We start from the raw sequence: 104052 nt of genomic DNA, 5'->3' as shown, positions 1-104052 counted from the left end.
ATTAAGGGCAAGTGGATATTGGATATTTTTACATCCCAGGTGCCTGACTTTACATTTATCAACATTGAATCTCATTTGCCACTTAGCTGCCCAGATTGCCAGTTTTTCAAGATCTTGATGCAAGGATGCCACATCCTTGATGGAATTAATTGGGCTGGATAGTTTTGTGGCACTGCTACATTACTTACAATACCCTCCCCTAAGTCATTTATGAACAAGTTAAATAAAAGTGGACCCAATATTGAGCCCTGAGGGACCCCACTAAGGACCTTACTCCAAGTAGAGAATGTACCATTAAAAACCACCCTCTGGGGGGCATGGCTAGCCAGGAGTGAAAGCAGATGCACATTGTTAGCTCCCCAAGAAAAGCAGCTAAAACACAGCAAAATACACTGTGAAAAAATGCTTACCCAATGCAAACTCGGGTTACACCATAAGGTGCAACCGAGACATCCCTGGACCGATAACTGCCGGGTACTGAACCCTCGAGTGACGCAACCTCTGCCAATGCGGTAAACTACCCAGGAGGTCCACAATACCAGGCCATACATCAGGCATAGGCAGATCCAACCTCCAGAACCTCCTAACTGCAGTCTGAAAACACTGCACCTACACCGGAGATCCCAGAGAAACGAGCAACTGCACCCAAGGTAAACTACGCAGGTATATAGACTAATAGTGCAAACATATTTTCAAACTAACACAGCTTCATACTGTGCAACCCCCAATAAGCAAGCTCTGCCTGGAGACTCTGGCCAGTGCAATATAATTAATCCACCACAACTGGGTTAATTGCCTAATAACTAAATTAATCACTTAAATTTAAAAGAGTTGACATGCAATATAACATATCTAATTCTACCAATCCCCAAAAAATTCCACTCCATATATTTAGTAACATTGCGTTTTGTAAAATAGTCTCTTAATCCATGCTCCAATATTGCTGAATAAAGATGGTTCAACAAATTTACAGTAAAAGCATCAGGAAACATATTGTCCCAATTATTGTTCTTAGAAGTGATAAATCCAAGGGACAGGCACTTCGTACAGTTTAGTCCATAAATATTTGTACAACTTTTTTTCTAAATGTGGTTCTGTACATTACCGCAATGAATTTTAAATGAAACAACTCAGATACAGTTGAACTACAGACTTTCAGCTTTAATTCAGTGGGTTGAACAAAAAGATTGCATAAAAATGTGAGGAACTAAAGCCTTTTTTAACACAAGCACTTCATTTCAGGGGCTCAAAAGTAATTGGACAAATGAAAAAACTGAAAATAAATAAATAAATAATGTTCATTTCTAATACTTTGTTGAAAACCCTTTGCTGGCAATGACAGCCTGAAGTCTTGAACTCATGGATATCACCAGATTTTGTGTTTCCTCCTTTTTAATGTTCTGCCAGGCCTTTACTGTAGCAGCTTTCAGTTGCTATTTGTTTGTGGGCCTTTCTGTCCGAAGTTTAGTCTTCAACAAGTGAAATGCATGCTCAATTGGGTTCAGATCAAGTGATCTGACTTGGCCATTCAAGAATATTCTACTGCTTTGCTTTAATAAACTCCTGGGTTGCTTTGGCTGTATGTTTTGGGTCATTGTCCATCTGTATTATGAAATGCATCAGATTTCAAATTTGAATATAAAAAAATCTGTTTGCTCTTTTGAGAATTGGATTTCAGTGCAGAATTCTGCTGGAGCCACATTATTAACTGATGCGTTTTGAAAAAAAACATGTTTTCCCATGACAGTATCTCTTTAAGTTTTTATCCTCCAACAAGACCGGCCAGTGTTTATTCATTATGTCTTGTATTTGTGTGCTATTATTACTATAAGTTGTAATAAATCTCACCATATTATCTTCTGGCTTTTTGGTCTTTTTTTCTAACAGATGCGATCTTTCAGTATGCAGTGCTCTGTGGTAAGCTTTCTTAACATCTTTCTCAGAATATCCTGTAAGTTTTAGTCTATCCTTCAGTTCTTTAGCTTGTTCCTTAAATTGAGGAGGAATTTCTTTTTAACCTCAGAAATTCTCCTATGGGTAATGATCTCTTGACAGACTGCGTGTGCCTTCCCCCAGGCGGAGGGCAGGGGGAAGGCAGTTCGGGGAGATTGATGCCCAAAGAAGAGGAAATTTGACGATGGGGCGACTAATCTCCCCGAATCTGCTCGTGTGGCCTGACCCTTATGCGTATATATATATATATATCTATATCTATATATCTATATATATATATACCAAGCAAGAGAAGGATCCGCACTCTCAGGTCTTAGATACTGAATAAAAAGTTTTATTAAAACATGCGAGTCTGACGTTTCGGCCTCCTCCGAGGCCTTTCTCAAACTTTGAGAAAGGCCTCGGAGGAGGCCGAAACGTCAGACTCGCATGTTTTAATAAAACTTTTTATTCAGTATCTAAGACCTGAGAGTGCGGATCCTTCTCTTGCTTGGTATATATCTATATTTCGATACTGCACCCAGGAGATTCAAACCTCTTATCGAGAGTGCTGGCTACCTTGTGGACTATATATATATATATATATATAGCCAGCTCTATACATACACATATATATATAGAGCTGGCTTTCTCACTTAAGTGTAATTCAGAGAGAGGGCTGAGAGAGTCAGAGAGAGGGGCAGAAAGAGCGGCAGAGAGAGACAAAGACTCACAGAGAGAGAGACAAAGACTCACAGAGAGAGAGTGAGAGAGAGAGAGAGAGAGAGCTGCCTTTCTCACTTAAGTGTAATTCAGAGAGAGAGAGACTCACAGAGAGTGCAGAGAGAGAGAGAGAGAGAGAGAGAGAGAGTGAAGAAAGAGACAGAGAGTGCAGAGAGAGAGGCAGACAGTGCAGAGAGAGAGAGCGAGAGACAAAGACTCACAGAAAGTGCAGAGAGAAAGACAGAGTGCAGAGAGAGAGAGACAGAGAAAGAGGGAGAGAGTGCAAAGAGAGAGAGGCAGAGAGTGCAGAGAGAGAAACAGAGAGTGCAGAGAGAGAGAGGGGGCAGAGAGAGAAAGAGAGAGGGGCAGAGAGAGAGGCAGAGAGTGCAGAGAGAGAGACAAAGACTCAGAAAGTGCAGAGAGAGAGAGGCAGAGAGTGCAGAGAGAGACAAAGAGTGCAGAGCGAGACAGAGAGGGGCAGAGATTGCAGAGATAGAGAGAGAGACTCACAGAAAGAGTGAGAGAGAGAGACAGAGAGTGCACAGAGAGAGGGAGAGACAAAGACTCACAGAAAGTGCAGAGAGAGAGAGACAGAGTGTGCTGAGAGAGAGACAGAGAGTGCAAAGACAGATATAGAGTGCAGAGAGAGAGGCAGAGAGAGAGACAAAGACTCACAGAAAGTGCAGAGAGACAGAGAGTGCAGAGAGAGACAGAGACTCACAGAGAGAGACTCACATAGAGTGAGAGTGAGTGCAGAGAGAGAGAGTGACAGAGAGTGCAGAGAGAGAGACAAAGACTAACAGAATGTGCAGAGAGAGAGAGAGAGACAGAGACTCACAGAGAGTGCAAAGAGAGATCCGGTCTTCGGCTTTAGTGATGTCCACATTCTTAAGGGGGGCCAGCTAATCCTGAAAGAGCAGCACAGCCGCCCCCCCCCCCCCCTTTAAGCCTAAATCCTGCTGGGCCCGGGATGTCTGTCCGCCCTGATGGCGGGCCGCCTGCACACAACACGGCAGCATGAGAACAGAGAAGAGTCGGAGGGGCGGAGCCACAGTGGGAAAGATGATGGAGGAGCAGTCCTAGAGCCCGCTGGATGCATTGGGCACTTTCTAATACAGAGTATAGATCAGGAGCAGAAGAAAATATAGAGCGGCCAGACAGATTGTCCATCCAGGCCTGCCCTACCATAAATGATATGGATATTGAAAGTCACTGAGGGGGTCTGTGACCATATAAAGGCACAAGGCTGCAGGCTGAGTATCACTCATTTATTAGAAAAAACAATACCCAGGTCTGGCCAAGCATCAACCATTTAGGACGGTAGTTGTTTTTAGGATCATTGTTTGGGGATATACAATTCAAGCTGTCAAAAACTGGTTTACACACCCTGAAACATTGATCTAGTTAAATTCCCCATGCATATTGCATTTGTGTGTTGGAGTACCTGCACCCCTAAACAGTATAGTTTCCTATATGAGAAAGGTTTAACACCCTCTGTACCTTCTTAGTTAGCTGTTCTGCTTCACTGAGCTTAATTACCTTAGTAAAGTCTTAACTTCAGACATCAAGCAGGTTACAAGACAACCCTTCAGAAAGCATGCCAGATGTAAAATAATGTGATTTTTTGCTTGATGGTGGTGAATGCAAATAAACAGTTCTGATTTTTATGTTGAAGAGGGACACATTCAGTCTAGCCGACATACTCCTCTCCTAACCTGGGTGACCCATCCGTGATTCTGTAGCTTGGAATGTTAATTAATCAAGGACTTTATTGGCGAAGACTTTTTTCTTCTCTGCTGCTGATTGCATGCCTCCTTGCTGTGCTTCTTCTTTGAATTTCCCGCACAGCTGATAAGCATAGCTCAGCCAATAGTCGCGTGACCTTACAGAAGTGTTCTGCAATACAAACTACGAATAATTAAAATTCCAAGTTGCAGAAGCACTCACAGTCTCACACTGCCTTAAGTCTGCCTTTCTAAGTCCCAGTCTGTTGCCTGTAGTGTCGGACTGGCCCACAGGGATACCAGGAAAACTCCCGGTGGGCCCAGGTGTCAGTGGGCCCTCTTGCTTCTAACCATTTAGCCTATTTCATGGTCATTCCCTATTTCTTTATGGGGAAAAAATGCTTAATAATGGAAGAATATAGTGTAGAAGTAGAAGTAAGAAATACAAGACTAAGAGAATAAAGAGTTTGAGAGAGGAGAGGAGGAATAATAGTTTGAAAAGTGGTCCCACAGTCTACGGTTTTCCAGCGGGCCCCTGGCATCCCAGTCCGACACTGGTTGCCTGTATCCCTCTTAGTTCCCGGCTCTTGCGCTATGTGACAGTACAGCAGCAATCAATCACATACCTCGGCTGCTGTGAATGGTTTTTACCCAATTATTTTATGTCAGTCCAAAGCAGCATCTTTGATGAGGAACGGGATATTTTTTTTTGTTAAATCTAGCAGGCTAATCTTGTGAACTCAAGTGCCAGTGAATGTTTTCTGCATGGAAGTGAGTCAGGTTTGGGGAGGCTTAGCCTATGCTTAAAGGAATAGTTCAGTGTGAAAATAAAAACTGGATAAATAGATAGTCTGTGCAAAATAAAAAATGTTTCTAATATAGTTGATTAGGCAAAAATGTAATGTATAAAGGCTTGAGTGACTGGATGCTGAAAGCTATGAATGCAAATAAAAGCCATTTTTCTTTAAGACTTTTGTTGTCCCGACACTTACTCTGGGGAACATGCCTGCTTCCTGGAAGAAACATTCTTTCATGTTTGTAACATTTCTTTAGTGGGTATGTGTCAATGCATGTATAACTAAATGCAGCCATCACACCATCGTCTATGGTGCGGTGATCCTCTTTATGGGTAAAAATGCTATTTGTCTATAATGTCCTCTAATGTACTTGTAAAGTATAATCATGTCCCCTCGCAAGCGCCTTTTCTCCAGAGTAAACAACCCCAACCTTGACAGTCTACCCTCATAATTTGTCTTCTGTCCCTCTAACCGTTTAGTTGCATGTCTTTGCACTTTCTCCAGCTCATTTATATCCCTGTTAAGCACTGGAGTCCAAAACTGCACTGCATACTCCAGGTAAGGCCTTACCAGGGACCTGGCATAATTATGTTTTCAGCCCTTGAGTTAATGCCCATTTTTATGGAAGACAGCACTTTATTTGTTGTTGTTTTTCCCCTGTGGCAGAGTAAAAATGTGCAGAGTAAAAATAATATTAATTGTACTTTTGATCAGTGTTGGACTAGGGTAGCTGAGGAGCAACAGAGAATCTCACCCTAGTGGCCCACCAAACACATAAGCTGTGCCCCCCCCCCCATAATTTTACACAGACAAACAGGACTATCTCAACAAAAAATAGGGTCTAAGGCAAAAGTGAAGCGTGGACCCCCTAAAATGCACTGTTATACCAGTAATATCTCTGAAGATCTCTGCAGAAAATTAATATTGAGCATATTCACCCCAGACATGACAGTTAATGTTACTGCAAAAAATGATGAGCACTACATTAACGCCAGGCATACTAGTATGAACACTGAAGAAAATGGATTAAGAGCTCATTAACCCAAGATATGCCACAAAATTACAGCAGAAATGGACAATATTAACCCCACACATGTCAGTAAGATCACTGATCGCATTAACCCTAAAAATGCCAGTAAGATCACTGCAAAAAATAAAACATATTGAGCCCATATCTGGCAAGTAAAATTACTGCAAAAAAAATTATTGGTAGCATCACTTCACCCAAACTTGACAAGCAGAATGCTTTCTGTGCTGTGAAGAATGCACAATGGGCTTTGCTGTGAAAATCGTGCCTGTCTTGTAAAAAGTGGGACATTTGGGATGAATAATAATTATGTAACCAATTTTTAAAGTTCTGTTGTATATTATTTGCATTAGACAATGCATCTTTTACTTTCAGCAGTGGGACATAATTTATTACATTTTGATTTGGTAGTGACAGGGAAAAGTTGAGCATAGCTGAATTTTATGCAGTAGTAGTGATGTCTGACAATGAGAAAATTATTGCACACTTCATATAAAATGATTCAAAATGAATTAAATTGAAGAAAAACTCATAAGCCAAACACATTTAGCAAAAAATGTAATGTATAAAGGCTGGAGTGATTGGATGTCTAATATAATAGCCAGAAGCTAGGTACCTAAGTGGGGCTCCTGCCGCTCCTGGTACTTTAAAAGCTGAATTTCCGGTTTTCAAAACTGAAATATGGCTCTTCTAACGCAAGGAATACAATTATGCTCTCTGCGCTAGCGTCCTGGCCCTCTCTGACACCCTCGTGGACCCCCCAGAAAAAGGTGATCGCATGGGGGGGGGGGGCGGCAGCATCTGCAAGCTGCCTCAGGCGGTGGAGGGCCAGGATTGCCCCTGATGCTAAGGATCAACTGCAAACTCATTGAACAATTATGTCTCATGTGGCCCCCCTTAAAGTCACTGACTAACTTAGAGAGCTGAAAAGCATGAAGTTGTGTTCCGTTCTCTTATAGATCCACTCACTCCTTCCTTTATATATTAAATTTTTGTGAGCAGTTGATGTTGTCTAATTAACTGGAGGGTTATCATCCCTGGAAAATGATTGCCGTATTGGTGATATTTGCTAATTTCAAACTATGTCGCAATGTAATTTTTTTCATTAGGCTTTTATTGCATTGTGAATCTTAACTGCGCATTTGGAACCTTTAAGACCTGATTGAAAGTGCCATAAACTTTTGGAGCAACTGTAACAACTTTTTCATTCGTTTGATTATATACACTGCCCACTATTACGTTCACAATCATTATTCTACTCTTGTATGAGAGCCAAAGTGTTCATAAAGACAAAATTGGTCACTTTGCAAGCATTTATTTACATTGTAAAAATTATATTTTTTGTGTTAGCGACCAATATTACTATCCCCCAAATTGTGTTTGTCACCCTCCAGTAGCATTCCTTAGATACAAAAAGGTTAATTATTAACATGTATTTATATAGCGCCAACATATTGCGTAGCACTGTAAAGTAACTGTGATTATACAACTACATCACATGAATTACATACATAGAATATATGGAGTAACAAACATCACAATCAATACAGGTACAAAGAGGTGAGGAAGGCCCTATGCATAGGCATACAGTCTAAAGGGAAGGGAGTAATACACAAGGTGTGGGAGTGGGCAAGATCGAAGTAAGTGGGTGAGAAATGTGGTGTTGTATGTGGTGTTGCGTTTGGTAGTTAAGCAGAGTGAGGGTAGGCTTCTCGAAAGAAGTGCGTTTTCAGAGATTTTTTGAAAGCAGAAAGGTTGGGAGAAAGTCGGACAGATCGTGGGAGAGCGTTCCAGAGGAGGGGTGCAGCCCTTCCAAAGTCTTGAATGCGAGCATGTGAGGAGGTAATGAGAGAAGAGTTGAGTAGCAGGTCAGTAGAGGAGCGTAGTAAGCGAGTGGGTGAGTATATAGAGATGAGTTCAGAGATGTAGGGTGGAGCAAAGTTGTGAAGTGCTTTGAAAGTCAGTGTCATTAATTTGAATTTGATTCTGAAAGGTAACGGAAGCCAGTGCAGGGATTGACAGAATGGCGAGGCAGAGGATGAGCGTTTGCTGAGGTGTATGAGTCTCGCAGCAGTGTTCATTATGGACTGGAGAGGTGACAGTCTCTGGAGGGGGAGGCCAATTAAAAGAGAGTTACAGTAGTCTAGACGCGATATGATGAGAGAGTGAATAAGAATTTTGGCAGCGTCTTGGGTGATAAATGATCGTATTTTGGATATGTTCCTTAGGTGGAAGTGACATGATTTAATAAGTGACTGGATATGAGGAGTGAATGACAGGGCAGAATCTAGGATAACCCCAAGGCACCGGGCCTGGGGAGAGGGGGTGATAGTGGAATTGTTAACTATGATGGATACTTCGGGGATGCTACTGGTGTTTCTTGGAGGAAAGAGAACCATTTCAGTTTTAGAGAGGTTTCATTTAAGGTAGCGTTGCGACATCCAGGTAGAGATAGCGGACAGGCAGGAGGAGACGCGAGTTAGGAGTTCTGGGTTGAGATCAGGAGATGAGAGATAGATCTGAGTATCGTCAGCATAGAGGTGGTAGTGGAAACCATAGGAATTTATTAATTTGCCAAGGGAGGAAGTATAGAGGGAGAATAGTAATGGTCCCAAGACAGAGCCTTGAGGAACTCCAACAGAAAGAGGTAGGGGAGAAGATGATACTCCATTGTAGGAGACACTGAAGGAACGATTGGTGATGTAAGAAGAGAACCAGGACAGGGCTGTGTCACGAAGGCCAAGCGACTGGAGGAGGAGAGGGTGATCTACAGTGTCAAATGTGGCTGAGAGGTCAAGCAGTATTAGTAGTGAGAAATGATTGTTGGCTTTAGCGGTTAAAAGGTCATTAGTTAGTCGAGTCAGGGCAGTTTCCGTGGAGTGTTGTGGCTTAAAACCAGATTGTAGGGGGTCCAGCAGGTTATTGTCAGAGAGGAATGAGGTAAGTCAGTTGTAGACTAGGCGCTCAAGTAGTTTAGAGATGAAAGGTAGCAGAGAGATAGGTCGGAGGTTGTCAAGATTGGAGGGATCAAGAGAGGGTTTTTTCAGAATGGGGGTGACAAGAGCATGTTTTAGTTGAAAAGGAAACAGTCCAGTTGAGAGCGAAAGATTAAATAGGTGAGTTAAGGCTTTGATTAGACAAGGATTGGTATTGCGGAGAAGTTTCGAGGGAATTGGATCAAGCGGGCAGGTGGTAAGGTGAGAGGAGGCCAGAAGCTTTGAGACTTCCTCATCAATGACAGGGGTGAAGGAGCACAGGAGAGACTGGGCAGTGTGGAGGGAGGGTGGTGGAAGTCTAGGGGGGTTGAGTAGTGTAATGTCCCTTCTGATAGTGTCAATTTTGTTTTTGAAGTGCTCAGCAATATCTTGAGCAGAGACAGATGTGCATGGAGGGGGTGGAGAAGGGGAAAGGAGAGTGTTAAAGGTGGAGAAAAGTTGTGCTGGTTTTTTAGAAAGGGAGTTAATGAGTGAAGTAAAGTATGTTTGTTTGGCTTGGAAGAGGCTGGTGTTAAAGGAGCGCAGGGCGGATTTGTAGCTCCAAAAGTCTGATTCTGAACGGGATTTGTGCCAGCGACGCTCAAGTGCACGTGAGTGTCTTTGGAGCGCTTTTGTATGAGCAGTATGCCAAGGTTGAAGTGGTTTGGGTCGAGAACGTTTAGTTTTTATAGGAGCAAGCTCATTTAGGGCAGTGGTGAGAGTACTATAGTAGACAGAGGTAGCCACATTAGGACATGAGATGGCTGAGATATTAGAGTGAAGAGAGTCAAAGGAAGAAGAGAGATGTGACACGTCTACAGCTTGCAAGTCACGGTAAGTACGTGTTTGGGGAATAGCAGGGGGTGAGGAGGAAGTTAGTGAGAGTTGAAATGTGAGCATATTGTGATCAGAGAGGGGAAATGGGGAGTTAGTAAAATTGGAGGTTGAACAGAGTCTGGTAAATATGAGATCCAGAGCATTACCATTGGAGTGAGAGGGGGAGTCTGAGCACAAAGATAAGCCTAGGGAGGAGGTTAGTGAAAGAAGTTTAGAGACAGAAGAGTTGTTGATGTTGTTAACGGGTATATTAAAGTCACCTAATATGATGGATGGGATGTTAGATGAAAGAAAGTAAGGAAGCCAGGCTGCAAAGTTGTCCAGAAATTGTGCAGTTGGTCCTGGTGGTCGATATATAACAGCAATGCAGAGTGAAACAGGAGAAAAGAGCCTAATGCAGTGAGCCTCAAATGAGGAGAATGATAAAGAGGGAACAGGTGGAAGAACTTTAAAAGTACAGCGGGGAGAGAGAAGCAAACCCACCCCACCTCCAGGTCTGTTACCAGGTCTAGGAGTATGAGTAAGGTGTAGGCCCCCATAGGACAGGGCAGCAGGTGAGGCAGTGTCAGTAGGAGAGAGCCAGGTTTCAGTAAGCGCAAGTAGGTTAAAGGAATTTGCAATGAAATGGTCGTGTATAGCGGTGAGTTTGTTGCAAACAGATCTGGCATTCCAGAGAGCACATGAAAGATTAACTGGGTTTTTGGGTATAGGAGTAAGTGTTCTGTACTGATTGAATTTGCTCCGGAGAGAAGGAGCTCGTGGTCGTGATATAACTGGGATGGGGTCAGGGCCAGGGTTTGGGGAAATGTCCCCAGCTGCCAGCAGTAGAAAGGAAAGATAGACTAAGTGAGAGTGGGATTTATAAGTCCTTGGTTTGTATGAAAAGGAGGAGTTTTGTGGAGTAGCTAAACAGAGTACTTTATAAACTTCATGTGTGGAGAGGGAAGGAGAGGAGAGTAGAGAGGTTGAGATTTGTATAGAACTGGGATTTGATGGAGGAGGTAGTGAAAAATGTTTTATGAAACATGAGAGTGAAAGGAGGAGAAATGCAGGATAAAGCATGTTTGGAGTAAGAAGTTACAAACTAGCAGGTACAAACAAATCTGTTTTCTTCTTATCCCAGATGGTTCACTGTTGATTGCAGGGGAATCCGGTTCCTTTTGCCTTGTCAGTGTCTTGTCCAACTGCCTTGTTTAACTGTCATTTCTAAGCACTTGTGAAACTTTAGCACTTAGGAAAGGTTAGCACTCGTGCCATGCCCCAGACACGAGTGCCATCCCCAATACTGGGTCTGAATTTATATGTAGCTGATTGGAAAAACCAGAGCCTAATTAATCAATTAATCAATTAAATAGCTAGCAAAGGGCAGAGTTTTACAGACACCAGAACCAGGTTTGGGGCTATAAAAATATCTCTTGTTCACGGAGGAGTGGACACAGATGTGTGCTTGAGATATTTATCAAAGAACTAAAGTAGAATAGGCCTGACAGACAAAAGTTAATGTGGATCAGCACCAGTCTGACTGATTTCTTAAAGGAACAGTTCATTGTAAAATCAAAAACTTGGTAAATAGATAGGCTGTGCAAAATAAATAATGTTTCTAATATAGTTAGGCACAAATGTAATGTATAAAGACTGGAATGACTGAATGTCTAATATAATAGCCAGAACACTACTTACTGCTTTGCAGCTCTATAACTCTGAGCTAGTTAGTGACTTGAAGGGGGGCCACATGGGACATAACTATTCAGTGAGTTTACAATTGATCCTCAGCATTCAGCTAAGATTTAAAAGCAACAGGTATGACTCATGAGGGCCCCCCTCAAGTCACTGATTGATTACTGCTTGGTAACCAGGGTAACCAGTCAGTGGAAGCCAAGAGAGCTGAAAAGCAGAAAGTAGTGTTCTGGCTATTATGTTACACATCCAATCACTCCAGCCTTTATACATTACATTTATGGCTAACTATATTAGAAACATTATTTATTTTGCACAGCCTGTCTATTTACAGTTTTATTTTTACACTGAACTGTTCCTTTAAGCTCTTTGAGTATCTTAATTAGTCCTGGTTGTATGAGGGCATAACCTCTATTTAACCAGTTGTTATTTTTATACTGAACAATGAAAAGTTTTGATCTTTAGACTGAGAATATTGAGGATTACAGTGAATCAGACGACTTCACCACTAGGATGCAAAATTACTGTATGTATCTTCCTGCTGGAGAAAGGCATGCTGTCTAAAACCATATTTCTTGGGATGCCTTGTCTAGTTATGCAATAATGGAATTACATTTTTCATTATAAAGTTTCAGGATTTCTGTATATTTAGAAAAAGAACCCACAAATGCATAATCACTAAAATAAAAAATGTAATGAAAGTTCAGATATATCATGTGAAAATAAAAGTGGCTTTGTCTCGCATCTTGTTATAAATATTTCTCAAGTGCGTCCATTGACTAAGGGGACCCTGGAGCCACCACCGCCTGCCCACCTGGATGAGGCAGTAGCTCCATGGTTGCTGCATTGAACTTGCGCCAACTCTGGCTCATACGTAATTTTTTCTCCAAGCGGGAAGTGATGCAATATAGCTAGACCACAATAAAATCAATGCCTTCTTAGCCACAAAAAATGTCCAGATATTGTTAATACCATGGGAGTGATACATGATGCTTTTAGGATGCAAATAAGAGTTAAAGGGGCGGTCACCTTTAAGTTAACTTTTAGTATGTTACAGAGTGGCTAATTCTAAGCAACTTTTCAATTGACCTTCATTTTTTATAGTTTTTGAATAATTGCCATTCTTCTTCTGACTCTTTCCAGCTTTCAAATGGGGCTTACTGACCTCATCTAAAAACAAATGATCTGTAAGGCTACAAATATATTGTTACATTTTATTACTCATCTTTCTATTCAGGCCCTTTCCTATACATATTTCAGTATCTTATTTAAATCAATACATGGTTGCTAGGGTAAATCTATACATCATACTAAAAGCTAATTTAAAGCAGCACTTTTACCTTGCAACTGCATGCAGCTGATCATAAATTGTTCCGGAACAGCTGCATTTATTCCCTTGGAACTCCATGCACCTGACAATAAACTGTTCCACAACAACTGCATTTCCCCCTTACAACTCCCAGCACCTGGTCATAAATTGTCCCAGAACAGCTGCATTTATTCCCTTGCAACTAAACCTAAATTGTTCCAAAACGGCTGAATCATTATTTGGAGTGATTGGAATGATTTGGACTGTCCCATTTTTAGAGGGACAGTCCCTCTTTTGACAGCTCAACCTGCAGTCCCTCATTTGTACTGGAAAGTCCAGTTTTTCTCTGCACTGAACAGCCAAAAAAAGAAACACAGTTTCTAACATAATTGGCTTTTGGCAGAGAGCCCAGAACAGCCACAACAGAAGTTAAGATACATTTGAAACAATTCAAATCTATCTAGATAAACCCATAATGACTTATGAGTAGCCATGTGAGCATTAAATACTGTAAAGTGTGCATTTCTTACTTCTTGTTAGCCCATTTGCATTTCCTGAACATTGTAGGCTATTCCTTGGCAAATTCTCAGTTACAAATATGTGTTCCAACATTCGTTCACATATCACAGGCCTCTTGACATGACCAAATGCATTTGCCTGATTCACTTCCAGCTTCGTGGATGGTATTGGTGATATTCCTTTTTAGGCCCAGTTTATAACAGTATTGTACTGTAACCCAATAGCTTCACTGAAAACTACCCTATCACTTCTAGTGATGCACTGAGCAGTTCTCTCTCACCTGTCCATATGTGCTATAGAATTCCTGGAACACATAAAAGCTATCGGTTCGGGATGGGGAGTTTTGCTTGAAGGTACAGTGAGAATTCTATTCTGAAGTCATACTAATAGTTTTAGAAGATCTTTCCCCAAGTTAATTAGTTCAACTAGACTAGACAAACAGTCAATTATTTTTTAAATGGCCTAAGATGCTCCTCAACATTAGTTTCTACAATATTAATGTTGAGGAAGATAATAATATGCAAACATACATTAAAGGAGTAATTTACCTTAAAATGAATTTTAGTAAGATGCAGAGATTGATATTCTATTACAATTAGGTCTTCATTTTTTATTTTTTGAATTACTTAGTATTTTGTTACATTTTGGAATTTCAGCAGATACCTGGTTAATCAGGCAGTAGTTTGAATGACAGACTGGAATATGAATATGAGAGAAGCCTGAATAAAAAGATAAGAAAAAGTAACAAAAACAATAACATTGTAGCCTTGAGCAATATTTTTGGCTGCTGAGGCCAGTCACCCCCATTGGAGAGCTGGAAAAGTTAGAAGAAGAAGGCAAATCATTTAAAAACTATAACAAAATAAAAAGTGAAGACCAAATGAAAAGTTGATAAGAACTGACCATTATATAACAATATATCAATACCGTATTTCTATATATTCAATGCTGGGCTGCATTGATTGCATTTAAAATAAAAAATGCAATTATTGTAGCCATATTTTTTAGAAGTGTCTCCAATATTTCACAAAATCTGTTATGCTTATGCTACATCTTTTCTTCTTTTTTAACCCTTACCATTTAGTTTCCCTTACCATTAACCTATGAAGTGCCATAATTAGTAGAATATACAGTATTGACTTAGGAAGCACCAGAGTGTAAACTCCTTAGGTTCTATGTAACATATAACATAGTTCTGACTGTGCTTGTTGCAGAAAGCACTTAATGAATTAAACAAGCATTTAAACAAATTAAAACATAACAACACACAAAAATTAACACCAGCTCAAGTTTACTGCTGCCACAGATCTCTTCATATTTATCAGTCTAAAAATAGTAGTTTTGGGGTTCCCTATTCTGCTTTCCATAGATATTGATGGAACTTTGATAAAAAAGACCCTTGATCTGCATAATATTTTCCCCGTATTTATATTACCTTACATTTCTAATTTACATCTTTGTCTCTACTACTTTTACCAGGGAAAGTTAAAGCTAAAACAACAAAAACTATCTCTAAGAAAAGCCATTAAGAGAGTAACCTCTTTGTTACAAGATAATTGTTTTGCTAGCCCTGGCTGAAAACTGTTGTATTACAAATATAACAAGTAAATATGCCAATTATATTTTATTTTGTTTGTTAACCCATTAGTCATATCTACTGTATGACCATTTACAAAATAGTACACTATGGGTGAATCTGACACCTGTTTGGGTTAAAGGGTGTAACAGAGTCATTAAATCAATATATTCTTTTATTAAGGAGACATTTTACAAAATAACAAAGATGACAATAATCACACAAACATTGAACATAAAGTTGAATGGAGGAACCGGAAACGTACATAGGAATGCCTCCAGAAATCCTGTATCATTCACTTTGTAAAAATATAAAGACAAAGACATTTTACATGCATATTTTGTCCAGTTATTTTCCCACACCTGCACTCTAAAAAGTATGGCTTTTTAATCTCAGCATGGCAAAAGGATTATATCAACACCAAGATAAACAAGAATATTCTAGCCCTGCACATGTGTAAGTGGTAGAGCCTATTGCCCAGAAACAGATTTATTAACATTAAGCAGGTAAGGATACCGAACACACACAAGAAAAAAGTAAATATACACCCTCCTAATACAGATATCTTTCTAAATATATTAGGGCTGCCATCACTAGGTTTTCCCCCTTTGTTGGCCCTATAAAAACATTTAAAAAACTGCAATCACACTTTTATATTAAATCTTTTGTATTTTCACCCCTTCTATGTTTTATTGCCATCACACTTAATTTATCGTTCTATGCAATTAAGCCTCTGGATTAAATCCTTAAAATGACAGCCCTTATATATATATATATACACACACACACACATATATACATTTATTTAGATCTATATATATATTTATATCTATATAGTGTTTTTTTCTCTTCAGCATGCTTACATTCGAAAATATAAATACAAATCTAACACAAACCCCATACCTAAAGTAATATTTATAGCAGTCTGATTAACCACTTCACTGCCTAGAGACTTGAACATTTCAAAGCAGTAAAGGTGTGCATAATCTCAATTTTAATTCCATGAGCCAAAATATGACCCTTTATTCTCTCACTAGCTGGTTTAACATCTTAAAGGGATACTGCCATGGGAAAAATTTTATGTCAAAATGAATCCGTTAATAGTGCTGCTCCAGCAGAATTCTGCACTGAAATCCATTTCTCAAAAGCGCAAACAGATTTTTTTATATTCAATTTTGAAATCTGACATGGGGCTAGACATTTTGTCAATTTCCCAGCGGCCCCAAGTCATGTGACTTGTGCTCTGATAAACTTCAGTCACTCTTTACTGCTGTACTGCAAGTTGGAGTGATACCACCCCCTCCCTTTCTCCCCCCAGCAGCCAAACAAAAGAACAATGGGAAGGTAACCAGATAACAGCTCCCTAACACAAGATAACAGCTGGCTGGTAGATCTAAGAACAGCACTCAATGGTAAAAACCCATGTCCCACTGAGACACATTCAGTTACATTGAGAAGGAAAAACAGCTGCCTGCCAGAAAGCATTTCTCTCCTAAAGTGCAGGCACAAGTCACATGACAAGGGGCAGCTGGGAAATTGACAAAATGTCTAGCCCCATGTCAGATTTCAAAATTGAATATAAAAAAAAACTGTTTGCTCTTTTGAGAAGTGGATTTCAGTGCAGAATTCTGCTGGAGCAGCACTATTAACTGATTCGTTTTGGAAAAATTTTTTTTCCCATGACAGTATCCCTTTAACTGCTCCTACAATAATCTTCAGCATAAAATTAAATTCTATATACATACAAATATAAAGCTTCTCTTAATATGCCTTTAAAATAATGTTGAGGGAAGACTCTTTCATGGAATCTAGAACAATATTGCCAAACACTTAATACTTAAGAATGTAGTCTGTCCATCCACATCCTGAAGGTTTCAAGGCATAAACTACTGTAGATGTACAAGGGTATTATTTGGAAGCCTTGTATTGTTTCCTTTCCACAAAAGTATGGGCAACTCAATTTATTTGATCATAATAAAAATGCTGTTCAGTACCAAACTTTTTGTGGTAACTTACAAAATGAGCTAAGAAGAGGAGGCAGTGAAGAAGTTAAAAGCTGAAGATACAATCTTACATATTCACACACTAACACACCCTTTCCCCATGCTCATATATACAAAATATCTCATGCATAATATGTACAGATTATCAAACCACCTACAACCTTCCATCAAATACCTGCAAATTTCCCTTCTAACACCTACATACGCACCCCGCAGCCCCTATGGCTTTTATTTAGGATCATTGAGATAAGAGAAATGCAATCTACAGAAACAAAGAAAGCACAAAAACAATTTCTGCAACTGGATAGACAGAGCCTGGTCAAGTTAAAGTTGCACAGTTCATAGAACATGGCAAAATGTACAACCTCTTTCAGAAAACAGCACCAGAAATGTCCTCTGTTCATGCTAGGCACCAATGGCACTCAGTAAATTAGTAGCTCTTACAAATATATTGTATATAACATTATACATTACAGAATGTATTTCATTGACAGAAAAAGAAATTTAAATTAAAAGAAATCCTGAAACCTTATGGCTTAATACAGTATGCTAACCTTTTATAGATATAAGTAGAAGGTGGCATTAAAAGATTCTGCACTAGGGCATACGACACACAGATATACTTCCAAATATGAATGCCACCCCCCCCCCCCGTTTTCTGGCACAGCAATGATGGTCAGTTTAACCCCATGAAATACAACACACCAAACTGTCTTTTCAAATACAATGAACCACCCTTCCCTCCTTTAACAAATGAATTTTAGGCAGTGCAGCTTTCCCACTGCATGCTAAGGGAAAGAATCAAAAAGTACACACAATAGCACAAAATAGTATTCATATTCAAATAACATTGTGCCTGGTGTGCCACTGATGCCATGGGGCTGGATACCCTTTCCTTCCATATGAATCAAATACCAAATGAAATGAATATGAATAAAATATGAATATGAATGAAATAAATAATCAAATTAATCAAGTACTTCTTTTCTGTGTACAACTGTACATCCTTCTCACCCAAAATAAATTTCCTTCACAGTGCACCCTTCAGGAATTTAGGGTAACAAAATGTTTAAATCTAATCCTGCCCTGTACTGTCCTAAAGTTGTTTAACCTCTGTATGATAATACAGTAGTTATCAAAGGCATGTCTATCAAGTTTAGCCTTTAGATCCTGTAGGATCTGAATATAAAACCCGGAACAAACATTTCTGCTATGCAGGTCTAGATGAAGTAATGGCCCTAAAATACAGATTGCTGGAAATGGCACAACTGACAATGGACTGCATTTTTTACTACACACTAAACATGGCCTCATAAACACATAGGGGCAAATGCATCAAGGGTCGAATATCGAGGGTTAACTAACCCTCGATATTCGACTGGGGAATGAAAATCCTTCGACTTCGAATATTGAAGTCGAAGGATTTTGCGCAAATACTTCGATCGAAGGAATAATCGTTCGAACAATTCGAAGGATTTTAATCCAACGATCGAAGTATTATCCTTCGACCAAAAAAAGTTAGCCAAGCCTATGGGGACCTTCCCCATAGGCTAACATTGAGTTCAGTAACTTTTAGGTGGCGAACTAGGGGGTCGAAGTTTTTTCTTAAAGAGACCGTACTTCGACTATCAAATGGTCGAAGAGTCGAACGATTTTTAGTTCGAATCGTTCGATTCGGATTCGAAGTCGAAGGTCATAGTAGCCCATTCGATGGTCGAAGTAGCCAAAAAACACTTTGAAATTCGAAGTTTTTTTTCTTCTATTCCTTCACTAGAACTTAATGAATGAGCCCCATATTGTGAAGTGCTGGAAAACATAGGCTGCTTGCACCAGAAAACTGTAAAATAAACACAGAAATCTCCAGATTACTGAATCCTGCACAAGATATTTTTTACTGGTAACTTTTTTAAAGAAAAAGTTGCTATATATTTAAATATGTTATTTGCAATGCATTTAAAGGGGTGCTTCACCTTTAAGGAAAATTTTAGTATGTTATAGAATTCTAATAATATTTTCAATTGGTTTTCATTATTTATTTTTTATAGTTTTAGAGTTATTTGCCTTTTTCTTCTGACACTTAGCTGCTTTCAAATGGGCGTTGCTGACCCCTTCTATAAAGCAAATGCTGTGTAAAGCTACAAATGTATTGTTATTGCTACTTTTTATTACACATCTTTCTATTCAGGCCCTCTCCTATTCATATTCCAGTCTCTTATTCAAATCACTGCATGGCTACTAGGATAATTTGGAAGCTAGCAACCAGATGGCTTAAATTGGAAACTGGAGAGCTGCTGAATAAAAAGCTAAATAACCACAAATAATAAAAAACAATTGTAAAATTGTCTCAGAATATCACTCTCTACACCATACTAAAAGTTATCTCAAAGGTGAACAACCCCTTAAACATGTTCACTTTTTCTCTAAAAAGTGTTAGGCTGTAGGCAGTTTTATGATTTTGCCAATCTATCCTTTTAATGATGTCAGCAGTTGAAATTTATACTATGAATTGCTAATAAATAAACAACATAAACAAATTCTGTATGCAAATGGGTTTCTTAGTACTTATGCATCAAAATGTCATAAAATTCACATTCTTAAGGCAGGGGAGTACCGTTGGGGTGGCCCTTTAAAAATCTTTGTCCAGGCGCCCTCAGCAATCCTATGCAAGGGGGCGGTTACGGGTGACCCTCAACCAGAGCATAATTGCCCCCCCACAGTATTAGTGGAGACTACCAAGGAAGCAGATCCCCTTCAAACCCCTTATACCCCAGGCCCTCCAATGCCCATGGGGTCTGCTTTCTCTGTAGTTACGCTGATATATGTAAGTAAAAATGCCTATGGGTATGCACACTTAAGTACAATTGCTCTGCTGTTGGAAACTAAAGTTGTTAGTTGGATGACATTTGACAAGACTAGGGACTTCAGATGTTTATAAATATGCATATACTTAATACTGTTATTAGAAAAGCAACATAAATAGGCCAAATCCTTGGCAAAATACTTGGCGGAAATAGAGAATAAAACTAAGGTTTTGTTCAGATACAACTGCATTTCATATTTTTTTCTGTGTCTGCTCAGCCCTTTACAGGGTTGAGTTTTATTCTTTAATGTGGAATGCAGTTGAATTGTACCTGTCACTTATATTGTAACTCACCAGATTTTTGAGAACTGCGAAATATGTTAATGTAACTAAACTTCTAAAACTCCAACTCAAATATTAAAACTGTCTGACCAGCTCTCTCACAGGCTCTGACATCATACACTATACATGACATAATATGTTTGAGAAATCTTGGGGCTCCCACATACTCAAATGCTCTGACCCCACCATGACCAGCCTGCAGGCCCTTTGAAAGTCTTCCAGGGCTCAGATATTGCCTTGTTTGCCTAGGAATGGAACAGCACAAGTGGCTCCTACTAACAGAAGAATGGAAGACAAATATTTTAAAGATTTGGACATCTAAAATCCCTCACTTGCATTTGAAGACCAATACACCAAGAATAGAGAAGTAACAAAAACAAGATATTCTAAAAAAATACATTCTTATAATACTATCTCCCAACACACGAGAATTTACACTATTTCTTATTTACTTTACAGATTAATGGAAGACAATTGATTTTGTACTTCTTATCATCAAAGATGCTAAGTTAAAGAGGTTTTCTAGTTGCAAGAAATAAGGATAACTGTCCCTACAATCAACAGTAATATAATAATTCATCAGGTTTGTGTGTCACGGCAATGATCCATGTCCCTTGATATTTGCCTACTCCAGCAATCTGCTGTAACAATTTGCTGATTCATAAAATTCTGGATACACCTACCAATGGATTTAAAAACTTCTGTTACAGAGCACTAGATAAACAACTAAAGATGCACTAAAACATTTCTAGAATAATGTCTTCTAGATAAAATATGCTTGTATGAAAATATCTAGATTTATATTATAGCATGATGAAAAACAAATATTTACATGCAGATATAGTTTTCAAATCAGATGTACATCAACCTTTCCTGTGTTCAACGTCAGTTTTCTTCCAGCAGTTCATTCTGCAAGAGATATTCCCAATATCTGGCTTTTTTGAATTAGGTAATAGGAAATATGTCAGTTCTTTGGAAGACCTCTGAAGCAGCCTAAATTTGACCTTTAGAACACAAAAAAAAATATTATATATATTCTAGAATAAACTCTTCAGGTTACATGTTTTGTAAAACCTTCCTACCACCAAAAGTCTTTGATTATCTTCAGGGACTTTGTTGCCATAAGGAAATATTCCAAACTGATAAATTATAACTGCCTCTTCCAGCCCAAAACACTGCTAAACCAAATAAAGGCCCAATCCCTTGCTGCTTTTTGTGTCTTCAATACAGCTTGATTGCAGCGTGGTGGTAAAAGCTGGGTGGGTAAATAGTAGGTGCTATTAGATTCTTAGTCTGCACAGCAGAGTGTGAGAGAAAGGAAGGGGAACTAAGAGGGGGGTGTGTGTTTGTTTCTTATTTCTTGGACCCCAATGCAATGTCCACTTCCTCCTCAGGTTTGAGAGGGTGCCATTGGGCAATTGGGCGCCGTGGATTTGCCAGCATGTCAGACCAGTGTCGGAGTTCGGTTCCAGTGGCATTGCATCCAACGAAGATTTTACCAATTGCTTCATTCTTACCCAGTTTGTCATAATCCAAAACAGTGATTACAACTTGCACTTTCTGCAGGTGGAAATAAAAGTGGGTTAATACAGAATGATTGTGTGTAGAGTTCTGGTAAGGAAGTGATATGGATTGGATAGTTTCAGGGCAGCAACCTAAACCCATTAACTACTGAGTCCTTAAAACAAATGTATATTACTGTACAGTATGGATCCAAATGTTACATGATAGCGAATATGAAAAAAAGTGAATTTCTAAAGATGGCCTTGCATAGTTATAGACATGTGAAACAAAAAAAGGATAACTTGTGCAAATGAAAGAGGAACATTAGAAGATAGTTAGAGCTCACTGTACGACGTCACCCATTCCGATTAGAAGAAAAGAGGTTCCGCCTAAATATTCGGAAGGGGTTTTTTACAGTGAGAGCTGTGAAGATGTGGAATTCTCTCCCTGAATCAGTTGTACAGGCTTAAGAAGGGGTTGGATGGCTTTTTAGCAAGTAAGGGAATACAGGGTTATGGGAAATAGCTCATAGTCCAAGTTGATCCAGGGACTAGTCCGATTGCCATTTTGGAGTCAGGAAGGAATTTTTCCCCCTCTAAGGCAAATTGGAGAGGCTTCAGATGGTTTTTTTTGCCTTCCTCTGGATCAACTGGCAGATAGGTAGTTAATAAAAAAAAAAAAAAAGGTTGAACTCGATGGACGTGTCTTTTTTCAACCTTACTTACTATGTTACTATGTTACTATGTTACCAATATTAGTAAAAAAATACCATGTGCACAATAATTCATGGTTAGACAAAATTTTGCTCAGAATGAATCGAAAGGTCAACACACCTGGATCTGCTCAAAGGGTATCTCAAAACTGAATGACTCATTGAAGTATGGATTTAGAGTCTTGCTTTTCACTGTTGTCTTCTTCTTTTTTAGTCTTTTTCCATTTTGCATCAAATAAATCTTTACGTAAGGGTCTTAAAAAGAAAAGGACAAAAAAAAAAAAGAAAAGTTGTGGTTGACATAATTTTATTATTTTTCCTAATGGGTATAGTATCCAGCATCCTTTGCTTTGTCCTCTTCTCATTATTACATAAATATATAATACTGTTAATCTAAGGCAACTGGCACAACTGTGGGTTATTTATCAAAGTCAGAATTTATCTCAATATTTTCTTCTACAAATGCTGATCAAATCCGCTCAGGTATTTTACGCTTATTTATTATTACATTTTCCCGAAAATTTGCTTTGCGGGAAAAAATCTGATTTTCATGATTTTTCTGGATTTTTTCATCAGATTTTCTCGAATTTCATGATTTTTTCGGAATTTTCACCCGAAATATGCAACCTCGACAGGTCTGAGATGCCGGACTTTTCCATCCTCAGGGTTTAATAAATTCCCAAAAAATCGAGATTTTTTAAAAGTTCGATTTTATTAAAAAAAACACAAATTTCTTGTGATTTTTGCATTCGGAGTTTAGTAAATAACCCCCTATGTGTTTTGTTTTTCCCCTGCATAGAAACACAAAAAGAGGAAGGACCAATTTTCTGTTATATAAATAAGCTGCTGTGTAGCCATGGGATCAGCTATTGAAAAGGCTCAGGTTACATAGCAGATAACAGATAAGCTCTATAGAGCTTATTTGTTATATGTTCTGTATCCTATGCTATATATATCTATATATACAATTCCCAAAGGTACATTCCGTTTACTATGAATATGCCCGGGTGCCCGCAATAGTAAAGTAGATATTTATGTGAGGAATAGCGACACTCACAGGACTTCTTTTATGCAAGCAAAATAAATCCTTTATTAGAACTCAATGTTTTGATCCGTTACTGGGATCTTCGTCAGGAAATACAGAACAAAAAAACAGACATCCCATAATCCCACAGAATTTAAACCCACAAATTTTTTTTGGCGCCAATTCCGTTGCTAGGCAACCATTGTTGTTATTAGTTCGTATAGAGCAGATTAGATACATGTTAACATGAGTCCTGGACACTCTGCCGGGATCTATAACACCTTAATATATGTGTGTGTGTGTGCGTGCGTTCGTGTGTGCGCGCGTGTTTTCTTGGAAAGTGTCTGTGACAGTCACATACCCAGTGGGCTCGAGCAGCTGTTGTGAAGCTAAACTTAGGGGTCATCACAAATTATCAAGCAGAAAATGATGTTGTTCTGTATTACAAGATAATGCTACAAGGGAGATTATTAAATTCTGAAGCTAGTTGCACTGGTTTCTGTGCTGCCATGTAGTAATATTTATTAATTAGTAATCAGCCTTATATTGTAACATTTTTATTCTATGTGTACTGAATATTTTGAGTCAGTACTTAAGTTCAATAACTGACAGCACAACAGAGCATGTGCAGTGAGTCAACAGAATTGATGGGGAGCTACCGGGGCATTTTCAGAGGCACAGATCTTCCCTGCTGTGGTTGCCTTGGGCTGGTACAGAAGCCCAAAACACAATGTACAACATTTCTAGCCTATTTCTTTAGTGTTTGCTCTTTAAGTGAGTGCTCTGTAAGTGGAGTTCCAAACACAGGAGTTTCAAACTAAAGAAGGTTCAAACTAGGTCAAAAGTTTATTCTAATCTTTTTAGATTTGTTTGTTGACCTGTAACTGGGATAATGAGTGCTTGAAAGATTGAAGGTCTGACCTAGTGCACAGTCTGCCATATGTATGCAGATCTGAAACAAGAGTTCCAAACAGCTTACCTCTGTTGGGGATGTGATCAAATTACAGCACTAGAGCAACAAATTGCAACACTGAAGTCGACTGACAATCTAGAAAAGGAGCCTCTTGCTCACTGAGCAGGACCTAGCTTGGTCAGATAATTTCTGGGGAACAGAACAGCAGTAGGAAGATGAGACAGGCTGCTCAGGGGTTTACACATTCCAACAGATTTGACAGATGTGTGAAGATAGGAGTGTGAACTCTAGATTGGCAGTTGTAGATGGGGCTGATCTCTCTAACAGCCGGGTGATCAGTTTCTCTAGTAGTGGTTTCAAGGTAGCTGGGACAAAACACAGCACAGCCTATCTATTTACCCAGTTTTTATTTCTACACTGAACTGTTCCTTTAATTTCAGGGGGGGGATCAGCTGGTTGATGAGAACAGAAAAAGATCTAAGATTCTGAACTGTTATTTTTCATCTGTCTACACAAATGAGGAACCAGTTAAAGGAGATTTTCTTTAAATCCCAATTCTAGTAATGATGCATGGTTCACACATGAGGAAATTCAAAAGAGACTAGAACATGTTAAGATAAACAAATGTCCGGGACAGGATGGTATTCATCCCAGGGTACTTAGCAAGCTTAGCTCTGTGATTGCCAAACCTTTTTACTTAATCTTTCAGGATTCATTGAGGTCTGGCATGGTGCAGAGATGCTGGCAAATTGCTAAATGTGGTTCCACTATAAAAAAGGGATCACGTTCTCAGCCTCAAAACTATAGGCCAGTTAGTCTGACATCAGTGATATCAAAGCTTTTCAAAGGGTTATTAAGGGATAAAATATGGACTTCATTGCAAATCATAATATTATGAGTTTTAGGCATAACAGATCTTGCCAGACTAATTTAATTTCTTTTTATGAGAAGGTGAGCAGGGACCTCAATTCTTCACAGAAGGTCACTGGTTAAATTAAGGAATGTTGGCCTGGAAAATAGCATTTGTACCTGGATAGAGAACTGGCTAAAATATAGATTACAAAGAGTGCTGGTAAATGGAACATTTTCTTATTGGACCAGTGTTGATAGTGGAGTACTTGGTCCTTTCCTTTTCAACTTGTTTATTAAAGGAGAAATCAACCTGTGCGAAAAAAACCCTACCCCCCCACCCTAGGTACCCCTCCCCCCAGGCTAACTACCCCCTCAGGGAGATGCCCCATACTCCATACTTACCCCATTGGTGCAGATTCTTCCAGCGAAGTTCCATGCGTCCATCTTCCGGCTCCTCTGTAAGCTGACTGAGAGATCGGCAATTTCCGTGTAATTCTGCGCATGCGTAGTTGTCGCAAACCAGCAAACTGCTCCAACTACGCATGCGCAGAAATACCGATCTCTCAGTCATCTTACAGAGGAGCCGGAAGATGGACGCATGGAACTTCGCTGGAAGAATCTGTGCCGAGGGGTAAGTATGGAGTATGGGGCATGTCCCGGGGGATATAGTTAGCCTGGGGGAAGGAGGGAGGGAGGCATAACCTGGGGTGGAGGGGTAGGGTTTTTTTTCTCCACAGGTTGATTTCTCCTTTAATGAACTGGAGGAGGGCATTAGAAGTACTTTTTCTATTGTTGCTGATGATACAAAATTGTGCAGAACTATAGGTTCTATGTAGGATGCTGCAACTTTGCAGAATGATTTGACTAAATTGGAAAACTGGGCAGCAAACTGGAAAATGAGGTTGATGTTGATAAATTCAACGTTATGCACTTTGGCAAAAATAATTTAAATGCAAGTTATACACTAAATGGCAGTGTGTTGGAAGTTTCCTTAACTGAGAAGGATCTAGGGGTTTTTGTACATAACAAGTTGTCTAATTTCAGGCAATGTCATGCTGTGGCCACTAAAGCAAATAAAGCTCTGTCTTGCATAAAAAGGGCATAAACTCAAGGGATGAAAACATAATTTTGCCTCTTTATAGGTCCTTGGTAAGGCCTCACATGGAGTATCAGTGCAGATCTTGACTGCTATCCTTAAGGGGATATAAATGAGCTGGAGATGCTTTCTTTGACAAGCATAATATAATAGCCAAGGATATTGTAATACTAAAATCTATAGTTAGTGTTGAAATGGGTATATTATCAATTTAACCGGATTTAACTCTGTAACTATGTGCCCCTTTCTGTAAAAGCATAATTAAAGTAACCAGCAATATTTCAGACCAGGGTTTCCCTACCTGTGTATGTACTCAACCCAACTAGATTTAATCTGAAGGATAATGTATAGCAATGAAGATAACAATATAGGATGTAATATGTAATATAATAGGTAACCTACATACCCCCAACACAAACCAAACTGCATATACTACATAATTTCTCAAGAGTATGTTGCTATTAATAGGACAGTTGGACATAACCCCCCCCCCACCCCTCGTTAACAGATAGCAGGAATGTCCATTAATACATTGCTTTCCAAAAAATATTACATAATGCTGTTAAGGACTTAACATATTTCTCTAATGTAAACTAGCGGTACATCAGAGTAGACTATACCATAACTTCACATTGCCTTCTGGAGACACCCTTGTGTGTAAATTCATTCTATATGTTGGGGGGAGCAGTAAAGTCTGGTGCCTAGGGTCAGGACCTCCATCAGAAATCGCAGGGCCCCATATGACAAAATTTCCTGGGCCCCCTGGGCTGCACCCACCGCAAGCCCCACCTACAGGTCCGCCCTCCCCATCCCCACAGGTCCGCCCCCCACCACACAGTAAAAAAAAAAAATATATTGGTGGCTAGGGTTCCCACATGTTAATAAAAAAATAAAAAGATATTGGTGGTTGGGGCGCCCCATAAAAAAAAACTTTTGTGGCCAGGGCCCCCCATTAAAAAATATTGGTGGCTAGGACCCCACATTATGAGAAAATTGGTGGCCAGGGCCCCTGAAACGTCCATTCCTTCCCGAAGTCAGCAGCACTCAGAAAGATGGGGGGCTCGGCTAATCAAGTAAGTGTGGTGTGGCAGGGCCCCCCTTACCCTCAGGGCCCCCTACAACTCTCCCCCCTGTCTCCCCCTGATGGCTGCCCTGCCTAGGGTAGCCTAAATACTGCCCTGATGTAATCCTCAATTTTAAGCCATAAAAAGCTTTGAGAACACATCAAAAATGGACAATCCAGTACAGTATGTGTACCCTTTAATATTCAAGTTGTGGATTTCTCTCCCTGAAGTGGTTGAAAACATAAAAACAGTACACGCCCCTTTAATATTCAGAAAGGGTTTTTACTATGAGAGCTGTGAAGTTGTGGAATACTCTTCTTGATGTGGTTGTATTGGCAGATACATTAGATAGATTCAAGTAGGGGCTGGATTACTTTTTAGCAAGCTAGAAAATACAACCTGCCTCTAGATCAGCGTTGTTCAACTGGTGGCCGGTGGCCGGTGGCCGGGGGCCGACCCCCCCCGACCCCCCCCCTTGTCTGGCCTCCACATGAAAGTCTACCTGCTGTGACTGCTTTTGTAAGCTTTAAAAGGTATTCTGCTGTGGGGGGTGCTTCCTTTTTTAAATTGAACATTAAATTCAAATTATTTCTTTAATTACAGCATTCAAAACTGTTGTAAACTCATTTTAAAATCTCAGCTGTCAATCAAATATTGCATGCCCGTCCTCTATGCCTTAGGCATATAACCAGTATAACCAGTGCATGGGGATGGACATTAAACCCCCAGCTCTGGTGCACAAACAAGATTTTGAGATTATGCAAGGCTTGCCTTAATAGCAGTGTCACCAAAGTTGCTCCTGTCTACTAGGTATAATTATGAATTCCCAGAGCAAAGGAAACAAGATTCAAAGTTTATTTTGCTTGACTAATGTGATAAAATAGGATTTGGAATTTTAATATGAAATTTTTTTTTCACATATGAGTGATATCCCTGCAGTGAGCACCAACCATGTGCTTTTTCGGTGTGCTATCACAATTAATGTGGACATGGTTTTTGTGATAACATGGGTGTGCCTTAAGGTGGGTGTGGCTTAAAAAAGGGATTTGTATTACCTCTAAATCCCTTTCGTGTCCTGTCAAGGCAGCACAGGGACAGATGGGTTAATGCATACTTCCCTTCAGGAGGCAGGATGGCTTCAAAGAAGTGAAATAGTGATGGTCTGTCCCTCAGATCCTCCTCTTCCCTGCATTAGCCCCTTCCCTATTAGTTCCATTTAGCATAGCTGTAGAAATTTGTTAGCAGTATATATATACAATTTTTTTTTGGGTGGGGCTCCCTGTGCTGCCTTGACAGGACACCGAGAAAGGGATTTATCGGTGAGTAATACAAATCCCTTTTTCTCCGGGAGTCCTTAGGGAGCACAGGGACAGATGGGTTAGTCCCAAAGCAGATATAAGAAGAGTGGGCAGTAGAATAGAAGAGAGAAAGACTTCATCAGTAAAACAGAGATTAGTCACTAAGTTGCTCTAACATGGCAGTGACTGCCAGTTTAAAACTTTTACCGAAGAACTGTCTGAAGAACTTTGGACCGAATGCCGCGTCTGTAGATAAAAAAACATTGAACTTTTAGAGCTATGTGAAAGTGTGAACTGAAGATCATGTGGCCGCTTTGCAGAGCTGTCCTGCTGATGCATCGCTAGATAAGACCAGGACGTGCTAAGTGCTCATGTGGAATGAGCTGTGACTTTGAAAGGAGCTGTCTGTCCTGTAATTTGGTACGCCTTGGTGATTGCGAGTTTGATCCACCTGGCGATGGCGTATAGAGAGATGGCGTATCCATAGAGAACAAATAGTGCATCAATTTTCCTAAATTCTTTAGTTCTGTGTATGTAGAATTTTAGTTCTCGAGCCACATCTAAGGTGTGAAGAATGTGTTCTGCCTCTGTCGTAGGTTTAGGACATAGTGAGATACTATCTCCTGGTTTATGTGGAAGGCTGAATTGACTTTAGGTAGAAAAGTTGGCACAGTACGTAGAACCACCTTGTCTTGGTGGAATATGCAAAAAGGTGGTTTATGACTCAACGCCCCCAGTCCTGATACCCTTCGGACTGAGGCAATAGCTACTAAAAAGACTACCTTCCATGTTAGCAGCTGTAGGCTGGTAGTGGCCAGTGGTTCGAATGGCTTTGTTTGTAGTACCTTGAGCATGAGGTTTAGGTCCCATGGCAGTATGGGCTGGCAAAATGGTGGATTGATATGAGATGCAGCGTGTAAAAAAGTCTTGTTGAAATGCCAAAGGAGTTTGGAAGAACAGTGACAGTGCTGAGACCTGTACCTTGAAGGAATTGATTCCTAACCCTTTGTCTAGACTAGAGCTTCTTGTAGAAATTCAAGTAGAATGGGTATCCAGCAGGTGGTGTGAGAGAATGAATGGCTATAGCGCCAAAAACGGTAGTAAGATGAGGCCGTCGTTGTCTTGCGAGCTTGCAAAAGAGTTTTTGTCACTCTGTCTGAAAATCCCTTACGCTTCAAGATGGCACTCTCAAGAGCCATGCCGTGAGTTATTTTAGGTTGGGATGCCTGTATTGGTCCTGGAGAAGAACGTCCTCTCTTAGAGTTAGATGCCATGGTTGCGTGAGGTTGCGTGAGGTCTGAGAACCAGGCCCTTCTGGGCCAATACGGTGTGATCACTATGGCCGTGGTGTTGAACAGACGCAGTCTGCGTAGAATTGGATGATTCATGGGAATTGGTGGAAAAATGTACACTTTGTCGAACGTCCATGGTGTTACCTTTGCATCTTACTCGAATGCCTGATGGTTCCGGTACCTGGAGCAGCATCTGGGTATCTGGTGATTGAAGCATGACGCCATCAAATCTATTTGTGGGTTTCCCCATCGAGCAGTGATCTGGCAAAAGACATATTTTTTGGACATAAACCCCCCCCCCCCCCCGTATGGCGTATCCATAGAGAACAAATAGTGCATCAGTTTTCCTAAATTCTTTAGTTTTGTGTATGTAGATTTTAAGTGCTAGAGCCACATCTAAGGTGTGAAGAATGCGTTCTGCCTCTGTCGTAGGTTTAGGACATAGTGAGATACTATATCCTGGTTTATGTGGAAGGCTGAATTTACTTTAGGTAGAAAAGTTGGCACAGTATGTAGAACCACCTTGTCTTGGTGGAATATGCAAAAAGGTGGTTTATGATACACTTTGTCGAACGTCCATGGTGTTACCATTGCATCTAACTCGAATGCCTGATGGTCCCGGTACCTGGAGCAGCATCTGGGTATCTGGTGATTGAAGCGTGACGCCATCAAATCTATTTGTGGGTTTCCCCATCGAGCAGTGATCTGGCAAAAGACTTCCGGATTGAAGGACCATTCCCCTGGATCTAGGAAATGACGACTGAGGAGATCTGCCTCCCAGTTGAGTTGGCCGGGTATGTAGATGGCTGACAGAATACACGTATGGGTTTCGAGCCATCTTAGTACCATCTGTACTTCCTGCCACGCTGCCACACTTCACGTGCCCATTGATGATTTATATAGGCAACTGCTGTGGCACTGTCCGATTGTATTTTTATTGGCCGGTGCCTGAGCAGGTGAGTCCAGTGTGATAGGGTCAGATAGACTGCCCTGATTTCGAGGACATTGATGTGTAGTTTTGTCTCTGGCAGTGTCCATTCGCCTTGGACTTTGTGATGACCGTAAACTCCGCCCCAGCCTATGAGGCTGGTGTCCGTGGTAACGAGGGACCAGTGTTTGATCGAGCAAACTCTCTCTTATTTGAGTTTTTGTGTTTGGAGCGTTGTGTCGGGCTTTGAGGTTGTATATGTATATTGTAGGCTTGCAGGGTTTTTTGGCAGCGTTAAGGAATACCTTCAGTAATAGTTATTGGCAGCGCTACGGCATGCCTTGACCATCAGAAGGGTGTAAGACAGCGCTGAAGCATGTCTACACCTTTCCCCTGCTACATAGTGTGGTATCCTCTGGCCAACATTGCAGCGCTCAAGCATACATTTTTTTTGTTTTTTTTGTTAAGCCGAGATGGAGATGAAAAGCCCGCTGAGCCACTTGAAAGTCCCTTGAAGTCTAATCAATGAAATAAAAAAGTAATGTGGTAATAAAATCGTTTTGGAGAGCCGAGCTCTCCCATATCCTACCTCCTGGGAGCAGGATGGCAAAAAACTAATAGGGGAGGGGCTAATGCAAGGAAGAGGAGGATCTGAGGGACAGGCCATCACTATTTCATTTTTTGAAGCCATCCTGCCTCCTGAAGGGAAGTATGCACTAACCCATCTGTCCCTGTGCTGCCTAAGGACTCCCGGAGAAACAGGGATTGGCCATAACTGGCTTCCATTATCGGTCCTCAAGAAGGTCAAAACAATTTCAGCCTTCTGTACCACAAAAGTTGGACAGCACTGCTTTAGATCAACTAACGCACGCGGATACTGTTTTATCAACCATCTAAAAAACCTCAAACTAGGAAAGTACTAACATTCAGATTGGGATTCAGCTGAATCCCACAACTTTTTTGCAGGATTCAAATCTGGCCAAATTATAATGGTTCAGATTTGGTTAGGGGGAACCCTTAAAATCATATAACTTTGCTTTGGACAACTGAACTGCAAATGTTTGTTCACAAATGAAAAAAATATTTTATTCATCTTGGAATATGTAAAGTATCTTTCAGATTCAGCTCAGTATGCAGCCTAATCTTTGTGGAGGATTTGGTAATTGGAGAATCCAGAAATTTGGGATTCTTTGCATCACTACCTCAAACTCTAGAGACATGTAGAGAAGATGGAAATATCCACTTATGGTATTAAAGGAACAGTAACACCAAAAAAAAGTGTTTTAAAGTAATTAAAATATAATGTACTGTGCCCCACAGTGGTAAAACTGGTATGTTTGCTTCAGGAAACACTACTATAGTTCATATAAACAAGATGCCATGTAGTCATGGGGGGCAGCCATTCAAAGCTGAAAATGGTGAAAAGGCATAGGTTTACATAGCAGATAACAAATAAGTAGTGTAGAGTACAATGGGATGCAGTTGTGGAGTCTTTGATAGGTCACTTATCAGGACATTAATGATGCGGTAGTTAAGATTTTGTTCTGAACATATTGTTCTCCTTTAACAATTTTTCTTTTCAATTTGTGTTTCTCAACCTTAATACTTTCCAGCTATAAACAACACACTCATGCTGTGAGATGTTGGCAGATATTCTTTGTTCCAAATGTCCGATTCCACAACGTTCAATGTGTTACATTGAAGAAAGCATACTAATTAACAATTATGTTTTAAAAACTTTATGAAAAAGATTTATTAAACTTATTATACTTAACCCTTGCCCCCCTCCAAGCTCCTTCCCCACAGCATGTATTTTATTCAAATGTCTCCCTGTCTGCTATAAATCTGCAAAATTGCCCATCAGAGTTCAAAGACACCATTTTCTGTATGTCTTCTGATCCTCTTATGTCTGTTGCTGATATGGGTCTTGTGGGAGACTGATCATAGAGTTAGACATAGATTTAACTGTGCATTCTCCTCCAAGATCTGTGTCGCCGGTCTACAGAAGAGAATCAGAAGACAGACAGAAGATGGCGTCTTTGAACTCCACTGGCCATCTCTGCATATTTATAGCAGGCCAGCACACGGGGAGACATCTGAAAACAATACATGCTGCAAGGAGGGAGCTATATGGGTATATATATATATATATATATACAATATCAAAACAGGGGGGTTGTGGGAGCACTCTAAAGGCTTTAAAGTATATATAAGTATAATAAATGCTATTGCATATGTACCCAAAACAGGGGTTATTTTGTTACAAAGTTATGATCATAAAATTGATAAGCCACCATACCACGTCAAGGTAAACCCCGATCATAACTTTGTAACAAAATAACCCCTGTTTTGGGTACATATGCAATAGCATTTATTATACTTATATATATACTTTAAAGCCTTTAGAGTGCTCCCACAACCCCCCTGTTTTGATATTGTATATTTAGCCAGGAGCTGTGGCATAGCTTCAGTGGTTGTAGCACCCCATACCCCCCCTTTAAACTAGTGGTGATCCTATGCTTTTAAAATTGGGCGTTTGTTTTGGGAATATCTCTCCTTTAAAAGCCTGATTGCTGGCTGGGGAGGATTTAGCCTTCAGTGAAAAAACAGCGTTCAACGGACATTGATTACAGGTAATGCTAAAATGCACATAAAATATAAAACAAGTTAGGGACCGCCATTCGGGGTTTACCTTGACGTGGTATGGTGGCTTATCAATTTTATGATCATAACTTTGTAACAAAATAACCCCTGTTTTGGGTACATATGCAATAGCATTTATTATACTTATATATATACTTTAAAGCCTTTAGAGTGCTCCCACAACCCCCCTGTTTTGATATTGTATATATATATATATATATATATATATATATATATATATATATATATATATATATATATATATATATATATATATATATAGGTATTGGCTATATCAGTAAATTTCCCCTTTAAACTTTATATCCAATGGCAACTTTTCTTCACAGTGCAAAAACTGGAATATCAATTCTTACCTGACAACCCTCCTACATCCATCTTCTTTAAATTTTTTGCTTCAAGTATGCAGACGGTCAGCTTTCCAGCAGTGGGAACATAACGCAGAGAGATACAGATATCCCCCAACTTCTCAGGCTAAGACAGGGAAAGAGAGGTAAAAAAAACTTTTTAAAGGGGACAGGTCAACCAGACATTAAAAGCTCTATAATAAAAGTCCTTTTAAACATGAAACCCAAGGTTTATATTTTATTAAAGGATCCATTACTATTCAAAACATTCTTTCATTGCACAGGTGTGCATGTACAGTAGAGTTAAAAGCCAGTTATTTTCGCTCTACTGCGCATGCATCTGCCTCTGGATTTTAAAGAAAAAAAAAGGGAGGATGAGGTTTGTATGCTCGCAAGTACTCCAGGCCGGTTTTCTGCTAACAGGAGCAATGGCCCTGTATCAGGTAAGCGATTACAATCCCAACATTTGGCACCCCCCATAGATTGGACCTTTCATTCTTCTTTAAGGGCTCTTACACATGGCCATTTTCTCCTGCGCTCCCCTGCGTTGCGCTTTCTTCCCTTCAGCCACAGGGGGTGCAGGAGTAGACGCACTCAATTATTGTGAAGGGGGCTGTACTCACACAGACGCATGTATGTGCTGAAGTGGTGAGATGCAACATGCTGCTTCCCACCTGCGTTTGCCGCTTAGATGTGTCTGTGTGAGTACAGTCCCCTTCACAATAATTGAGTGTGTCTGCTCCTGTGCTTCCCTGAACGGAAGAAAGCCCAACAAGGAGATCGCAGGAGAAAAAGGCAGTGTATAAGAGCTCTAATAGCAGTTTAATAGCAAGGAAGGAAACAATAGGAATAGGAATGAAGGAAACAATATTTAAATAATTTATATAAAGTAAGGAAAGATTATTTGCTTGACTAACATGAAAAAATATGATTTGGAATTATTTCTTAGGTTGATAAGTCATTTAAGTCATATTTTGCTCCCTTTACAATTGTTCCACATTTCTCTAAAAATTCTCTTTATGCCATGAGCATTAATTAGGTTATTCATAAATTTAAAAGAGTTTTCTGGATAAAATGACTTTCTGTAATTTGGAAATCATTTCTGGGCAGCTAAGTAGCAAATGTGATATAATGTTGATAAAGGTAAATGTAAAAACAGTTATATTCTTAATTGCACTAATTTAGCTAAATGCTTGATGGAGAAGGACCTAGAGGTACTTGTAGATCACAAACTAACTGTAGCAAGCAACATCACTCAGCATCAGGAAGAGCCAGCAAGGTATTGTTCTGTATAAAAAAAATATGCATTCATGAGAAGAGGGTCATTGTTCCCCTCTATAAAGCACTAGGGTAAGGTCCCCCGTAGTGTAGTTCGGTCTTCAGTGCTTGAACGTCCAAAAGGAAAGGAACTAAGATGATAAAGGGAATGCAATTTGGGGTCATTTTCCATAGAGAAGAGACCCTAAATGGGATTTGTTAAATATGTATGACTATTGAGGGGACCATATAATAAGTTGTAGAATTTATCTAAAGCATTTATACTGGTAGATACATTAAATAGCTTTAAGAAATGCATGGATAGATGGATAGACAGCAGGTCTGGACTGAGAGTCAAAATAGGCCCTGGCATTCCAAGTATTCAGAGGCCCAAATGGTCCTTCACCAGCCCACTAAATAGTGACTGTCTATGGGACATTACAGCAGCCCCTCTGGCATTTGCCAGAACCCACAGATTGCCAGTCCGGGCCAGATAGACAGGTGGAAGGTCAAGTGTTTGATCTTGATGGATGTGCCCAGTAGGCACTTCTCTGAGGTCTTCATAGTCAGAGAGGGAAGAAGAGCTCAAGGGGCTAAAGTTCATGCTAGACAAGGAAGTAGCTTAAAGGGCTGTGGTCCAGCTGCTTGTGATAGGTGATAGAAAAACAAATTAAGACCAAATGGAGGGAGAAAGGTATTCTGGGGGCTGTTTAGAGTAATTTCATGGGATTTTCAAATAAATTACTTATAAGGAGCAGTTGTCACTGAACCACTGCTACTTTAAATAGTCCCCTTAAAAAAAGGGGAAATCACTACCCCAGTTATATAAACAATATAAAGGACTTGATCTGATATCAAGTAGTGCCCGCTTGAGGCAAGACATCATATAAAGTCTTAGAAAGGCTATTGAAAGATGCCAAGAAGATACAGTGACGGGCCAGCTGTTTGCCATGACCCTGGAATTCATTGAATAGGAAATACAATAGGCTGGAGAAGAAGACTACAAGTATTATGCTGTGGACAGTGATAACACCACCATTAAAGTAATCTTGGTGTATATTATTGTATTTTGACAGTGCCTGCCCTGTAAGACAAAGTAGTGCTAAAGTCTGTTAATATTAGTATGAATATTCTGCAAGAACTGAGTGGATTATTGATTGCAAATGTGGAGCCAGACTATTGAGAAAGGTTCCACCACCTCAGAGAAGATGCTCCAAATGATACAGCAGATTGACCGATAGTGTGAACATCAACAGGCTTATGGCTCAGTTCAAAAAAATTGTCAATGGCTGACACAGGATATGTACTTAAAAGCAAAATGAATGTGAACAAAGGCCAGTGGCCTGATGGAATACACCCTAGAGTATTTATAGAAATTAGCTGACCTTTAGCCACACTAAATTCCTTTCAGTATGAATAAATTCCAATGTAATTTCAATGTTGAAAAAGGCATTCCGATCTCAGCCTTGCAGGCCAAGTCTGGCGTCTGTTGTGGTTATTTGAAGGTTATGGCTATTTGAAGGTTTGGTAAGGCATCACATTCACCTATGTTATGAAGATAATAGGTGTCAAGGGGATTGCAAGTTGAGACCAGCATGTGTCCAGTCAGACCTTGACTACTGTCATGCATTTTTACCCCACATAACCATTATTCAACCCCATAGGTTTTTTCTGAAATCTGAAGCACTACCAATTGCTTACCGCATAAACCATCACTGCAACTGTAAATGTAACATCACTTTGGAGTCTGAAAGTGTACACATTAAGTATTCTTAATCAAACCTACCCAAAAACTTTACAATGAATTTGTACATTTGGGCAAGTCTTGAGCATGCCTATATTTTAATGATGTGTGTAAATCAAATTGAGTGGGAGACTATGCTGTTACTGTGGGTGATCATGTGAGGAGGACAAAATAGTGTGGATCTTGAAAATTCCATGTGAGTTGACATGTCTGTCTATATTGAGAGATATATTCTACTTTTGCTAAAAAGGAAGAATGGCATAACCACAAATATTCACCCTCAAAAAAAACTTTAAACATAAAACTGTAAACATAAAACTTAAAAATATGAACTCACCTCCTCTTTCTCTGCACTCTGTAAATCTCTCCATTCTTCAATTGGCTGACCTAGGTCCACAGTGTTCATAGGAACTTTTACTTCTCCTATGATATCATGCTTGGAAAATCGATCAAAATCATAGATGGACATACACAAAGTCTTCCCCCCTAGCTCCTGGTATGGAATCTAGAAAGCACAATTAAGGGTTTTCTTTGAATATATACTTCTTTTTAGAAACAGATAAGCAAAGCAGAAACTTCCAGAATTTTTTTCATAAGCAATAATTATTATTTAATGTCTAAGCCTAAAATTGCAACTACCGCTGTTAATTATCGTATATACTCGAGTATAAGCTGAGTTTTTCAGCCCCCAAAATATGCTGAAAAACTCTACCTCGGCTTATACTCGGGTCAAGCGCAAAAACGGTCGCCGGCGTCTTAGAATAGTCGCCGCCGCCTAAGAATAGTCACCAACATCCAAGAATAGTCTCCAAGATTATTCGCTGGCGTCCAAGAATGGTCACCGGCATCCATAAACGAGACGCCGACACCTCCAATGGGAGCAGAAACCCTCAATCTTTTTGATTGAAACTTACCAGAAGCTGCTGCATTTCTCACCCTAGGCTTATACTCGAGTCAATAAGCTTTCCCAGTTTTTGGAGGTAAAATTAGGTACCTCAGCTTATACTCGGGACGGCTTATACTCGAGTATATACGGTATATTAGATCTATAGACAGATGTGTCTTAATGAAATTCTGTGCTTCACCTTGAATGTAAATGTCTCATTGAAGATTGGATTGAGTGTCTTGCGATGCACTTTTGTCTCATGCTTCTTTTTCTTGTCAGGTAGAAAGAAAATCTTCACATAAGGGTCAGATGTTCCCCCCATGTCTAATGCTGGAAGTTCAGTTGCCTGGATGATACCCACTTGCATCTGTTAAAAACAAGAGACAAAAAAAAAATCTCAAGTATAGACTTTAGGGAGTATGTTAAATAATTACATAAGGGGAATAAAATGCATGAGTTAGATATACTGTATTGGAAAAGTGATGTACATGTTATCACCAAATGATAATCCCCAACAGATCAGATTCTTATAAAACAAATAATAATTACCTCAGGAATCACAACAGGAATACTTTATAATCTATCAAAAGGACTATTCATCGTTAAATTAACCTTTAGGAAGATGTAGAGAATGATATTCTGACACAATTTTTAATTGTATTTTTTGAGTTATTTAGCTTTGTATTCATCAGCTCACCAGTTTGCAATTGCAGCAATCAGGTTGTTAGGGTCCAATTTACCCCAGCAACCATGCATTGATTTGAATAAGAGCCTGGAAGACGAGTAATAAAAAGTAGCAAAACAATGCATTCCTTACTTTCTTTAATGAAAAAGAAATCTATCTCCAATATACTTTAATTAAAAAATGTGTACAGTTTTTAAAATAAACCTGACTGTATGCAGTGAAATTCCCCCTCGTTTTACTTGCTGTGGATAGTAAAGACTGTCCCTAGCTGCTCTCCGTGTAGAGAAATTCGAGTCATATTCTTCTTATTAATCAGTCTTGCTGTAGCGGCTTCTATGGCAGAAACTATTTGACTTGTGCTGTTTTGATAATTTATGACATCCATATACCGTATATACCCAAGTATAAGCCGAGTTTTTCAGCATCCAAAATGTGCTGAAAAAGTCTACCTCGGCTTATACTCGGGTCAGCGGTACCCGACCCGAGTAGCTGAGATTGCAGTCACTTTTAATCATTCCTATACCAACAGTACAATTGGGGAGAGACTGCAATATCCCACAATGCCCTCTGTTGGTTATATGAAAGAATAACAGTGCGCCCTCTGTTGGTTATATGAAAGAATAACAGTGACTGCAATATCACACAGCGCCATCTGTTGGTTATATGAAAGAATAACAGTGACTGCAATATCACACAGTGGTTATATGAAAGAATAACAGTGACTGCAATATCACACACCGCCATCTGTTGGTTGCATGAAAGAATAACAGTGCGCCCTCTGTTGGTTATATGAAAGATTAACAGTGACTGCAATATCACACAGCACGATCTGTTGGTTGTATGAAAGAATAACAGTGCGCCCTCTGTTGGTTATATTAAAGAATAACAGTGACTGCAATATCACACAGCACCCTCTGTTGGTTATATGAAAGAATAACAGTGCGCCCTCTGTTGGTTATATGTTGGTTATATAACAGTGACTGCAATATCACACAGCGCCATCTGTTGGTTATATGGAAGAATAACAGTGACTGCAATATCACACAGTGCCCTCTGTTGGTTATATGAAAGATTAACAGTGACTGCAATATCACACAGCGCCCTCTGTTGGTTATATGAAAGAATAACAGTGACTGCAATATCACACAGCGCCCTCTGTTGGTTATACGAAAGATTAACAGTGATGGCAATATCAAACAGCACCCTCTGCACATGGTAGTGGGACAGTGGGACAATGCACACAGTAATCCATTTGGCAATTCTCTGTCACCATCAACTTTGCAAAGAAGTCCGGTTGATCGCTGGGGGGTCGCTTTGGCAGAATGTGCGCTGCTGGGAGACAGGGCTGTAGTTGTGTCTAGGCTTATACTAGAGTCAATAAGTTTTCCCAGTTTTCGTAGGTAAAATTAGGTACCTCGGCTTATACTCGGGTCGGCTTATACTCGAGTATATACGGTAAGCAGCCCAGACCACACTGAGCATGTGCATGGTCTTGTAAAGATGTTTAACATAGTTACAAGATGATGAACCCCTGTGGCCAAATTTGAAAGCATAAATCATTTGTTTAATTAGGCTTCTGGTGCAGTAAATTCATGTTTATGTTTAGTATACAAAATACAGCATTTCTAGCTTAATTCTATTTCAGACTTTAGTTCCCCTTTAAACACACATGTTCATCTGGATAGATAGGAGTTATGTATTTAGATGGTTACTGCTTGTGGTGGGGATTTTTTTGTAATTTTTACCTGGTTATTTTGAAAGTCATAGTCCAAAGAGAATTGCAATTTTCCAAGCTTCTCCTCTTCCTTCTCCTCTTCCTCTTTATCTTCTCCTTCAGTTAATCCAGTCTCTGCATCATCATCATCATCATCATCCTTCACATTCTACAAAGAAAACAATTTGTTTTATATATCTCCTGTTCCAAAAGCAAGATGTTACACATGTACCAAGTGTGATATATGTATCAATGATTATAATGTTGCAATGTATGCTTGAATGGTCACACTTTGCGTCCAAGAATATTTTTGAGAAAAGACAAATTATTTTTCAGATTTTCATGAATGAATGTCTTCTCCTCACCAATTGGGAACTGTCTGGCACACAGGCACAAGCATTGTAGGCTAAAATTTGTGCCAAATTAGCAGTCTTTTATCACAGATTTGGCATAAGATGTTATTTGCTAGATTTACAGATTTTTCTGTTGTTCCAACATTTTGCTGGGAGCTGTATTTCCTGTTATTATGTCACTGTTTCTACTTTTCTCCTGCCAAAATAATTACAATTCTGTCATGCTTTCTAGCTGGAAAGACCGCAGAGTCACATTGCGAACAATAGCATTATAAAATTAATGTATATAAGCAAAAAACAATATTGCATGTCATTAACTTTGAATAAAAGCTAATAGGAGTAATTTACTTATCCACTGGGAAAGGGTGCAAGAACACTAAGGGGCAGATTTATCAAAGGTCGTAGTGAAAATTCAAATTAAAAAAATTCAAATTTCAAGCTAATATTTTTGCCAATTCGAATAGGGAATAGTCCAAATTCGATTCAAATTTGAAAAAATCGAAAATTATCATGTACTGTCTCTTTAAAAATTTGATTTAGACCATTCGCCATCTAAAACCTGCCGAATTTTTGTTTTAGCCTATGGGGGATATCCTAGAACCTATTTGGAGTCAATTGGTGAACTTTGAAAAATCGAAGGTTTATTTTGGATAAAAACTTCAAATCGTACGATTCGAATGTGCTATACTTCGATTCGTGCGAAAACTGACCTATTCGGCCAAAAAAAAAAACTTTGATTTGATTTCGGTTGGTCTTTTTGAATTTGAATTTCTAAGTTTTTCAAATTCGAAATTCGACCCTTGATAAATCTGCACCTAAGAGACACAAAGCAGCACCTTTGCTTGGTGAATGGCTGCTCTGTGCACCTTACAGCAGATCTGGCATGAGTTGTACAAGGCAGTGTCAGGGAGTGCAGGACAGGGCCCCACATCCTCTCCAATTATTCAAGGGAGTAAGCAGTGCACACTGTCTAGTCAGTCAGGCTCCAAATCTATTTACTAATCAAACTTTAAAATTATATGATATCTTCCAATCCCCCTTACAATTCAATTAATATCTACAAATGTACAACTGTACAAAACAGTGGCTAGATTGTAAAGATAAAAAATTGAAGATATTGAAATTGATTCAATGCAAAATAAGTTTGACAAAAACCAGGGTACCATAACATATTTCAGATCTGAAAAAATTACATTCACAAAATGAATGAGTGAATGAATGAGTCGCCAGATTTAAAGAACAAGCAACCCACCCTATTTGCCTCTTGTGCACAATAACTTGCAACATTAATCCCCTGTAAGCTGCAAATTTTGTCTAAAATGCTAACATATAATCACCCTATGAATTTATTTACATGTTGAACACTACACAGGCCCTGTTTTCATTCCATTTATGTCACAGATTTCTTCATTCAATTATGTCTGCGCCTATGCACAACTCTTAAGCACTGTGTTGGCAATGTTATGTTTACATCATTCTACCGCAAGGAAGGGAACTCAGCAGAAATGATATAGCCCAAACCTTTGAAATCATACTATGTAAAACATATCTGCTGGGGAATGCATGTAAACAGGAAAAGATTCAGGGAAAAAAGGAGGAAATGCTTTATTTTTTATGAGCTCTTTTGTGTGAACATCAGTTATTTTGGGTGTTTCATTGTCCTTTAATTGTTTGTAGCACATACTTTGGAAACAATAACTGAAATGAAGCACTTCTTATAGCCTCAGATAAGAAGTTTAGCTGGTCAACAGGCATGAGTATACTGTCACAATCACTCTGTGTAAAGCATAATTGTTTGTCAATTTTAGTATCTAGTGTTGCAGTGAACACCCCATCTTGTCTTTACCATAGTAGCCATTGAACTTGAAATAACCATGAACCATTAATGACACAGAAAGGTCCAAGAATACAGATAGAAATTTTATAATATGTAAATGCTAGGGACCTGGGAAGTACCAAATATCCAACTATTTTGTAGGTAGAAGTGAAGCAGCCATACATGGTGGTCATCAACCCAGCTCCACAGTTTTGCCTTAGGAGGTTGAGTATGGACCTTCTCAAGAGCCTGACTGCTGCAGATGGGGAAATATAAGGCTAAATGCCACTGGAGCCTTTAGCCTTCCATTGCTTTCAGTGAAAACTACCTGACACCACTAGGACAGGCTGTTCTAGGCCTGCAGATGCTAAAATGTGCATTTTGGACCGAGAAGAGAATGGTTGTTGCACGGAATGTTAGCTTGGAAGACTGATTTTGCATGATTTTCCCACTTCAGCCCTGTGTGCCAATTAGCCTTAAAGAGATACTGACAACAGAAATTAAGCTCTTTTTTACATCTGTCATAATATTGCCTTTGAAAGCTGCTTACAGTAGAACTTTGCCATAAAGTATTTGCACAATGCTTTTACATTGCCTGTCTGATGCCCCATGTTCCTGTATGAGGGGGCTGCCATATTTGTGCAGCAGGAGTCTGTTACCATTAGAAACGTTAACTGACAGGCTGAGATGGGACAGTCAGGTTGGCAAAACAGTCAGGTTTAGAAACTTCAACTAACAATAACTTAGATACACAAACCTCGCAGCAAAATATCAACATGACCTACTGTATAGGTACTTTTAATGTACATTCATATTTTAAAAAGTAGTTTTTTAGTGTCAGTATCATTTTAAGTGCTAAGTAACTTGAACTATGCACTGGACAAGATTGTGCAGCATGTTTATTGCAATGTGAATGTAACATTATATATTTAGACATCTGAAATTAACAGATGAAAAATATGTGAGAAATTCCTGCTTCTTATAGATTCTGCGTGCTCTATAGAAGTTTTCATTGGAAATTTTTTTTAAAAAAAAAAGTACTTACCATGACAAACATCACAAGAGTCAGTTAAGCGTCAGTGAAATGCAGAAAAAAACAGAGGAAAAGGGAATTATATTTAATAGATCAGCATTATTTTTATGACTGGGCAGTTTAGAATTAGAGTGGATGTCTGTAGAATGTTGCAATGGAAGAATGAAGGGAGGCAACATATATATACATTGGCTTGTACTAATGAAAGCAAATACTTGTGGCAAACAATTAAGAAGGTGAATTTGGGTGTGATTTAGAATATGGGTGTTACTGAAATGGTCTGCCTTCATAACTTGTGATAGTGGATGTTGATTTGTTAGTTACCTGCCCCCCAGATCCTTTCATATCCTTCATATTGAGTGCATTTTTCATTCCCTTTCCTTTCTCCTTCTTTCCTTTCTTCTTCTTGCAGCAACATTTCTTACAGATACAGAAGCAGCAAGTAATGATCAGCAGACCAGCCACAACTGCTATTGCTATGAGGGCCCAGGGAGGCACTATAGGCAACAGAAAGTGGTTAAAGGGCCTGCACCAAGTGAGAAAAAAGCAGTGGAAAAACAGAACCACACACACACATATATACTATATAAAAAGTATGTACAATTTGCCTGGTTCCAATTCCATTTTCTTAGTATACTTCTCTCATTGCAAAAAAATATAACATGCCAGATTCTTATTTAAAAACTAGTTATAGTACCTTAAATTTATCCAACTCTACTGTATTTAGTGAAAACAAACTTCAGCAAAAGCTGAATACATAATTCACATCAAATTATTTTAAGGTATAACTCATACCTCCCAACATTTAAGTTTAAGAAAGAGGGACAAAACTTTTTTGGTTTGCGGCAAACATTTTTGGCCACGTCCACTCCTCCATAAGTCACAGCCATTTTAGGACATAATCAGCCAAAGTCAGCAATGCGATCTCCTAACTAAGCACACGAATCATAATGCAGCTTCACTTTGTATGTTTCGCAACCCTTGAAATAAGAGGGGGGGGAGATCGTTAAAGTAGGAAAGCTGAGTCCTGAAGGCTGAATAAGGTGACAGGAGGGGTGAGGTCTGAGAGAGATACGCTGCCAGGAAGGAGGAGTTAACAGAGCCTTATTAGAAGGGGGAACATAACAGGAGAAGCCGCATTCCGTTTGCTTAGGAGATCGCATAGCAAGGACTTTGGCTGAGGATGTCCTAAATGGTTTCAGCAGAGGAATGCAACATCACTGAAAGGCTGCAGTCGCACCTCCGTCCTGGGTCCTCCCTCCTCAACTTTCCGCCCTCCCTCCTCAGCCAACTACTCTGTGGTTCTTACGTCACTAGCATAGTCTCTTCTCGCGAGACTTCAGTAAGCACAGTCTCACAGTGCAAAAAAACCAGGAAGACAAGAGCAAAACAGTGAAGCGGGACATTAAGTTCACAATCCGGGACAGCGGGACAGGCAGCTGAGAGAGGGACTGTCCCACGAAAGCATTACAGTTGGGGGGTATGGTATAACTGATGACCCAAACTGCTATAATGTGTGCATACAGTATGAATAGAAAATTGCAAAAATTAGACCTTAAGGGCAAATCGAGTGTTGGCTTGCAGAATGTTTGGTTTTTTTTGCAGGCTGATAGAAGTGCATCCAGTCTGCTCCCCACCTCCGTTGATCTGCACTTATAAGTGCAGGCACATGCAGCAGAGTAGTGGAAGGGCATACCCAGTCATATTTTCTATATAGGTACTGAGGGCCTGTGTGTTACTTACTTTCTTCTTTTAGCTCTTTTCAACTTTCAAAATGGGGGTAAACAGACCCCACAGCAAAACATATTGCTCTGTGATGCTACAATTTTACTTGTTATTACTTATCTTTTTATATAGGCCCTCCCTACTCATCTTTAGGAATGAACTGAATCCAGGATTCAGTTTGGGATTCAGGCAGATTTCAGCAAGATTCTGATTTGACTGAATCCAAGTCCCAGGCTGAAATAAATTTGAATACTTTAAATCATGTGACTTTTCATCACCCAAATAAATTGCAGGGTGAGGTTACTTCAGTGTGGTTCTTTTTTAACCATTCCTTGTCTTATTTGTATATTCAAATTAGGGTTTGAATTTGGTTCCAGATTCTGTACATCCTTACTCAACTTTCAGTCTCTTATAAATCACTGCCTAGCTGATAGAGTATATTGGACCTTGTAATGAGATAGCTGCTGAAATTCAAGAATAGCTGAACATAAAAGCTAAATTTTTTAAGAATCACAAATAATAAAAAATTAATATCAGCTGTAAAGTGTCTCGGGCCGGGAACCACCCCATTTTGTTATAAGTTATATAGGAACGTCTTGTAATTAAAAAATACAGGAAAATAATCTTTATACAAATAATATACAAAATTAATTCTTAAATGCTTAAAATTCTTAATTCTTAAAAAGCTTTACACACAAAACTGAAAATCTGTTTTATCCTATCCAACCAGGGCCGCTCTAGCCATCAGGCAAGGTGAGAATCTTGCCTCAGGCAGCATGGAGCAGTCAGTTACCAGGAAAAAAAAATTGGCTCTTCTAGTTCATCGAGCGCTCACTGCACTAGCGACGCGGCCCCTCCTCGACCCACTCCGACGCTACAAGTTAGAATTGCGGATCGAGTGGAGGCGCCTGAAAACGCGCCTGAAACGCGCCTGTATCCAACATATGCGCTCTGGTGAAGTGGACTTAGGGGTGTATTTATTAAAATGGAAAAAAAACATCACCGATGATGTTGTCCATAGATTTCAACAGTTGCCTACAAATGCACCTAAAGAAAACAAAAGCAAAGATCTGATTGATTGGTTGCTATGGACAACATTACCAGTGATGTTTGTCTTCAATGTTAATAAACATGCCCCATTGGGACTGTACTGATGGGGACACGTAAATACCAAAGTAAGATAAGACTGTTCAATTTTATCTACATTTAGCTTTTACATGTTCTCTCTTGGGTACAGTCTAGCATGTGCTAGCATAGCTACAAACACCCATGTGTACGAGACTGAATACACAGCTTTTTTTATACCACCTTGCATTCATGGATATCCCAATGTGATTTTAGAACTCCATTTAAGTTGCATGTTAAGCATAAAAATACAATAAAAGAAGAAACCTCTACTGTTTTGTGTGGTGCCTACATGCCTTCATAAGTTAAGAAAGCTTTACTTCTTTTTTTATCCAACTGTATCATGCACACTTGCAGAAAATTCAAACCACAGTTTTTTGTCACTTGTAGAGCAACTGAACTTTAAACTTAATTTTTTGACTTACATGGAATCTTGTTGATCTGATTCATAAGCTCCTGCTGGATCTTTCTGAAGGTATCTGCACTCTTGTCACCAGACCCAGCCACAGCTGTGGAGTTATCCTGTGATACAACTGGTGGCTCTGTACTAGTCATCATAGTATGTGATTCAGGTGGTGGAGCCTCAGCTTTTTTAAACAGGTTAAAATGCATGATGGCTGCAAACAAACATGACAACATGACTATTTAAAAGTTTGCTTTAAGGAACTAACTCAATGTCATATACGGTGTGGGAGTAGATATTTGCCCAAGATCACATTGTATATGACTATAAAGATTTTCATTCATCCAGGTCATGGTATATCTAGTATAGGTAAATCTAAAAACAACTGGACTTGCTGAGTAATCAATGAAGACGTTTCACTACTCATCCGAGCAGCTTCTTCAGTTCAACTGACTCGTGTGGGAAGTTCTCGGCATATAAACTCTTCCACTGTGATTGGATTAGTGGAAGAGTTTATATGCTGAGAACTTCCCACACCAGTCAATTGAACTGAAGAAGCTGCTTGGATGAGCAGTGAAACATCTTCATTGATTACTCAGTATGTCCAGTTGTTTTTAGATTTACCTATACTAGATATCACATTGTATAATTATGTCTGCAATTATTAATTTGTGATTTGAGTGATTATCATATGTTTTGAGTTGTTATTGATTACTTGTGTTTTCTCAAGTGTTTTTTTTACTGCTGAGTGCCCTACAGTTATGCTAATCTGATGTCCACCAAAATCTGTCTCCAGAATACGAAGATTTTTTAAATTCCTACCTCAGTATCTTCAGTTTTTGATGGTAGTGTAATTCTTTAAATGCGAACAGTGAAGTCACCTGTTAGAAAAAAAGAATCACAGCATTTCAACAAATAGTTTGCATGACTGAGAAATGTCTTGAATATATTGGATTATAAATAATTCTGGAAACATGTGATATAACAACTGTCATCAACAATAGTAAAGGGAAACCCCTTCCAAAACAAGTTTTACATTTCTCTGAATTTGCATTAGCATCACACAGCAATACTGAATCTGCCAACGCTATTTTGCAATTGCTTGAGATTCGTCAACCCGCTGACCCTGACATGTAAATGGTGCTTGTGTGTTGTAATATTTGTAAACATTATCTAGTAGAAATACAAGTGGACATTTCACCACTTATCCAAATTGCATTCAAAACCACTTGGATTAGTGGATAATTTATTTTTTATGGCAATGGATAGGACACCTTTCTTCTGAATTAAATAAGTAAAATACAGCATTTAAAAGAGATGGTAATTACAAACACCTTGTTAAATCTTTTAGTCAGTGTGCCCTTAAAGTGGACTTGACACAAAACTCTGTCAATCAAATATTGTCTGCCACTCCTCTATGCCTTAGGCGGGGCAGACAATTACTTTCACTTTCCATTCAGCACTTCCTAGATGTCACTGCTCTCCCCCACATTCCCCCCTGTTCTCTTTACCATTTAATTGTGTAGCCAGTGCATGGGGATGGACATCAGGTCCCCCGTTCTGGTGCACAAACAAGATTCTGAGATGATGCAAGGGTTGCCATAATAACAGTGTCTACAAAATGCCTCCTCCCCTCAGGTTAAGGGTAGTTAACATGAGGGGAGGAGGGAGGGGGGTCTACCTGGGGTGGGGGGTACGGGGTTTTTTTCAGAATAGGTTGAATTCTCCTTAAAGGTGTTAACAACAAGGCACCAGGGCCTCATAAAATACACCCTTGAATTCTTAGGGGTAGATTCACTAAAGGGCGAATTGTCGCCAGCGACCGATTCGCCATACCTCGCACAACTTCGACAGGCGCAAATGCGCTACAGGTACAGCAATTCACTATGGAGCACAAGTACACTTCCGCGAATGTTAACAACAAGGCACCAGGGCCTCATAAATTACACCCTTGAATTCTTAGGGGTAGATTCACTAAAGGGCGAATTGTCGCCAGCGACCGATTCGCCATACCTCGCACAACTTCGACAGGCGCAAATACAGGTACGGCAATTCACTATGGAGCACAAGTACACTTCCGCGAATGGTCGCTTGCGTATGACGTTAGTATAATTTCGTATTTTTCGTGCAAAAACATGAATGTTATTGCGCTAGTGTCTGTTTTGGTGGGAAAATTCGCTAGCATAGTTGCGCTAGCGTCCAATGAAATGTACTTAAAAGGTATATATGGAGCAGCTGGAGAGTTGCCTTTTTGGGATGCTGCTCAACTTCGTTTTCCACAGTCCTCCAAATGTCCAAAGAAGCAGAGGAGGACACTCCTGCTGCACGGTTTACAAGATCTTCTTCTTTAACTAGTAAACCTCAAAGCGATATAACCTTATGTAACCTTAAAGGGATACTGTCATGGGAAAATGACATATTGTCAATTTCCCAGCTGCCCCAAGTCATGTGACTTGTGCTCTGATAAACTTCAATCACCCTTTACTGCTGTACTGCAAGTTAGAGTGATATCACCCCCCTCCCTTTTCCCCCCCAGCAGCCAAACAAAAGAACAGTGGGAAGGTAACCAGATAGTAGCTCCCTAACACAAGATAACAGCTGCCTGGTAGATCTAAGAACAGCACTCAATAGTAAAAACCCATGTCCCACTGAGACACATTCAGTTACATTGAGAAGGAAAAACAGCAGCCTGCCAGAAAGCATTTCTAGCAGCATGTCTAGCCCCATGTCAGATTTTAAAATTGAATACAAAAAAATCTGTTTCCTCTTTTTGAGAAACGGATTTCAGTGCAGAATTCTGCTGGAGTAGCACTATTAACTGATGCGTTTTGAAAAAATCTTGTTTTGCAATGACAGGATCCCTTTAAACAGTTTTTCTTCGACTCTTAGGGTCACATTTATCAAGGGTCGGATTTTGAAATAATGGGAGTTTTTTTTAACTCCCATAACTTAGAATAAAAAAAGACCAACCGAAATGTATTAAAAAAAATTAAGTTTTTTTTTGCAAATGAATGGTCTAAGTCAAAGTTTTAAAGAGACAGTACATGATCAATTTCGATAGTCAAATTTTTTTCAAATTCAAATCGAATTTGGACTTTTCCCTAGTCGAAGTACACAAAAATAGGCATTTTTTTACTTTGAATTTTCACTTTGATAAATCTGTACCTTATTGAGACTTCTGACCCTGGTAAGGGTCCAAGTTAAGCAGCATCTACTCCTACTCCAGTACCCCTTACAGATAATGTAGAATTTTGTGAAAAGGGACATAGGGCCTTTTCTTTTGCAGAAAACACTGCATTAGTTCATCATGCATTTACACACTGGCCCAAATTTTTGGAAAGGACTGCAAGCGCTCCTCCATAGCTCGCAAAACAGTCAGAAACTCAATCTACGTTTGACTGATATTAAAAGGTTGGTCTATTACATACTTTATTATAAGATATTTCGAATGCTTATTTTGTTTACTTTTAACATTGCTCCTGTTTGTGTGTGTTAAAATTATTGTAAAGGAGTTAATTATGAACCATCACATATTTCTCTAAATTATTTGTCCGTAATCATATTGTCACAGCTACTGAAAAGCAGTATTTTGTTGCTATGGTACATGTAGTTTAGAAACTACATGAAAAACCATGCTTTTTGTAAGTGCTTAGAATCTTAGTACATGTCCCATAGCAACATAAGTGTCTTTTTGCAAGCGTTTACAATGTAGTTGCTATAGTACTTGTCTATAGCAACAAAAGTGTCTTTTTGCAAGTGTTTACAATGTAGTTGCTATAGTACATGTCCCATAGTAAGTACAGGAAAACATTTTAAGTACCTAGCCTTTCACTGTGTTCTTATATACATTTTGCATTTAAAATGTAAATAATTAAAAAGGGTTACTATGTGATTACAACACTAATGTAATGATGTAATTAGTACATGTAATTACTAATTGTATAGTAACTACACTAATGTAATGTAAAGAACTTATATTCTTGTTGTTCACTTAGGACTAACACACAGGAGTCTGAGAACCAGCAGCAGAGTCAAGAAATGCATGTGGAGGAGGAAGAGGAACAAGAATGCCATCAAACACTACCAAGTAAGTTGCAATTAAAAAATATTCAGCATAAATGAAATGTCCACGGTAAAAAAAGCACATTTGTAAGGTTCAATGGAGAGTTCTCATCGATTTCCAAGAGAAATAGATCCAAAGCATAATTATTCATGCGGCCAAAAATACAAACATGTGCATAAAGTGTGACCTCGTTGCCATGTGCAGGTTGCATGCGGGATAGGAAAACCCTTTTATGATTTTTGGAGTGCTAACAATTCTTTTTTTTTCCAGTTCTAGAGGATGATGAAGTGACATTGATTCTGGAACCCATTCCAACAGAGGTAGCTGAGCCACAGGAAAACCAAGAAATGCAGATGCAGCCTGATTAACAGCAGGAGGAAACAATCAACTATAATGAGACTGAGCCCCACCTGTCTTTAACATCTAGCGCTGCAGAAAACCAAAAAAGCACTAAACAAATTTAACGAGTTTTGATTCTAATCCATGAGGACTTAACGGCACTAAATGAACACTTACATGATACAGCAGAAGTCTAGTTTTGCTTGAAAAGGCAAAACATTGATCTTATCCTCAATCAAATGTTTTTCTTAAAAACCAGCTACTGAAACAGTAGCAACTTGAAGGAGGAAAACACCGTTTTTTTTATTGAGGTTAACAAACACAACTGTGGACTCAAGTAAAGGGCAACATTCCATTGTTTCCAACCAACATTCTTCTTCCAGGTTAAATGCTTGTGGCTCAGCTACTTATAAAAGGGGTCGGCCTCCAGTTAAGGGCTTCAAAATAGTCCTTCTTGTGATGTATTAATGGCAGCTACCTGGAAAGGCTGAGCAAACACTTATCATTTCCCATTTTAAGTCACACACCACTTTAACCTTTAGGGTCAGGGCACATAGGCAGATTCAGGGAGCTTAGTCACCTGCCAACAAATGTGGGGAAGCAGTTTGGGGTGATTAGTTGCCCCGAAGAAGATGAGATTTGTCGCCGGGCGACTAATCTCCCTGAATCTTCCTGTGTGCCTTGACCCTTAACAAATGGGTATTTTTACCATTCCTAAACTTTTCATTTGCTGTGGGTGGTAGAATCATGACATGTGTGCCAATCTGACACTTAACTTTTTCCAAAATATACCCCATAGAGGGCTGGCTGATTCCCATTACTTGACATATGACATGCTGGAAGCTGCCATTAGGTACAAAATATAAGACAGAGAGAAGCTTACTTCTAGCCATCAAGGGTTTTAAGGTCTTTGCTTATATGAGCATATAGCTCCAGAATTGCCTGACAGTTCAAGCTGCTGTGTAGCAATGGCATAAATGGAAAAAAGGCTATATGGCACAGGTTAAATAGTGGCTAACACACAGCACCATAATCTTTAAAACAGCTTATCTGTTATCTGATGTGTATCCTGTGCTTGAATGGCTGCCCCATGGCTACACAGCAGCTTGTTTATATAAACAATAGTAGACTTTCTGAAGCAAACACAGCAATGATGCAGGCGTCAATTGACTACACAGGTGTGTAGTAATTTGACGCCTGCGTCTAATAAATCTGACACCTAAGTCGAGTTGCTAGTACTGTGCACTTCTGACGCCTGTGTGTGTTCTTTTGACGCCTGCGCTGTCATAAGTGAAAGTTGTACCAATACAAAGGGGCAAAGTTTTATTCTGTCATTGTATATGAAGATCATATTCTCCAGCTATATACTGTGTATATATATATATATATATATATATATATATATATATATATATATATATATATATATATATATATATAAAATCAACAACACATTAAATATTAAAATTAAATTGCTTTCATTCATGCCACATTGGGGAAGTCCCTTCCCTGGTCACATGTCCTGCTATCACATTTTGGTTTGAGAGCTACTAAGAAAGGGCAAACATGCCTGGATTGGGGCCCTAAGCGACCAGTCTGCTTTTGAGTTGGTCAGCTTCTTGCTGACCAGTCATTATGATGAGGTGCCTCTGTGGGTCAAGCACAATCGGCCCCACTAAAGGGACCTCGTGCACAGGCTCAGAAGGAGAATTAGGCACCTCTGCGGGGCAAACTTTAACATCCGCACCCTTCAGAGGATGTGGAGCAACCTCAAAAGGAGGGAGCCAGAATATGTGATACAGGTGCAGCTGCATCTACAAAATAAGTAGTTACATGTTTAGTCCAAAAGGGTTAATGTTTAATGTTGAAAATCTACTACAAAAATACTTTATTTGACTTAAGGAAGGCAAGCTGACACTGCACAGCAGGAGACAGAAGGGGACGTGGAGGAGGAACAGCCCCAACATCCTGCCCCAGAGGAAGAAGGAGGCAGAATCTGTTGCCCCAGAGGCAGAAGTATCCCACTATATATTATGATCAAAAATGGCCTACATTGACAGATGTATGGTTTGGAGGAAAAAGATTAGGACATATTAGACAATATTTCAATATTTTATTTAGGGAAAAAATGTTTACATCATTTTGTCTTAGACATCTGGGTGGATGACTTCAGCCACTCGGCCAGAATGAGCCCAACATCTTAATGCCATTTCTAATTTGAATGTGTTCCTTGAAGCTTGTTTGCCCATCACTCTGTTTAACTTTATCTCTTAATGAGCTCACACACTGTCAAAAAAGGCTAACTATTACATAAAGGGGAAAAAACATTACTATACAGAACTAAAACACAATCTAAATATATATATTTCACTATTCCACACCCACACCAGAGGCAACCCTGCTGGAATCCAGCCATCAGCCCCTTGAGGAGGAGGCAGCTACCTCGCAAAGCAACCACGGGGATCCCACCCTTGGAGAAGTCTGGAAAGATATATATATTTGCCCAAAAAAACAAGAAAATCATCTGTAAATAAAAAGTTTGGAACAAGAGATCCAAACTGCTTATCTCTGTGGTGGTTGTGAGCAAATTGCCATTTTGGAGTCTCGAGTTATAGCACTAGAGCAACAAATTGCAACACTATGGTCAATTGACAATCTTGAAAGGAGTCTCTTGCTCACTGAGCAGGACCTAGCGGGCCAGATCGCTTGGGGGGGGGGAACAGAACAGCAGCAGGATGTTGAGGCAGCTAGCTGGGTGACACTTAGGAAAACTAAGGTGGGCAAAAGGAATGGAGGTTGATCCTGAGTTTATTCAGCTCAACAAATTTGTCAGATTGTGTGAAGAAGATGGGAGTATGAACTCTGGATTGGCAATTCTAGAGGGGGCTGATCTCTCTAACAACCGGGAGACCAGTTTCCTCTAGTAGTGGTTGGGAGGAGAGGAGAGCAGAGTCAGGCCTAAGCAGATTGTGGTTGTAGGGGATTCAATTATTAGGAAAGTGGATATGGTAATCTGTCGTCCGGATCGCTACAACCAAACAGTTTGCTGTCTACCTGGTGACAGGGTTTGGCATGTGGTTGATCGGGTAGACAAGTTATTGGGTGGGGCTGGGCATGACCCAACTGTCTTAGTGCATATCGGTACTAATGACAAAATAAATGGTAGATTGAAGACCTGAAAGAGTGATTTCAGCGATCTAGACTCTAAGAACAAGGGGAGGTCTTCCAATGTAATTTTTTCTGAAATGTTGCCCGTGCCACGTGCAAGTTTAGGAAGACAGCGGGAGCTTAGGGAGCTAAATGCGTGGCTCAAGTCTTGGTGTAGGAAGGAAGGGTTTGGGTTCCTAGAGCACTGGGCTGATTTTTCCTTGGGGTACAAGCTATACAGTTGTGACAGTTTGCACCTCAATGGAAGGGGGTCCGCTGTGCTAGGGGAAAGAATGGCTATGAGTTTGGAGTGTTTAAACTAGGCAAGGGGGGAGTGGGTGAGATAAAGAATTATGGGGAAGCTAGGGTAGACGGCGCAGTGGGATTGGTAAGGGGTCATGGGGGGAGGAGTGAGGGGGGCATACAGTTTACCAGCTAAGGAGGTCCTTTAATATCAGAGGGGGGTCAACTAGTTGAGCTGAACTCATATTTTTCATCTGTCTACAAATGAGAAACCAGTTAATGAAGGTTCGCTTCTTAAAAGTCGCAATTCTAGTAATACAACTAATGACTAAAGGCTAGAACATGTTAAGATAAACAAAGATCCGGGCCGTATTGTATTCATCCCAACTCTATGATAGCCAAACCTCTTTACTTAATGTTTCAGGATTCACTTGAGATCTGGCGTAGTGCCGAGAGACTGGCAAATTGCTAATGTGGTGCAGCTACCTGTATTCAAAAAGGGATCCTGTTCTCAGCCTCAAAACTATAGGCCAGTAAGTCTGACATCAGTGGTAGGAAAGCTTTTCAAAGGGCTAATAAAGGATAAGATACTGGACTTCATAGCAAATCATAATACTATGGGTTTGTGCCAGCATGGTTTTATGCGTAATAGATCTTGCCAGACTAACTTAATTTCTTTTTATGAGAATGTAAGCAGGGACCTCAATTCTGGGATTGCAGTGGATGTGATTTACTTAGACTTTGCTAAAGCATTTGATACAGTGCCACACAGAAGGTTACTGGTTAAATTAAGGAATTTTGGCCTGGATAGAGAATTGGCTAAAAGATAGACTACAAAGAGTGGTGGTAAATGGAACATTTTCTAATTGGACAAGTGTTGTTAGTGGAGTACCACAGGGCTCTGTACTAGGTCCCTTGCTTTTCAACTTATTTATTAATGACCTGGGCCCCACTGTCCTACACCCACTGATAGCCTGGCTGCTTCATTATAAAGACAGGGACAAAATGCTACAAGAAGCCAGGAAAAAGGGCAACATCACCTTCGAAAATTCCAGGATCTCCATCAACCCGGACTTCTCTTTGGAAATTTGGAAACAGCATTTGAAGTTCACAGACATCAAAAAGCGGCTACAGAACTCAAATCTCCCGTACACCATGACATTCCAAGCAAAATTATTGCATATGGGAACAAGACCCACTACTTCACTACCCCAGAGGAAGTTTCTGCATAACTTGAAACCAGGCAAGTTAGGTCCCCATGCAGATGACATCTAGGGGAAACACTTGCTGATCACCTAAACATGCAAATGTCGTTATAACCAGCTCCAACAATCGATGCAAGGGCACAGAACTGATGACCTTCTAACTTTCGCTCCTGCAACAGTAATTGGGACGCTGGTCCACGCTTACCAGGTTATCTTTATAGTTGTGGGAATAGATCTGCTATCACAAATGTTGGAAGATGGTGAGGGGAAATGCAGGTGGTTACTTTTCCTAATATCACTACAACACTACAAGTGCACACTTACTCTTCTCAAGGCCAGCCGGTGCTGATACCAATTCAGGCTAACGTATGTTACTCATAACCCATAGCGGAAATAAACATTATCTCATGAAATGTTAGGGGCTTGGGTACACCAATTAAAAGGGGCTTAGTTAGTAACTTTCTGAAAAAACACCACCCGCACATTATATTACTACAGGAAACCCACCTAGATGAAAAGAAACTGACTACCCTCAAAGGACCATGGATAGCAGCAGCCTACCACTCCCCATTCTCTACATACTCCTGAGGGGTCTCCATTCTTATAGCTAAGTCATGCATGTTCACCCTACAACACATTATCTCGGACCCAGGGAGGCAGATACTTGATCATACAAGGGCAAATACAAGGTAAACTACTTACTATTGCCAATATTTATATCCCCCTCCCTACTGTGAGGATATTCTGCACACCATAATGGAGAGAATAGCCTCCCACTAGCCCTACTGCTAATAATGGGAGACTTCAATAATGTCATAAATGCCAACCTGGACAGGCTACCTAGATCTACCAGATGCAATCTATCTCTGGCTAAATGGGCTGATACCTTCAACCTAACTGACTTGTGGCGCTCCAGGCACACAGACCTGGCACAATTTAGCTTCTATAGTGCTATACATAAAACTTTGTCCCGCATCAACCTAGCACTGGAATCAACAGAAATGGAACTGGCCACCTTAGACACCCAGATACTCCCATACTGGTTAAACCACAACTGGGACCAAAGGCAAAAGATAAAACATGGCGACTGAGCCAATATTGGGTAAACCACTCCAAACTCGAAAAACCCATAGCTGATAGCATTCAAGAATTCCTCATGATAAATTACAACACCTAGTCGCCGCCAGTAGTTTGGGACGCCCTCAAAGCCTATGTAAGGGGGAAAACATGTCCCGCATTAAGCAACTGAACTCCCAATCCAGTGCTGAAATAGACTCCCTACAGCAGGGGTGCCCAGACTATTTTACCCTGAGATCTACTCTCAACACCTGGCCCCATCAGGAGATCTACCTTGATAAAAATAGTGGGCCATCTACCGTACGGCACAAGAACAAGTATCTCATGCCCATAAAATAGTTATAACACTACACTATACTAGCAGTTCCGCTGTAACTGCTGCTCAGGTGGGAGATTGGCACATGAGAACTTCCAGTCAGTCTGGGAGAGGGCTGGTGGGGGTTCCGCAGCTGGGGACACCAAGGTGGAGCCCGTGTTGGAGTTCCTGGAACCCCACAGGGCGAGAGGAAAACTGCATGCAATCACAGTGTCCCCTCCTATTTGACTCACCAAATGGCACTGATTGTCCCACACTAGTCATTCACATGGCATCTAGTAATCTGTGCCAGTGCTCTCAGCAATAAGCATGACTGGCTAAGCCAGGTACCCCATTGGCATGCTGAGCGCACTGCATCACTTGTTACCATCTGCTTCAGCTGCTACATAGCACCACTACATGAGTGCCCCCACCAATGTGTGCCCCCCCTCCCCTGCAGCCCTCTCTTTACTTGCTACCATCACTCAACTTGCACTCAGCAGCCGGCACTACACAGACCCCCATCCCCTGCACCCCACTTTCGAGTGAATGGAGTTCTGATCCTCAATGACATCCCATCCACATAACTCCCAACTGTCCTGTTTTTAGAGGGACAGTCCCTCTTTTGACAGCTCAACCTGCAGTCCCTCATTTGTACTGGAAAGTACAATTCTTCTCTGCACTGAACAGGCAGAAAAAATTAATTGGCTTTTGGCAGAGAGCCCAGAACAGCCACAGCTGCTTATAAGATACTTTTGTAACAATTTCAAGATAAGGAAATAAGTAATTGTAACAATATAAAATAACAGGTCCCTTGGGAAAAGTTAGACTCACAGCTTAAAGGGCAATTCACCTTCATTAGCAACCTGCCAAATTTTGTAAAATTAATTCTTTTTATTTCTAAAATGTTGGGAGGTATGTAGAATAACAGAATCCATGCAGGCTTGCTGAGTGCCGGGGGGGGTGGAGAGATAAGGCAGCGGACTGAGGGAGGGGAGGAGGGAGGACTGACATGCTGCAGCTGGGGAAGCGGCAGGTCTGCAAGTACTAACGCTGAATTGCCGGATCCTTAATCTGTTTTCCAATGTCGTCCTCTTCCAGTCCCCCCAAGGCGGCCATCTCTACTAAGCGACTGTGCGTTCCACAGCGGAACGCACTGGCCTTCACCAGCAGAGGGATCGGCGGCGGGTGTTCCACATCCCTTCCTCTCTGGTAGTAATCCATGCCGGCTGCAGGCTCCCTGAGTGCCGGGGGATGGAGATACAAGGAGAGAGGGGGAGGAGGGAACAGTGACACAATGCAGTTGGGGAAGGGGCAGGGCTGCAACTAACACTGAACCGCTGGGTCCTAAAGCCGCTGCTGTTTTTTGTCCTCTTCCTGTCCCCCCGAGTCAGCCATATTTCCTAAGGCACTGTGTGTTCGCACGGGCTTTCACCAGCAGCGGGAGCGGCAGTGGATGTTCCACGTTCCCTCCTCTCTGGTTCAGGCAGCTGGCAGGTCGAGGTCTACCAGGAACATTCCCGGGATCTACTGGTAGACCGCGATCGACGTCTTGGGCACCCCTGCCCTACAGAAAGCCACCTGTATTGCTGAACAAAGCTATGTCAAGAATCTTAACCCTCAAACACTGGCTGAATGGCAAAAGACACTGTCAATTACTGGTGGCCCAAACAGAACAGGTCAAAAAATAAGGATTTTTTTAGTTACCAGAAAATCCTTTTCTAGGCGGCCTAGACTGTCAATGCAAACACCATGGGTTAAGTATCCACCTCCGGAGGCAGGACAGAAGAAGAAGAATCTCGGCTCCTCCCCCTTGATATAAGCAGCTTCCTCCTGTTCCCCTCAGTTTGTGTATGTCAGCTTGGTTAGTAGGAGAACAGAGAAGGAGAATAGACAGGAGCGACAATAGATTCATTCAATTTAAACATTCAATAACATTCAACTATAACTGAACTAATAAAGGGTGGGGCATACTGACAGTCCAGGCCGTCTAGAAAAGGATTTTCTGGTAAGTAAAACGTCCTTATAACTCTAGACCGGCCCTTCCTGTCAGTGCAGACACCATGGGGACGTTCAAAAGCTGTCTTAGGTTCAGATTAGAATTACTGGTGTACAACTGCAGCCTGAAGCACTTTTCTACCAAAGGCTGCCGGTGCTGAATGAAACACATGTAGTTTGTAAAATTTGGCAAAAGTAGATAATGAGGCCCAAGTGACCGCTTTACAGATTTGTTCTTGCAAAGCCTAAGAAGTACTAAGAACTCTGGTGGAATGTGCCTTGACCTTAAATGGTCTGGGTTTCTTACTAATGTCATAAGCACAATTAATTGTCTCTACTAGCCATCTGGCTATTTAACGTTTAGATGCCAGAGACCCTTTATTAGCACCATAAGTGACTAGAAAAGCATCAGTCTTTCTTAAAGACTTTGATCTGTCAAGAAAGTAGCGTATTGCTCTGACTACATCTAGTTTGTGTAATGCCTTCTCCTTGGGATTAGACGGCTTTGGACATAAGGAAGGGAGATTCATTTTCTTCATTGATATGAAAGGCTGAGACCACTTTGGATGTAAAGGATGGGATTGTTCTGAAAACTGCCCTATCCTGGTGTAATAAGAGCCATGGTTCTTTGTGGTATAAGGCCGAAACCCGTTTTGCTGATGTAATGGCTAAGAGAAACGTCATCTTCCAGGTAAGACGTTTTAGTGAACATGATGCTAGAGGTTCAAATGGAGGTTCTTGTAGAACATTGAGCACTGTAGTGAGATCCCAGGGGGGTGTAGGAGGGGGGGTGTAGGGTCTCTATATGGTGGCCTGACTTTGCCAACTCCCTGCACGAATTGGATTATATCTGGTTCTCTTGCCCACTGATGCTGGAGCAATAACGACAGAGCTGAAATTTGACCTTTTATCGTAACTAAAGACAAACCTAAGTGGAAACCCTTAGGGGTATATTTATCAGAGTGAAGTTAATAGTGAAGTTCCGCCACTAGAGTGAAATTCCACCACTTTCCATTCATTTCTATGGGATTTTTAAAGGCGTATTTATCAAAGGGTGAACTTTCACTTTCACCCATTGATAAATATGCCTTTCAAAATCCCATAGAAATGAATTGTGAGCTGCGGAATTTCACTCTAGTGGCGGAACTTCACTCTTTGAGTAATTTTTTGCTTCCATGGTATAGTCATGGATTCACACCAGTCTATGAATGTCCGCCATGTCCTATAGTATACTTTAGTTGTAGATGGCTTCCTGGCATGCATTAATATGTCAGTGGCTCTTGCTGAAAAATCTTTTGACCGCCATAATTCGGCTTCAATAACCAGGCCAATAAATGTAGCCTTTGTAGATTGTCGTGTTTTATTGGACTCTGAGTGAGTAAGTCTGGTCGGAAGGGCAGACGCCACGGAGGAGCTGCCGACATGTTGATGAGTTCGGAGTACCATGCTCTTCTCGGCCAATCTGGGGCAATGAGGATGGTTGTTGTCCCCTCCTACTGCACTTTGCGTATTATTCTTGGAAGAATTGCAAGGGGTGGAAAGGCGTAGACCTTGTTGAAAGTCAAGGGTATGACTAAGGCGTCCACATATGCTGCCCCCGGGTCCAGTGACCTGGTGCAATATGTAGGTACCTTGTAATTGTCTTAACGCTAGCATGTCTATATCTGGTAACCCCCATCTGGATACCAGCTTTTGAAATATCTCTGGGTGAAGTGACCATTCCCCTTTATCTATTTGTTGGCTGTTTAAATAATCCGCTTCCCAATTCAGAACACCTGGGATGAACACTGCTGATATTGCTGGGACGTGGAATTCTGCCCAACTGAGCTATCTCCCTCATAGCTCGGTTGCTGCATGTTCCCTCTTGTTTGTTTATGTTAGCCACTGCTGTGGCATTGTCTGACTGGATTCTGAGTGGTCGATTGGATAACTCACCTGACCAATGCAGTACTGCATTTCTTATTGCTCTGATGTTCAGCACATTTATAGGTATTTGAGACTCCTCTGGTGACCAGGTTCCCTGGCACGTGCGAGGTGGCCATGTTGCCCCCCCCCGGTGAGACTGGCATCTGTGGTAACTACTGTCCATTGTAGAGCCCATGTCTTGCCCTGTGCCAGGTTGTGTGGTATTGTCCACCAAAGGAGCAAATCCTTGACTAGTCTGCTGAGTGGGATCTGTTGGGACAGGTTGAAGTGGTTATTGTTCCAACAGCGAAGAAAATGGTTTTGGAAAATTCTCATGTGGAATCGTCTGTATGGTAGTGCTTCCAAGGCCGCTGCCATGTAGCCTAGTTGCTGCACTTCTCCGCTGATATAGTGGACTGGAGACGAACTTGATGCGCCGATTATTGTTTGGATCTTTTCTGTTGTCAGCGAAATGGTCTGTAGGGAGGAATTGATTTGCTGCGTTGGTAGAAGTTGACTCTTGCTGTGATTCACTATCCAACCAAACTGTATTAATGTTGTGACACAAGACTGGGTGTACGTGAGACTCTGTTCGTAAGATGGGGATCTGATGAGCAAGTCGTCTAGATACGGAGTGATGGAGATCCCTAGACATCTGAGGTGAGCAATCAGAGGGCTGAGTATCTTTGTGAATACCCTAGGGGCAGTGCAAAGGACGAAAGGGAGTGCTCTGAACTGGTAATGATCGTCTAGAATCGTAAACCTCAGATATTGTTGGGGCTCCTTTCTGATGGGGACATGTAGGTAGGCATCCTGAAGGTCTACCTTTGTCATGTAGCACCCTTGTGTCATTGACATTAGTACTAGATAGTAGATTGATTCCATGCGGAATTTTTGCGTGGACACAAATGGATTTAGGGACTTCAAATTTAGTACTGGTCGGAATGACCCATCCTAGAAATACAGTAAAATTTGAAACTAGAAATAAATTTGAGTAAAATCCCCAGTAGCGTTCTGAGGAGGGAACAATTGTAATCACATTGTTGTTGAGTAGATCTGCAATTATGTTTAGTAAAGCTGTCTTTTTTGCTAGATTTGTTGGATTAGTTGAGCGTCTGAACATGCAAGGAGGTAGGGTGTTGAACGGAATTCGGTATCCTTCGTTGGTGATGGATAGTACCCAATTGTCTTGTATGTGGCTGTGCCACTGTGAAAAGAATTGTTGATGCCGTCCGCCTACCTTTGCTGCACACGATCTGTCGAAGTCAGGTTGAGTTGGGCTTTGAGGGCCCTGGCTTCCTGGTCTGTCTTGTTTGGTTGGACCAGGCCGGTCTGCCCTTTTTTGCTTCTCCAGCTGGGTGCAGATTCCGAAAAGTGGAGCTTTGGAAATTACGAAAGGAGCGTCCTTGTGCACCCCATGACCTATTGTACGGTCTGTTTGATTGTTCTGTTCTGGGTCTCTTTCCCAATGGCAGGAAAGTGCTTTTGCCCCCCATGACCTCTGTGATGATTTGCTTTAGGTCAGGACCGAAAAGAGAATCCCCAGTAAATTTTAGATTTAGTAACTTGGACTTGGAGGTTGTGTCTCCAGACCAATGACGCAGCCACAGTGCTCTACAACTGTGTCAATACGAGTTTTGGCTGCCAGGTCTGATAGGAAGGCTAAAGCAGAGCTAAGCCTTTGTAGTTCCTTTGTAGTTCCTCTTGTAATTCCTCAGGGGGAAGAGGATTTTTAAGGAGTTCCTGGCACCAGAATCTAGCTGTGCGTGCTAGGCCTGCAGATGCCACAGCTGGTCTGAGAATAGCAGAGGCATGTGTGTAGCCCTGTCTTAAAGAGATTTCCATCTTCTTGTCCATTGATTCCTTGAAGGCAGCCTCCTCTGTTGGTAGTGTTGTGTTCTTTGAGAGGCGAGCTATTGCTGAGTCTACTTTAGGAGCTTTGTCCCAAACCTTTTGCTGCTCCTCTGGAATAGGATAGGTGCTAAGGAAGCGCTGAGTTAATGTTAGGAGATGATCTGGTTTAGACCATTCATTCTCAATTAGTTGGGATACTGACTTAAATACTGGAAAAACTCGGGACTACCGTGGTCGGACGCCTAGGACTTTGAAGTGGCTGCTGTTTCATCTTTGATTTCTAGCGTAGCTAGCATCTCACGTAGGAGGCGTTTTGCTGTGTCTGGCCCTGCAAGTGAGCGATACTGCTGTTCTCTATCTGAGTCATCAGAGGAATTTTCACTAGCTAATAACTCTCCTGGTTCTGGATCACTATCTTGGTCGCTAGTCTCATTTGAGTAAGAAGAATTTGCATCTAAGTTCATCTGAGCTCTCCGCTTCTTACTATAGGTTGTCTTATGGAAGATTGAATTGTGGATTTAATCCAATCGAATAACTCTTCCATCTGAGGAGGCTTTGCAGAAGTGGAAGGATCTTGAGTTCCAACATTCTGGGGACTATTATCAGATTGTTGTAAAGGAATTGGATGAGGGGACAGTGTAGGTGCAGAATCCGGTGTGTCTGTGCAATCTAAACATATGTCCTGTTCCCCTTTGCGCAAAGTATGCTTGCAAGTCTTGCATTTTTTAAATTGGTTGTCTTTCTTTTCTTGGGAGTATTGATGATGGTGGTCATATCTCTCCTAAGATCGTCCAGCTCTAGCTGTGTATCCATATTAATGTATATGTATAGCAGAGAAAAATCAGTTTCAGTAACCTGTACCCTGTTTGTACCCCCTTAGTTGTATGCATGTTAGATGCCTTGCAGGCACTAATTGATTAGTGGGGACGCAACTGCTCTTGTCGCCTTGCTGGCTTTATAAGTGCTTTATCCCCTGTAGGCATTAACTGGCTTCAATAAGTGCCCAACTAATTATGCCGTATGGTCAATCTAATGGCAGTCCTTAGTACCCAAGTACACCTAAACGCCATGTATACAATTGTATGACAGTTTTACGGGGTAATAGAAAACTTCATGCAAGACATGAGCCTATAAGGGCCGTGCTTGCCTCTGCGCTGCCTAGCACAGATGATTCCTGTGGAGCAGGTGTAAATTCTACGCTACCACTACCTTTGGTAGTGGTAGCGTGCTATAGCACTTTTCTGGCAAGAGCCTCTTGCTGTGTCCGCCCTGGTGTTGCCTGCTGATCGTGGCAAAATCCAAAATGACGGCCGCTGTACGTGTCGCGCTGGAGACGCATACACGTTGGGCATCACTTTGGCACCCCTTTCCTCCAACCCGGAAGTGCGCGCCGTACTGGTAGGGCTGTCATAATTGCGCGCCCTAGGTTTTGCAATCCGGTGTGACAAAGTACCATTGTCTGAGAGAAGATATGCTGTGTGATGCAGCTTCCCTTCCCCTACCAACAGCCGCCAATCCTGAGGATGGTATAAGGCCATATATATCGGGGGGGGGGGGGAATGGCTGCCGTGTCCTGTGCTAGGATCCCTCCTGCTCATCAGTTGATCCTCTTTGCAGAATACAGTGCCTATAATAGAAAGAAGAATAAAATAAAATAAAACTGTCCTAACCTCCAGCAGGACAGAAGAAAAAACTGAGGGGAACAGGAGGAGCAAGCTGCTTATATCAAGGGGGAGGAGCCGAGATTCTTCTTCTGTCCTGCCTCCGGAGGATACTTAACCCATGGGTGTCTGCACTGACAGGAAGGGCTGGTCTACAGAAATCTACCCTATACCACACTGCAGACATTCTAGAATGGGGAGATAAGTGTGGTAAATTTGAAGCTTAATTTAGCAATGACAAAGCACAATCCGCAGCTATAACAACCATAAGACAGGCAGATGGTACTAATTACTACTAACCCTCTCCAGGTTAATGCGGCTTTCAGTCAATACTACTCAACCCCATACCAATTCAAAGTTAGTCGGTGAGGCTGAAATAATAGACTACCTACACTCAATAGAAATCTCCGCATTAAAAACTGCAGACAGCTGAGCACTGGAAAATCCAATTACTGTGGAGTAGGGTCTAGAGGCCATACAATCCTTCCCCTCTGAAAAAACACCAGGCCCAATGGCATTCTCATGGAATGGAATAAGAAATTCCAAGCCTGGCTTACCCTGTAACTTGTGAAACTGTACAATGGCATCCTAAAGGAGTCATCCCTGCCTGATTCAGTTCGTAGAGCACATATAATAGTTCTGCCAAACCTAAAAAAGACTTACAGGAATGTGCATCCTACAGACCAAGCTTACTAATAAATTGTGATGCCAAGATCTTAGCCAAAGTCCTAGCAACAATGCCTAAACCACATCGTCCACACCATCATAGCACCTGATCAGGCTTTGTGCCAGGCAGAACCACCTACATCAACCTAAGATGACTTTACGCCAATATATCTATAACACACGACACAGGCAGCAGAGACGTGGGTGCCTTAGACAAAGAAAAGGCATTTGATTCGGTAGAATGGCTGTACCTATGGAAAACTCTATGCACTTTTGGCTTCAAAATAAACATTATAAATGGATACAGGCAGTGCCGGGCCAAGCGGACCGGGCACCCCAGGCGACCCGGCCCGCCACCGCGCCCCCCCCTTGGGAGGAGGCAATGCCAGGCTCTTACTGACACAAACTACTGGGCACTATCTACAGCCCTGTATTGTCTTCAGCTGGCTCCGTTCAAACAACTGGCAAGTGGTACCTGTGGAAAGCAGAAGTACGAGGATCAGAGGCAGCGCTTGACTAAAACAGGACGCATGCATGCGCAGATCGCTGGAGGGTGAGAGAGTGAGACGGAGGGGAGGAGAGAGAGCGCTGGCAGTGGAGTAAAGGGGAGACAGCGTCGAGAGGGGAGAGCAGCGAACATGGGTAAGCAGAAGACAGGTACCTGCCCAGTGCCCCCCTTTGGTTGCGCCCTAGGCAGGTGCCTCTTCTGCCTACCCCTAGTTCCGGCCCTGGATACAGACACTGTACAACAAGGCCGAAGCTGCTAATCTAAATATATCCTCTTCCTTTTGGCTGTTCAGAAGTACAAGGCATAGATGCCGCCTCTCGCCACTCCTCTTTGCAATAGCAATGAAACCACTGGCAATTAAGATCCATAACTCTGATGACATAACTGGTCTTAAGCTAGATCCACTCACAGGAAAAATGTAATTGTTTGCCAATGATACCTTATTATACCTCGCCAACCCCTGAATGGACATGGAGGCCACTGTATCTATAAGCACACACACATGCTTCTCTGGTTTGAAAATCAACTAGCAAAAATGTAACCTTTTCACAATAGACAAACACCCTGTGCTACCTCCACTATTACCAAGAGGGCTGCAATGGGCTGACCAATTTAAATATCTTGGGGTGATGATACATGTGGACACCAACAAATTTCTATAACTAAATATAGGACCTCTTAAAAACCCTCTGGAACAAAAGTCAAAGCCTGGTCGGAACTTCCAATATAACTTTTGGGCCGCATTAACCTATTCAAAATGACTATTCTGCCAAAATGTATTCATATCTTTCGACAGTCACCCCAAAAGATACCCCCTAAACCTTCCTCAGGATAAGAACCCTTCTATCCCAGCTGGAATCAGTCCATACCCAAAATTAGCCTAGTGAAATTACAACTCCCTACGGATGTGGGAGGTCTGGCTGTCCCCAAATTTTTTTTTTACTATCTAGTGGCCAAACTACCTACTGCCTGGTCTCTGGACAACCCGGCAACATGGGTGTAGGCCCAGACTGTGGGCTCGTATAAAGGGCTTAAAAACCTGCTATATAGATAGAGGCTGCCTACACAAACAAAACAACTTCAGCTATGAGGGAAATTTTTTGGGAATGGAAAACAGCACTAAACATATTCCCCAAACCACAGGGCTACTGCTCCAACTACACCCCTCTCTGGTGCAACCCAAAATTACCACATTTGGAAACAATCCCGGATCCACAGCTTTGGGCCTCCTTCTGAATAAAATATGTGAGAGATATTCTACAACAATTGGGCATAGAGGACTTCGACATGTTAAAAAGAACCTTTGCAATTGCCAACACAATGTTCTTCTGGTGCCCTAAACAAAGACATCCTGTTCAAGCCCAGTTCCTTATTACCCCAATTACTATGACCCCAATGAGACTGGAGGAACTGGCCCACCTAATCAGGGCAAAGAACTGCAAGCTGCTCAGGCTCCTGGAACAATGGCAAAGAGAAATAACCATGCTGACTGAAGAAGCTTGGATAGCGTGGACTCACTATTTGACAATTTGGTTTAGGCCAGGGACAGATTAATGCAATTTAAATATCTACATAGGGCATATATCATGCCAAACATGCTCCACAGGATTGATATTGTTTTCTTGAAATTTTAATTTCTAGTTGTTAGAAAAAAAAAGTACAATGAATGCAATTGTAAGGAGTGCCCGGTGGCGCTCCTCTCCTCCTCAGTGCCGTGAGATGGCGGCACCCAGGAGTTGTGTCACGGCATCATGATGTGTTAGTGCCTCAAAATGTGCGGCGTCCAAGCGTGCAACATCGCGTCTGTTTGGTGCCAAAACTTCCTTTAATGGAAGCCTGGAATCAGAGCCCAATTATAGGTTCTCCGTTGGACGTTGCTGAGTGCTCTTACTGCTTGTATTACTTTTCTGGATCTTGACCTCGGCCTGTAATTTGACTACGAATTTTCGCTGCCTGTACTGACCTTCTGCCTGGATTAGACTGTGTTACTGCTGAACCCCTATGATACTGCATTTTGGAATTGTGCCTGCTGCTTTCTCCTCTGTCCCTCAATTTCAATCCAGAGCCGCGGGCCCTGACAGTAATAATCTCTTGGAAAACAGTTACTTATAACCAATGAATATACACTGTTTCAAATGATACCACAGACCAACCTGAATGTTCTACCAAAATATACTGATGTAAGGGAATACCACTGCTATAAAATGTGTCAATGTACTTAGTAACATAGTAATTTAGGTTGAAAAAAGACACACAATAGCAGAAAAATAGAGCTGGCACTACTCCGATACCCCAAAAAATATGATCAAATTAAGTAGAATCCAGGAGTCTCAAAATATTTGTAAAGTAGTACAAAAAAGTTATTGCATCTTGTATAAAAAAATAAAAGCCTGACGCGTTTCGTGTCCACACAGGACACTTAATCATAGACACACGTCCATCAAGTTCAACCCTTTGACTTTTTTTAACCTGCCTAACTGCCAGTTGATCCAGAGGAAGGCAAAACCCGCATCTGAAGCCTCTCCAATTTGCCTCAGAGGGGGGAAAAATTCCTTCCTGACTCCAAAATGGCACAGACTAGTCCCTGGATCACTTCTTCAATAAAAACACATTGTTAAAAAAATATGAGGAAGAACCTCTCCATAACAACAAGTACCATAAATACAATACAAAAAAGCTCCTTGTTTTTTCACTATAGCCGCTGAGTTAAGGGGAAGTGCATCATGGTCTTATTACTCAGTCACATTGTTTACTGGGGGACTTTATTTTAAAAACACTACAAAGAAAGTTAATTATTCACAGATGTATGTTTGTTGGCTGGGGCTTAAAAGCCCCCTGCTTTCCCAATAGAGCTCCTGAGCTAAGGGTAAGTACACATTTGTCAAATTGGTTGCTGAGAGACTTGATTTTAAAAGCACTACAAACTTAGAATGCTCATAAATAGTGTAGAACTCACGCACAATAGGGGGCCTTGACGGGGCACGTGAGCTTACATATATTGGCCAAAGTGTGGTACTAACACCTCATTTTTTGTAAAAATAATTTTTAATGGCAAACCATGTGCTGGCAATTTTTCTCTTTTTTCTTTGTGTACAAATATTGTCTTTTATCGTCAACTCCAGAATGTGGGTTAGTCCACACGCTGGCACAATGGTGTTTATTGCAGCTGGTCAATGCCACAGCATGAGTTAGACCGAGCACTGGCGATTTCTTTCTGTGTTTTGTTTACCATAAATACAATACCATAAATACAATGATGGTATGATATTTTGTGTATAATTAACATGGTTGGAGATATTGGCTAAGTCTGTTGCATTAATAAACTGACATTTTCCTGAATACACTTTGTAAAATGTTTTATATAGTGGTGGGCAAATTTCTCCCGATTTGCTTCGCTGAAAAAATCGCGAATTTCCTGCAAAATTCACAAAATGGCAAAAAAATTCCAGAAAAGAAATTATTGATGTTGTGCCAATTTTTTTTTTTGACGCTGGCGACAATTCCAGCAACAATTTGACTCGCGTTAAAGTTAATGTAGCAAATTGTCACTGATGTAAAAAAATATTTCACTGCAATTTCACGAATTTATTTGTCTGCGAAACGCGGAAATTCGCTGCGAATTCAGCCTGGTGAATAAATTCACCCATCACTAGTTGTATATTATTTTATTACTTTTTATTATTTCACTGTACAGTGTTGTTACACAAATAACAATATATGAATATAAATTCTAGTAATGAAGGGGAAAATTATTTCTTATTTAGTTTGAGACTCTTCATGTATGCATCAAGGTAATTGATCAGTAACTGGCTCTTTTTTTGGAGACAATTCATCTGCATACTTCTATGTTATACACTTTACCAAATATCCACGTAATCTTAGATCATTCTTGCAGGTGATCGATTGTATCTTCCATATTATGTTATGCCATTTGAAAGATTTTGAGAACATATGTGGAGAAGCACTAATCAGTTATACAAGATAGTCAACTATCTGATCTATCTACCTGATTACAAGAATTTTTCATAAACTTACTGGACAGCCTCTATACAGATAGAAGCAGGTTACCTATATGTCTGCATTTTTAAAAACATATTTAGCACCTATCAAATTTTTAGAATGTTGTGTAAATCAACTGGTAAAATTGCCAATTGAAGGACATGGGGATAATAATTTTAAGTTAAATGTGGTACAAAAAAATAAGATGTGGAAGGTAAAGAAGCTCATTTATAAAGAAACTAAAAGGATAAGATTCATTTTAATTTACATATAAATTATCTGTACACGGTGAAGAATCTTCTAAAGATATGTGGAGTTTCAACTGGATATTACAATGGATTTACCATTGGCCGTACATACACTATTACGTGTGGCCTTTGTTTCTAAAATGTAACCACAAGATGTCACTGCAAGACAGGCTATAAATTGTATTAGCTAGTAACACTTAATAACTTGACAAAGTGTCTATGGAGGCTTGCAATGTTGCTATATGTTTTCTCTGTGCCAATGTTGATTTTTAATTTTATTAATAGGTTTCTATTTTTTACTAATAAAGGTTAAGGTGGGTGCAGTTTTGGCCTGCCAAAGCAGCTCCTGTTTTGGAGTAGCCAGTCTGAGACTGAAACCTGTGGTTCTTTTGTTTTGAGAACTATTACCAGCATTAGCTCAGGGGCCATTTTTAGTGAGTATTTTTATTCAAGCCCAATCAAAAAATTGATTTGCTGAATCTTTAGAAGATGTAAAGATAGCCTTTGTATCTGTTGTAGTCCTTCCTTATTCAGACAGTGGAAAATCGTTTATGATCAATTTGATTATGTCTAATATGTGACCTGAAGCTAATAGTAATGGGAAAGTTCATTTCTGTGCTTTTTTGTTCTTCCACAAATATATCTTCCTGCTCAAATGAAGTATGATATGGAAACAAGAAACTAACATCTAACTAGCTTTTGAAGACTGGCAACTTATGCACAAGGATGCACATTATTTCCAGTCTATATAAAAAATTTACCACAAAATATGACTTTTATGGAAGAAGATAAGGAATGATACAATGAAAACTAGTGACACTGCCCCTACCAATGCTAAATTGTTACAAACAAAACTGCCGCTTTTCATTTAAAGTAAAGAAACAGAACTGCCACAAAATGTATTCCAAGCAATGTGATGGGTCTATTACATACATGCAGTATGCTGTGAGAATTCTCTTGTTTTAGATTCATCAGCACACTGACAAATGTAGGGTCTGTCTATCTGAAACATTGTCCCTTCATTAAATTATTTCTTTGGCCTTGATAAATGAGCTAATATACCTAAAATCTAGGTATATTAATATTATTTCTTCTCTAATATGTTTCAGAGAGACATGTACAGATATGCAATTTTGCATCCTCTACAGGTATAAATATGTCTGGGAGCAGTTTTAATTAATGTTTAGGAAAGGATAAAAGAGAAGATGGAAAGCGAAACATGAAAGTGCGGATCCCATAGAGTTCAATAATATGGTGTTTCCTTGTCGTATTGGTGTTTCTGCTGAAAAACAAAAATAATGGAATCACTTGGCGGATGTTGACTTGCAAGTGCCCCATGGGAATTGCTATAGTGAGTATTCCATTATTTTCAGTAGGGCGTAATTTTGTGTGTTTTACTATAAACAATTATAATATAATAGTAAGTTTTTTGTATTTGTATTTTTTACAGGATTAATTGTCTTAGATGTGCCCAATATGAAACGTCAGGGTTTTTATGAAGGGATTTTTAGCTGATTTAACATTTTAGACACTATTGGTGATGTTTATTATTTATATATAATAACATTGTGTAAAATCACTATCTCGTATTAATTTTAATGGCAATTTTGAAGGCTATACCCTATATGTAATAAAAGGCACTAAGTTTGCCCAAGAGCAGTTTTTATAACTCTTTATTTATTTGAAGTTTTAACAAGTCATTGCATATCATCACATTTCAGACTCATCATTTCACATCAGATTAGGTAATCTAATGGTAAGGCATTCACAATCGTACAAGTAAGTCCTATGGAGTAACGTCCATGGGTGCATACCATTTAGTGTGTAAACGTAGGAAATAGAGATTGATATGAGTCGTGCACAATAGACTAGTGCATTATGCAAAAATAATAGAAAACAAGAAAAAGAAAAATAATTAAACTATAAACCATTTGAGCCCGGGGGAATCAGAAGAGAGGACCATATGCATACTTAAAGGGAAGAGGGGGTATATCCCCTTAAGTGTCACATTGCTCCTGAGAGAGTAGACATCCGTGGGTGGGAAGGGAGTTAGTCAGAGGTAGGGTGTATCAAGTCCCATTGTGACCATACTTTATCAAAGAGCATTAACTGGTATCGATGTAGTGCTGCCAAATACTCCATCCGTCTCACATCTTGGATGGCTGTTTTTAGTTCGTTATCTGAAGGAGCTCTCAGAGTCTTCCAGTTTCGAGCTAAAAGACGTTTATCTGCGGTTAGTATAAGGTTGGCCTGTTTCTGTACATTTTTCTTTAATCTGGGAAATGGTTTCCCTAAGAGGAACGTTTGCGGGTCTAAATGCAGGGGTTGTCCCAGTAGGGGTTCTAGTAATGCTAGAACTCCCTTTCAATAATCCACTAACATGGGGCAAGTCCAGAATATGTGGTATAATGTGCCTTCTTCACCACATTGTCTCCAACATGATGCTGTGGTAGTTGGATATATAGAGTGTAGTTTGGCGGGTGTCATATACCAATGTGTTAGGATTTTATAGTTAACCTCTTTATGTGTTACACATGCCGAAGCCTTCCTGAGGTTTTCCCATATTGTAGTCCAATCGTGTAAGGAGAGCTCTTCTCCTAAGGTCTGTTCCCATAATAGCATATATCTGTGTTTCACAAATGAAAGTGCCATGTCCATCATGAGGATTCCATAAATATCTGAAATTAGACCTTTTCTATGGGATCTAGTTGCCATAATAGTGTCCATTGGAGTTTGGTTTTGAGGTAGTTGGGGATCAATCATCCTCAAGACATAATGCCGGATCTGCAGGTATTGATAAAAAATTGCATTGGGTAAGTCACCATGTTGAGCTTGTAGTTCCTGGAAGGTATGGAGATTGTGAGTCAACGGGTTGTAGAAGTCCCTCACCTGCGTTAGATCATTTCTCGACCAGGGTTGGGTAAATGTGGTGGACAGGCCAGGGACAAAGTCCGGGTCGCCAAAGATAGGGGTCAATCTGTGAGGGCCTTTAACAATATTGTAACGTGACTTGGAAAAGTTCCATATGGCCAAAGTCAGTTTCATAAAATTCAGTGTAATGTCTTTCAAGGGAATCAGTTTGTTAATATCCGACAGTAAAAAGGCTATTGTATATGGAAACATTGCATCATTTTCAATCATAACCCATTTACCACAGTGTGATTTGTCAGACCAGGCTACTGCTTGTCGAAGTTGCGCTGCTAGGAAATATTTTTTAATATCTGGAGCACCCAGGCTCCCCATTTAATTGGGGTCATTAGTACCTTTCTAGCTATCCTATGTGACTTGGAGGCCCAAATGAATTTAGTAAGTCTAGCCTGTAGAACCTTCATGACTTTGTTAGGTATACGGATAGGGAGTGTTTCGAAGTGGTAAAGTAGTCTAGGGAGGGATACCATTTTGATCGTGGTCATCCTACCAAACCAGGAAAGCGTATGGGAGTTCCACTTCTCCAGGTCACTATAGAGCTGTGAGAGAAGGGGGGATGTAATTTTCCTTGTATAGCGTTGCATAAGTAGGGGTAATCCTGATACCTAAGTACTTAATATAATCAGATTTCCATTTATAGTTAAAATTTAATTGTAGGAGTTTGGTTTGAGAGTGAGGTATATTTATTGGGAGAGCCTCAGATTTATCCTGATTAATCTTGTGATTGGAGAGCTTACTGTATGTTTCTAACAAAGCGTGTAATATTGAGTAGGACATCATCAGCGAATAAGGATATTTTGTAAGTTTTTCCTCAGTGAGTGATGCCATGTATATTCGGAGAATTCCTTACTGCAGTAGCCAGGGGTTCAATTGAGAGTGCATATATCAAGGGAGAAAGAGGGCATCCTTGGCGTGTGCCATTGGATATCGGAATAGTAGAGGAGAGGTACCCCTCTATTTTATCTGCTGCTGTGGGATTAGAGTAAATAGCTGTGATTGCATTATGGAAGGGACCCCCAAACCCCATTAGATCTAACACTTTGTTCATGTATGCCCAATTAAGGCAATCAAAGGCCTTCTCCGCGTCTAGACTCAGGACCAGGAGGGGGGTTTGAGCCGTATTTGCTATATCAATGAGATTAATCTCTTTCCTAGTGTTGTCTCCTGCCTGTCTATTGGAGATGAAACCCACCTGGTCCTTGTCTATCAGCAAAGGCATAAGCTTGGTCGGGCGATTGGCCATAATTTTACTGAAAATTTTGAGATCTGCATTTAGTAAAACAATTTGGCAATAACTAGCGCAGTTCTGGGGGTCCTTTCCTTCCTTTAAAATCAGGGAAATATAGGAATAGAGCATAGAGGGAGGTGCGGTGGAGTCGTCTAGGATATTATTGAAAATTACAAGCAATTGTGGACCCAATACCTTATAAAAGGTCTTGTAGTATAGATAAGTTAGACCATCTGGTCCGGGGGCTTTTTTCGTTGGCGAAAATTTAAGGATGTCCTGGAGTTCCTCATCGGTAATAGGAGCGTTAAGGGTGGATTTAGCTTCATCAGTTAGAGTAGGAAGCTGTGACGGGGATAACATGTCCTGAACGTGCCGTTCTAAATCTCTAGAGATTTTTTTTGGGGGGGGGGGTAAATTATAAAGTGAGTTGTAATAGGCCTGAAATGTATTAAGTATCTGGTCTCTAGTGTGAGTTAGGTTACCTTGTTTATCTCGGATGGCTAAAATAGCTCTTTGAGCCTTTTGGTCCTTTAATTTGCGGGCCAGGAGTGTGTGAACTTTATTACCGTATTCGTAATACCGTTGTCTCGTGTATGTGATTGCCTTTTCTACCTGTGCTATGGCTAAGTCTCGTAACTGTCCCCTGAGTGAGGCAATGCGAGCTAGTATAGGAATACTTGGATTGCAGGCGTATTTAATCTCTAGCTTTTTAAGTTGTCGAGTCAGCAGTAATCTATGTTGGGACGTCGATTTTTTCAGGTTAGTTGCAATTGCTATGAGTTCACCTCTCACCCATGCCTTATGAGCTTCCCAAGTCGTAAAAGGAGAGGAAACTGACCCTTGGTTCCTTTCAAAAAAGTCTTTGAGCCCAGTCGCTAGTTGTATTTTAGTATCATTATATGTCAACAGAGTCTCATTGAGTCTCCATTGGAAAGGTTTTCTCTGTATAGGTGAGATTTTAAGTGTTATCTCGACCAGGGCATGGTCAGACCAGGTGATCTGGTGTATGTCTGCATTGATTAAGGCTACTAGGGATTCGTGATTGATCAAAAAGTAGTCTAAACGTTTTTGGGAACCATGGGGGTGGGATGAAAAGGTGAATGTTTTTTCCGTTGCCTAAATTGTTTAGAACTTCTCTCTCTATCACTATTTATTGGTTTTCCCACTCTGTCTAGGGTTGATGAGTGTAGCAGATTAAAATCTCCCCCGGGATGTTTGCTTTTAAACAGGTGATAAGTAAATGCTACCTGCTGATTGGTTGCTATGGGTTACTGCTCCTGGGCAAACTATGCTTTTTATTGTAATATATTTAGCAAAAAAAAAATTTTTTTTTGAATGTATTGACCCATAGCAATGCTAATTTTGCATGTAGTGATTTTATTAACATATGAGCGACATCTAGTGGCAGAAGGCACAATTTGCACAATTTTTTATATTGTTCAAAGGCTAGCATTTGAATGAACTTTATAGGGACATTATTAATGTTTTTTGTTTGTTTGGTTTTTGCTTTAATAGTTAAGTGACTACCATCAAACCATGCAGACGTTAAGTAAAAAAAATATTAGCATAGCATATGATAGTGGTAAGTACATGCTTATGTTCATATCTGTGTCGCCAATCTAGCATTATTCTTACATATGCATCCAGATAGGTGCTTCTGTATAAATTGTTCCATAAAGTTAATAACTTTAGCAAAATATAATACAAATCTATTTAACAATATGGGCGCACTTGTAAGCTTGATATTAACTGAGGTTCTTTAGAGATTCCACTTCAGTTGTTTAGCCTTAATTATTTGTTGTCAGAGTATCGCATTGGTAGCCTATAATTTTCATGTAGGGATGATTATTAATTAGACTGGGCTTAAGCAGAGTCCTGAGCAGGATTTCTTACACAAAAGTTCCCCATTGTGTCAATGATGACTTCCCCACATCCATCAAAAATATATCTAACTTGCTATTAAAGTAGCATGCTTGGATTGAGTAACAGTACGCATGATCTTTCTGCAGTGGAGCCTTGTGTTCCATAAGTCTAAAAGGTTTTAGAATAGAAATTTAAGAGTATAGGTGACTGAGGTTAATTGTTTTCATAAATCTGTCTTATTGTTGTAGAATTTCTGCAGTCCTTTGGTTCAGTGGAGTCAGTATGGGTGTTCATTAAAGTTGTTTCCCTTTTTTAGAGAAAGACATTATTTTTTTGTGTATAAGTTGGATGGGTACCTTTACCAGTGTGTTAGGTTTCTCCTGGTCTGGTTAGCACTTATATCTGCTCTCTTTGCCAGGCTATGATCACTGAGGTCCTTTATCCAAGTCAATCTGTTAATCGTCAGGCTAAGACTTGACATGAAGATTTGCTTGTGTACTTTTTGTCCAAGACATGCTTCGTTAGATACCTCCTGTAACGCCACAGAGCCCTGTGTTTTTTTCACTTCAAAGAGGGAGTCAGATGTTGTGGTATATTTTGTATGGAGTATGGACCACCAAATATAATATCATTTAAGTAGGATACTGTTGGATTTGCTATCTATACTGCAGTCACTGATGCGTCTGGAGGGAGGAAAGTTGTTTTCCTCAGTCAATCAAATTTAATGTTTTCCTGTGTCATATGTAACGATACTTGAGACATTGGCCCCATAGTTCCTCTTTATTTATGGGTGATAGCATTTTTTAAACCCAGTATTTCCCTTACTATCCACTTCTATTCCAGGATAATTTTATCTTAAATATATTATGGACTGTACATTTCCAGAGTTATTATAACATATCCACTTATTTTAATAATGACAGTTCTGGGATGTTTGATTAGTTCATTGTTTACTTCTACTTTGAAAAGGAAAGACATTTTAACTTGGGGGTGCCATAAGTTATGCACCCCCTAGTGATTATATTTACTTACTTGATAACACGGGCTGATGTACCTATAAGAGGAAATTGCACAGGCCCAGGCCCTTCCAGCAGGCACCTTGGAGCAATCCTCTTCTTCAGCTTCTTCTTACTTCAAATTTCACATTTCATTAGTAATACTGACCAAAGCAATCAGGCATTGGGTTGGGTATCAGAACTAAATATTAAGGGGCAGATTCATTAAGGGTCGAATTTCGAAGTTAAAAATACTTCGAAATTCGACCCTCGAATTGAAATCCTTCGACTTCGAATATCGAAGTCGAAGGATTTAGCGCTAATCCTGCGATCGATCGATCGAAGGATTTTTCGTTCGATCGAACGATTAAATCCTTCGAATCGAACGATTCGAAGGATTTAAATCCAACGATCGAAGGAAAATCCTTCGATCAAAAAATCACAGGCAAACCTATGGGGACCTTCCCCATAGGCTAACATTGACTTCGGTAGGTTTTACCTGCCGAAGTAGGGGGTCGAAGTTTTTTTTAAAGGGAAAGTACTTCGACTATCGAATGGTCGAATAGTCGAACGATTTTTCGTTCGATTCGTTCGATTTCGTTCGTATTCGAACGAATTTAACCAATTCGATGGTCGAAGTACCAAAAAAATACTTCGAAATTCGAATTTTTTTCATTCGAATCCTTCACTCGAGCTTAGTGAATCGGCCCCTAAAAGTTGAGTGCCTGAGATAAGGAGATTATTTTAGGCAAAAAAATCCAGTTGGCCTGTACTGTCAGGATGACTGTGTCAAGTTGTTCTTCTCTGGAGGCAGGACAAACTGAAAGAACTTTTTCCAACTCTTATTCCAGATTTTATTTTTTTACCAGAGCCTGCCAGTGTACAACAATTAGAAAGCCTAACTGACATAACAAAGTGCTGAGCAGTAAATAAATATAGAACAATGATTTAAGCTGAATTCTGCATTGAAAGTACGGACCTACTAAAGAAAAAAATTTTCATGTGAGAAAACCTCCTTTTGTTAGTATGGTCCTACCTGCCTACAAAATTGTCTATAAGTCATTGTCTATTAATGCTGTAATTTTTTGCAACAGATCCAAGGTTTACTAAAGTGTAATGAGGCAAAATCCTCTTCATAATCTGCTATATATTTTCCATATTTTATTTAGGGCCATGGCAAATGACCACACTAATAAAAGGTTTATACAAAATATTTTAGCGACATATTAAATATAATTATGATCAGTGGATTAATTCCAGTAGCAGCTATTTTCACATAATATCAATACATTTGCTATGCATATGCAATGGACTATTATTTTCACTGCTCATGCTAAAAAATCAACAGCACATCCTACCTACAATAAACCTTATTGTTTTGTTTTTTTGCATAACACAATTCTCCAGATGGCATCAATGCTGATAAATCTAGATAGTTTTTCGTAAACCTTTGTGAAATGGCTTACATAGCATGGATATTATAATAGATTATCCATAGAACCATGTAACATATGTGCACATAACAATCTCCAGAAAATCCCCAGAAATGATCACAGTTTATTAAACCATCACTTTTTTCTGTAGTTTATCCTGACACAAGGCATTATCTGCTTGTATTTTTAGCTCCATTTTGTTGCAGAGACTTTTCGCAATTCACCTACGTACAGGGTGGTGAGCAAAATACTTTTTTTTTTGCACTTTTCACCCTGCCGTGCACATAGTAAATGACCACTTATGTGTTTATAGAAACTACAGTTTCTGAAGAAATCAATGTGAGTGGTTAAAATTCCTGATCCACTAGCTTTACAATGCAATGTGCAAAAACAAATAACCAGGACCAATGCAGAACTTAAATACTATAAAGTCACAAGCAAGTCAATAAAATTGACTCATCAGTAGGCAATTGGAAGGTTGCATATTACCTCAAAAGAGCTCCTTATCTGCAAACCCAAATTTTTCGTGAGTCATCCATTTTTATAGCCCCAAGCAAGTCAATAAAATCACTCAAAACACTTTAGGGCATAGCAAGACTAAAGAAAAAAGTGTAAAAAATAAGCATATTATGTGTGTGCACCCCCCAAAGTTGTGTGTACAAACGTATTCTCTTATTGCATCGAATACGTTTAAAAGTAAAACTCACACACACACACACACACACACACACACACACACACACATATATATATATATATATATATACTTAGAATGGAGAAAAACTCATCAGTAGGCAATTGGAAGGTTGCATATTACCTCAAAAGAGCTCCTTATCTGTTAACCCAAATGTTTTGCAAGTCACCCATTTTTATAGCCCCAGCAATGACAGGGCAAGTGATGTGATCAGGGTGTAATAAGACACAGCTAGACATAGACCAAGTTGTGGAAGTGACCAGAAATCAACTGGATTGGATGTTGGACATGTTGTCTGACAGAATTCATATTATTCAATAATCATAAAGTGATATTATTTAATACATAATTACAAATAAGAAATATAATGAAAATTATTAGAATTGCTATTATTTATGCAGTTAGCTCTGTAGCTGGATTTAGTACATTGTTTACGCAGCTTTTAATTAGTTAGTAATGTTTTTAAGTCTAAACTTTTAATATTTGTGCTTCTAAATCCAGCAACCCCTAGAAAGCACTAACCGCCATATGTAATTAAAGGCACAACGTTTGCCTATGTACAGTAACCCACAACAACCAATACAATTCTTGTTTAAAGAGGTGAACTGTAAATGCTGATTGGTTGATATAAGTTATAAAGTAACCCCTCTGGTGTCATTAAGCCCAAGTGAGATTTAAAACACTGGTAAATCTCATGCACGATGCAGGATTTGCAATGGGGTAGGGGTCTCTTAGATTTGCTGAAAATATCTACTGGCAAATACAGCATTTATTTATGCAGAATGCTCGGGACTTGCGGTTTTCCGGATAAGGGATCTTTCCATAATTTGGATTTTCATATCTTAAGTTTACTAAAAAATATTTTTTAACATTAAATAAACCCAAAAGATTTAAGGAGAACTTAAAGCTTAAAGGGATCCCGTCATCAGAAAACATGTTTTTTTTTTCAAAATGAATCAGTTAATAGTGCTACTCCAGCAGACTTCTGCACTGAATCCATTTCTCAAAAGAGCAAACAGATTTTTTTATATTCAATTTTGAAATCTGACATGGGGCTAGACATTTTGTCAATTTCCCAGCTGCCCCTGGTCATGTGACTTGTGCCTGCACTTTAGGAGAGAAATGCTTTCTGGCAGGCTGCTGTTTTTCCTTCTCAATGTAACTGAATGTGTCTCAGTGGGACATGGGTTTTTACTATTGAGTGCTGTTCTTAGATCTACCAGGCAGCTGTTATCTTGTGTTAGGGAGCTGCTATCTGGTTACCTTCCCATTGTTCTTTTGTTTGGCTGCTGGGGGGGAAAGGGAGGGGGGTAATATCACTCCAATTTGCAGTACAGCAGTAAAGAGTGATTGAATTTTATCAGAGCACAAGTCACATGACTTGGGGCAGCTGGGAAATTGATAATATGTCTAGACCCAGGTCAGATTTCAAAATTGAATATAAAAAAATCTGTTTTCTCTTTTGAGAAATGGATTTCAGTGCAGAATTCTGCTGGAGGAGCACTATTAACCAATTCATTTTGGAAAAAAAATATTTTCCCATGACAGTATCCCTTTAAATAAAGAAGTAGGGCAAATATGTTTTGGGCTTCTGTACCAGCCCAAGACAACCATAGCCCTTTAGCAGTAAAGGTCTGTGCCTCCAAAGATGCCCCAGTAGCTACCCATCTTCTTTTTCTGCTGATTCACTGCATATGCTCTGTTCTGCTTTCAGCTACTAATATTTAGGGCCAATGCACAAGATACTGAATATATATAATATGTTACAATATAAGACTGACACTGATTAGTAAATAATTATTGGTACATGGCAGCTCAGAAACCAGTACAATTAGTATTAGAATGTAATAATCAGCCCTGTAGCATCAGCTTATATGACAGGCAAACCTCATTTTCTGCTTGATGATTTGCAACAATTAGCTTAGCTCCTCAACAGCTGCTCAAAGAACACTGAGCACGTGCGTGTCATAGACACTCCAAGCTTAATCCAAGATGGGGAAACTCCTGTGACAACTGAAGGACTGGATCATTATTACTATAGAGAGGCACAACCATCGGACTGGTTCAATAAGTTCAATATGCAAAATATGGCATTTCTAGTTCTCCTTTAATTATATCTTAGCTTGAATCGATAAAAATGTCATTATTTGATTAAATGGAATCTATGGGAGAGTGCCTTCTGGTAATTCAGAGCATTCTGGATAACAGGTTTCTGGATAATGTATCCCATACCTGTATCAGCATTTACTGTATAGTTCCTTCCTTTATATATTTAGACATAGTTATCATATCCTCCTTTAGGGTTCAAGCACACGGGCAGACTCGGGGAGATTTAGTTGCCTGGCGACTAATCGCCTCTTCTGCGGGGCGACAATCTCCCAGAACTGCCTTCCCCCTGCCTTCCGGCTGCTATAATGCGAAATTGCCAGCGACAATGCACTCACGGCGCTTCGTTTTCCAAAGTCGCCCCAAGCTGCCTCATGAGGAAACTTCGGAAATCGAAGCGCCGCTAGTGCATTGGCATTTTCTCATTATAGCAAAGGGAAGGCAGTTTGGGAGATTGTTACCCCGCAGAAGAGGCGATTAGTCGCCAGGCGACTAAATCTCCCCGAATCTGCCCGTGTGCTAGCTCCCTTAAGCACTCCTTTTCTAGAGTAAACAAAACCAACTTGGCCCTTATTTATCTATCTTCTGGTATTTACACAGAGTTTTACAGATATTATACATCATTCACATCTGCCACTGTGAAGTTTAAAATCTACATTCCCTATCCCATTCACACACAATTTTATCATTAACATGTTTGTATATTTTTGGAATATTGGAGGAAACTGGATGGCCATGCAGAGACCGGGAGAACACAGCTATTCTTTATAACTGAGACCTTGGTTCCATTTATCAGTTCAGTCATGCTTCTTCAGACTTTCTTAATTTCAATAATATGCCTTTTGACCACTGCAAACCAAAACTGCACTACATATTCTAGATTCTAGATTCTAGACCTTACAAGTGCTTTTTAAAGGGGAAAGACTTTCTGAATCTATATCCAGACCCCATTGCTTACTACACCTAATTCTATCATACACATGTATGCCCAGGTTCTTCTCCATCACGGATTTGCCTATCTTAGTCCCATTAAGGGTATAAGGAGCTTAAAATATTTTTAAAACCCAAATGTTTAATCGAAAGAAAGTACTTACAATGGCAACTTCAAAGATTATTAACAAACAAATTTAGGGACCAAGGACAGACTCCTGAGGTTCTCCACTAACAACAAATTAGTTTGTGGGTGGAGGAACCTTTTACGTGTAATAAAATCTTTGGTGCAGTGAACCTGATGGGAGTTCAAACAAGGGTGTTTTTTCTGTTTTTATTGGAGTTTCCATTGATTTTTAAAAATTCTCAGAATTAAATAATGATACAAAAAAAGAACATACAAGGGTGACGGCCATTAACTGAAATTGTGATGCCAACTAGTATATGTCTTTTTGCCTAATGCGTAAAACAAATAAAAAGAGATGCTTTTCTCTGTAATGATGAAACAGTTTCTTGTACTTGATCCTATATAAGATCTAAGATATAATTAATCCTTATTGATGGGGAAACAAAACTATCATCTTTAATATATTTTTAAATGATTTTTTTAGTAGACTCAACGTATGGAGATTCAAATTAGGTAAAGACCCATTAACCAGAAAACCCAATGTCCCAAGCATTCTGGATCCATACCTGTACATATAAACACATATACTACAGTATATGTACCGAGTACATATGTAGTTACACATATAGGGGGTTATTTACTAAAACTCGAATTAATCTGTTTTTTGTGAAAACAAACTTGACCAAACTCCCTTCCACGAACTCGTGTATCAATAATTTTTTTGGAAAAAAATCAAGGTGATGCTATGAAAATTCGACTTTTTCAGATTATCAGACGAAACCCAAGACTTTGTCAGATTATCTAGCGCAGATCGCTATGTCAAGAAACAATTTCGGGAACATCTGACATAGACGTCTACATGACCTTGAGATGTTTGAGATGGCGTAATTTCAGATTTGTATTTTTAGCAGCTTTGGGATATGATAAATCTCTAAAAAAATCAAGTTATTTCCCCACGACAAATTCAAGTTATCCCCTAAAAAACCTCAACCAGAAAAAATCCAGGTTTAATAAATGGGACCCATATGTCCTAATAGTTTTGTACTTTAAACTTTACTTTTATAATTACTATTTTGGAACACTTGGGGCACATTTACTAAGGGTCGAATATCAAGGGTTAATTAACCCTCGATATTCAACTTTCGAAGTAAAATCGCAAGGATGTACCGCAAATACTTTGATCGATCGATCAAAGTAAAAATCGTTCGATCGAACGGTTAAATCCTTCGAATCGAACGATTCGAAGGATTTTAATTCATCAATCGAACGATTTTTCTTCGATCAGAAATAGCTTAGAAAACTTATGGGGAAGGTCCCCATAGGCTAACATTGTAGCTCAGTAGGTAAAGTGGCGAAGTATGTAGTCGAAGTTTTTTTTAAAGAGACAGTACTTTGACTATCGAATAGTCAAACGATTTTTACTTCAAATCGTTCTAATTGAAGTCGTAGTTGAAGGTCGAAGTAGCCTATTCGATGGTCGAAGTACCCCAAAAAAAACTTCGAAATTCAAAGTTTTTTTACTTCAAATCCTTCACTCGAGCTTAGTAAATGTGGCCCTTAATGTGGTCCAAATATATGAATTTGATTGTATACAGTGTAATAGTGAAAAGTAGAAACAAACTGCTCAGATAGGCTTTGTTTCTTTCATCTCTTTTAGTTTACACTTATAAGTACAAAATGCAACACTGCTGTACCAGAAACAACTCAACCCAAGACAAAACCATAAAGGGTGGCAAGAAACAAAGTCTTAAAAAAAAGGCATCAGAGCAATACTGAAGAAGAGCAGAAAATAAGTAATTGAAAATGCTCTTGTTTGTTAAGTTGCTCTTTGCATGTTATCTTGTTTTTCATATCCTACAACCAACAGTTTTGTCAAGGATGGAAGTGATAGTTAAATATTCCTGGCAATGTTCCCTCTAATTCCTTCTCAACTATGTGCACAAAAAAATATTTTGTGTGCACATTTTAAACTTGTGTGTGCGGTTTTTAAAAACTGTGTGCTCAGGTCAGCATTAATACAAAATTTTGTGTTTTCACACAAAATTCTTCATGTGCACCACAATTTGTTGTGTGGGCTGGTTTCAAAATTTGTATGTGCGCGCACAAGCGGACACCTTCGAGGGAACATTTATTCCTGGTATTTTGGGACATTTAAATTATTTTACTGTTTATGAACTGTAAACTGTACATAGTCAACATGATTCTATAGAATTCTGTTTTAGGTCAATGTCGCAGGCACAACAGTGACATGGGATAATTTGTTTCGAAGGGATAGAGGCAATAGAAAAGGGGGAGGGGTATGTCTGTTTGTTAGGCAGGATTTAACAGCTTATATAAAGGAGGAGGTGATGTAAGAACATGAGGGGCCACTTATACCCGTAATGGGACTGCACTAGGCAAATCCATGATGGAAAAGGATCTTGGAGTCCTTGTAGATGATAAACTTGGCTATAACAAGCAATGCCAGTCAGCAGCATCAAGGGCAAATAAGGTATTGAGCTGTATTAAAAGGGGCACTGTAGGAAGGGGTCATTCTTCCACTGTATAGAGCACTAGTAAGGCCCCATCTAGAATATGCCATACAATTTTGGTCTCCAGTGCTCAAATAGGACATTAATGTACTAAAGAGGGTACAGAGAAGGGCAACTAAGCTGGTAAAAGGTATGGAAAATCTTAGCTATGAGGAAAGACTGGCCAAGTCGGGGATGTTCACGCTGGTGAAGAGGCACTTAAGGGGTGATATGATAACTATGGATCAATATAAAAGGGGATCATAAAATAATCTCTCCAATACTTTATTTACCAGTAGGTCTTTCCAGTTGGTGCGAGGCCACCCATTCCGATTAGAAGGTTTTGTACTATTTAAAAAAATTGGGCTCCTGGATTCTACTGACTGACTGATTTTTGGTGTTCAGAAGTGGTGCCTGCCCGCTAGGTTTCTGTGTGTTGCTCCCCTTTGCTGAAGGTCTGAGGCATGAGCACCCGGACCCATCGTGGAAAGCGGTAAGCTTGTCTTTCATTTACAATATCCATGCTTCCTATGGTTTTCATTTGATACCTTTAAAAAGGGGTTGGATGGCTTTTTAGCAAGTTAGGGAATACAGGGTTATGGAAGATAGCTCATAGTACAAGTTAATCCAGGGACTAGTCCATTTTGAAGACAGGAATCATTTTTCCCCCCTAGAATTAGTTTTTTGCCTTCCTCTGGATAAACTATCAGTTAGGCAGGTTAAAAAAAGAGTCAAAAGGTTTAACTTGATGGACGTGTGTCTTTTTTCAACCTAACTTACCATGTTACTAACCTACTATGTTACTATGTTTTTAGCATGCTTTTGGCACCCTGGCCTGTTTTCATTGCAGTAAGGACATAAGCCTTTTCCCTTCACAATAGAGCAGGGGTCCTCAACCTTTTTTTTTTTACCAGTGAGCCACATTCAAATCTAAAAAAAAAGGTTGAAGAACAAAATAAGCATGAAAAAAGTTCCTATGGGTGCCAAATATGGGCTGTGGTTCACAATAGGCAGCCGCTATGTGGACTGGCAGCCTACAGGAGGCTCTGTTTTGCAGAACACATGGTTCATATGCAACTAAACTTGTATTCAAGGCAGGAATTCAAAAATAAGCACCTGATTTGAGGCCAATGGGAAAAACATCCAATGGGTTGGTGAGCAACATGTCGCTTGAGAGCCACTGGTTTGGCATCACTGCAATAGAGCAACAATACTGATCTACAGATCTATAATACTGGATTTATTTGCTGGATTTTTTTTTTATTTTCTCACGTTCCAAGGGATTTGCTTCGCTCTGAAAGGTGCACACAATGAAGCCAAAATAGAATGCAAAGACCCACATCTAAGGATGTGACTAGTGGTGCAAGGTGCAAAGTGTAAATAACATATCAATACTTGAACAATAGCCAGACCACTGGGTGCTTCACACCTTATTCACAAATTTAAGCATTATTTTCTGTACTGTTTTAAATACAGATTATACACACAGTTAAAAGAGCTGTCAACTAACCACTATCATTAGGGTGATAATTACCCAATCCTGAGATTTATTTTTTAAACCAAATTCCTCTTCACTCTAAATGGAAACAAATGCTAAGAGTGGATCATTATCACCCAAAATGAGGTTAGTTGACATCTCTGAGTTGAGGATGGAAAGGCACATTTATATTTTATGCTTGCTGATGAACGTTTCTCAAATGCCCCTAATTTTCAGGAACAAAAGCATTTGTAAGCATTTGGCCTAGGAGCAGTAATGTCCCAGTTTTGTATTTTTGACAATCTGTACATTTTTATAAAAATTCATCTTTAATCAGAAATCACATAGATGTGTCTAAAACGTTATTTTAAAGAAGCAATAAAAAATTGTTTTATTAAGCAACTTGCGAAGCATAATGTGTATGAAGCAATTGTTCTCCTATTAACTCCAATGATGCACCAAAATATGAACAAAATTTGAAGATTTGTTTTTAAATATTGAAAGCTATACTCTATCATAAGGTTACACCCTCTTATTCTCCTTTACTCATTAATTTCTTCATCCAGCCAGACTCCTGGACACCTTGTCTGGCTAAGAATGAATGGTGAATTTTTTTGTAGATACCAAATCTTTTAGCCCTGATTGTTTTTTTTTTTTCAGAAGACCTGCATCAATAAAGAGCCTTCCTCTGGGTCATCTAAATGCTAAAGGAGAATTGCAGGAGTAAAAAAAAATAATTGATGGATGTCTTTTCCCATCCAGAGAAAATAAAATATATTTGTCATATATTTTACATATATTATGTAAACTTTGTATATGACTTAACTTGTAAAGACCCAGCATATCAGTAATGCTTATAAAAAAATATTATTAAATGCTAATTATGAAGGTCACACTGTTTAGTTCTTTGCTTTACTTTTTTTAATTAAGTTGCAGCTTCAAATTGATAATATTGTGTGATACACCAACTGTGAGCCCCTAGTCACCTTAACAAGATAATAAACATGCTTTGTCAAATGATGGGAATCTAATTACAAACAACTGACATAATGCCCAATACTAAAAGCTGAGTGAATCTGCAGACCAGAATACACTTGTATTTTACGAGCATTATGTCAGAGCTGGCACTTTCAATGCTTTTATCATGAGATGTAATTCTAGTCTGCTGTGTTTTGAAACAGAATTACATTCAATAGCAAAAAGTGCATTCAAATGGATAGAAACCGCAGCTGATAAAAAATAGCTTTTCGCCATAGTGTTCTGAGGATTTTAAAGGGGCTGAATGTAAGGCAGAAAATATATTTGTTAATAATTATAATGCAGCTCTATATATAATGCATATATAATGCAGCTATATTCATATGGATGACCCAACATGTCACCCAAAAGACACCTCATCAAAATAATCAAGTTTGTTAATGATTAATTCAGGAATACATCAACAATCTCCAAATATTTAATATACTAATAATGAAAATTCTGCTGCAATATTAATGCAATGGTCATGAACATAAAGCACTTTAATATCATTATAATGGAATGTGCCCATATGCTTAAGATGAATACTTTGCACACTGATGCAGAACAACACAATGCTAACAATGAAACATTTATTTTATGCAAATAAACTTTCTGTGCAGTGATCTGGTGAAACACTGACCTTTTTCCTCCTCTGCTCATCTGTTTTGATCAGGAGGCTCTCTCCGGTATATATTACTGTATATAATACATACTACAAGCCTCCCCCCATTAGCAGACAATACTCACTGAAATATGAGTCACACAGTATAAAGCATATGTACAATGACAATAGGCATTAGGCTGTACATAAGGTTTAAAAAAATGTAATACAAATAATGATGCTGTATGGCCAAGTTTTAAATTGGTTTATGCAAAGAAATCTCTTTACTGCAAAGGGGCCAAAACGCTCACTTTATCTTACTAAAGGGGCGTTTGTCTCTGACATGAGCAGACTTTTCTGTAGATACTGTTCAGTACTGGGAGAGCATCGATTCCCATCATTTTCTGGCTTTGCTAGTGGAATTGGAAATACCTCAGAGGATTGAGGAGGGCGGGTGAAACAGAGTGCTGATATTGCAGAAATTCTGCAAAGCAAGGACTAAACGTTATATGAGATGTCAGGAGGGAGGGCAGAGACCTGCAGCGCAAAAACACTCCTTTCCAATTAACCACTTCACCACCAGTAAAGAATTGCCTCCCTCACATAATAAATGACAGCGCATTTCTGCAAGTTTAATCACCCACAGAGCGGCCAAACAAATCACCGGAATTTTTTTTTCCACAAATGGGTATATGTATGCACTAATTGAAGACACTGAAAATCACTGCATAGCCTACTTTCATCCAGGAACTTCTAATGAACCAAATGCGTCTCTTACTTCTTAATCTCCTTATTCCCGCAAAGAGGAAAATCTGCTTCATTTCATTTTGCTATATTACCTGTGTGAGGTTCCCCCGTCCCTCCTTGCTGTTCAATCGCCCAGTTATCTGCAACTCTGTCTGCAGTAGTACAGAGACACGCGTGCTCCTGTCCTCTCTCCACCCCTCGCCCCTCCCCTCCGCTCTCATTCCTATTCTCGCCACATCTCCCTGCATCCTAGTTCCTATTGGTTAGCGCCGGACCCTGTATGCTAAACTCTGTCTCCCAGTGGGACCGCAAGTCTCCCAGCATTGTAGAGCCGAATATCTTAACATAAGGGATGTGAAGCTGCATGGATTTTCCCAAAATAATATAGACGGATTACGATTTATTTTTTTAGGGTCAATCATTTTATTTTCTTGAATAATAATTATATATTTATATAATGTATAGTATAATATATTAATAAGTTATTCTTCATTTGCAGCAGGCACAACAATAAATAACCTGCCTGCGTGCTGTCTAATGGGATGCATTAAAGACATATAAGCCTAGAGATATTTTATCAGTTCTGCCCCGCACAGAAACAAAGCCTTTCTTAAATATAAGAAAAGCAGATGGGACAGATGTATGTATCTTTATTCAGTCCATCTGTGCGCTGCTGGGCCGATTTTTTTAAAGGTGTTGTGTCATTTGATCCCGTGTCTCCCGTTCTTGGACGCAGATCAGTTCTAAATTGTCCTTCTAAGCAAATAATGCCTCTCGCGCAGAAGCTTCCTTAACAAAGGGTGTCCCCGCTAAGAAGCACGGGCTATTACTTCCCCTCATTCCATTACTTTTCCCATGGGCATTAGAAAAGGTTGAAAAATAAATGAATGGGTTTGGGGGAGGTGGGGTAAATGCTCAATGGGCAGATGTATTCCTGATTAAGAAAATTGTATATTGATTTCTATTGATTTTGAACAGCCTGCAGGAAGGAATACATAGTGCTGGAGACTGGTGATGCCTGTAATATGTTTAATTCTACTCAGTTATAGTTAGACCATACCATTCTTTTAAAACTGTATTGTAGCAGACATGCTTGAGTCTTACAGGGAGTGACATACATAATGAATGAATGAATGAATTTTGGCTTGTGTGTATGTAAAAATAAATGTTATGTTTAGCATGTTTCATACAGATTTTCCCAGAACATTCAGCAAAGGCGGGGAACCCATCAGTGGATCATAGGGGTTGCAACCTTTGATGTAATACTGTTACATTATATTCATCAGATAAATGATATAATAGCATACTATAATATATATATGAAAGGTTATAATACCATAATTAATAGTAAGATAATAATAGCAAAACCAGAAGCAGTAATCTGTATCCAATTAAAATATATTGTTTTCCTACAAAAAAAAAAAAAGCTGCAAAAATTGTATTCAAAAAGTAATGAAAGATATGTACAGATAATATTTAAGAGTCAGACAAATAAGTTTAAGAGAAGAATTGGAATCTTTTAAAATAGAACAATCAGGCCTGGATTTGTGGAGAGGCCACCAAGGCCCGGCCCCGGGCCTAGGGCGGCAGGATTTTCTGGGGCGGCATGCTGCACAACTACACCGACATTGGTTCAGAAACACTAGGAGAAACACTAGGAGATATACATTTTTAAAATTTCCTGTGCACCAATCCCCATTGCTCCAGTCCTGATGATGAAAATTTGAACAAATAAAAGGGAGGGGACGGGGCGACGAACAACAGTCGGCCTAGGGGCACCTGTTATTTAATCTGGCCCTGAGAACAATTATAGGTTAAATAAACCAGTCCATGATTGGTTTCACCATTTAAGGATTATTGCTATATTCCCAGCACACCTGCTGGTTTGTCCTTGCTTTTACCATACCTGGCAATTCGCTACTCCTGAAAACTCCCAGCAGTGCACTCCCTACACAAAACTCTATTTCAGATGGGGGCTCTCTGTAGTACCAGTCTTCTGTGCCAATATTCAGTAACCTGTGTTTTTGAAAACACTGTTCACAACATACTCCACAGGTTATCTCAGTTTATCCACAGGCTTTACCTTAGAATGCAGACAGTAAACTGCTTTCTAGATTCATTGCCCCAATCGCGTGGGCACAGGTTATTGTTATGGTTGACCTGACCCGAGGAGAGTATGGAAGTCCTGGTTGATTGGCGATGTTATCAAAGGATGTGATGCACATCTTATGTATATTGAAAAGGGGCATTGATTCACAGCAGGAAGGGGTCATTCTTCCACTTTATAGAACACTGGTAAGGCCCAATCTAGAATATGTTGTACAGTTTTGGTCTCCATCACTCAAACAGGACATTATTGTATTAGAAAGGGTACAGAGAAGGGTAACTAAGCTGGTAAAAGGTATGGGAAATCTTAGCTATGAGGAAAGACTGGCCAAATTGGGGATGTTCACGCTGGAAAAGAGGAACTTAAAGAGGAAGTAAAGTCTAAAGTAGAATAAGGCTAGGAATGTTGTATTTTGTATAATAAACATAAACATGAACTTACTGCACCACAAGCCTAATAAAACAAATGATTTATGCTTTCAAAGTTGGCCACAGGAGGTCACCATCTTGTAACTTTGCAAGACCAAGACTGTGCACATTCTCAGTGTAGTCTGGGCTGCTTAAGGGTTGTCATAAATTATTAAAACAGCACAGACTGCACTGGGTCCTGTATTGTGGATTTTATAGTTTTTGTATTGTTTAATACAAACTTTCTCCAACTCTGCAGAACCAGTGGCTGCAGCAAAATAATCTTCCAAATAGAATCCCAGTTTATCTGTTTAAATCTGCCTCCATGATCTTTGTCCTTGCAGCTGGAGTTGGAAACAGTAAAGCTGCTTGAGCGGGGGCTCCCCCTGCTGTTCATAAGTATGATTGTTTCCCTGCAGTGCTCTTAGTTGCACGTCTCTGCACTCTCTCCAGCTCATTTATATCCCTCTTAAGGACTGGAGTCCAAAACTGCACTGCATACTCCAGATGAAGCCTTACCAGGGACCTATAAAGAGGCATAATTATGTTTTCATTCCTTGAGTTAATGCCCTTTTTTATGCAAGGCAGAACTTTATTTGCTTTAGTAGCCACAGAATGACACTGCCCAGAATTAGACAACTTGTTATCTACAAAGACCCATAGATCCTTCTCCTCATTTAAGGAAACTCCCAACTAGGGATGCACCGAATCCAGGATTTGGTTCGGGATTCGGCCAGGATTCGGCCTTTTTCGGATTCGGCCGAATCCTTCTGCCCAGCCGAACCGAATCCGAATTTGCATATGCAAATTAGGGGCGGGAGGGAAATTGCATGACTTTTTGTCAGAAAACAAGGAAGTAAAAAATGTTTTCCCCTTACCACCCCTAATTTGCATATGCAAATTAGGGTTCGGATTCGGTTCGGTATTCGGCCGAATCTTTCACGAAGGATTCAGGGGTTCGGCCAAATCCAAAAAAGTGGATTCGGTGCATCCCTACTCCCAACACACTGCCATTTAGTGTATAACTTGCATTTATATTATTTTTGCCAAAGTGCATAAACTTGCATTTATCAACATTGAACCTCATTTTCCAGTTTGCTGCACAGTTTTCCAATTTAGACAAATCGCTCTGCAAAGTGGCAGCATCCTACATGGAACCTATAGTTCTGCACAATTTAGTATCATCTGCAAAAATAGAAACAGTACTTTCAATGCCCACCTCCAGGTCATTAATAAACAAGTTGAAAAGCAAGGGACCTAGTACAGAGCCCTGCGGTACACCACTAACAACACTGGTCCAATTAGAAAATGTTCCATTTATCACCACTCTTTGTAGTCTATCTTTTAGCCAGTTCTCTTTCCAGGTACAAATACTATGTTCCAGGCCAACATTCCTTAATTTAACCAGTAACCTTTAGTAACCAGTAGAATGAGTGCCGTAGCAGATTCATAAATAATACCCTGTGAACAAAGTGTAAGGTGAAAACATCCATTTTTCTTTAAAATAACTTAAGCACATATATCAGAATATATAAATATCACATTTTAGGTGGTTTGAGTAAACAGTTAATGGTGTCACTGTGTGAGAAATGAGGAGAATGAGCTAAATACCTGCAAGATAATGATCTTTATAAGGGAAGTGTGAAACTCCTGATGAGACAATTAGAGAGGAGTTATATCAGCAGCCTGTTCTTGATGGGGGGTATTATTGGTGAAACTGGAGTGATGTGCCTGTAGGAGCAGAAGCAGACCCAAAGCAATGAGGCTATTCACAGGTGGGCGCCCCTAGCACCTGCCTGCATCCCCCCTCCCCACGAGTGTGCCTGCACCAAAGCGCTGGGCAGGCGCAGTAGTGTCCAAATTCACACAGTTGCGGGGCCCGAACCCCACCCGCCTCTGTTTGACACTGTTTAGGTGACTGTAAAGGCAGCAGCTGCACATAGACGTTAAACAAATTATAAAATATCTGCAGCATATGAAACGGGGGTGAAATTCGGGGGGGGCATTGTCCCCCTGGTCCCCCCCAGTTCCGACGCCTATGGCAGTGACCCCCAGTTTGCACATGCCCTGTGATGTACACAAAATAGATAATTATAAAATCAATAAGATAGATAAAACGGTCATATAGTATCATAACAGATCGAAAATTCCCCATGTAGTTCACCTTTAAAATAACTTTTAATATAATGTATACTTTTTGATATAATTTGCTATTGGTCATGATGTTATATTTGTGAGGTTTTTTTTTGTTTAGCAGGTGTCCAATATGGAATTTCAAAGGTTATCTGGTTCCTAATGTCCAATTCGACCTAGTGATAGTCACCTGGCTGACTCTGCTCTATTTAAGGTCAATCCTCTGAACACTCCTTGCCAGAGCATTATTGGCCTTCCTAGTACTGTGGCAGCGCCCCTAGCTAGGTTGTTCCAGCTCTTGCTCTTTTCCCTGTGATTCTTCCTTGCCTTTATTTGCCTTGTCCTTCCCTGTCTTACATTGCCTTGCCTTATCTTATCTGAACCCTTCCTTGTCTTGTCCTGTCTTGTCCTGAATTTTATCATGTTTGCCTTGCCCTGATCTGTCTCGCCTTCCCCTTCTGGTTCTGCTCCATTCCTATTTTTAACCTTGCCTTGATCTATTTCTGTTTTGACCTTGATCTGACCTTGCCTTGCCTGTTCCTGCTTCCTGTTCTGACCTGTACCCTGTCTATATCTTCCCTCGTCTCATTTTACATCTTGCCCTGCCTTTTCCTTCCTCTCCTGCTATCCACTCCAGTCCTCTCCTGCTATCCGCTCCAATCCTCTCCTGCTATCTACTCCACTCCTCTCCTGCTATCTGCTCCAGTATTTTCTTGCTATCTGCTCCTGTCCTCTCCTGCTATTCGCTCCAGCCCTCTCCAGTTTTCCATTCTAGTCCTCTCGCTATCCAGTCATCTTGCTATTCTGCTCCAGTCTCTTTCTGCTCCTTCTGCACTTTATCCCAGTTTGATCTGATTTACACCCGCACCGTCCTGTCCCATCCAGTCTGTTCCTTTTTCACTCCTGCTCCATCCTGTCTGTTCCTGTCCTGAGTCGTCGCCCTCTTCATCCTGTCTTTTCCAGTTCATAATAGTAGCTGGGCCTCATTTTTCTCACTTGTAAGTGGAAGTCTTCAGCAAATTCCAATGGTAACTTTATTTTATCTATCTTATCTCAAGATGAAATGCCTACCCATAAAGGCACTGTTTGTAGTATTAGCCTTGATCATTTCTTTAGTGCATGGTTTTCATTCTGGTTTTACATACCTTTTGTACTCCCCTTATCCCTCCTTAAAAGGTTATATAAATTCATAACCCAATTTCATCTCAACAAGTCTAGGTAATACCAATTATGTAATTATTCTATGTATATGCAGGTCACTGTAACTGTCCCAGATTTGAAGCACTTATAAATACATATGTTAAAGAGTATTATTGCTTTACTGTTTACCCTTTTCATTCTTGTGTTATTAATGTAATAATTTTTACATGAAATTTATTTTAACATTAAGATCTCCATATCTGCTGTAATATCCCACCACTCACATCTCCGTCCTTATCTAAATCTATCCTGTCTTTACTTCGCCACAATATTTAACCTCCTCTTTAAACAATCTTCCAGCTTCTCTGACATTCTTTCCCATAGCACAGCAGACTCACCACAACTGAGGAGCAATCCATCTATACTGTAAATGTGTTACCGCCCAGTGCTCTGGGAACCAAAATCTTTACTCTTACATCAAGGCTTCAGCCATGTACTAAACTCTCTAAGTTCTCCACTGTCATTTTATAACATAATATATCTTCATTATTTTTCTGTAAGGATTAAAAAAAATTATGGAACTGAGAATATTATTGCAGCACACAGAAAAGATCTAAATTTCTTTAAGTACAACATAAAAGCGAGAACAGAAATGATCTTGTGGTTTTCACTCTGACATCTGATATGTTTATGTCCATAAACATTTATAGTTGTTCCAGTTTGGTAAATGATACTGCTATAAGGATGGATGTTATCTATTTGCAACCTAAATGACTATGTTGATGTTGTACTTATATGCATTACAATTTATTTTGAGGTCTTTGTTTTCAAAGTCAACATGTGTGCAAATAAAAAAAACTAGACATCTGTGTACATTACACAACAATTCATGCTGTAATGTGAATTTTTGGTCTCAAGCTCTCTCTCCCAACATGCAATAATGATTTGCTTTAATACATGACTGTGTATATGCCTGTCTACTCTCTCCAACCACGGCTGCTAGCTTCTGCTGCATTGCAGTATAGAACACTCCCTGCTGTGTAGGAGACAGACAGCCGTTGGCAGGGTAGTGTGGATACATTTCATTAACACACACTTTTACACACTGAAACATAACATTAATTCACAGGTATGTACAATGATTGTGCTTACACAGAAACATACCTATAGAGAATATGCATGTATTCTATGGCATAAATAAATAATAACAATCTATATATATATATATATATATATATATATATATATATATATATATATATATATATATATATACAATTTTAGGCAAACATGAATGTAACACTTTTGTCATTTGCAGAACTAAGTAATATATGGCTGTATATAAATGTCATAATTTGTCAAGTAAGACTTCAAGACTTCAATGGATCTGCAGTTTTTACGACCTTGGCTAAGGTACTAAATGATTTCTGAGAACCACATATTAAAATGAATGTGTTTAAATTGGAACGGTAGCATTGACACTATAACTGTATAGTCACTGTTTTGATAATATATGATAATTATTATACAGTAGAACCCCCATTTTACATCCCCTGATTTTAAATTTTCCCTCATTTTACATTGTTGTTGTCCCATCTATATATTATGCATAATACATTTTCCTGGATTTTGCACCATTTTTTATATGCATCAGTACACCGGTAATGAAGACGCTGCTCATGGCGTAGAGGGAGCGGTGTCAGCAAGCCGTCAAGTCGGTGTAAAAAAAAACGCTTCTATGGATCGTCCGTTTCAGTTGGCTGAATGCATTGATGGGCTCAGTGGTGACAAAAACGGAAGCTATACAGACATGCGCAGTGAGGACTGAGAAACGCCGCAGACATCTCAGCCAAGCCACAGAAAAAGAACCGGTTTTGGTTTTAAAACTCATTTTAAAGTGGAACATTAAGGAATCTTGGGATTAACTACAAATTTACAAGCCAAAATTAAACATTTGTGAGTATATTCAACCACCAGACACACTGCCAGCTGGCGTGTGAGTATCTCCTTTTCATTAAATTTTCCCTTTCATAAACACAGTGCACTTAGTTGATGGTGTAAAAGTATGTTTGAAATGTATTCAGTTGCACGTTAAACTTTGGGTGGATATTACAGCACTGATAATGTGTGTTTGTGCACAGAAGCATTTAAAAAGAACGCTACACTATATATATTTTCTTGTTTCCCCATTTCCTTTTGAGGTACAATCGGTAACACCTTTTGGAACTTTATTTAACATAAAGAACACTTTACCATTCTCATCACAATAGAGATTTCCATTCATACAAACACCAATGTGTACATTAGTTTGCATGGGTTATGACAATTTTAGCTCCTGCATTTTTTCAGTACCACATTAATAGCACACCAAAAAACAAATGGTTGATGCTCACTGCAGGGATATCACTCATATGTGAAAAAAGTTAAGTCATATTAAGACATAACCTTAAATCCATATACCTCCTCCTCCCCTGTGGATAATACAGTACCCCCAGCACACTATTAAACACCTTAGGGACCCCTATCAATAATTTTCAAATGCTAACAAACCCCCAGAGAAAATACCAGGCTTATGTTCCACAGGTCGAGCAGGGCACACACAGGGAGCATAGGTAAGGCAGAGTATGGCACACACTGGCAGAGTATGGCACACCCAAGGAGCATGGGGGCAGGCAGAGATTGGCACACCCAAGGAGCATGGGGGCAGGCAGAGTATGGCACACACAGGGAGCATGGGACAGGCAGAACAGAGCAGGAGACAGGGAAACCCATCAGGACCACTCTAAGATGTACTACATACAGTGACACAATTCTGATGCCCCATTATCATTTTGAATAAGGTGTGAACAGGTGAACAATGTGAGCAGTTTAATCTTGGGTCTCAGGTGTGAACAGTACAGGATTTTAGGATGGGAACAATAGAGATGTCAAAGGTGTGAACAATGCAGGGTGGATTACATGTGTGAACAATACAGGTGATTTCAGTCTGAATTTGAGGTTTAAACAATGCAGGGGCCAGTTAATCTCTGGAATTCTGGAATTCTGTGTGCTCACTTTATAGACAACATTGGGAGCTGGATGTGAGGAGTCAAGGGGGGTAATCATGCTCACGTTATGGATAGCATTGGGAGAAATACCCTGACAGATTTAATGCCCTGTTGTGTGCTCGGCTAGGAGAGCCTGGAGCTTCTTAAGACCTCATTGCTGTGGATGCCTGTTCCAGCTCTGTGTGAGCCTACCTGTCTGTGTGAATACCCCGGGAGAGTGTTGCCTGAGGGAAGCTAGAAAAAGAATAAGGATTCAGAAATCTCCTGTTTGGGAAACTGGCTATTTGTGTGCCTGCCATATGGGAGCAAGTACTTTCCAGCGGGAAAGGTATTTGGGCAGGTAGTGCTACCTGGGACATTGATACTCCGTTGGGGAAAAGGAACTGAGACTCTCTCATTCTGCCAAAGGGAGTACTGTGACTTTGCCTGGCAGGGAGGTGCCAGGATGGGACTGACACAGGTTCCCAGGGTAGTGGGTAAATTGTATGAATGCAAATGTACAGTTTTACTTACCCTTTAATTTACACTTTCTTTGTATAAAGTTGATGTTTGTATCAATGTTTGTGTATAAAAGCAAAGTGTGTATTGAATGTTTTCCTAATGGGACCACCCATAGGTGTATTCCTGGATCCCATTAGGTAGAGGCACTGCCGGAGAAGAATTCCCAGTACCCTTTCACCTTGCAAAGGGGACTCAGGACCTGTAAGTTGGTAATAATGTATAGCCTTGGCACCAGGGGGTCGCCAAGAGGGTGTTACAGACAGTAACGGAACAAGGTGGGGGCGGGCCCTGGTGCGGGCCATGCAGCCGGGCCCGCCCCCACCCTCGTCCGTGTGATTTTTCAATGCGGCCGGGGGGCCCTGCGTGCAGCCGAGCCCGCCCCCACCCTCGTCCGTGTGATTTTTCAATGCGGCCGGGCGGGCCCTGGCCCAGTTGCACCCCCTGCTCCCCTGGTAGTTACGCCGCTGGTTACAGACAGTTTTTTTTGTCAGCTTTTCACTCCACTGCACATGCTCAGCTACAAGAAGAAAGAGGAAGCAGGAAGAGGATCGCTCTGTGGTTCTTGCTGGAAAAACCCTGGGCTTGTGCAGTTTTCTGCTGATAGGAGCACTGGCCCAGTGTATCAGGTAATTAAATACAATCAATCACTTGGGGTGCCTAACTTTTGGCACCCCAAGCACAAAAATACTTTCTCCTTTAAAGGAACAGTTCAGTGTGAAAATAAAAATGGTGTAAATAGATAGCATTTGCAAAATAAAAAATGTTTCTAATATTGTTATGCAAAAAAATTTTTTTAAAAAAAAACTATAAATTTTTCTATTAGTATGTGTCATTGGATTATCCCATATACAGGTCAGATACTAGGGTCTACAGCACAGAAACCGGTGCAACTAGCATCAGAATTTAATAATCAGCCTTGTAGCATCATCTTATATTACAGGCCAACCTGCTCTGTAATTTACAACAAGCCCTAAGTTTAGCTTCATTGCTGCTCAGATCACAAGGAGCATGTGAGTGTTGCAGACACTTTTCAAGATGGTGACCTCCTGTGACAAGTTTGATTTGAACTCCTGGATCATTGCTGCTATTGAGAAGCTGAAACATTAGGCTGGTGCAATATCTTCAGCATATAAAATATGGCATTTTTAGCCATATTCATTTTTAGGGTTTAGTTGTCTAAGTAACCTATCATATTAAAGGGAAAATATATCCCCCTTTTGGACAAAAGATCATTCAGTTGGGCTTATGTATAAAAGGTGCTGGGAGAATACCTGGTGGTCTAATGGTGCTACGGAGACACCTACTGCACTCACTGCAGGGATGCCCATTGCTTCCTTATCTTTCATGCCCAATAGTCGCGTGCTTGCGCCACTTCTGGGGTTTTTATAAGCGGTTTGCGTCTGCCATGATCACGCTCAATGCAAATTCAAATATTTAAAGGGCCCATTGCCAATTGTTCTTTGCCCAACGTAGGTTTATTTTCATAGTTCCTGGATGTGCTTATATTGTCTGACCTTTGTCTGTCCCTGATCTTGCTGTTCTGCTTCCTGTACTGACCCTGCCTGTTTCTGACCATTCTTCGGATCCTGATTTTGTACTACGCTACTGTTTGGTGTTGACTATCCCTGTGACCTCAACTACACTTCTGCTTCCTGTTCGTATCGCACTGTGGAAAGCAGAGGGACGTCAAGTGCCAGAACCCATCACTTCACAATGGAACAAGGTGATGGAGGGTTTGCAGGAGCCAATTAATCTTTCTGTGTAGGCACCCATGGGCCCATTACTACAAGGAAGCTCTAGGGGGGACACATGTGTGACTGTAAATGAAAAAAAAAAATCAAACATGCAGCTAAATCTGGCAGCAGAGCTGAGGGGGTGGGGGATATGTCTTCCAGCTTGATCAGGAACTACTAACTGTAATGTAAGGTATCCCAAACCCAGAACAAACCCCAAGGTCCTGGTCTCAGCTCTCTTTTAGGCAGCTACTGCTGAAGACAATGCATCTTGGACTCCCTGCCAAATCTTACAAAAACAATTAACCAGCAGCAGGAACATCTGAGGAATGACCAGAAAATAAAGATACTCTAGGTCTAGGATGATAGCCAAAACCAGTAAAAAACTGAGATCCTCCCATGGAAAAATGAGTGGAATTATTGAATGCAACTCAGCCCACAGAATAATATTTGCCCAAATTGATTAATTACTGGAGACATAACATCTGAGATATTGCTCCAATGATTAACTTGTCCTTTCTGTCTGGCGTTAGTCTGCGGATGTTACACAGACAAAAAAGACAAGTCAGTACCCATAAGAGAACAAAAGCCTGCCAGAATCTTGACACAAATTGAACCCCCCTATAAGAAACAATGTTCACTGGGGCCCCGTGATACTTAATATTATACTTAATATTAGAAACTGTAGGAAAAGTTTGGCTTCATACTTTAGCAGAAGGGAGGGTGGGAAGGGGAATAAAATGAGACACTTTACTAAATCAGTCTACCACCACCCAAATGACAGTATCCCCTTTGGAGGGAGGCAATTCCACAATGAAGTCCATGGAGATATGGGCCCATGGCCTTTTCGGGAATAGGAAGTGAATGTAGCAGTCCCTGAGGTAAGGACCTGGAAGGTTTTGAACATTGATAGACTGGACAAAAATAAATATAATAACCTACATCCTGTCTCAGTGTTGGCCACCAGAGAATGTGGGACAGAAGAGAACAGGTTTTACAGCAGCCTGGATGCCTGGCTACCTTAGAATCATCTTAGAATCATCATTAGAGTCTCAAGCAAGACTGCCTCACAAAATTTTTCCGGAACAAAGAGTTTGCCTGGAGGTGCAATAGAAAGTATAGGGATGAATCCTAACAGGGTGAGACATAACTGCTCCTGCTCCAATCTCAAAGGCATCCACTTCTACCAAGAAAGGAAAGGTAGAAACTGGATGCTGGAGCACTGGAGCAGAAATAAAAATGCCTTTTTCAATAGTTCAAAGGCCTTTACCGCCTCTACAGGCCAGATACTGCCCCTTTCTTGGTAAGGGCAGGCATCAGAGCCACCAATGTAGAAAAGTTCTTAATAAATTGCCTGTAATAACAGGCAAACTCTAAGAATCTTTGAACGACTCACAGAGAGGGCAACAGAAGCTCCAGGACTATACCACAGCTCCAAGGCACTATAGATTAATTAATCAAAAACAACGTCCCATAAGCTACTATATATAAAAGGCAAAAAGTTTTATCAAATGGACATAGTAAAAAAATGGTGCATACTGACCATCCAACAATCCACTCTACGTGTTTCATACCCTCCTGTACTTGGTCATAAGTGTCTTGATTTTGTTTTGACCTCTATAATCTATGCATGGCCTCAGCCCCCCCCCATCTTTCTTCTCAACAAAAAAGAAGAGGAGGGGGAGAGGAGGGCCTTAAGGCCTCCAGGTTTTCCTTAATATACTACTCCATTGCCTGGGACTCTGGAAGAGAAAGAGGGTATGTTCTACCCCTGGGAGGAGAAGAACCTGGAATTAAGTCAAAAGCACAGGCATAGGCCCTGTGCTGATGAAGGGTATCGCCAGCTTTTTTAGAGAAGTCATCAGAAAATGAAGCTTAACAAGAAGGTAACTCTACTTTCAACTCTGGCACATCTTTGCGGCTCAATTTGGCACCCTGTCCGTCAAAACCCAACCACATGAAGATAGACTGTGGAATCCAAATCCACAAAAACTGATTTCTGGGCTATACAAGGCGCTGATATCCTCCCTTAGTAACCCGTTTAGCAAAGCCAAAAGTAAATGGAATGACCTCATCCCCACACTAGATTACGATGCCTGGGAAGACACAGGGGAGTTATACAGTTTCGTCATCTCCACAAAAGACAAAATGGTGCAATTTCGCATTATACATTGCACATATATCCCCCCAATTAGACTTAAGGCCATGAACAGGAACCCCACTGGAAACTGTCCCAAATTCCAGAATCCAGACGCTGGGTTTTTTCACATGCTGTGGTTCTGCCCCTTAATACATAGGTTCTGGACCAAGATGATAGCTTATACGTATGACTAATGAAATTCTCCTTCCTGGAGCAATAACACCAGAGATATGTCTGCTAGGGTTGGTAGACGACCTGGCACCCCTGAACAAAACAAGATGTCTGATGTGAACCCTCCTCTTTTATGCCAAAAAACTAATTGCTATCAAGTGGATGAGCCCCCAACCCCCTACAGTACAGCAATGGGTAAAAGTGGTTAATAGCAGACTCCCAATGATAAAGTTGACATATCTAGCAAGGCATTGCCCTGAGAGTTTGATAAAATCTGAGAATCCTGGTTAGAGGCCTGCCCAGAAGCAGGTCCACTGACCCAATAAGCATGAATGTTGCATATGTGATGATGTACTGTATGTACTATGCTTACAACCCCTGTAGAAAATGATGATTTGCCTTAATGTATTTGAGTCCTGCGTGACCAATTTATTCTGTATTGCTAGTTTGACCCCGTTGCATCATGTACCCGTTGCTCCAATGTATAATTGTCCACCCTACCATAACAAGCTGAGGTCCGGCGTGACCAACCACACTTTACTTTAGTAATGCCTATCTTGTTTGTGTTTTGGTTTATGTTGTCTAAAATGCAAAATAAAAACCTTTAAAAAAAAAAAAAACAAAGAAGGTAACTCTTCAAGTGAAGTTGCAGCTGGCACATGGGAGGATTTAAAACATGAAGGCTTACAGCCTGTACCCCAATGCAGTAATTTGCTTGTGACCCAATCTACTTAGGGATTGTGTTTATGCAACCAGGGAAGGCCTTGAATGGTGTATGGATAGTTGATAACATCTGTTCAGAGTGATTCCCCAGAGACATGATGAAACTTTCGGACACTATCCAGTAGGGCACTACCATCAATAGCCAATAATTTGATCAATAGAACAAGGGGTTTAATGGGTACTGTGAATCTATACGCATATTTAGGAAGTTCCCAGCTTCCCCACGAATCTAAGAAGTCAGGACTCTGTGTGCAACTATTATCCCAATTTGAGAAGGCTGGGATGAGTATTTGAGAAAAAACTTGTTGGGGAGTAGAAACAGCATGACCCAAACAGGACTCCCCAGACCTGTTTAGGTTCTTTCGTTTCAGTTTCCACTTGGGCAGGTATCGTAAGAGTGACCTTTATCCTCACAGTATGAGCATAAACCATTAGCCCGCCTAAGACCCTTTTCCTCAAAGGACAAGCGGGTAGAGAGAAGAGGTTTGGATGAGAACCCTGAAGAAATATTATAAGGGTAACTGTAGGGGTATCTTTCTGACGTGACTAACGCTGGTGAAAATTCGCCAGCGTGACGTAATTTTGGTAATTCGCCTAACTGACGCATGCGTTACTTCGCTAGCGAAAGAGACTGACAGTGGCGCTCATTCGCACTCAATCGCCAGGTGAAGTTGCGCTCTGGTAAAGGGAAGTAACTGCGCAAATTCATTACGATGCGGATTTTACTGAACGTTACCTTTTTTTTTGTTTTTTTTCACAAATGTTTTTATTTGTTTTTCAATATGCATATAAGAAAAAAAAAAGAAACAAAAAGGAAAATATCAAGTACAGATTCGAGTGTCATAAAGCAAGATAGACAATAATAATCTCAAATCTAGTCAAGTGATCAGGGAAAGGGGGAAATGGATAGGTATACCCCTAATTGTAGATATTGAAAGTTACTCACGATGGTATTACCTGTAGACGATAAGACAGAGCATTAAGGTTTATGATCAAGATAGAGCGGTAGAAAATAGTTGGTTAAGATGATGACTCCTGGGGGGTCCCAGAACAGCTGATTGTTGCGGATTTCCCACGGATCTTAGCAGTTGGTTCGCCTCACGGACAAGATCGGTCCCCAGCAGCAGCTCCCGTTCATACCACGTGGTAGTTTGAAAAGTTTGGATAGTGAGTAGTTTTGTAGGTGGAGTGAGGGTGTTAATGTAAGTCAACCAAGTGTCAAAAAAACGTTCTGTGTTTTTCTCCTTATTCGTTAGAGTTTCAATCCAGTCTAAGTGGAATATGTGATGCAGTTTGTGGCGCACCAAAGATAGAGGCGGAGGAAGTCGGGATAGCCAGGTATGTAAGATGGCCTTCCTGGCTGCCGCCGCCAGTCTCTCCGCTAAGGCTTTCTCCGGCTTGGAGATGTGTG

The 104052-nt window shown here is 40.1% G+C and overlaps 1 protein-coding gene and 1 long non-coding RNA gene across 3 annotated transcripts; one reads left to right on the top strand and one right to left on the bottom strand.

Annotated features, from left to right (window-relative positions):
* Window positions 1–19451: 19451 nt before the first annotated feature.
* Window positions 19452–88731, bottom strand: LOC108708151 (synaptotagmin-2). Of its 2 annotated transcripts, none has more exons than XM_018246549.2 (10): window positions 88632–88731; window positions 47495–47553; window positions 46695–46886; window positions 43744–43916; window positions 40249–40377; window positions 38018–38185; window positions 37270–37437; window positions 33941–34058; window positions 22578–22711; window positions 19452–21801 (listed from the first exon to the last, which is right to left on the bottom strand). In XM_018246549.2, exons 3-10 carry the CDS (start codon window positions 46879–46881, stop codon window positions 21595–21597), a joined length of 1284 nt encoding a protein of 427 aa, XP_018102038.1. In that variant the 5' UTR covers window positions 46882–46886; window positions 47495–47553; window positions 88632–88731; the 3' UTR covers window positions 19452–21594. The 2 variants fall into 2 exon arrangements, with proteins under 2 accessions (XP_018102038.1, XP_018102040.1); XM_018246551.2 differs by lacking the exon at window positions 88632–88731 and adding an exon at window positions 50923–51118.
* LOC108708152 lies at window positions 44418–52398 on the top strand. The gene is made up of 3 exons (XR_001934402.2): window positions 44418–44899; window positions 50668–50759; window positions 51006–52398. It is a non-coding gene; the product is annotated as an uncharacterized LOC108708152 (long non-coding RNA).
* Window positions 88732–104052: the final 15321 nt, after the last annotated feature.

The sequence above is a fragment of the Xenopus laevis genome, chromosome 2L, assembly GCF_017654675.1.
Source record: "Xenopus laevis strain J_2021 chromosome 2L, Xenopus_laevis_v10.1, whole genome shotgun sequence".
NCBI classification, from domain to species: domain Eukaryota; kingdom Metazoa; phylum Chordata; class Amphibia; order Anura; family Pipidae; genus Xenopus; species Xenopus laevis.
This window is presented reverse-complemented; position numbering and strand designations above follow the sequence as displayed.

What these genes read in the sequence shown, in the direction of transcription:
- LOC108708151 (XM_018246549.2), bottom strand. Translation starts at nt 46,881, where the DNA reads ATGCATTTTAACCTGTTTAAAAAAGCTGAGGCTCCACCACCTGAATCA. An exon ending in TCAGATCAACAAGATTCCAT is followed by an intron (nt 43,917 to 46,694) that starts GTAAGTCAAAAA and finishes TGTTGCCTATAG; the next exon opens with TGCCTCCCTGGGCCCTCATA. An exon ending in GGATGTAGGAGGGTTGTCAG is followed by an intron (nt 22,712 to 33,940) that starts GTAAGAATTGAT and finishes TTTCTTTTTAAG; the next exon opens with ACCCTTACGTAAAGATTTAT.